The sequence below is a fragment of the Papaver somniferum genome, chromosome 9, assembly GCF_003573695.1.
Source record: "Papaver somniferum cultivar HN1 chromosome 9, ASM357369v1, whole genome shotgun sequence".
NCBI classification, from domain to species: domain Eukaryota; kingdom Viridiplantae; phylum Streptophyta; class Magnoliopsida; order Ranunculales; family Papaveraceae; genus Papaver; species Papaver somniferum.
In genome coordinates this window covers 98,976,329-99,113,822 of record NC_039366.1, presented here as the reverse complement: position 1 = coordinate 99,113,822, position 137,494 = coordinate 98,976,329, and the positions used below count along the sequence as shown (strand labels likewise).

The following is a 137,494-nucleotide window of genomic DNA, read 5'->3' as shown; positions in this document are numbered from 1 at the left end:
ATACGACGATAAATTATACGATGATTCTCCATTATTTTCTCCTTATATTTTTGAATACTTGTTGATAACTCTAATCTAAGCTGCAAAAGATCTGCTATAGATAGGTTTTCAAGTTTTGTTTTCTTCATGATCAAAAACGAAAATAAGAAAACTAGGGTTTTTTTGTGTTTTTTTTTTTTTTAATAAGATAAGGTTTGAGTTTGCGGAAGCTGGGTAAGGATCTGTTTCTATATAAGAATCTAAAAACTCTGTATCTGATACCAACTAGTGTAGCACAGAACAGGGGTAACAGGCATAGGTTTAAGTTTCGTCAGAAACTTAATAGAAAACTGATTCTAGGATCAAGATTCTAAGGTAAAAGATTGATAAATAAACTTGATAATAAAATTGATAATAAGATGTGTTCTCTAAACAAGAAGGCTTAGCCTTTATATAAGCTAGCATGACCGACTAAAAAGAAAAAAAAAGGAATTCTACCTAAACTAGGAAAGTAAAGGACTTGCAAAGCAAGTAAGCTAAAATAGAAGCAAGGGATCAACAATGATTGTTGATACAAACGCAAGGGATCAACAATTATTGTTGATACAGACGAAGGGATCAACTATAACAGTTGATCCAATGAAAATAGGTAGATGTCCTACATCAGATAGTAAGTGTAGTTGATCTCAAGGACTCCATGGCGATTCATCATACAAGACGAAGATCTACTCAAGGAACCGGTTTAACTTCTAGAAAAAAAGGTATGTAGAGACTTGAACTTATCTGTCACTCAAAAGTCTATCTATTCTATCTCCTACTCTTTGAGACAAAAAGTCGTATACTATATATATATACTATGATTATACACATTTGGTATTTCTAGCCGAGTATACCTCGCATATCTATATCTCGAAATATGTGTTGGTAAGCTTTTCGCTTCGACCAAGTTTATCTTTACCTAGTGACGAAATTCATGATACGTTTCAATCACTTTGAAAATTACTTTGACGAAAAATGGTGTAACAACTGTATAACGTCCTCTAAGAATGTTTCAATGATTGGAATGAGAGTTTAGATTACATAACCAATGGTGGACATAAAAATTATTGTGGAAACACAATTATGTATAAGTCCTATTCCTTGAACCAAAGTTTTCGAACTTTGTTGATCAAGAGAACCGGAAGAATGGCAAGTGCCAAGTCCGCGAACTCAGTCCGCGAACTTCCGAACTTCTCATCCCGAGAAATTCTACTGGAGTTGACAAACTAGTTGCGTGAGTACCATTCCGCGAACCTAGTGTGCGAACTTGAGAAGGTTATATATATAAAGATGATTTCTGAACTTAAACTTAAAAAGACTAAGGAATGCTATTTGCAAACTGTGGATATAAAAGTTCATGAACCGATTCGAGTGAATCAAATCATCTTTGCTTCAATTGTGTCTTGTGTAGTTACATAAGATTTCCTTGCAATTGAACAACACTCTAACTAGTTCAATTGAGTCATTTGAACTAGTTATGGTAAAGAAGAACATGGTTGATATGAAATGCTCATATGGCTAACCTTTTGGTTGACTATTGTTGAACCAACAATGTACACGTTTGGGTACAGTTAACAAACCTTGAAGCGTGAATTTCATTTGTGTATAACAAGCTAAGTTTTCGATCTAACGGTTGAGAAATATTATATTGAATCTAAATCAGGTTTTCATCTAAAGGTGGATATTGATTGCTTTGTTACCAAGGCAAAACCCTGATTTAAAAGGCTATATAAGGGGACATCTAGCATCTCTGCAAAACTAATCCCCACACCTTATGTGTGATACTAGTTTGCGTGCTAGAGTCGGTTCTCCTTTAACCTTTGGTTTTCTTCTTCTAAAACCAGGTTAAACGACTTAAAGACTTCATTGGGATTGTGAAGCCAGACCGATACTACTTTTATCGTAGTTGTGCGATCTGATCTTGCATCTTTTATCGTACGAGTACAATCATATTGATTGACTTGATATTGATATCTCCGATAGGCAAGATATAAAAAGTAATCACAAACATCTCCATCTCATTGTTTGTGATTCCGCAACATCTTGTTTCGCTACCATACGATTAAGATTGTTATGAGGTGATTGATTAATCTAGGCTGTTCTTCGGGAATATAAGACCGGATTATCAATTGCTTCCTGTTCACCTTGATTATTATCAAAAGACGGAACAAAAACTTTAGGGTTTTCTGTGGGAGACAGATTGATACTTTGATAGACTTGTCTGTGTGAGACAGATTTGTTTATTGTCAAACCCTGCGATTTTTGGTCGTAGCAACTCTTAGTTGTGGGTGAGATCATCTAAGGGAATCAAGTGCGCAGTATCTTGGTGGAATCAGAGGCGTAGGGAGTACAACTGTACCTTGGATTAGTGGGAGACTGATTGGGGTTCAACTATAGTCGAGCCTGAAGTTAACTTGGAGTAGGCTAGTGTCTGTAGCGGCTTAATACAGTGTGTATTCAATCTGGACTAGGTCCCGGGGTTTTTCTGCATTTGCGGTTTCCTCGTTAGCAAAATTTCTGGTGTCTGTGTTATTTCATTTTCCGCATTATATTGTTTTATCTTTATAATTGAAATAATACAAGTTGTGCATTTAGATCATCAATTAGCATAATCCAACCTTTGGTTGTTGATTGTCATTGATTGATCCTTGGACATTGTTCTTTGGTACCGTCCAAGTTATTCCTTGTATTTGATTAGTACTCGCAGTTTCTGTTTGAGGTAATCAAATCAAGAGAGATATAAACTCGTTGATATACTTTTAATTGATTGAGTCGTGTCGATTCTCTTAAAAGTATATTCGAGTTTGTCCATACAGATTGCTAAGCGAAATATTGGGTGGTGTTGTTAGACCCCCGCTTTTTCAATTGGTATCAGAGCAGGCAAACACGTTTAAGACCTCAAAAGTCTGTGTTTGTAGAGATCTGAACATATGGACGATATTATCTCTAATGACGCAACATCAGTTCAGAATCACTCTGGTGTGTTTCAAAGTCCTGAAACCTCTAAGAAAACCTCTATCTCTTTCCCCTTGGTTGAATCTGCATTCCATTGGGAAAAATCTCTTGACGAAGAATTGGATGATCTTTCAGATGATAGTGATTCAGAAGAAGGGGAAAGTGTTGATGAGGAAGTTGCTCAATATATCAAGCTGTCTGACCGTGCTTTGAAAGAGAAGAAGTCAACAACTTGCTTGAGTAAATACATGGCTCGTCTTTGTCAAGAAAACAGAAAGTTGAGAAAACTCTTTAAAGGATATGATGGTGGGTATAGACTCTTAAAATCTATCGTTAAAGATCGTGATGAAGATTTACACACAAAAAGGTCTGAATGTGATAGTCTTCTCCGAAATCTCTGTTTGTTGAAAGAAAAACTTGTAGATGCTGATGCAAGATATGACTCTCAACAAAAATGTTTTAATGACAAAGAACTCAGTCTCCTTTCCAAAGAAAAATCCTTGGAAACTGACCTTGCGGCTGCTCTTGATAAAGTAAAATCACTGGAAGAGAATCTGAGAAGGTTCAATTCAAGATCTACAAAATTATCCTCTATGATTGTAGCATGTAAAGAACATCGTGATATACGTGGTCTGGGCTATAAAGGAATAGACGCTCCAAAAACTAGTAAGATCAATTTCGTTAAAGCTATCGAAAAATCCTCATGTGAAAAACCGCTCGCATCTTGCAATATATCTAAAGACAAGGATTGTTCTCCCTCTAAATATACTCGCATAAAAACAGGTAAACCCTTGAACTGCTATTATTGCGGAAATAAAGGACATCCTGAGCAGAAATGTCGTTTTCGGATCAGGAATGAAAAACTTCACAACATTCTTGCATGGGTGTCTAAAGAAGTTATTAAACCTGTCCATCATGTTGTTGGTCCAAATAACAGTTTCAACAATCAAACAAGACACCGTAATAAGTTCTTTCTTGATTGTGTTGTTGGATCAAAAAACGACAACAAAGGTAGGAGGAAGAACAACAGTAGAGCCACTGACTTCCTAAATAACTCTTAAAAGAGAAAAAGGCATAGGAAAAGAAGGGTAAATTCCTTGTCTCGCCCTGAAGAAGAATGCGGTTCCAAGACTCTTGATCCAGATTTCTTGCATATTAATAATCGAGTCACGGAACTTAAGGTCGGCATAAAAAAAACTCAAACAGGGCATCAAAAAGACTTGGATAGAAACTGGCTCAGGTATTTCGAGTCCCTCTCTTGATAAACCTTCTTCAACTATGTTGTGTGATTCTTCTCTAAATCCCCCTGAAAAAGAGAAAGAAGAAGTCAATAATGATGAGCCAAATGCTCATCTTAATACACTATGATTGCATAGAGTTGCATCCCTCTTTTAAATAAGAAGGATGCTCTTTGCTCTCAAGATGCTTATCTTGAGAAAGTTGGCAGGAGTGTATTGAGGTTCTTTTTTAAAAGGATTTATATTCTTCTCTAGATTTTTTTTTGTCCCTTCCTTCATCCCTCCGCTAGTGTTTTCCGATTGCTTCTTCTTTTCGCCGGGTCTCACATGTGTTTGACCGCTAGTACACGCACCGGACCCACACGAACGCCATGGTTCCTAGGTTTTTTTGGAATGCTTTATATATATTGTGTTCCATAAGGTCAAAAAATTCTATTGAATTCTTTTTGTGTGTGCACAATGGATGGAAGCAACAAGTTTGATGAAGTCAAGCAAGACAAGACCAGTGAGTTGATTGATGTCCCCATAACATGCTTTCATGGTGTTGATAATGAAAACAAACTACCGGTTCGATTGTCTTCACAACTGGTAGGAAATCTTCTTCATGACTTTGAAGTTGTTCGTGAGCATCTCGGGATTGCAACAAGGAATCTTGGTTTTCTGAAAAACGAACTAAAGAAGGCAACTGATGAACTCGTCCATGTTCAATCTCTCGTTGCTGACAGGATTTAAATCAAGTTTCTTGTGTTATTTTTGTTTCTTAGTATGTATTCTTTTTGGATTAGTTGGAAGAATAGCTAGTGCTTTGAATAGTGATTATTGTGACTATACATAGCTATCTTTTTCATCTTCATGTTTTTAGGTTTTTGGGTTAAATTCTAAAACTGTTTGGAGGATGATGTTTCGCCGTATTTAATCTTTATGATTTGTTATATTGCAACTTGTTATGGGATATTGGTGTTTACGTCCGTGAACTATGTTGTCCCATATTTTGTCAAAAGTAAAGTCGTTCATGATCGGTATTCGTTTATTGATTAAGGAATGAATGGACTTTTGACATATACAACAGTTAAACCTATATTGTCAATTTTTGATGGAAGATAGGTTAAAATATTTTGTATTCAAAGATTATTGCTATTGTATATATTTGTGAAACTGAATGAATCCTTGTGTATTCCACAGTATTGATCTTCACTAATCCATGTTTTATGTAATACTGTGAGGCTCCGTAATGTGTCTTATGTTGAGCACGATACAACCAAGTTGATTAATTTTTGATTATCTTTGTTGATTGTTCCGTAAGGTACTTTATGTTGAGCATTTAGAACTAAATTAATCATCTTGTTTGGTTATTTAGTTATTACTCCATAAGTTCTCTTGTGTTGAGTATATGAACGATTAAGCCAATCACTCTCTTGTATGGTTAACTTAGTCGTTGCTCCGTAAGTTTACTTATGTTGAGCACAATCAATTAAATTGATCACTTTGTGTGTTTAATTTGATTATGTATTCTGATTAAATTAATCATGGGTTTACTTATGATTAATTTGATTGAGTTTTTGGATATAAAAATCATTCATATGGTTTTGGTGTCCAATAAAAATCCTTCTTTTCTCTTGAAATTAAGGTCGCTCGTTGTTGTTCTTTCGGGAATATCAAATGGGGGAGAGTTCTTTTGAACTTGTGCTTAATGGTCATATCTTGAGGGGTGTGCGGCTGTGGAATTTTAGAGGGGTTATCTTGTATCTTTAAACTCCTTGATGAATGTTGTTAGCTTCGGCTATATGATTGCATCTAAATAAGATGATGTGTGTTTCTTTCTCTCAGTCATGAAATATCTCTTACGGAAATTTCATTATGATCCCGTTCTTGTACCTTTGCAAATTTTATTGACAAAAAGGGGGAGAATTAATATGTAGTTCACACTACAAATACATATGGTTTTCGGATCATTGTGTAAGGGGGAGTGGTTTCCATGTGAGATAGAGTATTGAATAAGGGGGAGTGATACATATCACCATAGTATTATTGTTGAAGTTGTGATACAAGTGAACTTTGACACTCTATAATAATACTATGACACTGTATAACAATGATCGAGAATTATGTTTTCTCATTGTTATAGCTACGGATCTTCAACAACGATGGTGTTAAACTTACAACCTTTGGGATCATTGGAGTACTTGGAAGCGACGAAGAGTTCGAGGAATGTTGAAGATTAGACTTGTGTAATAGGAGCTACTTAAGTTTCTTTATTTTTTTTGTATTCCATATGTATTGATAGTTTTGTCACTAAAATTGACAAAGGGGGAGATTTTTAGAGCATTGCTCGGTCTAACTCGCATGCGTTGTTATCTCAAGCATGTTTGTCAATGTTAGTGATCAAAACCACAAGTCTTGATTTCTAGTCTACTATAGCTAAGTCTCGGACTAGGATAGTAAGTGTTGTTGAGCTCAAGGACTCCATGGCGATTCATCATACAAGACGAAGATATACTCAAGGAACCCGTGGAACTTCTCGACAAAAAGGTATGTGGAGACTTGAACTTATCTGTCATTCAAAAGTCTATCTATTATATCTCCTACTCTTTGAGACAAAAAGTCGTATGCTATATATATAGACTGTGATTATACACATTTGGTATTTCAAGCCGAGTATACCTCGCCTATCTATATCTCGAAAAATGAGTTGGTAATCTTTTCACTTCGACCAAGTTTATCTTTACCTAGTGAAGAAAGTCATGATACGTTTCAATCACTTCGAAAATTACTTTGACGAAAAATGGTGTAACAACTGTATAACGTCCTCTAAGAATGTTTCAATGATTGGAATGAGAGTTTAGATTACATAACCAATGGTGGACATAAACATTGTTGTGGAAACACAGTTATGTATAAGTCCTATTCCTTGAACCAAAGTTTTCGAACTTTGTTGATCAAGAGAACCGGAAGAATGACAAGTGCCAAGTCCGCAAACTCAGTCCGCGAACTGCCGAAATTCTCATCCAGAGAAATTCTGCTGGAGTTGACAAACTAGTTGCGTGAGTACCAGTCCGCGAACCCAGTCTGCGAACCGGCGGAAGGTCTTTTGCCGAGATTTTCTGCTGGAGTCTGTAAACTCTGCCCAGTTGCTTAAGCACGCGAACCTAGTGTGCGAACTTGAGAAGGTTATATATCTAAAGATGATTTCTGAATTTAAACTTAAAAAGACTAAGGAATGTTATTCGCAAACCGTGGCTATAAAAGTTCATGAACCGATTCGAGTGAATCAAATCATCTTTGCTTTGATTGTGTCTTGTGTAGTTACACAAGATTTCCTTGCAATTGAAAAACTCTCTAACTAGTTCAATTCAGTCATTTGAACTAGTTATGGTAAAGAAGAACATGGTTGATATGAAATTCTCATATGGCTAACCTTTTGGTTGACTATTGTTGAACCAACAATGTACATGTTTGGGTACGGTTAACAAACTAGAAGCGTGCATTTCATTTGTGTATAACAAGCTAATTTTTCGATCTAACGGTTGAGAAATATTAGCTTGAATCTAAATCAGGTTTTCATCTAACGGTGGTGATATTGATTGCTTTGTTACCAAGGCAAAACCCTGATTTGAAAGACTATATAAGGGGACATCTAGCAACCCTGCAAAACTAATCCCCACACCTTACGTGTGATACTAGTTTGCGTGCCATAGTCGTTTCTCCTTTAACCTTTGGTTTTCTTCTTCTAAAACCAGGTTAAACGACTTAAAGACTTCATTGGGATTGTGAAGCTAGACCGATACTACTTTTATCGTAGTTGTGTAATCTGATCTTGCATCTTCTATTGTACGAGTACAATCATATTGATTGACTTGAGATTGATATCTCTGATAGGCAAGATATAAAAAGTAATCACAAACATCTTCGTCTCATTGTTTGTGATTCCGCAACATCTTGTTTCGTTATCATACGATTAATATTGTTGTTAGGTGATTGATTAATCTCGGCCGTTCTTCGGGAATATAAGACCGGATTATCAATTGCTTCCTGTTCACCTTGATTATTATCAAAAGACGGAACAAAAACTTTAGGGTTTTCTGTGGGAGACAGATTGATCCTTTGGTAGACTTGTCTGTGTGAGACAGATTTGTTTATTGTCAAAGCCTGCGATTTTGGGTCGTAGCAACTCTTAGTTGTGGGTGAGATCAGCTAAGGGAATCAAGTGCGCAGTATCCTGCTGGGATCAGAGGTGTAGGGAATACAACTGTACCTTGGATCAGTAGGAGACTGATTGGGGTTCAACTATAGTCCAGTCCGAAGTTAGCTTGGAGTAGGCTAGTGTCTGTAGCGGCTTAATACAGTGTGTATTCAATCTGAACTAGGTCCCGGGGTTTTTCTGCATTTGTGGTTTCCTCGTTAACAAAATTTTTGGTGTCTGTGTTATTTCAGTTTCCGCATTATATTGTTTTATCTTTGTAATTGAAATAATACAAGTTGTGCGTCTAGATCATCAATTAGCATAATCCAACCTTTGGTTGTTGATTGTCATTGATTGATCCTTGGACATTGTTCTTTGGTACCGTCCAAGTTATTCCTTGTATTTGATTAGTACTCGCAGTTTCTGTTTGAGGAAATCAAATCAAGAGAGAGATATAAACTCGTTGATATACTTTTAATTGATTGAGTCGTGTTGATTCTCTTAAAAGTATACTCGAGTTTGTCCATACAGATTGCTAAGCGAAATATTGGGTGGTGTTGTTAGACCCCCGCTTTTTCAGAGATTACCAACTATGGATATAAGCATATATAGTGTGTTCGCACATTAGTGTATAAATACATGTGCCGGAAACCAAGTGTGTGCATATGTATGCATGCGGTATTAGTAAAGGAGACAGGTTGAGTACGAGTACCTGTACGCGTACCTGCGGAAGTTTTCATACCGAAAATTTCTGTTGAGTTTGTAAGTTTGCAAACTAGTAAACCAGTCACCTTAGGTACACATACCCATACGCGTACCCATGGAAGTTTTCGAACCGAAATTGTAAACTCAAATCCGGTAGCTAAGGTACGCATACTGATGAGTGCTAAAAAGTGCATATTTCTATATATTTTTGTTGGCATTTAACTCATCCTTTGTGCATTAAATTATACATTTTACCCCATATTCTGTATTTTCCTTGTTTTCAAGATTAAATATTTTTATTAATTAATTTTGCATTTTTAGGTAATAAATAAAGTTGGATGAATTGCGGAGCGGAAAAGAGCAGAAAAGTAGTGAAAGGCCGGGAGGAATTACGCAAATATCTCAACCCAAGCCCGCCTCGGTTCTCAGCCGTCAGATCGAAGCATTTCAGCATCCTACGATCGCTCCATTATCGCACATCAAACTCCGAAGTCCTCGCTTCACATCGCAGCGCCCATCTCAATCTTGAGCTGTCCTTTTTGCTGCATTTCCTCATCCTACGATCTCTCCAATATCTTCCCATCTCACCGTTGGATCCACCTACCATCTTCACATCCGACGCGTTTCCTCGCAAATCATCACCCCTTGCCACACCCGCTCAACACCCTAACTTCCAAACCCATCGACCTCAAGCCAAACACTCCCTTCTCCCCAAACTGTCGACCTCTTCTTCTCTTCCCCAAACTTCCTCTCTTCCATCACCTGCAACTCCTTCACCATCATGCCCTGACATTACCAGACCTCGAGCTCCATCACCACCTTCTTCCCCGACCATCACAGAAACACATCAACCCTAGATGCTACAAACAAGAAAGGAAGAGCTAGAGTTCAGTTACAGTGGAGAGAAGACCAACTTGGAGTGTTGTTCGAGTTGACAGGAGCAAGTGGAAGCATGGGTCAGCGCTCAATTGCAGAGGAGACAACGAATTCAGAGGGTACGGTGAGTTTTCCCCAATTCCCCAAGAACCCTTATTTTATCAAATTTGGGGAAAATGCTTGTAAACCCTAATTGAATGTTTTGGGTATAAATAGAGATGAAGGGTGAATGTTAGAATCATCTCTGGGCTAGCCAGTGAACAATATTTGCAATCTATTTTCATTTTCCAAATTCCATTTTAGCTACAGTTGATTGTGTGCAACCTGTGTTCATGTTGTATCTTAATTTAGCTTATTTGATGAATGCTGTTGTTATACACATGTTTAGCATGAGCTAAACTGCATTAGGCTGAGGCTCAGATGAAGCCTAGTGCACTGTCAAATGGTGAATTGCTAGGATAGTTATCCTGATGTTTGTTTTGATTGAGCAATGGGAAGAGATTGATGCTCATAGTGCCTGTGATTGATTGTTCTATCAAAAGACAATCAATGCTAGGGGAAAACTAGTGAGCAAATTAGTTTTCCTCCCATTCTAGATGTATGCATAGGATTTTCAACTCAACCTAGGATCACATTGCTTGGCTAGGACACAAAGGTGGATTCTAAGCCCTTAGCTTAACCACAAATCCTTTACAATCACTTATAGTTTCAGTTCTGTTTTGTTCCCTGCTAAATTTACTTTCCTTCACTGTTTTTCTTGCATTTTGAAGCTGTTGTGCACTGAAATCAGTGCACAAACTCACCCCTGCCCTTGGCTCACAGCCTTGGTTCCATGCTGTTTTGTCATCTTTGCTTTGTTAACTGTTTTGGTTCTTTGCAATTACCATATTACTTTGCCTTGCTCACTGCTGGTCCTGATCTGCTGAAGCTGATCTTGCTGGGCTCGAGCAACACCAAGCCAAGCCTGCTGCTTCATCTGCGAACTGGGCTCCTGGGCTGCTGCATCTCAACAAGTTGCTGGGCTCGTCCAACTGAGGTAGGCTTGTGCCACCATTACTGCTGGGCTTCACCACTTCAACTGAGCTGGGTTTCGTTGCTGTTGCTGCTGCTGGGCTCTGTTCCACCTGTTGTTGCTGGGCTTGAGCGTGAGCTGCTTAGGACGATCCTAAAGCCCAACTGGGCTGTGCAACTAAAAGGGGACCAAAAGCCTATTTTTGGGCTTCCCTCCAAAAATCAAGTAAGCCTAACCCATGAGTTAACCCACTTGGGCCTCATTTAAATTCAAATTTGGGCTTGTAATAATTAATTTAATTATTTATTTGGGATTGTAATAATTTTTATTTTCCTTTATTTTCTTTTTCTTTTTTTTTATTTGGGACTGTAATTATTTTTTGTCTTTATTTTTCTTTTATTTTTCTTTTTCTTTTTCTTTTTCTTTTATGGGCTTGTCTTAATTATTATTATTGTTTTTATTTTCTTTTATGGGTTGTGCTAATTTATGCTAGGTTTAGTTCAAAATTTTTTCCAAAGCCCAATTTTAAACCGAAAACAAAATCCCTTATTAAAACCAAAACCCACTCAAAACCAAATCATCAAAACCCATTTTAAACCAAAATATTGGGCCTTTTTGTGGTCCAAAAATTGTTTCCGATTGCTCTGACTAAAATGTTAGTTGAGGTACCTACAAGGACATGATTGTGACCTATAGAGACCAAACAAACAGACTTGTTAGAATTAATCAAGAAGAACCTATCGAAATTCTAAGTTCTGAGGTAGACAGCCCAGATCAAACCGAAACAATGGGAGAACCCCGTACCCTCAAGGATTATATGTACCCAACTAGATCCAGTCAACCTTCTTGTATTGTGCTACCCGAGGATAATGGCCATTATGAGCTGAAATCGAGCACAATACAGATGCTTCCTATTTTTAGAGGTGTTGAGAATGAAAACCCGTACCACCACGTGAGAGAATTCGAGGAAATTTGTGGAACTCTGCGTTTCACTCAAATGTTCGACGAAACCCTAAAGTTAAGGCTCTTTCCTTTCTCCCTAAAAGATAAGGCAAAGGCCTGGCTTTATGCTTTACAGCCTCAATCCATCATGACATGGGATGACCTCATAAAGGAGTTTTTCAAAAAGTTTTTCCCGAATCACAAGACTGCGACAATTCGTCAAAGTCTGAATAGCTTTGTGCAATTAGAGGGTGAGACCTTAGCTAGATACTTGGAGAGATTCAATGAATTATTGCTCCAATGTCCCCATCATGGTTTTGAAAAATGGAGACTTGTGCAAATTTTGTATGAAGGTCTATATGTGTCCACCCGAACAACGGTTGAGTCGATGTGTAATGGTCTATTCGTAGACAAAACTGCTGATGCGTCTTGGGACTTCTTGATTGAAGTAGCTGAAAAGACGCGACAGTGGGAATCCATCCGTGAACCCAGAAAGACTACATCCGAAGCGAAGGCTTTTAGGATTGAAGCAGATTTCGAGGGAAGAGCAAACATGGCATCAATAGTTAGGAGATTAGAAGAGTTAGAACTACATAAAAATTCAAAACCTTCCACCACTACTCTCCGAGAACATGTCGCTTCGTCTGTATGTGCCGCTTGTAACGATCCCAACCATCAATTCCAAAATTGCCCTGATTTGCTTGCAGTCCAGGAATCTAGGCTTGAACAGGCACATGCCATGTTTCAAAAACAAGAGCATAACCTCTATTCACAGACCTACAATCCAGGATGGAGAAACCACCCAAACTTTTCATGGTCCAAAGGGCCCACTCAGGGAGGACCATCTCAACCCAACCAAAGCTATCAAAACAATCAAGGTTATCAATACCCTAGGAACCCTCAACAACAATCAAACCCTCCACAACAATCATATCCTCAACACAATACCGACAAGAGATTATCCAACATAGAGGAGATTGTCCAGAGTCTGGTGCAAGGTCAGAAAAATCTTGATCAAAAGATGGGTCAACTCTGCGATTCCATGAGCGAGAGAGAAAAGGGTACACTTCCTATCCAACCCCAACAAAATCCAAAGAGGATATTTCAAGCATGCACATCATCTTGCAATGAAACCTCACCCGATCAAGTCCATTCCATCACCACTCTTCGAAGTGGTAAGATTGTTGAGAACAATGTAGGCATACCACAATCAAATGAATCTGAGCCAAACATATCATTGCATACACCACCCCAGAAAACCAATGAGCCTGAGCAAGTTGGAAAATCTGACAATTCTACTGCTGTGAATGTCCCTTTACCAACTCATGCTCCTGTCGCCCCATTTCCTCAGAGGTTAGTTTATCAACAGAAAAGCACCTACTACAATGAGATGTTAGAACTATTCAAAAGAGTCAATATCAACATTCCTTTTCTTGAGGCAATTAGGCAAATCCCGACATATGATAAATTCCTCAAAGACTTGTGTACTCAAAAGCGCAAGCTTAATGTACAAAAACGTGCTTTCTTAGCTGAACAGGTGAGTTCCATCATTTTGAACAAAACTCCACCCAAGTTTAGGGACCCAGGATGTCCAACAATTTCTTGCACTATAGGAGAACACACGGTCGATAAAACATTATTAGACCTAGGTGAAAGTGTTAACCTTCTGCCATATTCTGTTTATGAGCAGTTAGGTCTTGGGGAGTTGAAACCAACATCTATCACTCTACAACTGGCAGACCGATCTGTCAAGATTCCTCGTGGGGTGGTCGAGGACGTTTTGATTAAGGTTGACAAATTTTACTTTCCCGTAGACTTCATTGTCTTAGACACTCAACCTGTACAAAACCCAGACTGTCACATTCCTGTCATCTTAGGACGTCCCTTCTTGGCTACGTCCAATGCGATCATTAATTGTCGTAATGGAGTGTTGAAACTGTCTTTTGGCAACATGACTGTAGAATTGAATGTGTTCGATATTAGTCAACAGCCTGTGAATCTTGATGATGATAATGTGCATGAAGTCAATATGACCGAAGGATTAATTCAAGATTCATTGACTAACATTTTATCCGTCGACCCCCTACAAGCATGTTTGGAGAACTTTAACGTGGAATCCTATGATGATGAATACTGTAGTGACGTCCTATCTCTGCTCGAATCTGTACCTCAAATGGATGTCACTGAAAGAAAATATGAAGTGGAACCACCCTTACTCTCTGATTCCAAGCCTGTTCCATCCCTTGTTGAGCCACCCAAGCTTGAATTGAAAACATTGCCTAGCACTTTGAAGTACGCATTCCTAGGTTCCTCTGATACTTTACCTGTCATTATTTCATCATGTTTAGACACGGAACAGGAAAGTAAGCTCTTAGAAGTACTTAAGGAACACAAAGAGGCCTTAGGATGGACCATCTCAGACCTCAAAGGAATAAGCCCCACCATTTGCATGCACCACATTAATCTCGAAGAGAATGCCAAACCATCTAGGGAAATGCAAAGGAGACTTAATCCTAACATGAGAGATGTAGTCAAAGGAGAAATCCTGAAACTACTTGATGCGGGTATCATATACCCAATACCAGATAGTAAATGGGTTAGTCCCATTCAAGTTGTGCCTAAGAAGTCAGGCATTACTGTAGTTCAGAACGACAAGAATGAGTTAGTCCCTTGACGTACAACCACAGGATGGCGAGTATGTATCGACTACAGAAAGTTGAACACAGTAACTAGGAAGGATCACTTCCCGCTCCCTTTCATAGACCAAATGCTAGAACGTGTGTCTGGACACAATCACTACTGTTTTCTAGATGGCTTTTCCGGTTATAACCAAATTCATATTGCACCAGAAGATCAGGAAAAAACTACGTTCACGTGTCCCTTTGGTACATTTGCTTATAGACGCATGCCCTTTGGGTTGTGTAATGCACCTGCTACTTTTCAGCGATGCATGATGAGCATTTTTTCTGACATGATAGATAGTTTTCTCGAGATCTTCATGGATGATTTCTCCGTGTTCGGTTCTTCGTTTGATAAATGTTTAAGACATATTACCCTTGTGCTGTCCAGATGTAAGAAAAGGAACCTTGTCCTAAATTGGGAAAAGTGCCATTTTATGGTGAATTCAGGAATAGTTCTAGGACACATCATCTCGGAAAAAGGCATTGAAGTAGATAAAGCTAAAGTAGACCTCATCCGACATTTACCAAAACCCCGCTCTTTGAGGGAAATTCGATCATTTTTAGGTCATGCTGGTTTTTACCGGCGATTCATCAAAGACTTTAGCAAAATCTCAAGACCTCTGTGTAGTCTACTTGCCAAAGATGTTACCTTCAATTTCGATGATGCTTGTGTGAAAGCTTGGGAGGAATTAAAAACTCTTCTCACCGCCGCTCCTATAGTCCGACCACCCAACTGGGAACTACCGTTTGAACTCATGTGTGATGCCTCTGATTATGCTGTTGGTGCTGTTTTAGGACAGCGTGTTGATAGACTACCATACGTGATATACTACGCTAGCAAAACCCTTAATGATACTCAACTCAATTACACAACTACCGAGAAGGAATTGCTTGCTGTCGTTTTCGCATTAGAAAAGTTTAGATCTTATCTCATAGGATCTAAGATCATCATATACACTGACCATGCAGCTTTGAAGTATCTTCTTTCCAAGAAGGATGCTAAAGCTCGCCTTATTCGATGGATACTCTTATTACAGGAATTCGATCTCGAAATCCGTGATAAGAAAGGTTGTGAGAATGTGGTTGCTGATCATTTGTCTAGATTAACCATTGAGTCTATTGATGAGTCCATGCTAATTAGAGAATCATTCCCTGATGAACAACTGATGTCTGTGTCTAACCTTCCTTGGTTTGCCGACATCGTTAACTACCTTGCTGCAGGTAGGATGCCCTCACGTTGGTCGAGACAAGACCGCTATAAGTTCTTGGCTGAAGTTAAACATTTCCTTTGGGATGACCCATATTTGTTTAAGTACTGCCCGGACCAAATCATTAGGAGATGTGTCCCCAACACTGAACAGAAAGATGTGATATCTTTCTGTCATGACCAAGCATGTGGAGGCCATTTCAGTGCCAAGAAAACCGCTGCAAAGATCTTGCAGTGTGGATTCTATTGGCCATCATTGTTCAAGGATTGCCATGATTATTGTGTTGCTTGTGAACGCTGTCAAAAGCTAGGAAGCATTTCGAGGAGAAACATGATGCCATTGAACCCCATTTTGATTGTGGAGATTTTTGATGTTTGGGGGATCGACTTCATGGGTCCATTCCCTATTTCTGACGGTAGATTGTACATCCTAGTCGCAGTTGATTACGTTTCTAAGTGGGTAGAAGCCATAGCAACCAGAACAAATGACCACAAGGTGGTACTTTCATTTCTAAAGGAAAACATATTTGCACGTTTTGGTACCCCTAGAGCTATCATCAGTGACGGCGGTTCACATTTTCGTAACAAGTACTTTGAGTCTTTAGTACGCAAGTATGGCATAACTCACAAGGTTGCTACTCCGTACCACCCTCAGACGAGTGGACAAGTAGAAGTTTCTAATAGGGAAATTAAGCACATTCTCGAGAAGACAGTTAACCCGTCTAGGAAAGATTGGTCATTAAGATTGAATGATGCTTTGTGGGCCTATAGAACAGCTTATAAGACACCAATTGGCATGTCCCCCTATCGTCTAGTGTATGGAAAGCCGTGCCATCTACCTGTGGAATTAGAACATCGTGCCTACTGGGCAATCAAAGAGCTGAACTTCTCTCTGGACGAAGCTGGAATTCAAAGGAAACTTCAACTCAACGAGTTGGAAGAATTGAGAAATGAGGCTTATGATAGTGCCAAGTTTATAAGCAGAAGATGAAGATGTTTCATGATAAGCGTATTCTGCGCAAATCCTTCACTCCTGGTCAGAAAGTTTTGCTGTATGACTCCCGGTTACATCTTTTTCCGGGAAAACTGCGTTCCAGATGGAAGGGTCCGTTCCTAGTACGCACAGTTTACCCTCATGGAGCTGTGGAGCTAGAAGATGTCTCCAACAAGAACATTTTCAAAGTCAACGGGCAGAGATTGAAGCCATTCCTTGAACCATTCCACCCGACATTGAAACAACCAACCTGGAGGACCCAGTCTATGTGGACTAAGCTGGTCCACCCTTGTCCAATATAGCGTTTCTTCCCATTGAAAACCAAAAGCCTTTTTCCCAAAAACCAAAAGTTTTCACTCCCGACAAAACCAAATTTTCCCAAAAAGTCCAATCCCATTAAAAACCAAATTTTCTTGTAGAGAATGTGTTAGTTAAATATTTATTTTCTTTTGTACATATTTTTGCTAATCCACTATGATCTCGGCTGACATACGTTGGATTTTTTTTGCCTTGAATAACGGAGTTCTAATATTGCTTTCGCCGAAATCGGGTATTCCTCTCCTTTTACTCTACTCAGCATGTTCCTCTTCATATGTTGTATTTTAATTTTGTTCATATTTTGAAACATTGAGGACAATGTTTAGTTTAGGTTTGGGGGTGAAAAGTAGATACTTTGATAATATGCCATAATTGAAAACAAGAACTCTTCCTTTTTGAAAAAAATGAAAATGAAAAAAAAAATTGAAAAATAAAACAAAAAACTTCCTAAAAAATAAAAAAAAAAATGGAGCTCATTTACCTTGAAATGTTGACTCTTGTGTAAATATGTAATTATTAGGAGTCTTAGTCTAGATATTTAGGCACCCTGATTCTAGCACAATTCACATAGTGATAAGAAATTTGCACGCGCACGATCTACCAATACATGTATAGCCTCGATCTTCAAGGTGTTTGATAGGAAGTCACGATTGCCAATCACTTTAGAATACTGAACGAAACTTGACTAGCTTGTTCTTTGGTTGGTTGGGATAGAAGGTGGAGGTTACATTAAGAAAGACAACCATCGAATTTAACTGGGTGCATCAAAAAGGGCTACCTCTTGCAAAGTGTCATGTAATTTTTGTTTCTTTTTATGTATCAAAAGTGTTTCTGTTCAAAAAAAAAAAAAAAAAAACGATGTATATATCAAAAAAAAAAAAAAAAAAAAAAAAAAAAAATAAAAAAAATCAAGTATTTTAATTCCATCCTCTCTTGTTCCAAAAATAAAAGAGAGTAGTCAATGTAAATAAGAGTCATGTAGAGTCATTTTGTTTCATTGTAATAAGCAAGGAGGGTGTATGCCATTGATGTACAACGCGAGTAATTGTGAAATACCTCCAACTCATTCACAATTCTCGTAAAGTCCGGACAGCTAGCTAGATTTCGACCTGGTTCTTAGCCTGAGAAACTATCTCTTGGTGATTAGTAGTCATAACATCCGATCTTTCTTTACACATGTGTAGATACACTTTACACTCTTATCACATGTCTTTATTTGTTATCAGTGCTAGGATTGTGCCTTCGATAGCTAGATTGACATCTCCATTTTGCTGTGAGCTTAAACTGACTTGCACATGTCACATTTGATGGAATCTGAGCTTATATTTTGACCTAGAACTTTGTAGGTACGTTCTAAGCAAACCTTCACGAGACTTCACTCGTCCACTAGGGACACTTAGTGGTTTAAAAGGCTTAGTGCATACGCTAAATGCATTCGAGAGACCAGCGACAGTGGTATAGGTAGGATTTCCTTAGTTTTGTTTTACTTGAGGACAAGTAAAATTCAGGTTTGGGGGTATTTGATGAGTGCTAAAAAGTGCATATTTCTATATATTTTTGTTGGCATTTAACTCATCTTTTGTGCATTAATTCTACATTTTATCCCATATTTGTATTTTCTTGTTTTCAAGATAAATATTTTTATTAATTAATTTTGCATTTTTAGGTAATAAATAAAGTTGGATGAATTGCGGAGCGGAAATGAGCAGAAAAGTAGTGAAAGGCCGGAGGAATTACGCAAATATCTCAACCCAAGCCCGCCTCGGTTCTCAGCCGTCAGATCGAAGCATTTCAGCATCCTACGATCGCTCCATTATCGCACATCAAACTCCGAAGTCCTCGCTTCACATCGCAGCGCCCATCTCAATCTTGAGCTGTCCTTTTTGCTGCATTTCCTCATCCTACGATCTCTCCAATATCTTCCCATCTCACCGTTGGATCCCTACCATATTCACATCCGACGCGTTTCCTCGCAAATCATCACCCCTTGCCACACCCGCTCAACACCCTAACTTCCAAACCCATCGACCTCAAGCCAAACACTCCCTTCTCCAAACTGTCGACCTCTTCTTCTCTTCCCCAAACTTCCTCTCTTCCATCACCTGCAACTCCTTCACCATCATGCCCTGACATTACCAGACCTCGAGCTCCATCACCACCTTCTTCCCCGACCATCACAGAAACACATCAACCCTAGATGCTACAAACAAGAAAGGAAGAGCTAGAGTTCAGTTACAGTGGAGAGAAGACCAACTTGGAGTGTTGTTCGAGTTGACAGGAGCAAGTGGAAGCATGGGTCAGCGCTCAATTGCAGAGGAGACAACGAATTCAGAGGGTACGGTGAGTTTTCCCCAATTCCCCAAGAACCCTTATTTTATCAAATTTGGGGAAAATGCTTGTAAACCCTAATTGAATGTTTTGGGTATAAATAGAGATGAAGGGTGAATGTTAGAATCATCTCTGGGCTAGCCAGTGAACAATATTTGCAATCTATTTTCATTTTCCAAATTCCATTTTAGCTACAGTTGATTGTGTGCAACCTGTGTTCATGTTGTATCTTAATTTAGCTTATTTGATGAATGCTGTTGTTATACACATGTTTAGCATGAGCTAAACTGCATTAGGCTGAGGCTCAGATGAAGCCTAGTGCACTGTCAAATGGTGAATTGCTAGGATAGTTATCCTGATGTTTGTTTTGATTGAGCAATGGGAAGAGATTGATGCTCATAGTGCCTGTGATTGATTGTTCTATCAAAAGACAATCAATGCTAGGGGAAAACTAGTGAGCAAATTAGTTTTCCTCCCATTCTAGATGTATGCATAGGATTTTCAACTCAACCTAGGATCACATTGCTTGGCTAGGACACAAAGGTGGATTCTAGGCCCTTAGCTTAACCACAAATCCTTTACAATCACTTATAGTTTCAGTTCTGTTTTGTTCCCTGCTAAATTTACTTTCCTTCACTGTTTTTCTTGCATTTTGAAGCTGTTGTGCACTGAAATCAGTGCACAAACTCACCCCTGCCCTTGGCTCACAGCCTTGGTTCCATGCTGTTTTGTCATCTTTGCTTTGTTAACTGTTTTGGTTCTTTGCAATTACCATATTACTTTGCCTTGCTCACTGCCATAGTGCCTTGTCTCCATTGCTAGCTTAGGAAAATTTCTTGTATGCTCCCACTCCCTGTGGACTAATCCCTTGCTTACTCTCTATACTAAAACTTGACCTTGTATACTTGCAAGTTTTGTGTGCAACCCCATTTTCACACCACATACTCATACGCGTACCCAAGCTGGTTAATTCTCAAATCGGTTGTTCATGAAATTAAAGCAATAAATTATATGGAATACAATCTTTGCAAAATGTGGCTACATTGTTCATGAATTGATTCAAGTGAATCAAACCAATTTTGTTTCAATTGTGTCTATGAATAAAGACCTAAGCAATTGAACACCTCTTGAACTAGTTCTTATGAGTCATTTGAACTAATTATGAGAAAGATGAATACGGTTAATATGAAAGTGCTCATATGTTTAACCATTGGTTAACTATTTGTGAACCAACTAAGTTTACACGTTTAGGTACGGTTACTCAAACCTAAATGAATACATTTCATTTGTATGTGACAAGCTAAGTTTCGATCTAACGGTTGCAAGATATTAGCTTGGAGAAATCAGGTTTTTCATCTAACGGTGAATATTGGATGCTTTGTTACCAAGGTAACTTGGATTGCAAACCCTGATTTGAAAACTATATAAAGGAGACATCTAGCAACTGGAAAAACTAATCCCCACACCTCATGTGTGATACTAGTTGGTTTTGATAGAGTCAATTCTCCTTTAACCGTAGGTTTCTTCTCGAGACCCTGTCGGTTAACGACTAAAAGACTTCATTGGGATTGTGAAGCCAGACGAAACTACTTTCTTGTAGTTGAGCGATCTGATCTTGCCATTTTCTATCGTGGGAGTTCAATTGAATAACTGACTTGATATTATATCTCCTATAGGGCAAGATAAAGAGAAATCACAAACATCTTCGTCTCATCGTTTGTGATTCCACAATATCTAGTTTCGTTACCATACGATTTAGATTATTGTGAGGTGGTCAATAATACTAGGTTGTTCTTTGGGAATATAAGTCCGGGTTATAAATTAGTTCATGTTCACCTTGATTTATCAAAAGACGGAACAAAACTTGTAGGTGTATGGGCTGTCGTACGCTCAACAAATTAATAAATATATTTCCCACTAATTAACCGGTAATATAGCGGTAGTAAGAGATCGTTCCCACAGAGAGCTGTGTAATTGATAGGTTATTTGTATTAGCAAAATAAAGTAAATAACAAAGGGGGGTTTTGGTTGTGAGATAATTATAAAAACAATAATAAAGAAAAGAGATGATCAAGGAATCCTTCGCCGTTACCAAGCGATAACTGGATTAATATACTTATCTATTGTTCGTAAGAACCATTCATCACCAACCGTGGAATAACAACTAGCTTAGTGTTATCCCCAAAACTTCTTGTACCACGGATACGGAAGCTCTCCAATATCAGATTCTATTCAACTGAACCACCAAGTAGTAGCTCAATGCTTTAAGCTTTGTGAATTAGGTTAATCCCAGTAGTTAAACTCTTAGCTCAAGGTTTACTTGCTGGTGTTGTTTTCACACACGATTCCTCCACAGAATCCCTCTGTAAGGTCTCGTGATTTCTACTTGTGTAGAGAGTTATTCGACGATTAATTATATCCTAACTTCCACTAGCAATAGAACAATTAATAGATCAATCTAGCGTGCACTCCAAATCAACCCAATAATCACTCATAAACCATAGATATGGTAAAAACAAACGATGATGATAAAAACTCTCAATAGGTTTGTATTATTAATAAAGCTTCACACTTAGAACATTGAATTCATCCTTAATCAACAAAGGATTTAGCTACTCATATTACAAAGAAGATGAAGAATGGTGATTTCCCCCTAAAGGGGTAAACCCTAGGTTTTGATATAGAACTTGTGATATGAGATTCGATTATTGATTGAGTTTTATTTAACATAATACCTTTTTATAGGTTTACATTGCTTGGTCTCCAAGTATTTAGTTTGGTTTAGGAACCCGACCCAAAAATATGACCTAACGACTCCAAACGTGCCCTCAGGCTTTACAAAGTGTAAATACACGTTTCCTACTACCTAAGTTTGCGAACCCAGTCCGCAAACTTAAAAATCCAGCAAATATTTTCGGAATTAAGTCTGCGAACCCGGTATGCGAACCCAGTTTGCGGACTTCACTGTCTTTGGTATTTGATAAAAACTGTTTTGGCCACAACTTCTTCATCCGAACTCGGAATGACCTCATTCTTTTTGAATTATTTTTATCTTTAAATTCTCTTCGAGATGATGATGAGAAATCCTTAATTTGAATGAGTTAAGATCAGTCTTTCGCTCTTCTCTTGATTTTGAGCGTTTTGCTCCTTTTCGTCGCTTTTCTTTCACTTGTCTTGGACTTGGGCGCTTGGATACTTGAGATACTTCTCTTATTAGCTCTTTTAAGAACTTTGTAGCTCCTTTTTGGATGATTCACCTATTAGAGGAAAATAAGAGAAAACAAGAGTAATAATACGAATACATGCAAGAATAATAGTTAAAACAAGTATGGAATTGACACTAAAATCATATGAATTATGCACTTATCAAATTCCCCCACACTTAGCTTTTGCTAGTCCTCGATCAAACTAAATAAAACTAATCCTAAATACAACAACTCCATCTCTTTGAGGATACGGTTACTCTTAGCATGAATAACAGGTCTTTAAACCCCTAGGTGTCCCTAGTGGACGAGTTATAGTCTCGTCAGGGATTAAAAGAGGTATACCCACAAAACCTACTCCAATTTATCTCCTTGGAAGAACCACTAAGGATAGACACAAAGTAATAGCCAAATAATTAGCTTGCATAAGTTCTTTAGCTGCAAACATCCCTCATATATTCCAATCATCACACATAAGCAATTACTTGCGTGTGACATTCAACCTGATTGCAAAATTATGCTAAGATAGTCATCGTACTTGTTGCGACGTTTGCCACATCACTCGCATACTGAAATCACATGGATAGATAAGAAAATGAAAATTGGAAAGTGAAGTGTGCAAATATTGACTTAAGTGAAAGATGTTACCCACAATACTTGTATGAATGTCGTCAAAGGATATATATTTATAGCGCACTAGTTGAGAGAAGCACCCATTTAACTCGACAACATGATTAGATACTCTAAGCGCATGTTTCTTTTTAGCAAGTACATGATAGTTGTTGTTTAGTTTTGAAAGTGGTAGTAAAAGTTCGTTGCTCGGACTTGTAAAGATTTAAAAATAAAAATATATACACAATATTTGTCACAGGATCAAGAGACACTAGGACAAAGGATTCCACCATTAATCATTCACACAATGCATATATTTATTCGAAACAATTATAGCTCAAATCATAAGGACTCTCATTCTTGCCAAGGTAGATTTTTAGAATATTTATTGTATATCACTAGCATGACGCATCAAAAGCACTACGACCAAGCATACATCATCATACGATATCACAACCAATTAAGAAAAATCATAAATCGATTAATAAAAAGTGCAAGTAGTCAAAAAAGAATTAATATAATTATCATATGCGTAAAGAACGACTTCTTCCATCATCCAAGTGTTGGGGTTTAGCTACTCATATTAATCATGTTCTCAAAATACATATTTGATGCTCAAAATTTGATTAAAAAAGTGAAAAAGTATAAAACAGTGAATCTACGACCCACAAAAGGCGTCACAAATCAACGATATAGTTGTACTGCAGTAAAACAACGATACTTAGATGCTACTGTTGATGCTGCGGAAAATAAGACTGCTCTGTGCAGTCTGTTCTTCGTGTTCTTCAAGGTCCTCTAATGGCAGCAGCAGCAGCAGGTGGGAATTGCTGTTAATCCTTCTTCTTCGCTCCTCTGCGTCCCAAACCTTCCCCAAACTCTTGATAAAACCTCTATGACTCCTAAAGATGCTTATTTATACGTAATAACTCACCAAATCTTCACGGAATATTCTCTTTAATCTTCACTGCATGGTTTCGATATTATTCCCTCATAACTGCTGATCCCTTCAAATCTCTTCGTACGCGTCTAATTTTGTTACCAAAAGTTCCCAAGATATACTGGAATCAAATAACAAAAGATATCTTCCCTTAATCCTCAAATATTCTCCATAAATTCTTCCACAGCAGACCCGTGAAAACAGCTCCCCTGTTTGGACTTTGATCTTCTCTCCCGGTCATTCCAGCCCAACTTGATCGCTAAAATCACTTGCATTCGTCCTGTTTAGCCTTAACAGGCTTAGCCCAATAATTTCCAGCGATTAAATCTCGCTCAAAGCTGCCCAGAAATCAAATCAAAATCATGCAGACGTGCATGGAAAATTCCCGCCAAAATTCTATTTTGAACTCGTGAAGAAAAGGGGTGCCCCTAATCCAAAAGATGGGTGCCAAAATCAATTTCTCTTGGGTGCCTTTTGTAATTTTTCTAGGACATTTTTCGCACTTTTTCGAGGTTCCTCCGGGGTATTTCTGGGGTACTTCCGGCATACTTCTGTAGCACTTCCGGTACACTGTACGGAGTTCCAAAAGCCACATTTTTAGCCAATTTCGCCGCAAAACCTTATTCTTCCAAAAACACCTACAAATAATTAAAACACCATGATAAGTACAAAAATGGGCACTAACAGTATATATAAATGAGATATATTAGACACATAAATGCGTCTATCAAATACCCCCAAACTTATTATTTGCTAGTCCCGAGCAAATCTAATCTAAAAAATAAAATGACTACACTTAGCACGTGCAGCAAGCCGTTAAACCACTAGGTGGTCCTAGTGGCGGAGTGTTGTCTCTGGAGGGTTTACCAGAGGTGTACCCACAAAACCTTTATACTCCAGACCCTAGCTATCTACAACGAACCTTGGAAGGCACTAAAGAATCTCCTTGGTTGGCATACTTATTGACTACAGGAAGAAGTACCCTGATGCGAAATTCCAATTGTTGTACACGAGTTTGCACCCAAGTATACTAAAATTCATATAAGTGACAGAGCTCTACTAAAATAGTTTCACGATGGACATCATACTCGGAGTCAGACTAATCATATGGATAGATTAAGAGATGGATATAGAAAAAATATAGATGGTTTTGATGTTAACTAGGTGAACGATGTTTCTCATATCTGTCTGAAGGACACTGCCAAAATAAACCTATCCTAAATGACTGAGATAGTCTGACTAATATCAAATCACTGGCATATACAAGGGAACCAGTGTTCGATAATCCTAACTCTAGGTCAACACAACTGGCATATACAAGGGTTCCAGTGGCCGACTTTATTGAATTTTATTCCGTTTGGTCGAATGGTCTGGTCTAAAACTTTTTTTTTTCATAATTTTTTTTTCTCTCTTTTTTTTTTTCATTTTTTTTTCCAATACTCAGTCACTCTATTTTACCCTAGCAGTGGTGACAACTTGAATCGTGTGCCCCACCTAATCACCTAGAGAAACATAGTTTAAAAATAAAAATAGAAACAAAAATGAAAAGGACTCAACGAGATATGGCGAAACTATCATGTTATTTCTAACACCTGAGATCTGTGCTTTTATGAATAGACTCTTTAGATGTTTCCATCTAGTCAGATTGGTCCCTCAACTCCTAAAACCAAAATGCTTCCATCCACTTAGATTGGTTAGTGCCATCCTAAATAAGCATAAATTTCTAGGCTCTGGAGTTTATTTATTATGCAACTAAAAAGTTTCTCCCATACCCCCAAACTTAAACCTAACATTGTCCTCAATGTTCTAAAGATGAAATTAAAAGCATGAACAAGGAGAAACTGTTACCAATGAAGCAAAAGAGATAAGGAAAGATATTACCGTGTCGCATGAATATTGGGTTACCTCCCAAGAAGTGCTAAGTTTAAAGTCTTCGGCCAAACTTAGGAAAGGATTAGTCAACTCGAACCATAAAGTAACAGTCGAAATAACTGCGGGTCTTTAAAACCAAAAAGAGCTGACCAAAAGAAAGTGCAATGAACCAAGAAAGTGAACAAGACTAGCAAGCCCTTACCTAGTTTCCTGATTAAGAAATTTATATCTAATTGTGGTTCAGGTTCAGGTTCTATGAAAGGGTCTACATAGAAAATTTCCATTGGCTGCGTTTCTTCATAGGTGGGATCCGAATCATTAGGTCCTAGAGTCTGGAAAAACTCAAATATGATCTTAGAATCACAAAATAATAATAACCTAAATAAATGAGGATCCTCTAAGTCAATCAGGTTTGACTTACATAATTGACCACAGTGAGAGTAGTGGTCATTCTTAAGCAAATGTGTCGATTCTAATTTCCTAAGGCATTTAGGTTTAGTCTCACAACTTAATATTCGACACATTTGAAATCTATATGTTCCCACACTTGGAAGAAAACTATTTGGTGGGAAAACAAAATCAATCTTGGTATTATTTCCTGGGTTAACCACATCAACCATAGGATGGGTTTCTAACAGTTGAGACTCTTGTTGGATATCATTAGGTTCTGGAAAACGAGTATGAAGATAGTCTTGTAAGATGGTTGAGGCATTGATGTCAAGTCCCACGTGAGGGATTTTTGTAAGAGTTAAATAACATGGAGAATGATAATCACCCCCAAACTTAGAGTTTTCGGCGTCTCTAGGTAGACTGGTCATAATCTCCCTAATTTCTAGGTCATCAGATTCCTGAAAGTGGGCGATTGATTTTTCTAAGTCAGGTTCATCCCCGCTAATCTATACGAGTTCATCTAAGACTATTGTTTCTAACTCGTTTGACTCGAAAACAGTACTCTCAAGATAAACTGGTTCCTCCAAACCATCATCGGTTTCGTAATCATCGTCTAAAACGGGGGTATTTCTAGTCAAATCCTCGTCCTTTTGAATAGGTAAATAATTATTAAAATTATTTGGATTTGAACTAGAAATATCATTATAATCATCATCACCATCCTCCTCCTCATCATCGTCACAATATATTTTTTGATATTCACGAATTCTCAAGCTTTGATCCCAACTACATGGTCTATGTTTATAATATTTCTCATAGATCGTTAGAGGTGATTCCTCAATAAAATTTGGAGTATCCATATGTCGCTGCCCACGCATATATTCACCAAGAGTCATTTCCGAAGACGTCTCTTGATAACGAGAATTTCTAGACATATATTCTCGTAACGTCATCTCAGGTGGCGTCTCCTGAAAAGGATTCATCACCGAGGAAACACAAACTACAGAGGAATTCTACACAATCGTTGCTCGGACTTGTAAAGATTTAAAAATAAAAATATATACACAATATTTGTCACAGGATCAAGAGACACTAGGACACAGGATTCCACCATTAATCATTCACACAATGCATATATTTATTCGAAACAATTATAGCTCAAATCATAAGGACTCTCATTCTTGCCAAGGTAGATTTTTAGAATATTTATTGTATATCACTAGCATGACGCATCAAAAGCACTACGACCAAGCATACACCATCATACGATATCACAACCAATTAAGAAAAATCATAAATCGATTAATAAAAAGTGCAAGTAGTCAAAAAAGAATTAATATAATTATCATATGCGTAAAGAACGGCTTCCTCCATCATCCCAGTGTTGGGGTTTAGCTACTCATATTAATCATGTTCTCAAAATACATATTTGATGCTCAAAATTTGGTTAAAAGAGTGAAAAGTATAAAACAGTGAATCTACGACCCACAAAAGGCGTCACAAATCAACGATAGAGTTGTACTGCTGTAAAACAACGATACTTAGCTGCTGTTGTTGATGCTGCGGAAAATAAGACTGCTCTGTGCAGTCTGTTCTTCGTGTTCTTCAAGGTCCTCTAATGGCAGCAGAAACAGCAGGTGGGAATTGCTGTTAATCCTTCTTCTTCGCTCCTCTGCGTCCCAAACCTTCCCCAAACTCTTGATAAAACCTCTATGACTCCTAAAGATGCTTATTTATACGTAATAGCTCACCAAATCTTCACGGAATATTCTCTTTAATCTTCACTGCATGGTTTCGATATTATTCCCTCATAACTGCTGATCCCTTCAAATCTCTTCGTACGCGTCTAATTTTGTTACCAAAAGTTCCCAAGATATACTGGAATCAAATAACAAAAGATATCTTCCCTTAATCCTCAAATATTCTCCATAAATTCCTCCACAGCAGACCCGTGAAAACAGCTCCCCTGTTTGGACTTTGATCTTCTCTCCTGGTCATTCCAGCCCAACTTGATCGCTAAAATCACTTGCATTCGTCCTGTTTAGCCTTAACAGGCTTAGCCCAATAATTTCCAGCGATTGAATCTCGCTCAAAGCTGCCCAGAAATCAAATCAAAATCATGCAGACGTGCATGGAAAATTCCCGCCAAAATTATATTTTGAACTCGTGAAGAAAAGGGGTGCCCCTAATCCAAAAGATGGGTGCCAAAATCAATTTCTCTTGGGTGCCTTTTGTAAATTTTCTGGGACATTTTTCGCACTTTTTCGAGGTTCCTCCGGGGTATTTCTGGGGTACTTCCGGCATACTTCCGTGGTACTTCCGGTACACTGTACGGAGCTCCAAAAGCCACATTTTTAGCCAATTTCGCCGCAAAACCTTATTCTTCCAAAAACACCTACAAATAAATAAAACACCATGATAAGTACAAAAATAGGCACTAACAGTATATACAAATGAGATATATTAGACACATAAATGCGTCTATCAGTTGCCTTGGATCCTGCGTTCCACGCTGCTTAGGAAACGGAGACAGGGACAACGTTTCACACATACTGCTATCAAAGTGTCAAGAACCTCATCAATAGTCTCTTTGACTTGCTATATAATGATGATATGGTTTTTGTTTTCATCGACTATGATTATCCGCGATTCCGGACCTATCATTTATTAGTGTCGATAAATGAAGAGGAGCCTTATATATAATTTTCTTTTCTTTTCTATTTCTATTTCTTTTTTTTTTCCCGGCTTACTCTTGACTCTTTACGAGTGTAAGAAAATTGTCTTATGGGGATTTTATATAAACTCAACCAATGATTATCTTGCTACAACATCCACGGAAGTATCAGGATCCCACCAAATCACTTTCGAAAAACATAAAACTGCAAAAATAAAAAGAAAGTGACTCAACAATGATTAATTGAGAGGATGACTCTTTCAAACGACTACCATAACTTAGTTTCGCATTCAATTATGAACGTTTACATTTAAGGATTGTGGAATGATAAAGTGGAACTCAATCTATAGCCGTAGGAACTGTTTCAACCTTGAAAAGGTTTAGAGTGTCATCCTAAATAGCTCATAATTAACTCCAAAAGATGAAGTCTCAAGAATGCAAGAAATCAAAGAGTATCATAATTATGTGTATATGAAAATAGTAGATACTAAATTCTCCCCCACACTTAAACTCAACATTGTCCTCAATGTTCAAACCCGAAAATTCTGATTTCTGACATAACAACCCTAAAAAACTCGAAAACTGTACAAATGGGTAGATAACTAGGAAAAATATCCTAAACATAAGTTTTTCGCCTACGTATTTTCTATAACATGTAAAAAGGGAAGAGTGTTTCGATAAACGGTCTGACTTTTATGGCCTCCGGACTGACTGACATGCAATCTGAAAAAAGTTCTAGAAAAATTCCGAAATTCAAATATCCAGTCCAATCTCTCCAACTTAACAGACTCCAAATTCAGATTTTCTTTTTGGAAAAGAAAGGTATGTCTGTCCTATTTTAAATTTGGGGTCAAACACTCAAATCGTACTCCGTATGAAGTCTCGAGAGATATTTTCGTGACAAGTACGCAGTCAGAATTTTCTGACGGGAATTCGTCAAAACTTTCATTATAGATATAGGACTTTGTAAAATCTAAGATGGGAATGCAAGATATGATATGGAAACTAAGAAAACTAAAAATAAAATGGATAGAGATACAAAACCGATGGGTTTCCTCCCACGCAGCGCTTGGTTTAACGTCGTCAGTCCGACGTTATTGTTATCGCCTGTACACCAACAATCTGAAAATTTGGTAATCCTTCCAAATAACAATCTGCAGTTCAAATAAAAGCTTCACAAAATCATTAGAAAAAAATATAAATAATGAAACTATCACTTTATTGAATTTTTCCCCATACTTAGTTCTTTCTACACTCGAAAGTGGATAGAGAACATAGAATTCGGGGACTTCAAAAGGTTCCTCAGCTTGGTGAACCTGCACAATTCTCGAATCAAACACATCAAGTGGTGGATACTTAGAAGCAAAATAATCCTTCAAAACTTTAGAAGCACACAACTCCAATCCTAAGTGAGGTATTTTCTTAAAAGTTGGGTTAACAACTCTTTGAGAAGCTACTTCGACTAGAGGAAAAGGATCAATAGATATAAAATCATGCAAAGGATTAGAAAAATCTTGTCTCGGATCCTCATTCATAATTAACAGTGAATTATTTACCTCAAGTATATCGTGGTCCTCTATAGAACTATTGTTATCTAGCTCAATTGGGTCTTCCACGACTTCAATCAATTTGGTTTCATTCTCAATCTTCATCTCTTCAATACTCTCATCATCTGAATCAAATTCCGCTCTCATGAACTCTTCCTCGGTATAAATTTTTGGGTATTCTGCATGAGTCTCAGTCGAGGGAATGATTGGGTCTTCTTCTTGCAAATCAACCGGCCTAAAAACATTGTAATATGGATGTTTATTGTAACGTTGATATGCATTTGAGTATGTCACACCGTTCATAACAATGGTTCGGTCATACCAAGGCTCCTTCTTTTGAATAGGCGAATGATCATTATTAAGATCCGGAGTTGGAATAACTTCATCACTGTTACAAAGGTTTTCCAAAGGTTGCTCACCTTTCTCAATTTCTTCCTTAATATGATCCATATCTCTTCTTAAGTTGTTAATTCCCTCTTGAAGTTCTTGGAGTGATTGATCAATGCTTTGTTGATGTTGCTCTAACCCATGGAAATATTTTTCACCCCATGGTAATATTTTTCCATTTGTATGCGAATATCTTCCATCATGGTACACGTTTGCTCTGCAACACTTGAATAAATAGGATTAAAAGTATAACTATCCTCCCATCCTTGTGAATGATCACTTACATGCCCGTCATAAGGTTGTTGACACGTATGAGAATATCCGTAAGGTTCCGTGGGATATTGATCATAGCCAAAAGATTGGTTTTTATTATACCCATAGGATGGTTGGTAGTTGTCATATGAATGAGATTGAAAATAATATTGACTACCACTATTATATGATTGATCTTGTGTTCCGTACATGTTATTTTCGTAAGGAAACATGGCGATTCACAAGAGTAAAAGAGAAAATAAAAAAAAATCTAAAAACGAAATAAAAAACAAGCTAAACAAATAACAAACCAATTAGCAACTTCTCCCCCGTAGCGACGCCAAAATTTGATGGGTTATCGTAGGCTCAACAAATTAATAAATATATTTCCCTCAGAGAGATGTGTAATTGATAGGTTATTTGTATTAGCAAAATAAAGTAAATAACAAAGGTAGGGTTTTGGTTGTGAGATAATTATAAAGACAATAATAAAGAAAAGAGATGATCAAGGAATCCTTCGCCGTTACCAAGCGATAACTGGATTAATATACTTATCTATTGTTCGTAAGAACCATTCATCACCAACCATGGAATCACAGCTAGCTCAGTGTTATCCCCAAAACTCCTTGTACCACGGATACGAAAGATCTCCAATATCAGATTCTATTCAACTGAACCACCAAGTAGTAGCTCACTCAAGGTGTAATCCAATGAATGCTTTAAGCTTTGTGAATTACGTTAATCCCAGTAGTCAAACTCTTAGCTCAAGGTTTACTTGCTGGTGTTGTTTTCACACACGATTCCTCCACAAAATTCCTCTGTAAGGTCTCGTGATTTCTACTTGTGTAGACAGTTATTCGACGATTACTTATCTCCTAACTTCCACTAGCAATAGAACAATTAATAGATCAATCTAGCGTGCACTTTAAATCAACCCAATAATCACTCATAAACCCTATATGGTAAAAACAAACGAGGATGATAAAAACTCTCAATAGGTTTGTATTATTTATAAAGCTTCACGCTTAGAACATTGAATTCATCCTTAATCAACAAAGGATTTAGCTACTCATATTTCAAAGAAGATGAAGAATGGTGGTTTCCCCCTAAAGGGGTAAATCCTAGGTTTTGATATAGAACTTGTGATATGAGATTCGATTATTGATTGAGTTTTACATAACCTAATACCTTTTTATAGGTTTACATTGCTTAGTCTCCAAGTATTTAGTTTGGTTTAGGAACCCGACCCAAAAATATGACCTAACGACTGCAAACGTGCCCTCAGGCTTTCCAAAGTGTAAATACACGTTTCCTACTACCTAAGTTTGCGAACCAAGTCCGAAAACTTAAAAATCCAGCAGATATTTTCGGAATTAAGTCTGCGAACTCAGTTTGCGGACTTCACTATCTTCGGTATTTGATAAAAACTGTTTTGGCCACAACTTCTTCATCCGAACTCGGAATGACCTCATTCTTTTTGCATTATTTTTAAATTTCAATTCTCTCCAAGATGATGATGAGAAATCCTTAATTTTAATGAGTTAAGATCAGTCTTTGTCCCTTCTCTTGATATTGAGCGTTTTGCTCCTTTTCGTCGCTTTTCTTTCACTTCTCTTGGACTTGGGCGCTTGGATACTTGAGATACTTCTCTTCTTAGCTCTTTTCAGCACTTTGTATCTCCTTTTTGGATGATTCACGTATTAGAGTAAAATAAGAGAAAACAAGAGTAATAATACGAATACATGCAAGAATAATAGCTAAAACAAGTATGAAATGAACACTAAAATCATATGAATTATGCACTTATCAGTAGGTATATTCGTGGGAGACGGATTTATATATTACCGTAGACTTTTCTGTGTGATACAAATTTGTTTATTAAAGTCTTCGACTTTGGGTCGTAGCAACTCTTAGTTGTGGGTGAGATCAGCTAAGGGAATCAAGTGCGTAGTATCCTGCTGGGATCAGAGACGTAAGGAGCGCAACTGTACCTTGAATCGGTGTGAGATTGATTAGGGTTCAACTACAGTCCAGAACGATGTTAGTTTGTAGTAGGCTAGTGTCTGTAGCGGCTTAATACAGTGTGGTGTTAAATCTGGACTAGGTCCCGGGGTTTTTCTGCATTTGCGGTTTCCTCGTTAACATAATTTCTGGTGTCTGTGTTATTTCTATTCAGAATTATATTGAAATATCACAGGTTGTGCGTTAAGATCAATCAATTAGAATATCCAACCTTTGGTTGTTGATTTACATTGATTGACACTTGGATATTGGTCTTTGATACCATCCAAGTTTATCTCTCTAGCATTTGATAAAGACTCACAGATTTCTATTTGCTTGAGTAAAGATCAAATAGAGAGATAGATAACTCCTTGATATACTTTTTATTAAGATTGAGTCTGAGTTTCTAGTTGATTCTCTTAAAAGTATATTAGAGTTAGTCCATACAGATTGCTAATCGAAATATTGGGTAAGTGGTGGACCCGGGAAAGCATATAAAATTGAAGCGTAATGAAAACGGGCCTACAGTAATACCGCAAGTGCACGGTCGTCAGTTGTAGCTTGTGCAATTACGGGTCGATCCACAGAGATTGGGAGTGTTTGGAGTTTCTAGCTATTTGGGCTCTAAATTGCTATTGGGCTTCTAATTGTGCTTTGGGCTTAGTGGGTTTGTTTGTAATGGTGAAGTGCTTTAGGCCTTGGGCCTTTGAATGATGTTGGAATGAACTGTGAACTTGGCTTTGGATTCAGTCAAGGATCTGGGCCTTTGGAAATGTAATGAATTTGGGTTCAAGTGAACTGAACTGAGCCTTGAACTCAGTTGGCTTGTAAACCAAACAGTGGCTGGATTTGGGCTTTTGGGCTTTGTTCCTGGGCTTAGCTTTTGACCTGAGAGTAACTAGGCCTTTGGAGTTAACTGTGGACTGAACTGGGCTTGTGCTGTGAGCCAAGCTCAGTTGCAGCAGCAGCAGTGGAAACCAGGTTGCAGCAGCAGTGGTGGCTGGCACAGCAGGAGCAGGTGCACAGCAAGGGAAAGGAAAGAAAGCAGCAATGGTGACAGTGCAAGCCAAGTAATAACAAAACATAGATAGTTGCAAACCAAGGCTACAAGCCAAGGGCAGGAGTGTGGAGATAAGCTGACAATGAAGTAAAAAAAAGGAAAAAAAAAAAGCAAAGCCAAGGCAATGGCTTTAGGCATTCATCTAGAGTGGGAAGAGAACCAGCTTGCTCACAGTCACTAGTGAGCACTAGTTTCTCCCCACTGCTCAATCAACTCAATGCTCTAAGGCTCTAACCTAGCATTGACACACAACAGTAAACTAATCCTAACATTTGAGAAGCTAACAGTTGACAAAACAAGAGATTCAAAACAGTGACAAAACAGGAAACAAAACCAAAGAAACCAAGGCTGTTAGCCAAGGGCAGGGAGGAGAGGAAGTAACAAAACAGTTAAGTTGCAAGTGACTGTGAAAACAAAATGTGGGTTAAACTAAGGCTTTGAATCCACCCTTGTGTCCTAGCCAGATAGTGTAGTTCTAGGTTGAATTGAACATCCTATGCATACATCTAGAATGGGAGGAAAATCAGCTTTCTCACTGAGATGCCCCTAGTATTGACTGTCTTTTGACAGCACAGTCAATCACAGGCATACCAGAGCACTAATTTCTTCCCATTGCACAAGCAAAACAGGCACTAAGGCTTCTAACCTAACATTCCACTACCTAACAGTCCACTAAAGCTTCATCTGAGCCTCAGCTAGTGAACTCAGAACATGAGAAAACAGATAGAACAACACATGATTAACAGGAACAACACAAAAACTGGAGATACTGGCTAATCCAGTTCTCCCAAAACATCACATTAACAACAACATCAACATGATATTAAAACAGGGAAATCAAATTAAACACATGAACATCAACAGGATATTAAAACAGGGAAATCAAATTAAACACATGAACATCAACAGGATATTAAAACAGGGAAATCAATTTAACCCAATTAGGGGGTTTCTCGGCTAACCAAGAACAACCTTTAACATCCTACATCAGTTCCTATTTATAGTTTACAACAAAATATAAAACCCTAATTCGAAACCCTATGGGGAAAATCAAATTCTCTCACCAATTTCCTGAATTGAGCTCGACCCATGCTTTGGGTATGTCCCCTCTGCTCTTCTGAAGCTTTTCCTGCCCTCAATTTTGTACTGCAACCCTAGCTCGAGTTGTTTCATCAACTCCACACCTAGGTCAGAGAGATGTGGGTTTGAAAAAGAAACTAGGCTAGAGGGTTGGAGAAAGTGATGTTGTCGGGTGGTTGTGGTGGTGGTGTGGTTCGAGAAGAAGGTGTAGCTGGTGGAGGTGATGGAGTTGCAGAGCAGCTCTCTGTTGTTTGGGAAGAAGAGAGGAAGAACCCGATGGAGAAGAAGGGTCCGTTTGGTTGGGTAATAGGGTTCGGTGACTAGGGTGTGAAGCAGGGATAGAGAACTTTGATGAACATCGAGTAAAGAGCGTTGGATGATCCCATATAGATTGAATCGAACGGCTACGATGGAGAGGTATGTGGCGACCGTTGGATTATGAGATACAACAAAATTGACGACACCAGATGGAGTTAGGTGTTGTAGTGTTAAGCGGAAATATCGAGGTTTGATGCACAGGCAAAGAAGCGACCGTAGGATCTAAATGTGATCTAATCTGAAGGCTTGGAATTTAGGTACTATGGTGTTTTGCAGGGACTTCAGATTTTGATGAACGATGAAGAAGCGACCATTGGATGATGAGATGGATCCGATCTAACGGCTGAGAATGGAGGCGGGTATGGATATAGAAAATGGGTTTGGGTAAGGGTTTTGGGCCTTGGGTATGCCCACCCATATCTTCTTTAAGAACAATTCTTCCTTCTTGAGCCCATTCCTAGCTTTTTGGACGTGCGCTCCATTCTTTGCGTCTTCCTTGCGTAATTTCTTCCGGCTTTTCACTACTTTTCTGCTCTTTTCCGCTCTGCTATTCATCCAAACTTTATTTATTACCTAAAAATGCAAAATTAAGTAAGAAAAATATTTATTCTTGAAAACAATGAAAATACAGAATATGGGATAAAATGTAGAATTACTGCACAAAAGATGAGTTAAATGCCAACAAAAAGGGATAAATATATACATTATTTGGCACTCATCAAATACCCCCAAACCTGAATTTTACTTGTCCTCAAGTAAAACAAAACTAAGGAAATCCTACCTATACCACTGTCGCTGGTCTCTCGAATGCATTTAGCGTATGCACTAAGCCTTTTAAACCACTAAGTGTCCCTAGTGGACGAGTTGAAGTCTCGTGAAGGTTTGTTAGAACGTACCTACAAAGTTCTAGGTCAAAATATAAGCTCAGATTCCATCAAATGTGACATGTGCAAGTCAGTTAAGCTCACAGCAAAATGGAGATGTCAATCTAGCTATCGAAGGCACAATCCTAGCACTGATAACAAATAAGGACATGTGATAGAGTGTAAAGTGTATCTACACATGTGTAAAGAAAGATCGGATGTTATGACTACTAATCACCAAGAGATAGTTTCTCAGGCTAAGAACCAAGGTCGAAATCTAGCTAGCTGTCCGGACTTTACGAGAATTGTGAATGAGTTGGAGGTGTTTCACAATTACTCGCGTTGTACATCAATGGCATACACCCTCCTTGCTTATTACAAAGAAACAACAAAATGACTATTTACATGACTCTTATTTACATTGACTACTCTCTTTTTATTTTTGGAACAAGAGAGAATGGAATTGATAAATACTTGATTTTTTTGTATTTTTCTGATTTTTTTTTTTTTTTTCTGAATATACATCTTTTTTTTTTTTTTTTTTTTTTTTTTTTTTTTTTTTTTTGCACAAGAACTTGAAATTGATTTTTACATATGGTAGCTCTTTTGATACATAACAAAAAGAAACAAAAAATTACATGACACTTTGCAAGAGGTAGCCCTTTTTGATGCACCCAGTTAAATTCGATGGTTGTCTTTCTTAATGTAACCTCCACCTTCTATCCCAACCAACCAAAGAACAAGCTAGTCAAGTTTCGTTCAGTATTCTAAAGTGATTGGCAATCGTGACTTCCTATCAAACACCTTGAAGATCGAGGCCATACATGTATTGGTAGATCGTGCGCGTGCAAATTTCTTATCACTATGTGAATTGTGCTAGAATCAGGGTGCCTAAATATCTAGACTAAGACTCCTAATAATTACATATTTGCACAAGAGTCAACATTTCAAGGTAAATGAGCTCCATTTTTTATGTTTTTTTTCAATTTTTAATTTTTTATTTTGATTTTTTCATTTTTTTCAAAAAGAAGGAGTTCTTGTTTTCAATTATGGCATATTATCAAAGTATCTACTTTTCACCCCCAAACCTAAACTAAACATTGTCCTCAATGTTTCAAAATATGAACAAAATTATAATACAACATATGAAGAGGATCATGTTGAGTAGAGAAAAAGGAAAGAGAATACCCGATTTCGGCGAAAGCAATATTAGAACTCCGTTATTCAAGGCAAGAATCCAACATATGTCAGCCGAGATCATATTGGATTAGCAAAATATATACAAAAGGAACAAAAGGATTTTTAAAATTTTTATCTACTGGATTATATACAAAAAATTCACCATACACTAACAATCTAAAGAGTTGAGGATCAACCCAAAAGACAAAGTGTAGAGGCTTCAACAGCTTCACACAATAATAATATGGTAGGCATGCAAGTGAAGTGTGTGAAACAAAATGAGCTACCCCCAAACCTGGATTTTACAGAAGATATAATTTTGAAAACAAAATCGCGCAGTTTCGGGGGTTCATCATGCACAAGGTCTAGCTCGAAATGAACTGTGCTAGGGACGGGCAAACATGCTAATTCCAACTGTGGTTCCTCAAATGTATTATACTTAGAAGCAAAATAGTCCAAGAGGACTTGGGAAGCACACAGTTCCAAACCTAGATTAGGGACTCTCAGAAAAGTCGGTTTGACAATATGGGTACAAACCAAATCTAGGTTGGGTGGAAGGCCATCGGATTGTGACTTATGTAGGAAGATAGGCACATCATTATTAATCACATCAACATCTCCTAAGTCTTCTACAAGTGTCACAACATGCTCACCATGCTCACACAAATCAGAATCATCAACATCATCAGAAGAATTATTCTCATGCATCGGCAAATCAGTGGAAACATCACAACGTGACCCAGGTAGAGAGAGAATCAGACACAACAATTATATTTTCATGCATATTAGTGTCAACAGAAGATTCTATATTACCTAAATCATTTTCATAGGACAGATGCACATGCTCAAAATCAGTATCAACATCACATGTATATGGAATACTAGAAGAAACATCATTCATGAAGGTCGAGGCAGAGAAGCCTAATGTATTTGAACCCAAAGGTTCCATAACATTTTCAGCATAGACATGTTCTTCTAACATAACATCATCATCATCATAGTAATATGCATACTTGTCCCTATTAGCAGTTGTGGTGTCATTAGTCAACTCATGTTCCTCTAGATTAGGTTCATATTCAATATCATACACATGAGAAGGACTAGACATGCTATTTCCAAAGTTCAATTCATTACCACCAATATCATGTGACAGTGTCTCAGTTTCCCTAATGGACTCCCAGTGACGGGTTTTCTCTGCAATCTCAGCTAAAAATTTCCATGCATCATCCACAGTTTTATCAAGAAATTCACCATTACACATACACTCAACCATGGCTCGAGATTTAAAGTCTAGTCCCTCATAGAGGATAGCGACAAGTCTCCACTTCTCAAATCCATGGTGTGGACATTCGCTCAACAAATCATTAAAACGTTCAAAATAGTCAAAAACAGTTTCCTCATCCAACTGGACAAAACAATTGATATTTTGACGAATAGCGATGGTCCTATGATGTGGAAAAAATCTTTGGAAAAATTGATTAGTGAGTTGTTCCCAAGTGGTGATTGATTGTGGTCTCAAACCGTAAAACCATGTTTTGGCCCTTTCCTTTAGAGAAAATGTAAACAAACGCAATTTCAGAGAGTCTTCGGACATATGATCAGGTTGCATAGTCCGACAAATTTGTTCAAACTCTCTTACATGAGTATAGGGGTTCTCAGAATCGAACCCTCGAAATATAGGAAGTATTTGTATCATGCTTGCATTTATTTTAAAAGGGGTATTGGTTTGAGGTAATACAATACATGATAATGGAATTTTTATTGTGGGATACATGTATTCATGGAGAGCACTAGGTTGGCCCATATTGAAAAGACACAAAGCCCACTATTTGGTTTTAATGGGTTTGGATTTTTGGGAAAAATATTTGGTTTTAATGGGTTTGGATTTTTGGGAAAATTTTGGTTTTTGAAATAAGGAGCAATTTTTTTTTTTTTTTTTTTTTTTTTGGGAGCAATTTGGAAGTTTGGTTTTAATGGGATAAAGAAGAAAAAATTTGGTTGTTAAAATGGGAGCAAGTAAAATTTGGTTTTTGAATGGGAGAAAAGTTTTGGTTTTGAAATTAGGAGCAAAATTTTGGTTTTTTTTTTTTTTTTTTTTTTTTTTTTTTAACAGAAAATAAAATTTGGTTTTTGAATGGGAGCAAGCCCACTGTTGGTTTTGTGTTTGCTTTGGCTCAGCTGGTTTGAAAACGTTTGGTGAAACTGAGTCCAAAATCTCGGCCTAGAATTTGGGTACTCGGCCCACTAACGAGTTAACCTAGCGTGATCGGTTACAAGCTCAGCTGGGTTTAAAAACCCAGAATACAAAATACAAGTCCAAATTAAACAAGCTCACAAAAATTAAATACAAGCCCACAAATTAAACAAACAAGCCCACAAAAATTAATTACAAACCCAACAGAAAATAAAAAGCCCAAAAATTGGCTTTAATATTACAAGCCCACAATTAAAAATTGGAAGCCCACAATTCGGGTTCTCTTAAATGGGTTACCTTTTAAGCACAGCCCAGCTGCTCTGATATTGTTGCAAAAACCCAGTTGGGCTTTGGTTCTTTTCCTTGGTGGCGTCCCAGCAGAGGAAAAACTGGTTCAGAACAGCAGGACCAACAGCAAATGAAGTGAAGCAGATGCAGATGCAAATGCTATGCAGTGAAATGCAAAAATAGCTAATAAAACTACAAGAAAAACACAGCACCAATCCCCGGCAGCGGCGCCAAAAACTTGATGGACCCGGGAAAGCGTATAAAATTGAAGCGTAATGAAAACGGTCCTACAGTAATACCGCAAGTGCACGGTCGTCAGTTGTAGCTTGTGCAAGTACGGGTCGATCCACAGAGATTGGGAGTGTTTGGAGTTTCTAGCTATTTGGGCTCTAAATTGCTATTGGGCTTCTAATTGTGCTTTGGGCTTAGTGGGTTTGTTTGTAATGGTGAAGTGTTTTAGGCCTTGGGCCTTTGAATGATGTTGGAATGAACTGTGAACTTGGCTTTGGATTCAGTCAAGGATCTGGGCCTTTGGAAATGTAATGAATTTGGGTTCAAGTGAACTGAACTGAGCCTTGAACTCAGTTGGCTTGTAAACCAAACAGTGGCTGGATTTGGGCTTTTGGGCTTTGTTCCTGGGCTTAGCTTTTGACCTGAGAGTAACTAGGCCTTTGGAGTTAACTGTGGACTGAACTGGGCTTGTGCTGTGAGCCAAGCTCAGTTGCAGCAGCAGCAGTGGAAACCAGGTTGCAGCAGCAGTGGTGGCTGGCACAGCAGGAGCAGGTGCACAGCAAGGGAAAGGAAAGAAAGCAGCAATGGTGACAGTGCAAGCCAAGTAATAACAAAACAGAGATAGTTGCAAACCAAGGCTACAAGCCAAGGGCAGGAGTGTGGAGATAAGCTGACAATGAAGTAAAAAAAAGGAAAAAAAAAAAGCAAAGCCAAGGCAATGGCTTTAGGCATTCATCTAGAGTGGAAGAGAACCAGCTTGCTCACAGTCACTAGTGAGCACTAGTTTCTCCCCACTGCTCAATCAACTCAATGCTCTAAGGCTCTAACCTAGCATTGACACACAACAGTAAACTAATCCTAACATTTGAGAAGCTAACAGTTGACAAAACAAGAGATTCAAAACAGTGACAAAACAGGAAACAAAACCAAAGAAACCAAGGCTGTTAGCCAAGGGCAGGGAGGAGAGGAAGTAACAAAACAGTTAAGTTGCAAGTGACTGTGAAAACAAAATGTGGGTTAAACTAAGGCTTTGAATCCACCCTTGTGTCCTAGCCAGATAGTGTAGTTCTAGGTTGAATTGAACATCCTATGCATACATCTAGAATGGAGGAAAATCAGCTTGCTCACTGAGATGCCCCTAGTATTGACTGTCTTTTGACAGCACAGTCAATCACAGGCATACCAGAGCACTAATTCTTCCCATTGCACAAGCAAAACAGGCAGAAGGTTCTAACCTAACATTCCACTACCTAACAGTCCACTAAAGCTTCATCTGAGCCTCAGCTAGTGAACTCAGAACATGAGAAAACAGATAGAACAACACATGATTAACAGGAACAACAAAAAACTGGAGATACTGGCTAATCCAGTTCTCCCAAAACATCACATTAACAACAACATCAACAGGATATTAAAACAGGGAAATCAAATTAAAACATGAACATCAACAGGATATTAAAACAGGGAAATCAAATTAAACACATGAACATCAACAGGATATTAAAACAGGGAAATCAATTTAACCAATTAGGGGTTTCTCGGCTAACCAAGAACAACCTTTAACATCCTACATCAGTTCCTATTTATAGTTTACAACAAAATATAAAACCCTAATTCGAAACCCTAATTTTGGGGAAAATCAAATTCTCTCACCAATTTCCTGAATTGAGCTCGACCCATGCTTTGGGTATGTCCCCTCTGCTCTTCTGAAGCTTTTCCTGCCCTCAATTTTGTACTGCAACCCTAGCTCGAGTTGTTTCATCAACTCCACACCTAGGTCAGAGAGATGTGGGTTTGAAAAAGCAACTAGGCTAGAGGGTTGGAGAAAGTGATGTTGTCGGGTGGTTGTGGTGGTGGTGTGGTTCGAGAAGAAGGTGTAGCTGGTGGAGGTGATGGAGTTCAGAGCAGCTCTCTGTTGTTTGGGAAGAAGAGAGGAAGAACCCGATGGAGAAGAAGGGTCCGTTTGGTTGGGTAATAGGGTTCGGTGACTAGGGTGTGAAGCAGGGATAGAAACTTTGATGAACATCGAGTAAAGAGCGTTGGATGATCCCATATAGATTGAATCGAACGGCTACGATGGAGAGGTATGTGGCGACCGTTGGATTATGAGATACAACAAAATTGACGACACCAGATGGAGTTAGGTGTTGTAGTGTTAAGCGGAAATATCGAGGTTTGATGCACAGGCAAAGAAGCGACCGTAGGATCTAAATGTGATCTAATCTGAAGGCTTGGAATTTAGGTACTATGGTGTTTTGCAGGGACTTCAGATTTTGATGAACGATGAAGAAGCGACCATTGGATGATGAGATGGATCCGATCTAACGGCTGAGAATGGAGGCGGGTATGGATATAGAAAATGGGTTTGGGTAAGGGTTTTGGGCCTTGGGTATGCCCAGCCCATATCTTCTTTAAGAACAATTCTTCCTTCTTGAGCCCATTCCTAGCTTTTTGGACGTGCGCTCCATTCTTTGCGTCTTCCTTGCGTAATTTCTTCCGGCTTTTCACTACTTTTCTGCTCTTTTCCGCTCTGCTATTCATCCAAACTTTATTTATTACCTAAAAATGCAAAATTAAGTAAGAAAAATATTTATTCTTGAAAACAATGAAAATACAGAATATGGGATAAAATGTAGAATTACTGCACAAAAGATGAGTTAAATGCCAACAAAAAGGGATAAATATATACATTATTTGGCACTCATCAAATACCCCCAAACCTGAATTTTACTTGTCCTCAAGTAAAACAAAACTAAGGAAATCCTACCTATACCACTGTCGCTGGTCTCTCGAATGCATTTAGCGTATGCACTAAGCCTTTTAAACCACTAAGTGTCCCTAGTGGACGAGTTGAAGTCTCGTGAAGGTTGGTTAGAACGTACCTACAAAGTTCTAGGTCAAAATATAAGCTCAGATTCCATCAAATGTGACATGTGCAAGTCAGTTAAGCTCACAGCAAAATGGAGATGTCAATCTAGCTATCGAAGGCACAATCCTAGCACTGATAACAAATAAGGACATGTGATATGAGTGTAAAGTGTATCTACACATGTGTAAAGAAAGATCGGATGTTATGACTACTAATCACCAAGAGATAGTTTCTCAGGCTAAGAACCAAGGTCGAAATCTAGCTAGCTGTCCGGACTTTACGAGAATTGTGAATGAGTTGGAGGTGTTTCACAATTACTCGCGTTGTACATCAATGGCATACACCCTCCTTGCTTATTACAAAGAAACAACAAAATGACTATTTACATGACTCTTATTTACATTGACTACTCTCTTTTTATTTTTGGAACAAGAGAGAATGGAATTGATAAATACTTGATTTTTTTGTATTTTTTGATTTTTTTTTTTTTTTTTTCTGAATATACATCGTTTTTTTTTTTTTTTTTTTTTTTTTTTTGCACAAGAACTTGAAATTGATTTTTACATATGGTAGCTCTTTTGATACATAACAAAAAGAAACAAAAAATTACATGACACTTTGCAAGAGGTAGCCCTTTTTGATGCACCCAGTTAAATTCGATGGTTGTCTTTCTTAATGTAACCTCCACCTTCTATCCCAACCAACCAAAGAACAAGCTAGTCAAGTTTCGTTCAGTATTCTAAAGTGATTGGCAATCGTAACTTCCTATCAAACACCTTGAAGATCGAGGCCATACATGTATTGGTAGATCGTGCGCGTGCAAATTTCTTATCACTATGTGAATTGTGCTAGAATCAGGGTGCCTAAATATCTAGACTAAGACTCCTAATAATTACATATTTGCACAAGAGTCAACATTTCAAGGTAAATGAGCTCCATTTTTATGTTTTTTTTCAATTTTTAATTTTTTATTTTGATTTTTTCATTTTTTTCAAAAAGAAGGAGTTCTTGTTTTCAATTATGGCATATTATCAAAGTATCTACTTTTCACCCCCAAACCTAAACTAAACATTGTCCTCAATGTTTCAAATATGAACAAAATTATAATACAACATATGAAGAGGATCATGTTGAGTAGAGAAAAAGGAAAGAGAATACCCGATTTCGGCGAAAGCAATATTAGAACTCCGTTATTCAAGGCAAGAATCCAACATATGTCAGCCGAGATCATATTGGATTAGCAAAAATATACAAAAGGAACAAAAGGATTTTTAAAATTTTTATCTACTGGATTATATACAAAAAATTCACCATACACTAACAATCTAAAGAGTTGAGGATCAACCCAAAAGACAAAGTGTAGAGGCTTCAACAGCTTCACACAATAATAATATGGTAGGCATGCAAGTGAAGCTGTGAAACAAAATGAGCTACCCCCAAACCTGGATTTTACAGAAGATATAATTTTGAAAACAAAATCGCGCAGTTTCGGGGGTTCATCATGCACAAGGTCTAGCTCGAAATGAACTGTGCTAGGGACGGGCAAACATGCTAATTCCAACTGTGGTTCCTCAAATGTATTATACTTAGAAGCAAAATAGTCCAAGAGGACTTGGGAAGCACACAGTTCCAAACCTAGATTAGGGACTCTCAGAAAAGTCGGTTTGACAATATGGGTACAAACCAAATCTAGGTTGGGTGGAAGGCCATCGGATTGTGACTTATGTAGGAAGATAGGCACATCATTATTAATCACATCAACATCTCCTAAGTCTTCTACAAGTGTCACAACATGCTCACCATGCTCACACAAATCAGAATCATCAACATCATCAGAAGAATTATTCTCATGCATCGGCAAATCAGTGGAAACATCACAACGTGACCCAGGTAGAGAATCAGACACAACAATTATATTTTCATGCATATGTGTCAACAGAAGATTCTATATTACCTAAATCATTTTCATAGGACAGATGCACATGCTCAAAATCAGTATCAACATCACATGTATATGGAATACTAGAAGAAACATCATTCATGAAGGTCGAGGCAGAGAAGCCTAATGTATTTGAACCCAAAGGTTCCATAACATTTTCAGCATAGACATGTTCTTCTAACATAACATCATCATCATCATAGTAATATGCATACTTGTCCCTATTAGCAGTTGTGGTGTCATTAGTCAACTCATGTTCCTCTAGATTAGGTTCATATTCAATATCATACACATGAGAAGGACTAGACATGCTATTTCCAAAGTTCAATTCATTACCACCAATATCATGTGACAGTGTCTCAGTTTCCCTAATGGACTCCCAGTGACGGGTTTTCTCTGCAATCTCAGCTAAAAATTTCCATGCATCATCCACAGTTTTATCAAGAAATTCACCATTACACATACACTCAACCATGGCTCGAGATTTAAAGTCTAGTCCCTCATAGAGGATAGCGACAAGTCTCCACTTCTCAAATCCATGGTGTGGACATTCGCTCAACAAATCATTAAAACGTTCAAAATAGTCAAAAACAGTTTCCTCATCCAACTGGACAAAACAATTGATATTTTGACGAATAGCGATGGTCCTATGATGTGGAAAAAATCTTTGGAAAAATTGATTAGTGAGTTGTTCCCAAGTGGTGATTGATTGTGGTCTCAAACCGTAAAACCATGTTTTGGCCCTTTCCTTTAGAGAAAATGTAAACAAACGCAATTTCAGAGAGTCTTCGGACATATGATCAGGTTGCATAGTCCGACAAATTTGTTCAAACTCTCTTACATGAGTATAGGGGTTCTCAGAATCGAACCCTCGAAATATAGGAAGTATTTGTATCATGCTTGCATTTATTTTAAAAGGGGTATTGGTTTGAGGTAATACAATACATGATAATGGAATTTTATTGTGGGATACATGTATTCATGGAGAGAACTAGGTTGGCCCATATTGAAAAGACACAAAGCCCACTATTTGGTTTTAATGGGTTTGGATTTTTGGGAAAAATATTTGTTTTAATGGGTTTGGATTTTTGGGAAAATTTTGGTTTTTGAAATAAGGAGCAATTTTTTTTTTTTTTTTTTTTTTTTTGGTTTTTAAAATTTGGGAGCAAGTTTGGTTTTAATGGGATAAAGAAGAAAAAATTTGGTTGTAAAATGGGAGCAAGTAAAATTTGGTTTTTGAATGGGAGAAAAGTTTTGGTTATTGAAATTAGGAGCAAAATTTTGGTTTTTTTTTTTTTTTTTTTTTTTTTTTTTTTAACAGAAAATAAAATTTGGTTTTTGAATGGGAGCAAGCCCACTGTTGGTTTTGTGTTTGCTTTGGCTCAGCTGGTTTGAAAACGTTTGGTGAAACTGAGTCCAAAATCTCGGCCTAGAATTTGGGTACTCGGCCCACTAACGAGTTAACCTAGCGTGATCGGTTACAAGCTCAGCTGGGTTTAAAAACCCAGAATACAAAATACAAGTCCAAATTAAACAAGCTCACAAAAATTAAATACAAGCCCACAAATTAAACAAACAAGCCCACAAAAATTAATTACAAACCCAACAGAAAATAAAAAGCCCAAAAATTGGCTTTAATATTACAAGCCCACAATTAAAAATTGGAAGCCCACAATTCGGGTTCTCTTAAATGGGTTACCTTTTAAGCACAGCCCAGCTGCTCTGATATTGTTGCAAAAACCCAGTTGGGCTTTGGTTCTTTTCCTTGGTGGCGTCCCAGCAGAGGAAAAACTGGTTCAGAACAGCAGGACCAACAGCAAATGAAGTGAAGCAGATGCAGATGCAAATGCTATGCAGTGAAATGCAAAAATAGCTAATAAAACTACAAGAAAAACACAGCACCAATCCCCGGCAGCGGCGCCAAAAACTTGATGGACCCGGGAAAGCGTATAAAATTGAAGCGTAATGAAAACGGGCCTACAGTAATACCGCAAGTGCACGGTCGTCAGTTGTAGCTTGTGCAAGTACGGGTCGATCCACAGAGATTGGGAGTGTTTGGAGTTTCTAGCTATTTGGGCTCTAAATTGCTATTGGGCTTCTAATTGTGCTTTGGGCTTAGTGGGTTTGTTTGTAATGGTGAAGTGTTTTAGGCCTTGGGCCTTTGAATGATGTTGGAATGAACTGTGAACTTGGCTTTGGATTCAGTCAAGGATCTGGGCCTTTGGAAATGTAATGAATTTGGGTTCAAGTGAACTGAACTGAGCCTTGAACTCAGTTGGCTTGTAAACCAAACAGTGGCTGGATTTGGGCTTTTGGGCTTTGTTCCTGGGCTTAGCTTTTGACCTGAGAGTAACTAGGCCTTTGGAGTTAACTGTGGACTGAACTGGGCTTGTGCTGTGAGCCAAGCTCAGTTGCAGCAGCAGTGGAAACCAGGTTGCAGCAGCAGTGGTGGCTGGCACAGCAGGAGCAGGTGCACAGCAAGGGAAAGGAAAGAAAGCAGCAATGGTGACAGTGCAAGCCAAGTAATAACAAAACAGAGATAGTTGCAAACCAAGGCTACAAGCCAAGGGCAGGAGTGTGGAGATAAGCTGACAATGAAGTAAAAAAAAGGAAAAAAAAAAAAGCAAAGCCAAGGCAATGGCTTTAGGCATTCATCTAGAGTGGTAAGAGAACCAGCTTGCTCACAGTCACTAGTGAGCACTAGTTTCTCCCCACTGCTCAATCAACTCAATGCTCTAAGGCTCTAACCTAGCATTGACACACAACAGTAAACTAATCCTAACATTTGAGAAGCTAACAGTTGACAAAACAAGAGATTCAAAACAGTGACAAAACAGGAAACAAAACCAAAGAAACCAAGGCTGTTAGCCAAGGGCAGGGAGGAGAGGAAGTAACAAAACAGTTAAGTTGCAAGTGACTGTGAAAACAAAATGTGGGTTAAACTAAGGCTTTGAATCCACCCTTGTGTCCTAGCCAGATAGTGTAGTTCTAGGTTGAATTGAACATCCTATGCATACATCTAGAATTGGAGGAAAATCAGCTTGCTCACTGAGATGCCCCTAGTATTGACTGTCTTTTGACAGCACAGTCAATCACAGGCATACCAGAGCACTAATTTCTTCCTATTGCACAAGCAAAACAGGCACTAAGGCTTCTAACCTAACATTCCACTACCTAACAGTCCACTAAAGCTTCATCTGAGCCTCAGCTAGTGAACTCAGAACATGAGAAAACAGATAGAACAACACATGATTAACAGGAACAACACAAAAACTGGAGATACTGGCTAATCCAGTTCTCCCAAAACATCACATTAACAACAACATCAACAGGATATTAAAACAGGGAAATCAAATTAAACACATGAACATCAACAGGATATTAAAACAGGGAAATCAAATTAAACACATGAACATCAACAGGATATTAAAACAGGGAAATCAATTTAACCTAATTAGGGGGTTTCTCGGCTAACCAAGAACAACCTTTAACATCCTACATCAGTTCCTATTTATAGTTTACAACAAAATATAAAACCCTAATTCGAAACCCTAATTTTTTGGGGAAAATCAAATTCTCTCACCAATTTCCTGAATTGAGCTCGACCCATGCTTTGGGTATGTCCCCTCTGCTCTTCTGAAGCTTTTCCTGCCCTCAATTTTGTACTGCAACCCTAGCTCGAGTTGTTTCATCAACTCCACACCTAGGTCAGAGAGATGTGGGTTTGAAAAAGCAACTAGGCTAGAGGGTTGGAGAAAGTGATGTTGTCGGGTGGTGTGGTGGTGTGGTTCGAGAAGAAGGTGTAGCTGGTGGAGGTGATGGAGTTGCAGAGCAGCTCTGTTGTTTGGGAAGAAGAGAGGAAGAACCCGATGGAGAAGAAGGGTCCGTTTGGTTGGGTAATAGGGTTCGGTGACTAGGGTGTGAAGCAGGGATAGAAACTTTGATGAACATCGAGTAAAGAGCGTTGGATGATCCCATATAGATTGAATCGAACGGCTACGATGGAGAGGTATGTGGCGACCGTTGGATTATGAGATACAACAAATTGACGACACCAGATGGAGTTAGGTGTTGTAGTGTTAAGCGGAAATATCGAGGTTTGATGCAGGCAAAGAAGCGACCGTAGGATCTAAATGTGATCTAATCTGAAGGCTTGGAATTTAGGTACTATGGTGTTTTGCAGGGACTTCAGATTTTGATGAACGATGAAGAAGCGACCATTGGATGATGAGATGGATCCGATCTAACGGCTGAGAATGGAGGCGGGTATGGATATAGAAAATGGGTTTGGGTAAGGGTTTTGGGCCTTGGGTATGCCCAGCCCATATCTTCTTTAAGAACAATTCTTCCTTCTTGAGCCCATTCCTAGCTTTTTGGACGTGCGCTCCATTCTTTGCGTCTTCCTTGCGTAATTTCTTCCGGCTTTTCACTACTTTTCTGCTCTTTTCCGCTCTGCTATTCATCCAAACTTTATTTATTACCTAAAAATGCAAAATTAAGTAAGAAAAATATTTATTCTTGAAAACAATGAAAATACAGAATATGGGATAAAATGTAGAATTACTGCACAAAAGATGAGTTAAATGCCAACAAAAAGGGATAAATATATACATTATTTGGCACTCATCAAATACCCCCAAACCTGAATTTTACTGTCCTCAAGTAAAACAAAACTAAGGAAATCCTACCTATACCACTGTCGCTGGTCTCTCGAATGCATTTAGCGTATGCACTAAGCCTTTTAAACCACTAAGTGTCCTAGTGGACGAGTTGAAGTCTCGTGAAGGTTGGTTAGAACGTACCTACAAAGTTTAGGTCAAAATATAAGCTCAGATTCCATCAAATGTGACATGTGCAAGTCAGTTAAGCTCACAAAAATGGAGATGTCAATCTAGCTATCGAAGGCACAATCCTAGCACTGATAACAAATAAGGACATGTGATAAGTGTAAAGTGTATCTACACATGTGTAAAGAAAGATCGGATGTTATGACTACTAATCACCAAGAGATAGTTTCTCAGGCTAAGAACCAAGGTCGAAATCTAGCTAGCTGTCCGGACTTTACGAGAATTGTGAATGAGTTGGAGGTGTTTCACAATTACTCGCGTTGTACATCAATGGCATACACCCTCCTTGCTTATTACAAAGAAACAACAAAATGACTATTTACATGACTCTTATTTACATTGACTACTCTCTTTTTATTTTTGGAACAAGAGAGAATGGAATTGATAAATACTTGATTTTTTTGTATTTTTCTGATTTTTTTTTTTTTTTTTTCTGAATATACATCGTTTTTTTTTTTTTTTTTTTTTTTTTTTTTTTTTTTTTTGCACAAGAACTTGAAATTGATTTTTACATATGGTAGCTCTTTTGATACATAACAAAAAGAAACAAAAAATTACATGACACTTTGCAAGAGGTAGCCCTTTTTGATGCACCCAGTTAAATTCGATGGTTGTCTTTCTTAATGTAACCTCCACCTTCTATCCCAACCAACCAAAGAACAAGCTAGTCAAGTTTCGTTCAGTATTCTAAAGTGATTGGCAATCGTACTTCCTATCAAACACCTTGAAGATCGAGGCCATACATGTATTGGTAGATCGTGCGCGTGCAAATTTCTTATCACTATGTGAATTGTGCTAGAATCAGGGTGCCTAAATATCTAGACTAAGACTCCTAATAATTACATATTTGCACAAGAGTCAACATTTCAAGGTAAATGAGCTCCATTTTTTATGTTTTTTTTCAATTTTTAATTTTTTATTTTGATTTTTTCATTTTTTTCAAAAAGAAGGAGTTCTTGTTTTCAATTATGGCATATTATCAAAGTATCTACTTTTCACCCCCAAACCTAAACTAAACATTGTCCTCAATGTTTCAAAATATGAACAAAATTATAATACAACATATGAAGAGGATCATGTTGAGTAGAGAAAAAGGAAAGAGAATACCCGATTTCGGCGAAAGCAATATTAGAACTCCGTTATTCAAGGCAAGAATCCAACATATGTCAGCCGAGATCATATTGGATTAGCAAATATATACAAAAGGAACAAAAGGATTTTTAAAATTTTTATCTACTGGATTATATACAAAAAATTCACCATACACTAACAATCTAAAGAGTTGAGGATCAACCCAAAAGACAAAGTGTAGAGGCTTCAACAGCTTCACACAATAATAATATGGTAGGCATGCAAGTGAAGCTGTGAAACAAAATGAGCTACCCCCAAACCTGGATTTTACAGAAGATATAATTTTGAAAACAAAATCGCGCAGTTTCGGGGGTTCATCATGCACAAGGTCTAGCTCGAAATGAACTGTGCTAGGGACGGGCAAACATGCTAATTCCAACTGTGGTTCCTCAAATGTATTATACTTAGAAGCAAAATAGTCCAAGAGGACTTGGGAAGCACACAGTTCCAAACCTAGATTAGGGACTCTCAGAAAAGTCGGTTTGACAATATGGGTACAAACCAAATCTAGGTTGGGTGGAAGGCCATCGGATTGTGACTTATGTAGGAAGATAGGCACATCATTATTAATCACATCAACATCTCCTAAGTCTTCTACAAGTGTCACAACATGCTCACCATGCTCACACAAATCAGAATCATCAACATCATCAGAAGAATTATTCTCATGCATCGGCAAATCAGTGGAAACATCACAACGTGACCCAGGTAGAGAATCAGACACAACAATTATATTTTCATGCATATTAGTGTCAACAGAAGATTCTATATTACCTAAATCATTTTCATAGGACAGATGCACATGCTCAAAATCAGTATCAACATCACATGTATATGGAATACTAGAAGAAACATCATTCATGAAGGTCGAGGCAGAGAAGCCTAATGTATTTGAACCCAAAGGTTCCATAACATTTTCAGCATAGACATGTTCTTCTAACATAACATCATCATCATCATAGTAATATGCATACTTGTCCCTATTAGCAGTTGTGGTGTCATTAGTCAACTCATGTTCCTCTAGATTAGGTTCATATTCAATATCATACACATGAGAAGGACTAGACATGCTATTTCCAAAGTTCAATTCATTACCACCAATATCATGTGACAGTGTCTCAGTTTCCCTAATGGACTCCCAGTGACGGGTTTTCTCTGCAATCTCAGCTAAAAATTTCCATGCATCATCCACAGTTTTATCAAGAAATTCACCATTACACATACACTCAACCATGGCTCGAGATTTAAAGTCTAGTCCCTCATAGAGGATAGCGACAAGTCTCCACTTCTCAAATCCATGGTGTGGACATTCGCTCAACAAATCATTAAAACGTTCAAAATAGTCAAAAACAGTTTCCTCATCCAACTGGACAAAACAATTGATATTTTGACGAATAGCGATGGTCCTATGATGTGGAAAAAATCTTTGGAAAAATTGATTAGTGAGTTGTTCCCAAGTGGTGATTGATTGTGGTCTCAAACCGTAAAACCATGTTTTGGCCCTTTCCTTTAGAGAAAATGTAAACAAACGCAATTTCAGAGAGTCTTCGGACATATGATCAGGTTGCATAGTCCGACAAATTTGTTCAAACTCTCTTACATGAGTATAGGGGTTCTCAGAATCGAACCCTCGAAATATAGGAAGTATTTGTATCATGCTTGCATTTATTTTAAAAGGGGTATTGGTTTGAGGTAATACAATACATGATAATGGAATTTTATTGTGGGATACATGTATTCATGGAGAGAACTAGGTTGGCCCATATTGAAAAGACACAAAGCCCACTATTTGGTTTTAATGGGTTTGGATTTTTGGGAAAAATATTTGTTTTTAATGGGTTTGGATTTTTGGGAAAATTTTGGTTTTTGAAATAAGGAGCAATTTTTTTTATTTTTTTTTTTTTTTTTTGGTTTTTAAAATTTGGGAGCAAGTTTGGTTTAATGGGATAAAGAAGAAAAATTTGGTTGTAAAATGGGCAAGTAAAATTTGGTTTTTGAATGGGAGGTTTTGGTTTTGAAATTAGGAGCAAAATTTTGGTTTTTTTTTTTTTTTTTTTTTTTTTTTTAACAAAAATAAATTTGGTTTTTGAATGGGAGCAAGCCCACTGTTGGTTTTGTGTTTGCTTTGGCTCAGCTGGTTTGAAAACGTTTGGTGAAACTGAGTCCAAATCTCGGCCTAGAATTTGGGTACTCGGCCCACTAACGAGTTAACCTAGCGTGATCGGTTACAAGCTCAGCTGGGTTTAAAAACCCAGAATACAAAATACAAGTCCAAATTAAACAAGCTCACAAAAATTAAATACAAGCCCACAAATTAAACAAACAAGCCCACAAAAATTAATTACAAACCCAACAGAAAATAAAAAGCCCAAAAATTGGCTTTAATATTACAAGCCCACAATTAAAAATTGGAAGCCCACAATTCGGGTTCTCTTAAATGGGTTACCTTTTAAGCACAGCCCAGCTGCTCTGATATTGTTGCAAAAACCCAGTTGGGCTTTGGTTCTTTTCCTTGGTGGCGTCCCAGCAGAGGAAAAACTGGTTCAGAACAGCAGGACCAACAGCAAATGAAGTGAAGCAGATGCAGATGCAAATGCTATGCAGTGAAATGCAAAAATAGCTAATAAAACTACAAGAAAAACACAGCACCAATCCCCGGCAGCGGCGCCAAAAACTTGATGGACCCGGGAAAGCGTATAAAATTGAAGCGTAATGAAAACGGTCCTACAGTAATACCGCAAGTGCACGGTCGTCAGTTGTAGCTTGTGCAAGTACGGGTCGATCCACAGAGATTGGGAGTGTTTGGAGTTTCTAGCTATTTGGGCTCTAAATTGCTATTGGGCTTCTAATTGTGCTTTGGGCTTAGTGGGTTTGTTTGTAATGGTGAAGTGTTTAGGCCTTGGGCCTTTGAATGATGTTGGAATGAACTGTGAACTTGGCTTTGGATTCAGTCAAGGATCTGGGCCTTTGGAAATGTAATGAATTTGGGTTCAAGTGAACTGAACTGAGCCTTGAACTCAGTTGGCTTGTAAACCAAACAGTGGCTGGATTTGGGCTTTTGGGCTTTGTTCCTGGGCTTAGCTTTTGACCTGAGAGTAACTAGGCCTTTGGAGTTAACTGTGGACTGAACTGGGCTTGTGCTGTGAGCCAAGCTCAGTTGCAGCAGCAGCAGTGGAAACCAGGTTGCAGCAGCAGTGGTGGCTGGCACAGCAGGAGCAGGTGCACAGCAAGGGAAAGGAAAGAAAGCAGCAATGGTGACAGTGCAAGCCAAGTAATAACAAAACAGAGATAGTTGCAAACCAAGGCTACAAGCCAAGGGCAGGAGTGTGGAGATAAGCTGACAATGAAGTAAAAAAAAGGAAAAAAAAAAAAAGCAAAGCCAAGGCAATGGCTTTAGGCATTCATATAGAGTGGTAAGAGAACCAGCTTGCTCACAGTCACTAGTGAGCACTAGTTTCTCCCCACTGCTCAATCAACTCAATGCTCTAAGGCTCTAACCTAGCATTGACACACAACAGTAAACTAATCCTAACATTTGAGAAGCTAACAGTTGACAAAACAAGAGATTCAAAACAGTGACAAAACAGGAAACAAAACCAAAGAAACCAAGGCTGTTAGCCAAGGGCAGGGAGGAGAGGAAGTAACAAAACAGTTAAGTTGCAAGTGACTGTGAAAACAAAATGTGGGTTAAACTAAGGCTTTGAATCCACCCTTGTGTCCTAGCCAGATAGTGTAGTTCTAGGTTGAATTGAACATCCTATGCATACATCTAGAATTGGAGGAAAATCAGCTTGCTCACTGAGATGCCCCTAGTATTGACTGTCTTTTGACAGCACAGTCAATCACAGGCATACCAGAGCACTAATTTCTTCCTATTGCACAAGCAAAACAGGCACTAAGGCTTCTAACCTAACATTCCACTACCTAACAGTCCACTAAAGCTTCATCTGAGCCTCAGCTAGTGAACTCAGAACATGAGAAACAGATAGAACAACACATGATTAACAGGAACAACACAAAAACTGGAGATACTGGCTAATCCAGTTCTCCCAAAACATCACATTAACAACAACATCAACAGGATATTAAAACAGGGAAATCAAATTAAACACATGAACATCAACAGGATATTAAAACAGGGAAATCAAATTAAACACATGAACATCAACAGGATATTAAAACAGGGAAATCAATTTAACCTAATTAGGGGTTTCTCGGCTAACCAAGAACAACCTTTAACATCCTACATCAGTTCCTATTTATAGTTTACAACAAAATATAAAACCCTAATTCGAAACCCTAATTTTTGGGGAAAATCAAATTCTCTCACCAATTTCCTGAATTGAGCTCGACCCATGCTTTGGGTATGTCCCCTCTGCTCTTCTGAAGCTTTTCCTGCCCTCAATTTTACTGCAACCCTAGCTCGAGTTGTTTCATCAACTCCACACCTAGGTCAGAGAGATGTGGGTTTGAAAAAGCAACTAGGCTAGAGGGTTGGAGAAAGTGATGTTGTCGGGTGGTTGTGGTGGTGGTGTGGTTCGAGAATAAGGTGTAGCTGGTGGAGGTGATGGAGTTGCAGAGCAGCTCTCTGTTGTTTGGGAAGAAGAGAGGAAGAACCCGATGGAGAAGAAGGGTCCGTTTGGTTGGGTAATAGGGTTCGGTGACTAGGGTGTGAAGCAGGGATAGAAAACTTTGATGAACATCGAGTAAAGAGCGTTGGATGATCCCATATAGATTGAATCGAACGGCTACGATGGAGAGGTATGTGGCGACCGTTGGATTATGAGATACAACAAAATTGACGACACCAGATGGAGTTAGGTGTTGTAGTGTTAAGCGGAAATATCGAGGTTTGATGCGCAGGCAAAGAAGCGACCGTAGGATCTAAATGTGATCTAATCTGAAGGCTTGGAATTTAGGTACTATGGTGTTTTGCAGGGACTTCAGATTTTGATGAACGATGAAGAAGCGACCATTGGATGATGAGTTGGATCCGATCTAACGGCTGAGAATGGAGGCGGGTATGGATATAGAAAATGGGTTTGGGTAAGGGTTTTGGGCCTTGGGTATGCCCAGCCCATATCTTCTTTAAGAACAATTCTTCCTTCTTGAGCCCATTCCTAGCTTTTTGGACGTGCGCTCCATTCTTTGCGTCTTCCTTGCGTAATTTCTTCCGGCTTTTCACTACTTTTCTGCTCTTTTCCGCTCTGCTATTCATCCAAACTTTATTTATTACCTAAAAACGCAAAATTAAGTAAGAAAAATATTTATTCTTGAAAACAATGAAAATACAGAATATGGGATAAAATGTAGAATTACTGCACAAAAGATGAGTTAAATGCCAACAAAAAGGGATAAATATATACATTATTTGGCACTCATCAGTAAGGTTGTTGTACCCCCGCTTTTTCAGACTGTACTTATCAACCAACGGGAGCTAACTTTGTGAGTTTCTTTTTTTTTTTGTTTTTGTTTTTTCCGAAAAAGAGGGAAGCCTCGTTTGCATTGATAGTTTTCCCATTCATGATCGGGTTCGATTACAGAACTGACCAAAAGGTTTCCAGCAGTTATAGCTATGTAATGTATATAGCTTAGAGTATCCAATACTATGTAGTAATGATATCTTAGTTAAATTGATGTGGTTAAGTAATAAAATGTACTCAAGATAAAGACAACAATAACGAACAATACTGAGGTAACGTAAATGCTATTAAGTTATCAAGAGACACAAGAGATTATGGGGTTCGACTTTCGTCTACGTCCACGGGGTAATGAGTGATTGTTTGTATCAAGTGTGGTTGTTACAAAGATCTTAAATGCTTCCTAAAGTAATAGAGAGAACTCAACCTATAGACAACAACAAACACATTCAAGCCAATTATCACCATTGTTACAAGATTTAAACCACGGAAAAATTCTACCCAAATTTAAATGACCATGCTTGGATGAAGTAACATACCCAAATTAATTAGCTGACTCCACAATCAGTAGAGATGTTATGGTCGAAAGGTCCAACCATTTCTCAAGTTTTTTTTCTAAAACATAGGGAAACAAATGACATAGATATAATAGGATCCATAAATCCAACCTTTGGTCAACAATTTTATCAAAGTAACAGTAGCAAAGGCAACTGAATCGGCCACCATGGATTGGTATCTGCCTGAATCGGTATAGTTCTTTGTCGGAATCGGTCTTGTGTAACTGTTTGTTGCTAGTTTATTTCTCGGGTCTGGAATCTGGATCTCAGGGATCATGGATTAGATTAAAGACTTGGAAAAGTTCTTCAGACCATCCATTACTTATCATCCAACGGCAGCTAACTTTGCTGAGTTTTTTTTCCCAAAAAAAAGGCAAGCCTCAGCTATTTTGATAGTACTCCGATTCAGGATCGGGTTCGATAACAGGACTGACCAAAATATTTCCAACAGTTACAGAAGTTTTGAGTAGACAACAACAGATACATTCAAGCCACCTAACATCATTGTTACAAGACTTAAACCACAAACAATTTCTACCCATTCCATACAAATTTCTAACTAACATGACAAGTTTAAATGGCCATGCTTGGGTGAAAAGTAACATAAATCAATTAGAAACTCTACAATCAGTAGAGATGTTAGGGTCGAAAGATCCAACCATTTCTCAAGGTTTTTTTCTAAGACATGGGAAAACAAATGACAAAAATATAATATGATCCATAAATCTAACATTTGGTCAAGAGATTTATCAAAATAACAGTATCAAAGGTGTAACACCTGGTATTTTTAGTTACCCTTTCGGGTCGGGTTTTACCCGACTTAGCTAACCATGTGATTTGGGTTGTTGATGACTTGTTTGTTTTGCCTTAGCCTATATGGATTACTTGAGCTTCTCCTGTTACTTAGTAAAAAGTTAGGGTGGAAATAGTCATCTAATTATAGTTTTGATAAATAAATAAAAATAAAATAAATTTAAGAAAAATGAAGAGACATTTAAAGAGTTAAATTTAAGTTAGTTTTATGTGGCGCACAGTTTTTAATAATTATTTGCCTACGAGAGATAATATGAGACTTAGGGGGGTTATTACAGACGGTGGTACCACCTGTGTTATGTGCAACTTGGTAGAGGAGTCAAAAGATCATCTATTTCTTCACTGTCCAACAACTTTTGCTGTCTAAGATCATTTTATCAAGGCTTTTAATGTGTCATGGCCTCTTCTTTCTACTGTTTTACAACTTTTTGAAGCATGGAAAAGGAATGTTATGACTGGAAGATGTAAAGAGTTGTGGACTATCTTACATTACTCTCTAGTATGGATTATTTGGGATGAAAGAAATAGTAGAGTGTTTGGAGGAAGACATAAATCTGTGTACGAGATCATTCTTCATGTTAAAATTTTTTTAATTCTTTGGAGTTGCGAGAAAGAAACATTTAGGTTCATTGATAGCTCGCAAATTTTGCAGAACTGGGAGACTGTTATTCATATGTAATCTCCCTAGCCTGTGTACCTATAGTCATTTTTGGGGATGCGATTTTGGATGTGGATTTCTTGGCTTTTATTTGACGTTTTCAGTCTATGAGAGACAGTCATAGAATTGCAGTTCTAAGAGGTCCACTGAAGTTCATCATTTCAGGCAGATTCATTGATGTGCAGTTTTCTCGTAGCCTTTTCAGAACTGCAGTTACTGCAGCGTACCATATAGTCTTAGTTTTGAAGTTCGACGCATTCCTTTGAAGCGCAGCGAGTGCAGAGCTGTTTTCTCTCCAGATTTTCTTGTAGTGGGATGCAGTGTTTACAATGAAGTAATTCTCAGGGTCTTCGAACTGCACTGAATTGCAGTCATTGAACTTCCGTCTTTGATGTGTGATGCAGGCTTTAAACAAATGTGATTCTACAGATAGTGTTGACATTTTTTTTGCTGTGTTTAGTTGTTTTGGTCTGTAGACCAGTTTGGCACATAATTGAATTCTGTGTGTCTTTGTTTTAGGTTAACAGTCTCAGTTGTTGAGTGTTGTCAACTGCTTTCTTTTCTCTGTTGGTTGGACATATTTTTTTTTCTTTTTAATACAACCTTTTTTATTCGAAAAAAAAGAGTTAAATAAATAATAAATAAAAATATGAAATTTAGTTTTAATAATAATATTAGTATAAGGTTTATTATAATGGAGAAATATATTAGAGTAGAAAGTTTTAGATGTTAGAAAACCAAAGGCTAGAGAGGATGAGAAGGAGATGGAGTTAGAGATTTTAGAGAAGAATGATGAATAAAATAAGAAGGATTTTGTAGAAATTGAGAGGTAAAATGCTAGAACCCCTTTCTCTTTGTGTTTTTGTTACACTTGATTTTGATTTCGTTTAATTTCACATAGTTAAGTTTCTAAAATTTATCCGTGTAACTATAAGCATCTGATTGATGATCAGACTTCTAATATTGATATATAACATATTTAGGAATCTCTGATTAAAATTTGAAGTTAATCCACCATAAATTTACCTTTGAATGTTTGTTTGAATCTGGGTGATAGTTTCTGAATTTCTGGATAGTTACGTTTTGCTATGATTTTGGTGTGTTTAGGCAATCTAAATGATTTTAAAATGATTTGTAATCTTGACAAAAGTCGTAGCCATGTATGATATTTTTTATTGTGCTGTGGAATTTCTCAATTTCAAGTTATTATGAATTCCCCATGAATTGTTTGGTAATAACATGTAATCTGCCCAGTTGTTAGGTTGTCATTATAAATTCAACATATTTTGTTTGAACCATTGGTTTACTGTGAAATTTTTATATTTTGTATATTATTGATTCATGTATGTTTTTGTGAAGTTTTAAAGTAATCAGATGAAGTTATTACCATGGAACATATAATGTAATATGGCTGCAGTTAACTTGTTTGCATAAATGCTTGAAAAAAATTCATGTTGTTAAGCCATGGTTGCTTGTGTTGTTTGTGAAAGTGATTTATAAAAAGAAATGAGTTCATTTTTTACCGTTATGTAGAACATGTTTCATGCTAACGGCGGGTAATGATCTTCGAGAGTTAAATGAGTAATGATCCCCATGGGAACTTATGTTTCCCGACCATCGATGGCGGATGTTCGTGCCGGTAAATGATAGGTGGATGTAAGAACCAAGGTTTTCGTACCGTGAATTAAATGGGTAACGATCCCCGAAAGCATATGGGTATGATCCCCATAAGAATTTTAGTTCCTGACCATCGATGGGGGTTCTCCGTGCCGATAAACGATATGTGGGTGTACGAACTAAGGTTTTCGTACCGTGAACTCATGGTTTCTTTATGAATATATTAATACGTTAATAGATGTGTTGAATCATTGATGAATGACTTGTTGATAATTATTTTGGTATTGCAAACTCATGATTTCTCTGTGACTATATTAATACGTGAATAGATGTATTGAATCATTGATGAATGACTTGTTGACAATTATTTTCGTATTGTAAACTCATGGTTTGTTGTGAAAATATTAATTTTTGAATCATGTGTTAAAATCTAGATTAAATTATTTGTTGAAAACATAATTATTGTTATGAACTCATGCGTTGAAACTTAAATGGATGAGTTGTGAATTGATGAGTTAAATTGGAATGGATGAATTATTGAAAACATAATTGTGTTGTGAATCAATGATGTATTGAATCTTAAATTGGATTATTTACCTGAAATATTATTGATATTGTGAGCTTGTTATTGAACATATAATTGAATCCTCAAAGTTGTGCAAAGTCTCTTGTTGTATGTTCTCTTTGATTGATTTATATTTATGTTCATGTGTTTAGAGAATAGTGGTGAATTCTATTGAACTGTCATCTCACCCAAATTGACATCTTTTGCAGATTTCATGAATGGAGGAATTGGAATTTAGAAGTTAATTAACTTGTGGATGCTTTTGTTTCCTGTCATTGTTTGAAATGTAATCACATCTAAATGTTATGTTGAATATGTTGTTAGTGGATTCATTTTCTTTTCAATTAAATTAATGTTGTTATGTATGTTGGAATAAATATATATAATAAAATATATGTATAAGTCTCTTCCCGACTTGTAAAGCTTCGAGTTCAGATCTCCATATGGGTTCGACCCTGGTCCGGAACTCGGGGTGTTACAAAAGGAAACCTGAATCGGCCACCATGGAACAATATCTAACTGAATCAGTGTAGTTCTTCGTCGGAATCGTTCTTGTGTAACTGTTTGTTGTTGTTGTCTTTGGGTTCATTTTTGCTGCTGCTGGTGTCTTCAATAAACTAGTTATTGCCGATGTTGTAGTTTTCATGGAGATGTTGTTATTGATGTTCCAATTCAAGTTCATCAAAACTAACAAAACCAGATAAAAACCTCATGAAAACTATAAAGTTAAAACCCAAATACAAATCTAAAAGTGGAATAAGAAACCTAAACTATTACTGCAATCAAAAAAAAATGAGAGATAAAGTTAACCCTAAATTTGAAATCATTAGAGAAGGGGGGAAATGAAAAAAGTAGATCTATAAACGAAATAAAAAGGAAGCTGGAAACAAATCGGCTTATAGGGATGAAATTGTAAAGATTTAGTGGTGAAAAAAGTAGATCTAAAAACACTAGAGGCAAAGCTAGGGATTTTCTGGTTCCGTTATTGAGAAAGTTTGGAGAGAGAGAGAGAAAAGGGAAGAAAACCAATCTGTTTATAAGGAAATTGGAATGTTAGTTTTCCACAGTGTTTTTATACCTAAATCATATTCCGCTTCGCTAGCTACGTCCTACCGTAATCCTGAATTTATCAAGGTAAAGAACAAAATATATTTTTTCTTCCTTGGTGATTTTAGAGAGAAAACAAATCTCTTATATAAAAAGGTTTTCCCTATTTCCCATCTCCACTTTTCCCATTTTCCATCCAAAATAATTCTCATCCTCAATTATCCTATGTACCACCCTAATGAATTTTTAAAAATCCTAAATATTATCACTTTACTATTTATCTACACCCATGCAATAAAACCACCCCAACAATTAAGTTTCAAATCACTTGTTCTTCTCCATCTCCACCCACCTTCCACCGACCACCATGTTTTCTTTTCTCCACAACCCAACCGCCACCTTGAATTATCTTCTCTTTTATTTATTTATTTTTGTAATTTTTAATCTTGTACCAAAAAAAGTCTCCAAAAAGAATTATGAATTGTTTGAGGAAAATCCAAACTGAAGTATATGTAAACACTAAACCTAAGTTTTAATTTCTTTACTGTATCCTTGTATTTTGAAATTGATGTTTACATGGATTGAGTTGGTTTTGAACGACTATATATATTTTTTCTCTTAAAGTTTTCACATGAACTAATAATTTCTAGTTGTTCAATTGTTGACGACTGGTGGTGGTCTAGAAAGACTCCACGAAGTGGTTCAAGTATTAACAAGTAAAAGTGCAACTTAGTTGATGGTTGAATCTTATGTGAAGCAAGCTTTAAATTTCCACCACCTCCTAGCCCACCACGGAAACCATCTCCTCTATCATCAAGATTTACATATGCACCGGCCGATCATTATATTTCACTAGCTACGAGTGGTTGCAAATTTGCAATGTCAAACTAAATGAATCGGTGTAAAACAAATCAATCAGAATTTATGTCATTGATTACTTCTGTATTGGTTAGGTTCAAGCACATGTGAAGGTTGTTATAGAACACTTGCTAGCTAGTCCAGCCCCACCTACCTCTTCCTGCTCATGTCAGGAAAAAAAATGATTGATGAAGACCCAACTGAACTAGGCAGAGAAACGTGATGTTACGTACTCTCTTCGTTCCACTTTAGATGATGTTTTTGGAGTTTTTCACCCAGATTAAGAAATGGAGAGAGATATGAAGATTTTCCATCTATACCCTTGAAAAGTCTTCAAACATTAATTGTTATTAGTGCATTTGAAAATAAACTTATAGTTTCAAGACAAAATATAAGGGTGTTATTGGTAGTTTTATGGAAAAATATGAAAACTTTCAAGTATTGTGGAACAAAATAACCCTAAAACATCATCTAAAATGGAACAGAGGGAGTATGTTTCTCTATGTAACATGGACTGTGGTGGCGATCTTATATGTGTTGCGCAATGGAATCCATTAACTTAATTAGAATATGCGTTGTTAGACTTTTGTTTTAACTTGTTTATGTTTCATTTGAGTTTTCTAGCTAATATATCAGTCGATTAGATAATGCCATGATTTCTTGAATGTTTGACTTATTTAGGGTTTTGATATTTTTTTCCTAGATTTTCAATAATGAAATCTTCCTTACTAATGGTTTACTGATTAGTTATTTTATGTCAACGAATTGAATGATAAAAGATAAATAAATAAGTAAGTGGACGATAATAATTAAATAGAAATATAATCTAAAGTTTCCAATTGGATGGTTTTTTTAGAAGAGGGGCGATTAATGAAGAAGAAGACAACAAATAAACATGGCAATAGTCATGGTCAAATATATTTTGACTTTTGTAGGTGGTAAATAGGGAAAAACATAATTGAAAAGTAGGTTGATTTTAAGTGGAGTTAGGAAATAGGGAAAACCTACGTACATAAATGTTTCCTAAATACAATTTTCTATATGTACATGATTTATATAACAAAGGAGTCTGAATAACGAGCTATTGCAGGTGCATACGATTATTACTGTAGTAGATAGCATAACCCCCTGCCGAATTCCGATCATCAAAAGAACCTCCTCAATCAGCATCCGTGAAAATTGATAGCATATGTGGAGAACATTGATGAAATTGTAACCAATAATTCAGAGTATGCTTAAGATGGTGAATTATTCGTTTGACTAGAGCCCAATGTTCCGTCACCGGGATGTGCATAAACTGGCATGCATTATTTTACAACAAAAGTTATATCTGGGCGCGTTAGAGTCAAGTATTGAATCCCCACCGTGATATGATACATAAAAGTTTCCTGAAAAGGTTCGCCTAAGTATTTAGTAAGACAAGTGTTCGCAGCAACTGGAGAAGAAATGGGCTTGGAATCTTTCATGTTTGTTATTGTAAGGAGATCGAGGATGTATTTCTGTTGAGATAAAACTAAGCACTTGAAATTTTTTGTAGCTTCAAGTCCCGGAAAATAGCTGAAAACACCCAAGTTTTTATGGAAAATCTTATTCAATCAACGAAGTCAAATGAGAGATGATTATTGAATTATTATCCGTAACCACATATCATCCACATATATCAGTAGATAAACAACGACCTTGCCTTCTTTATATATAAAAAAAGAAGGATCAGTTTTAGACCCTTGAAAACAAATAGTGAGCAAAAATTGATTTAACCGAGTGTACCATGCTCGTGGAGATTTTTTTTAAACCATAGATGGACTTCCTTAGTTTACACACATATGTAGGATGAGATGAATCAAAAAATACCGGTGGTTGGCTCATGTAAACTTCATCATCAAAAACTCCATTAAGAAACGCATTGTTGATATCAAGTTGTTGAATAACCCATTTTTTAGATACATCCAGTGCTATAATTGTTCTTAAAGTTGCAAATTTACCACTGGGCTAAATATGGTTGTGTAATCAACACCATGTTGCTAGTTAAACCCCTTCGCTACTAGCCTATTTTTGTGACGAGCTATTGTGCCATAAGAATTACGCTTTAATGTGAAAATCCACTTATTTCCAAGCACATTCATCTATGGAAGGCGAGGAACCAAAATCCAATTTCCCTATTGAAGTAAAGAATTAAGTTCGTTAATCAGTGCATATTCTCCTATCTACGTATTTAAAATCCCGAAAAGAACATGTTGGAATAACTTCACTGTGTCGATCTTCAGTAGCAAGAACTAACGGATAAAGACTCGCAGCAAAAGCCTTCTTCTTGTAGATCCCTGACTTGGAACGAGTGTGCATCCCTTGTGTAGTGACAGTAACAGTGTCTATAGAAGCTGCAATGGGGTAAGGAATTTCTGTAACAACATCTTTAAGTTGGGGAGCATCAGGAATAGTTGGTTTCGATACTGGTAATGTATGAGCAATCCATAAAGTTGAAGTTTCAGCAGGATGTGAAATTGAGGACGGTGGTGTATTTACAACTAAAGTTTCTATAACAGTGGCTTGTGCATGCATCAGGGACAACCAACAATGAGAGCTTTATAGGAGTCACCGGTAGTGGTGCGGGTGAAGAAAACATTATACCTGCAAATGGGAAGAGAGATTCATCAAACACAACATGCCTAGATACGTCTTTGAGTTGATTCATAACACTCGTAACCATAATGCCATGAGTTTAACCAAAGAAGATACACCTAATTGATCGATGTTGATCTCTATAATGAAAATATCACAAGTAGTACGTCAAAACAATCTAGACATTTATTAAGATCAAACTGTAAAGAACCTACAAGACTTTTTCTTTGTTTCTCGAAATATAGATTACAAGATTTTTTATTGTTAGAATTCAGTTCGTGTACAATTCGAGTACATAATAGGTTGTTCATGGATATTTATTTTTGCAATCGTCGAAGGAACTTGTTTTACAATTAGGTACAAGGATGTTTTTTATTGATCTTACAAGCAATTGTCCATACAGGTTAACGAAAGAAAAACTTGGCGGTGTACTTGGTACCCTCTCCTTTTTAATTGGTATCAGAATAGGCAAACACTGTAAAGACCTCATAAGTATGTGTTTATATCGATCTGGAATCTATGGACAAGATTTGTACCTATGTTAACGTACCACCAGTCTTCAATGATATAAATTACTTATGTTGGAAATAACTATGCATTCTTTCTTACAAGCACGTGATTTCAATACATGGGTAAAGGTTGTCAAAGACTATACTCGTCCATAGGTTACTGTAGACGGTGTAACCTATGTCAAGGATATTGGTGAATATGATGCAACTAAAATATGTGCTTTAACGTGAAAGACACATTTTTGTGTCTGATTTTTCTTAATTTTCTATTTTGTTAGTGCTTGATTATGTATTTATTGGGTCATTTTATTTGTTTGTAAGTATTTTTGGGAAATAACTTTAGTGGAAAAAATTTCTCAAAAAAATTACTAAAGGCACCCCGAAGACGACTGCTAAAGGCACCCTACTCTGGATAGGGACGCTCCAGCTTCTTTCACAAAATTTTTGGCGAGTAAACTCAAATTTCAAATTTTACTCACCTGCGTAAGTTTCTGAGTTGATTTGTGATAAGTTTTCTCGGATTTTTTATTGGGTTTGGACATGTATTGGCCTGTTAAGACGAAAAAGGGCTAGTAATTCATTTAGTTTCAAGAAAAAAGGAAGGTCACGTGGGTTTGAAGTAAAATAAAATGGAGAAGGTTTCTCGGGATTTTTTTTAGTTATATTTGGAAGGATTGCGTGTCACTGGAGAGTTTAACTCTGTCTAGAACGTGTTATTAACGTGCTTGGAGTGGTTGAGCTGCAGAATAACGTGTGCAGAGAAAGAAAAGGGAAATTATTATCGTAAATGGAAGAAAGTTAAGAGCATTATTCTCGGATTAAAATTGAAGACATTATTGGGGTCTGTGACATATAAATTGGTTGTTGGGGAGTCTGAGAAGGGGACAAAGAGAGTTTGGGTAAGTTTAGCGAGCAACAGAAAGATAAATCTAAGTTGCAGATAAAATATTTCTGCTGCCGAAGAACAGACTGTTTAAGAAAGTCGTTCTTTTGTAAAAGTCCATTTGTAACGTTTTTCTTCACTTTGACACATTTGAGTTGTAACATTGGGTTTGCAATGCCTGTAAACATTGAAATTTTCCTATTTTAATTATTTCCTCTCATTTTCATCCTTGTAAAGAATTTTTGAGCCATTAATCAATATTTTGAGATGTTATTTACCATGATGAGCTAATTCTCATGTAACCAAGAGAATAGAGGAAGCTATTTATGCATGACTGATGGGTATTTTATTTAATTATTTTTCATCATTTACTCACTTATCACTGCTTCTGCAGAGTGTTGATTCGATTACATGAATTTCCTTATTATTTTTCATTCAATTTGATAGGTTATACTATGTTAAATCAATTAATAATCTATGTTTAATGGGTACAAATAATGTTTAAAAATTTGGGTTATTTTGTTTTTGGTACTCATGTTTTGTCCAACTTTTGAGTATGGTCTAACATTTGTCCAGCTTGGCGTTTGGTACTTGGAAAAAACGTTGACCCACGTTGACTAGGGTAGTGTTTGACTTCCGTTTGATAATTATTATAAAAATTAAATAAAGTCTAATTAGTATTGTAGTTTACTGTTTTAGCCTCTTACATTACCAAAAACGTCTCCCCAACTACCAAAATTATTTTCTACTTCACTTCTTCCGCCTCCAGGCCTCCCACAAACAAGACACGAATTATTCTCCTCTGCTACTGCCATCTCGATTCTTCAGAATCTACACTATTTTTTCAGAGACTAATCGGATTTAGTTATGGTACAGTTTGTATTTAGTTAGGGTTTTGATGTTTTGAAAAATTGAGGTTTTAAATGAGAAGTTATATTACGGTTTCGATCCATCTTCGGGTTTCAATTTTGATTCATGACAGAATCAATCAAATGGGAGTTTCAGTAAGCGATTCAATTAGCGATTTTGTTTAAATAATATAAAATTCGAAATGTTGTTGCAGTCTTGAAGATGGGTGAGATGAATCTAAATTTGGTGAAATTGATTCAACAAATCTATTGGGAGAAGGTTAGGGTTTGAAGAATCTGAAGAAGATATCAGGGAAGAAATTGAGATGTTGTGATATGTTATTGAGAGATAGGGATATTGTTCTTGAGAAGAGTTTTTGTGCAATGGATTTGCTGCTAGTAATTGGTCTGTTCGGACATATGAAAGCGGTTTGTCGCAGTGTGAAAAAAAATCAGAAAGCATAAAATTGAAGAGATGTGATAGTGGATGGAAGATTCAGATGGTGTTGGTGGTTACAGCTCAGATCTGAGGTCATAAAGTAGATGGCAGTGTAATGGTTTCAGCTGGAATTGTAAAAGAAGTTGCAGGGAACAAGAGTTGGTGTTGCTGCAATGGATAAGGAATGAAGTTGGTGATGTTGTTTATGAGTTGAGCAAATGAAGTTACAAGTTTCTGATTGATCGAACTGCAGGAGTGTTGCGAGTGCTGAATATATGAATGATAAGAGTTGTATATGAATAATAATTGATAAGAGTTTTTTTTGAATGAATGATTGTGCAGGAAGGGATTCAAACCAAATGGCTTGGAATTATGGCCGGAATTGATCAGATTTCAGATATAACTCTGTCTGATTTATGTATCGGCGAGTAGACTCAGTCGATTCAGCAAATGAAGCTAAGGGTACAAGAGTAAATTTGTTTCGTTATTAGATTTTATTTAATTCTTTTTGTAATTACTTAACAAAAGTCAATATTTAACATAGTCAACTCGAGTCAACGTTTTTTCCAGGTACCAAACACCAACCTAGACAAATGTTAGACCAAACTCAAAAGTTGGACAAAACCTAAGTACCAAAAACAAAATAACCCTACAAATTTGTCTAATTATTAGTGAATAAAGATATAAGAGGACTTAAAGGTGACTAGAGTTTACAAATCCTTGCAATATTATATAATCATGAGTAGCAGTGGAATCCAGAGTCTTGGTTATTCTTAAAGTCTTATTATCACTTTCAATTTGATTTCAATTTTAGTTTAGAATTTAAGTCTAAAATCAATCTTCACAAGTTTTAGTAACGAATCTCTTTTTACCACTCCAACAATCACATCACAGCGTATAATTATGATGGATTGAATGTTATTATACATGCTGTAAGCTAAGATATTTAACATCACGTGTCTACATGTGAAACGTTTAAGGATGGTTGGGATATTTTAAAAACTGTATTAAAAGGAAATACCTCATAAAAAGAAGCACGTCGTTAAAAATATAACTTTTGACTAAGAAAACCTTTGTATAGCTTATGGAGATTTTTTTGAGGAATTTAATCACAAACTATCTAAATTAATGAATGCCTCTCATGTGTTAGAAAAACAATTTCATAAAAGGATATTGTGCTAAAAATTCTGAGATCTTTACCAGCTCGATACGAGTCTTAAAAACATGATATCACTTAAGGAAACAATCTTTCATATAGTCGTCTCTCTCCTTCTACAACTCCCACATGCATAAGTGTTATTAGGCAAGATAGTAGACTTTTGTAATTGATCCTTGCCTAAATACATTAGGTCATTAGGCATATCCAACTAAACTTGCATAGAGGAGGTGAAATAATCCTGAAAACACCAAGTTATATGGTTTCAATATAAATATTTATTATGATTTCTATAAGTTAATAAATATTGAATTTTGCGTATAACCTTGTAAATTTACCGAGACTTAGCTAAAAGAAGACAAAGAAAACAAAATACGCGTTCATAGTCACCGGTTACATTAAAGCGGGCAGAATTACCAAGAAACTTAATATATTGCAGCACCCAATAGTTATGGCATAAACCTCTATTAATGTCGCGATAACCCATGTAGCAAGAAGTTTATTGATGCGCCCAATCTTTATTGCTGCATCAAGAGATTATGATTTTTTTCCACACTCTTTTCATATTGTTGTTACAGTTGTGTGGCAAAAGTTTCATTTTGCAGTAGTAAATTATATCTTTTAGCTGCGGCTGAAAAGTACCGTGGCTAGAAATTTGCTTTTGCAACACCTATATTGAAGGTGTGGCAATATATGGTGTAGCAATAGCTAGATTTCAGTAAATTTTGTACCTCAAAGGAAAGTGCCAATAAATTTGAAGAAAAGATTGTGGCCATATATGGGCACCAAAACAACAACAATAATAAAAGAACTTTGTATGATACTCATAGAGAAGAGATCCAATAACATGGTTAGAATTATATTATCTTGTATGTCCCTCTAATAAAACTTTACATCCCTACCAAAAGTCAGTGCATTTCGAGACGTATAAGACCACCATTCACCACTTTTCAAAAAAATTAAAATTTGTGAATTGTGAGGTTTAGTATCTCGAAATATGCTCATTTGAAATAGGAATGTTGAACTTTATAAGAGGAACATGTCTCTAAAAGTTATCTTCAACTTCATTGTCGTTTGGATTTTATATACTCCCTCCGTCCCACTATTAATTGACCTGGTAGTACAATTTATAAATGATTTATCTCTTAAACTATACCACGGATATTCGTAAATTTTATATCATTGAAAAGCATTTTAAAACACCCATGTAACGAATAAACATGAGTATCAAATGATACTATTAATGGGACAAAATCTAAAAGTAAATTGGTTAATTAATAATGGGACGGAGTGAGTACAGAAAAAATGACGCCACAATATCAAGATAATGTCAGTTTAACCATACCATTGAATCTTTCCCCCAACTTATATATGTTACTAATATAAAGAAAAAAGGTATTTTTGGTGAAGCCTTCTTTTTGGTTGGTCACAAAAAGATAAAATAGTTTAGTGTCACCCTTATATCACTAATGTGACGTTAAATGTTAACCACTACTATACATATGTATTCAAGGGTGAAAATGTACATTGAATCAATGTTTGTATATTCACATGAATGTCATTGTTTTAAAAATAGATCAAAAATTTTAAAACTTAGATATCTTTAAAAATACACATCGGATTTTTGCAAAATTAGTATATTTGGAAAGCTCTTTGAATTATCTACATAATGAGTATAAATAAGAATATTATTATTTTTTTAAGATTATTTTCATTGTTATCAAATTCAGTCTTGGTAAAAGAATCAAATTCAAACATGTGCATCACACATGTGGTCTTACTAGTAAGCATAAATAAAAGAGTAGAGTTTATAAGTGCTACATATAGATTGGTTGTATTTAGTCGTGATTTATCTACAAAAATACATATGCTTCCTACTAATTGACTACTAAGACAAACTACATAGAGAATAAATTTTAGGGTGGTATATAGTAAAAAAAAAATCCGACCATTAATTTTCTACTATTTGGTAATGGTGATTTTTCTTTTTTGATCTAACAATGTTAGAGTTTTTTTTCCATATATTTGAGGGTCAAAGAATATTTTTTTGATTGAGGCCACCTTAATGCGAGGACCATGTCTGCTGGTCATAGTGAAATCATAAAGGACGCTTGAAGTTTGATTATTGTTATAGGAAAAGCTAAATATTTTGGGGAAAAACTGACTTTCAGTCATATGATGATGACTCGTGGATAATTGGGTGGACATAAATTCTCAAACTAATACCAATTTTTTAAAGAAATTCGTTATCTTTTTGCACCAAAATCTTTGGTTGAACTTCTGGATCAATCAAGCTCTAAACTTTTAACTACGAAAAAAGGATCGAAGCATTGCAAATGTATATAATAACAAAAGAGATTATTTAATATATTGTGATCAAACAAAAAAAAATCCAAACTTCCTAAAAATTATATGATTAAGGAGATTACATCGATACAAAAAAGCATATTATCCAAATAGACGAACTCATCTAATTCAAAATCTTAGGGTTGGTGGATCACGACGACAATCTAAATTATGAATCGATGAGGGTTTCGAGCTTTGTCGATATCAAAAGAATTCAGGAAATTTAATGGGAATAAAGAAATTTGTTTGATACATCAACAGTTGAAGAATATAATTTTCCTATATTAATTCGTTTGATTAAGACATTGCACTCATTCAAGAAATAAGGTATTCATATTTATAATCAATGAGTTTTGAAGTATCGAATGAAATCAAGTTAATTCCCATAAACTTTAAAGATATTAGAGAATCAAGTTTTGACCTGCTGTTGTTCTTGCTAAGACTTTAATAATCCCACCCATTTAACTTAAAAATAACATGCCTTGACTAGAATTCTATGAGTTTTTCCTATCAGTTTTTACCAAGTACATATCGGCTTTCTTTATATCACTAAAACTGGATGTATGAAGTTTTATGAGTACTAAGAATTGCGCCTACCCGCAGTTGACGTAGATGATTTCCATTGGTTCGTAGTAATATCGTATAGTAAAAAAGATCAAAGTACATGGGAACTAGATAAGTAGAACATGATCTATGGCGTCCCTTTAGGAGTAAGCTTTTTATCAAAATCTCTAGATTAATGGAAAAAAAATGTTGCAAAAATAAATAGTTTGAAAAGAGCAAATCAAATAGAATTACTTGGCGGGAGAATTTAAAGAGTATCGACATTACATAAGAGCTGCCCATTTGACATTACATAAGAGCCGTCCATTTGTCAACAAAAAGAATGTGCCCATAGACATTTTATGATACTCCGCGTAACATAGTATCATACTGCGCTCAGTTTTAAAGAAACGATGAAAAGGCTACAGAGTCTAAATTCATTTGAAGTATCCCTCCACATTTTCCAGTGCTGATCACATTCTTCAAGCGAAAGAAATCCCCTTTCTGAAACCCTAGTTCGTTATATTGTGTGTATTTCTCTGCACATTACCAAATCAAACTAAAAATTCGTTCTATTGTGTGAATTTCGCTGAAGATTACCGAATCAAACTCAAAATCAAAAGTATGGATGAAGGAAATCAAGAAAATAAGAGGATTCCAAAGCTGAATTTAGGTAAATATTTCTTCGAGTTTTCTGTATAATTAACTTCTTATGTAGTTGATTAGGTTGTTCAGAGCAAGAGTTTCCTTCATGTTTTTTGTTTCTTGATTCTACGGTTGTTGTTGGTGGTGGTGGTGTAGATTCAATAGATTTGCTGTGTAGGGATGAAAGATTTGTAAATGGAAGATTGGTTAGTACTAATATCGAAGGTATAATGGTAGTTAATTTGTTTATAGAAAGAACTGCTTATGGTTTTTTTAGTATTTTTCTTGATAATATTTCGTTGTTGGTGGTGGTGTGGTGGTGGCGGCGGTGGTGATATAGATTCTATTGATCACCTCCTATGCAAGGACAAAAGATTTGTGGATGGAAGATTGGTTAATATTAATATCCAAGGTAATAGTTATTAGTAATTTTAAGTTTCTTGATAATGTTGTTATTGATAGTGGTGATGATGGTGGTGAATTCTGTGGTTCATTTCTGGGTATCTTTAAAAGGATTGCTTCCAAAGAAACAGTTGGAAGTATTAGATCCTCATTCTATAAGAGATAAAAGCGATTTTGCTTGCTTACTCCGGTTTGGATAATAGTTGGAGAATCTCTTGACTCCACCAATGTTGACACATCGTGGAGACTCAAAAGCAAATCTTGTACTGCAGGTGAACCAGAGCCTAAGGCTAAGGGAGAGGCTGGAGAAGATGAACCAGTGTTCAAGGGAGAGACTGGAGGAGGTGCACTTACTATCAAAGGTAATAGTTGTCAGTATGTTTTTTTTTTTTTTAAAGTTATAAAGTTATTATTGGGTAATGGTGGTAGTGAAATGTGTGGTTTATTTTTAAAAGAGATTGCTTATATAAGAGAACTAGAAATGATTGTGCTTGTGTTTGCTTACTGCGGTTTGAAAATGGAATAATAGTTGGAGATTTTCTGCACCAATGTTGACAAATCTATGTCATGTATTGTAGGTGATCGAGAGCCAAAGGAAGAGATTGGAGGAGGTGAACTGGATGATTATGGTATTGGTCTGAGTGAAGTTTACAAGAAGAAGAACTAGATAAAGAGATAGAGTTTTGTGAATGACTGATGCCACCCATTGATGTTTACTATTTTGTTTGCTTAGTTTGTGAAAATATGAGATTCAAGGTACATATGATTAGTGAGCTAGACGATTATGGTCATGGTCTAGACGAAGATCAGAAGAAAAAATAGATGAAGGATTGGGTTTGATGTATAAATGATGCCACCCTTTGGTTTTTACTTTTTTGTTTGTTTAGTTTGTGAATCTGTATTCTGAGATTCAAGGTATAAATGATACATATAGTTCTGCATCATTAGTAATTAATGAGATGCAGGGTACATATTGTTCTACAACATTTGTTGATAATGAGATTATTGCAAATCTTCTTTTCTTTTCTTTTGTTGTTCTGATACAACAACTGCAACTGTAACATCTTTCCTCTTCCTTAATGTTCCTGCAACTATGGAACAGCGATTGCTCAAGATTTTCGATGAAAAACTCGGTAAGGAATATCTTAAATTTCTTTAGTAACAACTAGGCTTGAAGGTATATCTTCTTTCTGCTTGGTTGCTGTGCTGTTTTCTTAATGAGGAACAATTAAAAGCTTAATCATTACTGATACAGTATATCCTAGCTGGTCTAAAATAATATGACCCTAAAAAATGGATGCTCTATGGAACTCGGTGTTATTAGCGTGGAATGATGCGGCTTCAGGTTCTCGTACGATATTTCAGTGAGTAACTAACAAAAATATTGGTGGTGGAACCAGGCCATGGTTCTTTTCCGGTCAGTTAGCAAGCAATATCATTAACCAAAAGTAAGAGGGACTTGAGCCCTTACAAAGTAGTAGATCCTGCTGTTTCATGCTACATTTCATATCTTCTTAGAATTAAACCTGAACCATCTGTTTCACGTTAATGGGATGACAGTCCGAAGGAGGGCCTAAATAAGCCCTGAGAGCAAGTATTGAATTCACAGCTTCTGTTGGATGGAAGGCGTCCCAAAAGACGTATTCTTTCCTATTTGCGCATGGAGTTGCATTGGGAAGGCAAGTGATCTGTCCTTGATTCAATCCAAGTCCACAACATCCATGATCGTTAACTTGAAATCCATATTTTGAAGGGTTCTTTATCATGTCATTAAATGCTCCAAATGTGTCTCCATACACAAATATCGCCCCTGGGTTTTTGTTATTCATACTATCAATGAGTGATCTGAGACGTACGTTGAACATTTGCACCATTTGGTTCACATACGAAACGCACTGTCCATGTGGAACAAAATTGTTGGCGAGTTGATTCGGGATACAGCCAAGTGGTCCAACACCTGCCAGAAAGAACTTCCTGAGTCCTGCACTATGAAGTTCCATAAGCTTTTCGGAGAAGTGGTTGATGAGAAGGTCAGCATAGTCATCCGGCCTATAGTAGTAACTAGTGGCATAGAGAGTAGGCAGGAGATAGTTGTTGATGTAGTCATTGCTTCCAATGATCACCACTGCTATGGACTTTGACAGGTATTCACTCATATTCATCTTAGCACCCATTTCTTTCCTTAACTGGTTCATATTTTCTGTGAAGTGACCAACCTGCTGCCCCAAGCTAAAACGATCTCCAAGGTCTCGGCCGGTTACGTCAAGAATGCCTCCAGCAGCTGAAGCATAGTTTACTCCACGCTGCATCATTTCAACTTTGTCAACGCTTGCATGAGCTGGGATATAAGGAAGTCCCAATAAATCCCCAAGAAGATCAATAATGGTTTTCCCGTTGCAGAATCTACCGGTAGGACCTTGATTGAAATCAATACCATAAGGTTCATAATTTGATTTTGCCCATGAAGCCAAATAGTTATTGTTTCCATTGTCAACTAATGAATCTCCAAACACAAACATTGCTGAGACTTCTTGTGGTTGTGCTCCTGCCATAGACCCAACAGCACCACCATAATCATGAACAGCTCTGGCACTGTTTGATACTGTTGATGTCGATCCATGCGTAAACGACGCTAACATGATTATCTGCAATAGAAGACGGAAGTGTCGATAATCTTTCATCATTGAACTTCGTGTTAACTTTGATCTTTTTGTTTCTAGATTGGCTAGGAATAGTGTGAGAAAATGAATGTGTGAAGTATTGGTATATAACAAAAACAAAGGAAATAACAGAAGATGGATCCAATATTCAGATTTGAAACGGCTAACAGTTTCATGTGAGCAACCCCATTGCAAGGTCGCTTTTCCTGTTTTTTTTTTATTGCTGAACATACTTTCTTCCTGGTCTTGAGAATTCTGGTATAAGCTTTACTTTTTCTTAATCGGCTGTCACTTGTCATATTGCCTTCACTCGTCATATTGCCTTGGTCTATTTGAAAAACAATTGGATCAGTTTCATAAGATTCTGTTCCCAAAAAATTATATATCCAGGTTATATGCACCTCATAAGGTTTGTGGAAAACCTTTCTGACAATAGCTAAGAAACTGGCAATTGCATCAAATGCCTGTAATAACTTGTCAATCCAAAAAAATAAACCAATATAAAGCAGACCTAAAAATTCAGCGAATTTATGAATCTCTAGATTAATTCATTTCTTGTAGTTATTGAATAACGGAATAAATGACATTGTTTAAAAACTCTACTGATTTTCTTCAAAATGAACTTTAAAAGTAAAACCCTGCACTGCTAGTTAATATTTGAAAGCGACTCTAAAGCACTCCTTCAAACAGGTATCCAGGTAAACTGTCATGAGATATATCTATAGGTTCATCCTTCGGCTCCGCCTTTGGTGTTGTCGATCCATTTTCTTTTTTCACCCGCTTCTTTGCAGGCTGTGAATTTGGCTGCTGCTCTGTTTTTACTGCCGATTTAAATTTCTCAACCCCACAGAAATCCTTTCTAACAACTTCATAGCGATCTCTGAGCCATCTAACATTGAACTCAAGTTTCTCCGCCATTTTAATTTTCTGATCCCACAAACCAATCAGTTCAACAGATACATCAGCAAACCGGCAGCGAAACATATCCAAGATAGTATTCATTATATCAGTGACAACAGTGACTAAGCTATTAAACGACGAGGCTGGCATAACTTTGGTTGTTGCAATATGCCCGAATTTCAACCAGATCCTTCTGTACAACGGTGCTTGTGTTTTCAAAATGCTGAAGCCACCAACGTCTTCATATTTCTCATCATAAAAAACGACACCTTGGTCTTCTTCAAAGGGTTTTCCAGCATTGGGATACACCACCGTTTGATTAGTTACGGGCACCTTCAGAGATTGACAAACTCAATATCACATATATAAATATGAGGGATAAACCACATCGATGCTGGTTAATAATGTGTCATTGAAATTGAACCAAAGAGGAAAGCTTAGGTCCTGTTTGGTATAGTTTTCAAAAACAGTTTTCTGTTTTTAAAAACAGAAAACAGGAGAAAACGCGTTTGGTAAGGACATTTTCAGAAAATGTTTTCTATCTGTTTTCTGTTTTTAAAAACAAAAAAATGAAAACAATAAATTATTGTTTTCTGTGTTTTTTCTTTTTTTCTTTTCTTTATTCTTTTCTTCTTTTCAGAACAAAGTAAGAGATGGGGAATGACTGCAAGTGAGTCATGGCTAATATCACTATCTCTTAGACGAATCTTTACATTTGATCCGATTTAGTTGGTTTTACTTGTTTTCAAAAACAGTTTAGCAAACAATTTTTAGAAAATGAAAACAAGGAAAAAATGGTATGTTTTTAAAACAGTGGAAAACTATTTTTGAAAACTGTTTTTCAAAACTGTACCAAACAGGCCCTTACCTTTTTATTCGTAACATTAATCCTACAGGCAGAAATATCAGCTTGAATGATGCAAGTATCATCCTTGATAAATCCTTTAGCTGGGTCGTTAAGTTCAGAAAGAAGTAAGAAAGATGCCCAACCCCACGTAGTATTGTCACGGAAAAGGTGTTGAGTATCTGCAAAAGGTTTGAAGTAAATAACTACAATTCAAGCAACCAGAATATGGAAGTGCATATATTCTTTCTGCTTGCATAACATAACAACACTGAATGATCTTAAACAGTATCCCATTTTTCACAAAGGACTGCCAAATCGACAACAATAAGTATAATCAAACCTAGCTAATCTTGCTGATTGCATATATGAAGCTTGCTAAAATAAAGCATAATCAAGAATGGTTCTTCATCATTCTTTGATAAGGCAAAGGGAAAATATAATAATCTCTTGTTAGCAAGCTAGAACGTCAAACGAAACGAGAGCAAATATACATACCACGTCTCACTGTTTTTTTGTCATTAATTTGGTTAACAAGAGCCAAACTATTCTCTGCATAAGACCATTTCTTTTCAGCAGTGTCAGGTAGCAAGGTCACTGATAAGTGTTTTCCATTGTTACTCTTAAGATAAACTTGCACCCACCTAACAGAAACAAGTGCATATCCAGAAAATTAACGAAGCACATAGACCAAAACCAAAGGAATTGAAGAGAAAATAAAACAAACCACATACCATTTACATCCAACCACTGTGAAACAATCAGAATTATGGTATTCTTCGGTGTTCAATCTAGAAAAGTTATGAATCTTCCAGATGAATTTAGTAGGTGCAGATAACTTCACTACTGAATTTAGTTATCTCCTTCATCAAGGAAAATTAAAAACTATTACTTCACATGAATTCAATAAATTATGGAATATATGCATACTCAATCTACATTGATGGAACACAAAAATATGAACACTGGATGTTCAAGTATCAAGCTTTCTGAACAGACACATGTCGTGAAATCTATGAAAATGTAGATTTTAAGAACATATGGAACTCGCATTAATAAACTCCAATGACCATATAATGAGCAGAACCCAGACTTATGTAAGCATTATGAGCAAAATCCAGACCTATTTTAGTTCACGCACAGATAAATCTCAAGAACACAATAATCCACATTTCAAAATTCCAGTAACCATACTTTACAATATCAAGAACCCTAAAATTACAAAAGCATGTTTCGTTAAGTTTCATGTCAATTACTATTAAGTTAGGCCTACTTCAAAGTTCGTTGGAACTGACAGGGGTTCAGTCCTACAGTGGAGTTATGCGACCATAAAATTTCAACAAATTACTATGATCGTTACCCAGGGCCGTCTTCCAGTTTCGGAGTGCTCTAGGTGAACTTAAATTTTGAGGCATTTTTACATGTTATTAAGTCAAGAACATAGGATTTTTTTAATTTTGGAGATAAGTTTACTACTAAAAACGACAATTTGGATTTAGCTTGGCGGCCGAAGGCCGTTGATTTTTTCTTTTGTCCAGTCTTTTAGGTTAGATTTTGGGTTGTATAATTCTAATTTGACATAAAGCATCCCAGAATATAACTGACGGATACTTAGAGTTGTTTTTAACTGTTACAAAGTGTAACAGTTATAATTGTACCAACTTCCTATTATATTTGTAAGTGTACCAAAATCTTTTAGTGACACTTATCAACTGTTAGTAATTTACTTGTAAACAAATTTTTTTTGGGCCCCAACAATTTGGGGCCCTAGGCGACCGCCTAGCTCGTTACCAACAAATTACTATGATCGTTACCAACAAATTCGTACTTATATACAAAACCCAGATCAGAAAAGATCAACTTTTCATCAACGACGTGGGGCGGAACCAGGAATCAAGATTAGGGGAGGCTTGGAAAAAAATTATGCATACTTGTAAAAAAAAATCTTTTGGGGTACAGAAAATAAAAGAGGATTACATATTCGATGACAATTGCGGAGTTTGTGAACTTCCAGCAACTACTAGCTTCCGACACAATCATCGGATGTTGCATTATTGGAATGCGTAGTCCCGGATCACAAACCCAACAGCCAACACACTAAGAGTGTTTGGTAAATGACCGGTTTAATTGATTTTGTTTTATACATGTGTTTATACAATTACAAATTTATGGTTTATACTATGATGGCGGTGGTGAATGGTAATGCAGTGATAGTGTCAAAAAAGCAACAGGAATAGCCATAATCTGATCTCTAGTATGCTAAGAAATCAAGCCCTCAGTGGAAGACAGACTCCCGCTGAGAATGTAGTTCTAGATCTCCAATTCCCAAATCTTCCATAGAAAGTGGTTTGCAAATAGTATCCTGACTTAATACATGCATTTGATATATGGGATGTACTAGATAACTTCTTCTATCAAAGACCTGTGAGTACAAATTCTCTTTCTCTACCGAGAAGCGAATGCTCCTAATGAAGCTTTTTGTTTCCAATTAGACAACGCTGACCTATACAAAGTAGCAACAAGCTAGCACACAATCTTTTCCATCTATGCGTGTAATCAGATCCCGAACATGAAGCGCAACAACTGAACCTTTATGCAAAATGGAGCAGGCGATTCACATCAAAATTCACAAGAATCCAAGCGCTGTTGTGCATAATTAAAAATAAAAAAAAAAATCAAAAATTCCAAAAAATCAATCACAGTCAATCAGGACTAACACCATAAACATTCAATTCCCTTGAATCCTGTCAACTAAGTTGCCTAATTTGATAATCACATATTCACATTCACTTATAACATCAAAAGATTTTTTTTTAGTCCTGTCAGGTATGTTGATAAATGTTTCATCTGTAATCCATTAGATCACATCAAATCAATTGAGTAATCTTACCTGTTAGCTAGTCTGTTACCTAGGGTTTTCTTCCTCTCTTTCTCCCGCTCGGCTGCTGGCTTGGCTCTTGATTTTTACCCTGGCTTCGCTGTAGAAGTACGTGGGCTTGAACCAAAACAGGCTATGTTTTACTAACTATGTAAAGAAAAAAAAAATCAGGGGTGGCTTAAGCTAGGGGTAGTCTGTAGGTAGTTCCGCTCAACGATACTAGTCTCAGTAGGTAACCAAATTCAATTTACTTATTATCCAAAAACCAGAGTATCAGTCAAACCCTAGAATTGTAATAAGGATCAAAATCAATCAAACTATCTGTTTGGATCAAATCAACACTCCGTGTGAGACAGGACATAGAGATTAACATAGGATAGAGGTTGAAAAGGATCATACCCTGTTGCAGAGAAAGTAGCCCTAGCTTGGAGTTTCACTCCCAAAAGAAAAATAGCCAAACGTAATAGTAGTAAACAAAAGTAGAAAAAATTTACCTTCTGAAAGAGAGCCAAACGAAACCCTGATTTCAGAGTATATCAGAAACCATTACAGTTATCCAGACTAGGGTTACGGTCTTATGGAGAGAAAAATGAAATGGCCTTGGGGTTTGTTTGGGATGTTTTGAAGAAAAAAAATAACCTACTATATAAAAAAAGAAAGATATTGGAGGAAAAAATCCCCGCGAAAGAAATATTTTAGATTTAAACGCCCCAAAGTTTAGTGGAACCGTTTCATTGCAGAGACATGTGGTCCGTAAGTGGCTAAGTGACAGGCTAACTGGCTAAGCTCCTAGTCCTTACCAACAAAAACGTTTATAACTAACTAAAGTCTAAAACGTTTGACATCCTTAAGGATCTCGGGCCAGTTACAGAAAAATCTTGGAAATTATTTGCTTTCATGAGCACCGTTTAAATGAGTGTCGAGTGATCTCTAGGCGTTTTAAGTACGCATGTTTTTCTTTCTCCATCTAAACCCATATCGACTGCAGACTATCAACACATCCTCCGCACCCAACTTGCTAAGACGGGAGTCTGGGTTGTGACAAGGCTTTTTGGCACGGACATTCCTTCCAAGGGGTAACTCTGGTTAAGCCCGTCCATGATTGTGGCCCAGCTAATTTTTACTATAGAAATTTGGTTTTTACCCATGTATTGATATGATACCGTTTCTAGTTTGTAAACATTTCATTCCATGTGATAAACTAATTTTTTTTCTATATATATATATATATGTTTTTTCATTTTTCTTAAACATAATCTGTTTTGTTACTGACTAGAAATAATTCGTGTCGTAACGATATGATATTAGACTAATGTAGTAAATATCTAATAAAAATATATAAGAAAGAATGATTTGACATGTATCTAATTAATGATTAATAGATCTCGAAATCTTGTTAGGATGGATTCTACATATAAAAACTTATGGACTTAGAAGTTTCATATAAATAAGTTTTTAAGTTGGTTTAAAAAGTGTAGTTGATATAAAAGTAATTATTGAAATTAAATCTTTCTAGCCAAATTGTTTTGTAGTGTTGTATTATTTCATTTTTGATGAACAAAACAACATAAGGTCGATCAAACTTGGGTTCATTTAATAACCCTTTGCATTTTAACACCAATTCATTTTACTAAATAAAAAAATATAAATATTTTTTATCTGGTTTATTTGATAAAGAATTCTTACGTGTTGTAGTTGCAGGAAATCCTACAACACACCCCTTGTACTATCATGACTATAATTTCTAGATCTAAACATATTTGATATGAAAATAAAGATAATGAAAATAGAAAATAAGACACAAGATTTACGTGGTTCGATCAATTTGATCTACATCCACGGGGTTAGATTTCACTATGATCATTGAATTACATATGAATTACATTGAGACTCCATTAATGAGTATTTGGAGCTCTCTCTCTCTCTCTCTCTCTCTCTGGTTTTTGGGGAAGAATAAGAAGATAATAATAATACAAGTTACTTTTCTCTCTCCTACCTTTCTCTTTATATAGGATGCTACCTAGTGGATGACAGCTCATATTTCCTTTTATTTCATATTTCCTTTTATTTCCTATTTCCTTTTATTTCCTATCCTACGGGCGACATTATCGTACATCCTTTTATGAATCTCGCACACTTACAAATACTTGTGCGATATTTGGATCCTACATCTTGCCTCTTTTTTCTTGAATATTGCTTGAAGAGCGATCTTCAGGAAAAAATCTGTTGTTATAGTTGTTGGAGCGAGATACGTGTTGTTGGAGTAGTCTTTGATTTTTGTTGATGAAGGAACGAGCAGAAGAATATTGGACTTGAAAAGTACGTACTTGCCTCTATTCTTTTGTGAAGTTCCGGAGCGTTGCGAAGTAAATAAGAAGTATCAACCCTTGAAGTATGCGAAGTATGAAGTATCCTCGAAATATAAGAAGTGTTTGTCCTTGAATGAGAATAATAAGTATTGCCTCTATTCGTGCGAAATTATTATTCCATTTTTGGTGAGGATTCTTGTTTTTCATTAGTGAACGTCCACTTTGGAAATGATTCTTTCCGAGGAGATAAAGAACATATAATGTTTTCTTGGTAATCCATAGTTGCCTATGTTCTTTATCTATGAGGGTAGAATCTTTGAGAAAATTGTTGAATGTGCGAATTGTTTCTTCATTCTCATCTTGCCTATGTCTCATGTTTTGTGCTCATGCGATAGTATAATCTCTTCAAGTTGCTTATAATTGTGCGAAATAATTGAGCGAAGTAATCATATCGTTCGGAATAATCACATTCTGCGAAATAATCACATTGTGCAAAATTCGGACACACTCTGCGACATTCTGAATAATCCTGCGAAATTCTGAATACACCTGCGAAATTCTGAATACTCCTGCGAAATTCTGAATACTCCTGCGAAACTCTGAATAGTTCTGCGAAACTCTGAATAGTTCTGCGAAATTCTGAATACTCCTGCGAAATTCTGAATAATTCTGCGATATTATTCCGTAAAGTTTTGTAAAATACTTATGCGAATCTAATGCTTATGTAATGATTATATTATGAAATGTGTATGCGATGCTTATGTCATGAAATGCTTATGCGATGCTTTGATGATGCGAGTGTGATGCTTGTATGATGAGAATGCTTATCTATTGCAATGTATAGTCAATGTTTATGTTACTTAGCTTATTTTGCCATCTAAAATTGATGTAGCTTTAAATTCATTCCATTCTTCATTTATCTGGCTTTTTCTTTAGTGTATGCATTCATCTTCGTGTAGTTATTGTTCTTCACAAGTTCTTACTTGTGTTTCATCTTTCCTCTTTCCTGCACTATTAGCATCTCATAACAGTATGATCATAATATCAAGTTTGCGGCATTTTCACTGCCTCAGTTTCATTTCCATATACATATTCGCAAGCTTATTTGCTTACTCATTTTCTTATGTGTTCTTATTTTTCCTTCCTAGTTAAAGGTCTTATTTTGCCACCTCTTGTCATTGCGACAAAATCGCAGGACGTTTTTGCACTTTCATGCATAAACCCATTGATCTTGCCTTAACTTTTTCTTTTGTATTATTGCCTCTTCAGGATTGTTGCGGCAATATGACAGGCCTAAATATTCTTGCGAAAATAAAGCCCCATGACATTGCCGTCTTGCGACGAAATTGCGGAACGTCTTTACACTTTCATGTAATGACCCATTGATCTCGTCTTATCTTTTCTCTAGTATTATTGCCTCTTCAGGATTGTTGCACAAATATGACAAGCCTTAATACCCTTGTGAGTAAAAATCCTCATGAAATTTGCGTCTTAAGACACTTATCAGCTCCCTAATGGAGGGTGCCGCCCTTATCTCCCTCCTGGTTGCCCCTTCAAGGAGGCGAACTTATACCATACAAGGTTAGCTCCTCCCATCCAGTCTTAACAACAACCAGTTTTTTTCGCAGCCTCTTATCCATTTTTCCTATAGGGCTTATGGTTACGAGACTGCACCCTATGTGGGGTTTTATTCGGGCCGAGTACAGTATAAGCCAAGACTTGTCAGGAATGGCAAGGTACGCTCCAGACGCCCCTGGCACTCTTGACTCAACCGTGTACCTCGGCACCTTGATCATATTCTGCACTCCTTGGGAGAGTCCTTATTACCTTAGTCGCCCAACCTAAGTCATAAGCTTAATCTGAGAATCCAAGGTGCCTCTCCTGGATGGGCTTTATTGACCCCAAATCTACATGACTCAGGTTTCGGGGGCGGTGTAACCTTTCCCTGAGCCATGCAACAGGTACCTCCTTATATGACGTACTTTAGGTCTTACATTTGCCTCTTGCGAAATTGTATTCGCGAACTAGGGTGTACGCCATAAAGGTTCTCCCCTTTCTCTTTTTATTTCTGCGAAATTTTCGCGTCTCTATAACTCTTGCGAAATTATCGCATATTTTCATTCTATCTGGATATATAATATCTCTTGCGACATTATCGCATTGCTTGATTCTTTCATTTCTGTCATTGCGAAATTAATATTTGCGAAGCAAAAATTATTTGATCGCAGGGAGAATCGAACCTATGTCCTCTAGTTTGCGTACTCCTTCTCTGACCATCTGCGCTACTTGTTGCTTGCGAAAGAAACACGCAATGTTGTAGTTCTATTCCATTTCTTCACCTTTAGGATTTTTAAAAATGTGCGAAAAACTAAGCTTGACAAGGGATTCGAACCCGTGGTACTGAACTCCTTCTCTTCGCTACTGACCATCTGTACTAGCTGTTGTTTGTGATTGAGAGGTATAACTCGCGCAGTTTACTTTTTCTTTCTTTTTGCATAATTTTTGTCTTCGTCCTTTCCTCTTCTTCTCCTATTTCTTAGCATGTTGCGAAATTCACATAGGCTTTGAAAAGCTATTCTCTTTACTGACTTCTCTTGATCTCTCTTCCTTTCCTTTGAGTCTCCGTACCTTACTTCGGAGATGATATGAAATAATATTCGCATGACTTCTTCTTCCTTGAAATTGCACTTCGCAGAAGTAACCTTACCTCTGCTATTCTATCTGCATTCTCATGTCGGTGGATTGGCGTGTTTTTAGTCTCGGTTCTCTGTGTCTTATCCTTCCTTTGCCACTTTATTCCACGAAGGGATCATTTGGTTGTGGTTCGACCAGCAGTTCCAGTACCACTCGATACTCGATGAAGTTTCTAAGTCAGGCTGATATGCCTGTGTCAGACTGGATTGCAGTAAGCTATAGATAACGATAACTTCGAAGTAATGGTGAGAAGACTTCCCTTTTGGTTTCGTTTTCCGTTGCTCTTGAAGTTAACTGAACTTCATTTTATACTGGTTGTTCGCAGGAGGTGATACTTCGCGAAATTGGTAGTTGTTCTGAGTCGAATAAGTGACAAAGTAATACATTCTGGTTGGTTAGGCGAAGTTTCCCACTTAACTTCTTAGTCCAATTGGCGAGTTGAGAAGGATATGACACTGTCTTTGCGAGTTATTTGATGACGATGTAACTTCTGCCAAGTACTTCATGGTATCTTCTTCTTCGTTTCTCGTTCTTGGCGAAATGAGACGTTGACGAGATTTACCTGGTCACTGCATCTTTATCTCTGCTGAGAGTTACGAGTTGGTCTGCTTCATTGATAGGTCTTTCGTATGTTCTCCTTCTTTCCTTCTTGTTGGTTTTCTTGAAAACTTAATCAGGTGGCATCGTTTATTATGACAAATATTGAAATCATAAATTGATAGGGTAACTATACTCCTTTTTAGACGTGTTTTACTCATTCATCCCATCCCGAGTTAGAGTGAGTTGTCCCATCGGTCTTAGCTTGTCAGCTCGCTGGATTTAAACTAGTTTAACATCATTGGAATGACTGTTGACGAAGTAAGTTTCACGAATTGATCTATGCCTCTACTGATGACAAAGTAAGCCCAACTACTGTGTCTTTTCCTCTTCGTAAAGTTGATGATGAATTAAGTTTTGTTGATGAATATTTTTTCCTCATCTTATGATGTCTTTGGGTATTCCACATAATGGATTTCACCTTGTATGTCTAGTCTGAACCGAAGTAGCTTTCATCTTCGCCTATTGAGACGCAACCCAAGTAGACTCCATCTTCGTCAAACCTTCTCCTTGATGATCATATAAGCTAGACTCAGGATGGATTCTCTTATCGTATTTTTTGCTTCATCGTTTTTCTAATCTAGTATGCTTCGATGAGTTTAACTGAGCTTCGCTTCTTAATAAATTTTGACGAAGTATGCTTCGCAGAACTTCTTCTTCCTTTGCTTTGAGTCTTTCCTTTGTTCGTGGTTCTTCGCTGGTTTGTTGCTCTCCTTCCCTTGCCCTAATAACTCATACGATGAGAACCAAACTATCCCTCTTACTTTTTCGTAGAACTTCTCTGTGGAATTTATTCTTTCTTTTCACGAGGTGCTCATGCTTGACGAAGTACTCCCCTTCTCTTCGCTCGTGGCTAATCTTCGCTGGTAGTTGGTGAAGTATTCTAAATCTTTTTGGTCGAAATCCTACTTCGTAGAAAAAGCAAAACCTTTTTCTTACTTCGTATGGCTTATTGCTGGGGTTGTCGTAACTTCGCTGTTGCTACTGCGAAATAATCTTGTTGTACGCTAATAATATTTTGTGTAAAATCCACGAGATGTCCTCTCCATTCAGCTACTTCGCCTCTACTGTAAAGCTTTCTCGCGAAATTATTCATCTCTTCGTTCATCGTCAACAATTTTGTTGGGAATTGTAAAGATGTTCAATCATACATCGCTGCACACATCAGGTCATCAATTCAATAAGCAATCTGTAAAAGTTTGTGCCAAACCTGGTCTTGTAGGGAATGAAAATTATCATCTAAAACCCGTTTGGCTTTGTTCATTGGAAAATCCCCAAATCAACTGAAAATTTTTGATACCCTAAATTTTCTGAAATTCATTTAGATGGGTTTGTAAAACAAGATTCGTTTGTTCCAAATCTGTAAAGAAAACCAATTGTGAGTTAAAAGAAAATCAAGCTTTTATGAAGAACAAAAGGCTTAAAACTCCCGGATCTGGATAGTTAAATAAGGAAGAGATTTATCCTTTTGAGACTAGATTGTTGGTGAAGACTTTGTTTGAGATTTGAAACTTCTAATCCTTCTCTGCTACGGGGAGGTTAATGATGCTGGTTGAAACTTTGCTGAGATTTCCATTTCCATTTTTTGGTCTTCAAAACTCGTTAGCTCATTGGAACTAATGAACACTGGTATTTCGCTGGAACTCTTGGCCAAACTTCATGAAAATTTCTGGATTTTTTTATTTGAATCAACAAGTTGTAGGCGGATAAATCCTTTACTCGTCCCTGTTTCTACCGCCAAAATGTAGTTGCAGGAAATCCTACAACACACCCCTTGTACTATCATGACTATAATTTCTAGATCTAAACTTATTTGATATGAAAATAAAGATAAAGATAATGAAAATAGAAAATAAGACACAAGATTTACGTGGTTCGATCAATTTGATTTACATCCACGGGGTTAGGTTTCACTATGATCATTGAATTACATATGAATTACATTGGGACTCCATTAATGAGTATTTGGAGCTCTCTTTCTCTGGTTTTTGGGGAAGAATAAGAAGATAATAATAATACAAGTTATTTTTCTCTCTCCTACTCTTTATATAGGATGCTACCTAGTGGATGACAGCTCATATTTCCTTTTATTTCCTATTTCCTTTTATTTCCTATCCTCCCTGCGACATTATCTCACAGCCTTTTATGAATCTCGCACACTTACAAATACTTGTGTGATATTTGGATCCTACACGTGTTATAAATTTTATCTTGAAAAATAACTTTCTGGCCTCCAGTTTATTCCTACAAACATACAAAATGAGGGAGGCGGTATAACATCATCACTAGAAACATTCCTACCAACATACAAGCTTGACTGATTTTTGTAAAATAAATAAATTGTATTGTGTTTGTGACCGTAAAAGACACGAGAATATGACCCGTGCCGTAACAGCCCGGGATTCGATCTTTGCTACCTGCTAAGTGTCTTATTATGAACTAATTGCTTGTGCTAATTACAAAAGTTTATTTTTTAATCTTCAAAAAAAAAATGAGAAAAAATATTACAACTATACAAATGACCGCCCGTCTTCATTTGTTCCCAGATGTTTGTGGCGCAGGATGTAATTGTGATCCTACTCACCCTTCCTTTGCTTAATTTACTATGCATGCTCTGAGATCTATACAAATTTGAAATTATTAAATTAATTATTTCAAGGCTTTTCCATGAATTTATGACCGAAGCTTAGCCGGTGGAAGGATCCAAAAACTTTCCCAAAAGTTGTATTATTTGTTTCTCATTGGAACTCAAAAATATATAGTCCAGTCTGGTATGAGTTGCAGTGGTCTCCAAATGTAGCATGTGAGACATATGATGATGAGGATCACCATGTCACAATTCCTTCGATGTGTACCATGTGTTTATTCATGTTAATGCCATGTTATTTGTTCAGGCTGATCATTACATAGGTTTGAGCAGGCTAACATACGATGACGCGCAACAATAATAGGGTTCTCTCAGTTCATATGCCCCAAATTTATACTTTGGATTCAGTATATTTATTTGTCGATATTACAGAAATCATTATAGACATCCATCCCTATTGGGTGGCATTGGCTGTTACAAATGCGTTATCCTTAGTTCTGTTTAATTCATAATTATCATATGAACTCATCTATTTTATTCTAGAAAGTAGAAACTATGAATTCATGACTCACATTATGTTTGTCCACAAAAGATATAATAATGATTCTCGTTTTCGAAGTCATTCACCAACAATGTGAATCCCAGTTTTACAACTCAATCACCCAATGATATACTGAAAAGTAATGGTGGAAATGTAGATGGTTAGTTGCCAGGCACGCACCCTTGCTTTCCATCTATGGCTATTTTGGGCTGACATCTTATCTATGTTCCAGTTCAACTCCATTTTTTTCGTGAGGTTAGTCAATCCCACTCATGGATGAGTGATACTTCCGTATGTGGAACTGCAAAGAACGTAAATAAGTGAAGGTAAGTGCGTATTTCTTCGTACATACTTGCTAGAAATTGTTTTTCTCCCTACCTGCAATACAAAATCCCTCATGATGATATTGAAATCCATATGTGCACGTTTTGAATATAGCATATTAGATTAAATTATGCGTCTTTAGGTTGTCCTACCTCTGGCCAGTTTCTCTGTTGTAGTAGAATGAAACATGGATATCATTGTCCGCTAGGTCCATCTGCCATCTCACTCAGTATTCCGTAGGCCTGCCTGTATTAATAGCCAAAGGCATTACTAATCGACAATTATTTTTCTATGATCTTAAGAACCGCAACATCCAGCTTTACATATTTAATTTTCAGGGGCTGATTGGCAACTTGTGATTATATGTGATATTACCTTAGGCAAGCACAACCACTGGATACTCTTCAGGGCCAAAAATAGTTCCAGTTGTCTACTGCTACGAATCAATAAGTGGAAGAAAAAATGATTCATAATGAGAGCCATATTGCATACGACCTTGATCAGTGCAAAAAAATTATTAGGAGAAATGCTTACTTCATTATTTGTTGCATGATAAAGACATATATTTAAATTTCTAATGCCTTAAAGCTGTTGTACAGGGGCAACAAAGCCTTTGTAATACATTTAACGGACCAAAAAGCCAGTGCAGGCAGTCCAACGCCCTGACCTCCAAAATGCCACCACCGTGCTTTCATTCCCACTGCTACCACCCCCACAAAAGCAAGCATGCATCCACATCTATAGTGAGGATGACAAATTATACTCAAAATTATTCTCAAAATCAATGATTTGCAGGGATCAATTAGCAACACAGGCAACACAGTAGTGTGATTATATCGTTGCTCTCAGTTGGACACTTGGGAGGACTAAATAATAAGAAGAAATAGGATTAAAATGGCAAGATGACCTTAATGGCTCATAAAAACGAACCTCCCCATTTAGGCTGTTACTTTACAGCACATTCCGAAACAGCTCAGTACATACATAGAAGCAAAGAAGACATAGTCGAAGATTTACCAGCTGTTGGTTTCAAATAACGTCACTGGTGTTATGCTATTTCAGGTTATATAACTCAATTTGTGATAATATTCATATTTCCTACTATTTCTAATCACAGATGCCTCTAAGAGTAGATCAAATTAGGTGTACAAACACCAAAACAATTCAGTTAATACTGATCGTTCCCCCCTTCCTATTTCGGAGGTCATCAGGCCTCGGGCCTCTCAATCGATTTCCATCTTCGTAAGTTTACCATGAACGTAAAATCATTTTACGTGTAATAGTATATATTTGGAATAAATTGGGCGTTGAACAACCTTAATCATTCCTATCAGAATACAAAACATGAGCTTAGTAATTTACATGGAAATCCATTATAACACTGTGCACACACACATGGAATGGGATGTGTCATAAGAGATGTAAGTTCATGAAAACAGATGAGATGGGGATACATTTTTAAATCGAAACAATGCAAAATGCAACTACAAAGATGGGAAAATGTATTGTACGCAGTAGCAGTTTTACTTAACCCAATGACCATTTGTACCTTTATCGCCATCGCAATAAACCTAAATCAACGAAAATGTTTTCGACTCCTAGGAAATGTGATGTTACTCTCGAACATTGATAATTAAAGTAAGTTACGTTAGGTATCGTCGTCATTTGAATGATTCTCTTCTTATGTGGTTTCTCTGTCAATCACAAAAATCAAATCCTAATTTATTCACCACCATTATAATCAAATCCAAATGTTAAATGTAAGGTCGGTTATGTAATACAAATTAAGAAAATGGTAAAACAACGATATTCCTACATCCCCGTGTGTTGTGCCACCACGATTCACTGTCTTTCTGGCTCGTGCTTGATTTATTATTGCTCCACGTCCATGTGTACCTAACAAATTTGTTTTCTGATACGATTTAGTTAGTAGCCCTTTTAATTGAACATAACTTCCAATTGAAGATATTGAAGAAACCGAAATCCAAATATACCAATCGAAGACAGTACTGAATTAATTCATACTACCATAGAAAACCAAGTGATTCACTGAATTAATTCACATCACTAAAAACCCAAGTGATTTTCACAAACCCCATTAAAATCCAAATATTATATCAAATTTATAAACAATGAGTGCAGCAAAGTAAACACACAGAAGATTAAGAGATAAAAAACATTTGATACTAAAACAAAGAAGATGATTCAAAAGAGATGTTTATTGTTAGCTACCAAATTTTATGTCAATTCTATCAACAGTCCCGGCTCCCATAATTAGAGAAGAGACGTTCAAGATCTCTTCAAAACTCGCACAAAAAACTGGCCTCATTATCCAATTTTCTAATTCCTTCACCTTTAGAGAAATTCTGCAACAAAAAAAAAAAAAAAAAAAAAAAAATTGGAAGGGAAGTCAAATATAAACCCTTATTCAATTTGAGGGTTGGATGAAGAAGGAGACTTAAATAGTTTTCTCTCTTATCTGAAGCTCTGAACTATCAAACAGAAAGAATTATAACACTGAAAACATGCTTGGTTAAGGTCTCGACACAATATTTACTTATAGTCATAGAAACTGGATACATATAAGTACACTTTATGGACAAAAACAGATAAACACTTCCAGAGCGTGCCGTCGATCGTTTAAGAAGACCGAGTCGTCAGATTGGGGAAAACACTTTTGTTTTCAGTGTTTTCAATATCATTATGGCAGATTGGGCAAACCATTAAGAGTGTACAGGAAACAAAATAAAATTCAACAACCAACAAGGACCAAAACAGTATGAAGATTATAGATAAGTATTTGAATAGTCTGTATAATCTTACTAAAAATAAATACAAAGATGGATCATGATCCGGAAATGTTTAGTCAGAACTTGATATTTGGTAAAAGAGAATCTTAGTATGCGAGGATGAGAGACAGAGAGAAATTAGGGGAGGGTACCTGAGAAGCCCTGTGTTCATTTAAAGAAGAATCAAATTAAATCTTTTGGATAAACATTAAATCAAAAGATAATCAATCGATCGAAAGTAGTAAAAACCCTAATTATAAAATAACCCAAATAGGCCATACCTTGGATGAATGGATCAACTGGAGGGATATGTCTCGAGAGAGCATGCTGAAGAAAGAAATGGAGAAACCTGGGAAGATAATAACCTCTCTTGAGGTTTATGTAGGAACGTTTCCAAAAGATGTTGTTCTAGCCTAGGTAACGTATGAAATTTATTACTCCCTCCGTCCCACTCCTAAGTGACCTATTTGAAATTTGCACAATTTTTAAGGCAAGCAAGGAAAATATTACTTTTAAGCATTTTTTACAATTATACCCTTATGAATAATAACTATCGAAATTTAGAAATGGTTTACCTCTCAAAATACTCCACGGATGTTCGCAAACTTCATACCATTGAAAAGCATTTTAAAACACCTACGTAACGAATATAAACATGCCTATCAAATTATGCATATTTCGTATATTCTTTATAATTAACTAAAATGATAATTCCGGAATATCTCATTGTTTAATGATATAGGTCACTTATCATTGGGACAAAATCTAAAATCAAATAGGTCACTTAGGAGTGGGACGGAGGGAGTATGAATTAAAGGTATAAATGTTGCCAATAATGACACTGTTAACGGGTGAACAATTGAGGGAGAATAATGGTGATAATTGTTTGGGATAATTGGAGTTTGGTACTCACGTTTAGACCAACACTAGGCTTTGGTCTAACATTTGTCCAACGTTAAGCTTTGGTATCTGGACTTGACGTCGACTGTAATGGACCAGTTAAATCTTGACTTCTGTTTGGTAAATAAAAAGAAAAATTATATTAAATTAAATTAAATTAAATTAAATAAATAAACGAGATTACAATTATACCCCTAATTCTACTAATATTTACAAAATACCCATTCAATATAACCCTCATCCTTTCACCTTCTCCTTCTCCGAACTGTACTATCAATTTTAATCAAAAAGAATTGTTTTTGCTACCATTTTTCCGATTGTTGTTGTTAATGGTGATTCCGAGCTCTTAAAGACTAGGGTTTGCAAGAAATTTCGAAATAGAAGATTGGGTATTGTACTGTTTTAGACAGCGAACAAAATGGGTTCAATGTGAAACATGAAAAGGGAGTTGCTGCCATTGTTACAGGTGATGATCGCAAGAAGAGGGAAGTATGTGTTCTTCTGTGGATGGGTCTGTTTGAGTTGTTACACAAGGATCAATGGTGGCTGTGAATGGTAGTGATTAGATAAAAGAAATGTTGCTTCCATTTGAAGTGTAGGAAACAAATGGACGCGGTTTGTCACTGTAATCTGATGTTGAATGGTGTAAGCGATATGTGATTGTCTTGATATGCGGTTAATTGCAGGGAAGGAGATAAACAAGGGTTAGAAGAAGAAATAGAAGCTCATCTCCACCAACACCGGTTCACGCTCAATAACTGTTTGAAGAAATTCTCCGAAGAAATTCTTCTTCAATCTCTCTGTACATCACATTTTCTAGTCTCTGTTACTTTCTCACTACCACTGCAACCACGAAAATACTATTCTCAGAGTAATTGAATAACGAAAATAAATCTTTTTCTTATCTTCCTTGACCACTACCAAACAAATTTATCAAATCCTTCCTTTATTTCTCTCGTATTAGAAACAGCAACTCTGTCCATGAACCATCATAAATTCATCTGATCTATTATTATTCCATCAAAATCTCCAATTGAAACCATAATTGAAACCCTATTGAATCGATTCTACCGTGAATCCGAATTGAAACCTAAAAATTAATCGAAACCCTAATTTAGATTTTCATATCTAAATCAATTCTCAAAAAATAAAAACACTCTGACTAAACACAAATTGTACCATATCCAAATCATATTATTCTCTGCAACAACGATAAGAAATCATTTTACCTCCATTTGTCTCTTCTTTCATCAAAATCAAACCTTGATTATATATCTCTGCAACAATAGATAAAGCAAAACATGATATGCTCAAGTGATGGATTTCATTAAAAAGAAGTAAAAAAGAAATATACTGGAGATTCTAAAGAATAGAGATGCAGTAGCAGAAAGCCAGATAAGAAATTAAGAAGGAGAAGAGTTTCATCTGTGAATGAGCCTAAAGCCGGAGATAAAAGAGAAGAGAATGGAGAAATCATAATCGTAATCTTTTTCTTTTCTTTTTGACCCTTGGATAATGGACCCACTTTAAGGGTATACTTGTAAACTCATTAATTTAAAATATTCTTATTTCTTAAAATTAATTAAAGTATGGTCATTAACGGGCAGTGCCGGTCAACATCCAGTCCAGGTACCAAGCCTTAACGTTGGACAAATGTTAGACCAAAGCCTAGTGTTGGTCAAAACCTGAGTATCAAACTCCAATTATCCCTAATTATTTTGTAACGGAAGAGAGAGGAGAATATGGGCAAGTATTGATCTGGGACGTTGGATGAGGGCTTAAAACATGGTTTCATTTTCATCCACGCTTTGTCTTTTGCATTTCAGAGGAATGGGGATCGTCAATCGCTGAAAAAGACTCGTTCAAAACCGTCAGATGGTTCAAAAACTATTTGTTTTTGTAAGATTGATAAAGAACACTATTAAAAGAAATTTGTATCACATTTATTTTATTTAAATGAAGAAATCCAATTAATGTACATTCATAATGTATATTATGAATTTTTATGACCCTAATTCTGATGGAATCATCAATTTAAAATCATTACAATTTTTATATTCATCGGATGTCTTTTGCTGGGATGAGACTGGGATGGTCGGATGCAACGTTTGTCTCCCAAGATGTATTTCATCCATCCAAGCTCAAAAATCCCTTCTATTTTGTATTATATTTTAATATTTATTTAGCTAAATTACAATATTCCACTATCAATGTGTCTAGTTTCAAAAATATAGATGACGCCTTCGGCAACTTCGCATCAATATTGTTTCATCCATACTCAAGGACAAATTTTGTGTCTGTCCTTGACTTTTGGTGAGTGAAAAACAGATTTTGACGCATAGACATGCTGACTCTTAGGCAACGCAACCAAAGCATCTTATTTGGGGGCAGTCTGGCCCAATGTACTTGTGCTTTTATTTATAACTTGTAGAATATTTTTACCAAGGTAGGATTGAATTGTTAATAAAAACTAATAAAATTTAAAACTGTATCTGAACTTTGTAAAAATCTTTATAGGGATCACTTACCTTATTTTCATTTATGAATGAAAACATTAATCAGCACATGGGAAGGCTGATTTATGTAAATTATTGTGTGCTTTCTTACCTTTTTTTCTGATTTAATTTGCTTATCTGAATGGTTGAATCAACTTATTACAACATACTAGTTAGGTATAAAGATATCTGATTCAGATACACATACGAGTCAAAGGTATGAGCTGATTTATACCTTGAGTTATTAAAAAAAATGATCTAACACATATCGAGTCAGATTCAAATCTGAACCAACAATAAACAGGTAACATGTTCAGATTGATTGCTTTTTTAAAATTAATCTGGTTCCAAAATATTAAATGATAATATTATAGAATACTTTTGAATCCACCCAAGAAATTTGTAGCTAACTCAAATACATCCGAGTCAGATGTACGAGTCTAGTGAAACACCAAGTCAGATTTAGACCGCGAGTCAAGATGTAAGTCTCCTTACTACCATGAATTTAGCAATAAAAAACATGATATTGATTGGGTCAATATATATATATATATATATAGTTACAGCATTGCTCGGTCGAACTCAGAAGTGTTGCTATCTCAAGCTTGTTATCAAATTTAGTTGATCAAAACTATATCTTGATTTTTAATGTACATTTAGTCAAATCTCGTATTAGGATAGAAGTGTGTAGTTGAGTACCAGACATCATTTCCTTCTACCGCTTGAAGGCGAAGATCAACCGAAGCTTTTGGAGAACTTCATCAACAAAAGGTAAGTGAAGAAGGAACCACGTATTACTCAAGTTTTCACATTTCTATCTATGATACTATGTCGCATGACTAAATTAGACATTACATGCATACTAGAAATTTCGAGTCAAGTTTATCTTGTTATTCATTCTCGAAATATGTTGACTAAGCTTGAGAACATTTGTTCATACTTGATGAATTTGGTTAAGAACAATTTATTGTTTATGACCTAAATCGTAATTCAAGATTATCATTTGAAAATAGCCTGGAACAGTGATATGTATCATTGCACTACACCATTTCTAAGGATTAGCAACGGACTCTGATTGTTGCTGACTAGGGTCGCAACGGCGGAGCACTGTTGCAAAACACAGTGTTGTAATTTTTCGCAACGAAGCTTCAGTCAACAACGGGGATTCACAACGACCTTTGCCGTTGTTAAATTGTTCATTTTGTAACCGTGTTCAGACGTTGCTAAAAAAAATTAGGAACAGAAAAAAAAAGGCTCAGAATGAAGCCAACAAAGAACCAGATGCATCCCACATCCCATTTTACAGAATTTACCTCTCCCTGAAAAAGAACAAATTTAGTTCAACACTAATAGCAAACAAAAGAACGCAACCAGAAATATCTATGGATGCTTCACCTCCAAAAATAAATGAAACAAACAAAAAATGTAACTGCGAGTGACGAAGTAGCAAATAACTAATCAATTGGGAATATCTAGTAAAGAATAAATGAAGTCTTTTGTAAGCATACCTATTGAAAGCCAGACCGGGTTAAAAAGGTGCAATTACTGGAGATAAAACACCTTTGCTATCCTAAAGTGCAGTTTGGGCAGCAAAAAAACATCCAACTGCGAAAAATGAAGAATTCTTGTTAGATAATATATCCGTAATCATCTCAAGTTATTGAAACCAACAACTATTTTGGATGCCTGGATAAAAGCTTTACCTCGGGGAAGTTGGCTAGTTATGTTGGGCTTGGCTTTCCCATAAGTAGAGTATAAACCTTTTCCCTGGATCTCATGATGATTGCTTTCATTTGATATGTCATGCATTCACAGTTGCCAAATAGAAATTAAACGTGTCATGACACTATATACACAACAACGAATTAATTTCAAATCTGATAAAACTGAGATTGAAGTAAATTAACAACTAGAATTTCCAGTACAAATGAAGTGATAATCTAGTAATCCGCACTAATATCTACAAGTATATTCTGTGATAATAAATCGAATATGAAACATACCTGCACCAAGGATCCCGGTCAAAATCCCGACAATGTTACCATTCTTTGGATTCTCGAAAATATACTCCAGTATCTACAGAAACACATATCCCGTATCATAATAACTTCATATTGAGACACGTCACACATCCTTCATTATACAGTTTTCCACAAGGTCATATCTGAATGAAACCATCTTTGAAAATTCAAAGGTAAATTAAGAAGACATACATTAGAGTTACAACTTTAGTCAGACAATTACCTAATATAAGAAAAGGATCTATGTCAAAAGGCAAAAAAAACAAAAACAAAAACATAGAAGTAAAAGATCCTTCCTAGATAGAATCATCAAATCATTCTTTGTAAGTTTGAAAAAAAGAATCCTTCCCACCAATTAAATGGAGGATTCAAATCTATTTAAGAATGAGAAGATAAAAAATTAAAACCCAACAACATGAATCTTTCTAAGTGATACAGACGTCATAGTAACTTGTCACACACAACATACATGTATCACTGCTATTGTAGGTGCGCACAAAATTTGGAAAGGCAGGATTCTTTGTAACAGGATTCTCTGCAATATTGATTTTGTGTTGACCTAATGCACAGCTAGAAATCATAAACAGTAAACTAAGGTAATTGAACAAAGATTAACGATTAGAACTCTAGGTTGAAGAAATAAGAACGAAGATAAGGAGTTTATAGGGTAAACCTAACTCACTTGTATAATCAATAGATTATAAACGTATGAAATATAATAAAGTCTGTCCTCTTTGGACGACCTAGCAACTTATTTATACTAGAAAGAAACCTAAATAAGGAAATCTAGAAACTAGGACAGAGATTCCCTTTCTTAAGAGACAAACCAGCAATGTATCTTAAAATAAAGAAACTCTATAGAGACATATTATGCCCCTGCATCAACCACCCCAGTTTGAAAATAAGCTCGGCTCTGACGAGAATGCTGCGGCGACTTTTGCATATATTTGAGGGTGACACCGTTTCAGTTCTTCTTTTGTTATCTATGTACTACTCTTAGTTGTCTTTCCAAGCCATTTTACTAAGAATTGTCGATACATATTTCCACGTCGGGATCTAGTTTCCTTCATGTCAAGTACCTCTTGAATCACATCAGATGGATTGTTGGTCATTATCTGTTGTATCGGTTGCTGATCACCTAGTGTATCACCGTCATCCTCTCCATCAAACCCATAGAAGTCATACAAATCAGCAACATAAAAAATGGGACTTATTTGTAAGTCATCAGGTAACTCAAGAACATAAGCATTGGAACTGATCTTCTTCATTATCTTGTATGGACCCATCTTCCTTGAAGCCAACTTATGATATCTTCCCTTATGGAATCTTTCTTTTCGGATGAACACCATCACCATATCACCCTTATGAAATTTTGTATGCTTGCGGTTAGCATTAAATGCATTCATGTAGTGTTCATTACTCTTGTTAATATTTGCTCGCACATATTGGTGTATACTCTTTATATGGTCAGCATAAGCTTCACCTTCACCAGATTTGGGTATCCAATGGAAGAGGTACCAGGTATACAACATGTTGCGGATGAAAACCATATGCTACCTCAAAAGGTGTTCTCTTAGTCGTACGACTAACTGAGTTGTTATATGCAAACTCAGCTTGAGATAAAACCTGATCCCAACTCTTAATATGATCTCCCACTAAGCTTCTTAGTAAATTTCCCAAACTCCGGTTCACTAATTCCGTCTATCCATCATTTTAAGGATGAGAAGTTGTAGAATAACATAAATCAGTTCCTAACTTCTTCCATAGAGTCCTCCAAAAATGTCCCAGAAACTTGACATCACGATCAGACACAATAAAAGTAGGGACTCCATGTAAGCGTACCACCTCGTTAAAGAAAAGAGACGCAATATTGGAAGCATCATCAGTCTTAGAGCAAGGAATAAAGTGAGCCATCTTAGATAATCTATCCACCACAACAAAGATTGAATCGTGTTGTCTTGCAGTTTTTGGCAATCCTATCACAAAATCCATACTGAGGTGTGTACCCAAGGAGAGTGTGGATCCGACAATGGAGTATACAGTCCAGTATTTTTGGATTTTCCCTTTACGAATTGGCATACTCGACACCTCTTGATCAATCTATCAACATCCGTGTCCATTGAAGGCCAATAATAACGGCTCTTTACAGCTTTTAGGGTCTTGTCTCGTCCCCAATGTCCTGCTAACCCTCCACCATGAAGCTCTCGGACAATACTCTGTCTTAAGGAGCCAACAGGAATGCATAAACGGTTTCCATGAAAGAGATAACCATCATGAAGTACAAAAGGTATACCTGATGTTGTTGGAGGCGTACTTAGTTGTTGTACTACTAGACCAAAATAAGGGTCGGAAACATACTGATACTTAATCACCTCAAAACCGACTACACGAGCTTGCATTGTTGTCACCAGTACATGACGACGACTAAGAGAATCAGCTACCTTGTCAGTTGCTCCAGATTTATGTTTTAGGGAGAAAGTAAACTCTTCAAGATAATCGATCCACTTTGCATGTCGAGGCTTCAGTTTCTTTTGAGATTGTAAGTAGCGCAAATCTTCGTGATACGAGTAAACTACAAAGTATTTGTGAACAAGATAATGTCTCCACTGTTGTAAAGCATGAACTAAAGCTTAAAACTCTAGGTCATAAGTGGAGTACTTACGTTTAGCCTCGATGAGCTTCTCGCTAAAGAATGTCACAGGTCTTCCTTCTTGGCTCAAGACAGATCCAATTCCCAGATGCGAAGCGTCACATTCCACCACAAACAACTTCTCAAAATCAGGCAAAACCAAAACTGGGGCCTCAGTCATTAACTTCTTAATATTCTCGAATGCAAATGATGCGTCTTTTGTCCACCGAAAAGTTGTCCCTTTAAGACATTCAATTATAGGGCTCATAATAGTACTAAACCCCTTTATAAATCTTCGGTAGAAGGTAGCTAACCCATGAAAACTACGCACATCAGTTACACATTGAGGAACAGGCCAGTCCACAATCGCTTTCACCTTCATAGGATCAACCTTTAAGCCACTAGCTGAAACAATATATCCCAAAAATTCGACTTCTTCGCGCAAAAATGAGCATTTATTAAGATTGAGATATAATTTTTCCTTCAAAAGAACCTCCATTAACTGCTTTAGATGAACTAGGTGTTCTTCCTTAGTACTACTATACACCAGAATATCATCGAAGTAAACTACTACAAATGAACCAATGAAAGGACGTAATACCTCTGTCATCATGCGCATGAATGTACTGGGAGCATTGGAAAGGCCGAAAGGCATTACAATCCATTCATAGAGGTCATCCAGTGTTTTGAACGTTGTTTTCCATTCATCCCCAACGCGAATACTTATTTGATGATATCCACTTCGCAAGTCGAACTTCGAGAACAACTTAGCACCAGCCAACATGTCCAACATATCCTCCAACCTAGGTATAGGAAACCTATACTTGATGGTGATATTGTTGATTGCTCGGCTGTCGATACACATTCGCCAAGAACCATCTTTCTTGGGAGTCAATAAGGCTGGTACATCACATGGGCTCTTTCTTTCAGTGACCGAACCCTTCTGTAACAGCTCTTCGACTTGTCTTCGCATCTCCAATCGGTGTGCAGGAGGCATCCTATATGCTGCCAAGTTATGTAATGCAGATCCTGGCACCAAGTCAATGGCGTGTTGTATATCCCTCATAGGTGGCAGCACATTAGGTAGCTTTGTAGGTGAAAGTCTTTGAAATAACTGCAACAATTCAGTGATTTCAGAAGGTTGTTTCTAACTGTCCAGGACAACATTGGACGTTTATTTACACATTAACGCGTAGATCACACCAGTCTCCTTGCATTCCTTCTGAAACTGTTTACAAGTTAATAAACTTGTTGACTCTCCATTTTCTTCTCTTCCTCTTTGCACGTCTTCTTCCTTCATAGGATGCAACGTCAACTTTTTCCCGTTACACGCAAAACTATAAGTATTAGCTTCAGTCAAGTGGATCATCTTTATATCAAACAAACAAGGTGTGCCCAATAGTATGTGACAAGCATCCATAGGTGCAACATCACACCACACTTCATCTTCAAAATTGCCGATAGAAAATTTTACTAAGCACCTTTTTGTGATTGGTACAACGTTTCCTTTCTTAAACCAAGCAATCTTATATGGGTGAGGATGTTTCTTGGTTAACAAGCTTAACTTATCTACAGCTTCTTGAGATACTATATTCTCACAACTTCCACCATCTAAAATCAGTTTGCAAACCTTACCTCCTCAGAAAATTTGCGTGCGAAAAATACTCTTCCGACGCCAATCTTCCTCCTCGTCATCAACCCTAGGACATGTAAGAATTATGCGGACAAACAGATTCTCCCTTCTCACTGGCATCAAGTCTTCCTCTTCACCTTCTGATTCATCATACTTCGGGTCTCCAAACCTTCCTTCGTCACTACCATCTTCAGTGAGATTAACTCTCTTTTGTGGACAAGTGTAAGTTAGATGATCGTCTCCTCCACATGTATAAAACTTGGCCGCTAAATGAGTACCGACTTTGGGCATTCCGCTTGCAGTTGGAGTTGTTGCTGAGGTGATGTCCCCTTCTTTACTCTTGTTACTCCAAGATGATGTCTTTGGTGCAGTTCTACTCCAGTTGGATGTGGATTTCATTCGGCTCGCAGAGTTACGGTTCTTTGAACGTTGATTCACCCTCTCCTCCGCCTTCAAAGCACATTGATAAGCATCTTCCAGGTTGGTAACCCTTAGAAGACCAAACTCTTCTCGAATGCCTATGTTTAAACCCAGGATATATCTTGCTGCAAGTTGTTCGGATGTCCCATTCAATCTAACTCTTAAAGAAATATTATAGAACTCTGATGTGTACTCCTCAACACTAAGATTGCGTTGACCGAAGTTATAAAACTTCTCATATAACGTCACCAAATAGTCAGGCGCAAGAAACTGCTTTCGCAACTTCTGTTTTGTATGATCCCATGTCTGGATCTTCTCTTTTCCTTGCCTTGCACGTTGTTCCTCCAGTTTTTTCCACCACTGTAAAGCCATTCCCTTCAACTTCAATTTCACGAACAACACTTTACGAGCTTCAGCTGTTGGATTTCACTCAAAATAATTCTCGATGCTAGCCTCCCAATCTAGAAAATCGTCGGCATGCATCCTCCCATTCATATCACTTACTTCGACTTTCACCCCTCCGGAATTCAAGTCAAGAGCTTTCATCAACCTATCTTCCAATCTGCCATGTTGTGGACCATGAAAAACACGATCATGAAATGAATTTTCATCTTTGTCGTGTTCATCTTCTTCAGATAAACCTTTCGGTGAATCCAAAGGGTTGCGTCGGCCCTCTGGTCTCTCCACACGGGCTTCAACACGTTCTCGTCGTTGTAGGGTTTGCTATATGGTTTGCAACCGCTGCAATATGCCTTCCATCAGGGTTCTTAACTCGTTAAAATCATTGTTTCCACCTCCACCTCCACCTCTACCTCTACCTCTAACTCTAAGTCTTCCTGCCATAGTAGTTAGCTAGGGTTTGGGTTTGTTTTGTTCTAGCGCCAATTAATGTACAAATCAGAAACAGTAAACTAAGGTAATTGAACAAAGATTAACGATTAGAACTCTAGGTTGAAGCAATAAGAACGAAGATAAGGAGTTTATAGGGTAAACCTAACTCACTTGTATAATCAATATATTATAAACGTATGAAATATAATAAAGTTGTCCTCTTTGGACGACCTAGCAACTTATTTATACTAGAAATAAACCTAAATAAGGAAAACTAGAAACTAGGACAGAGATGCCCTTTCTTAAGAGACAAACCAGCAATGTATCCTAAAATAAAGAAACTCTACAGAGACATATTATTCCCTGCATCATGACCCCTATCAAATATTCTTTCAAGTATGTAAGTAATGAATTGAGCCATTTTATGTCGACCTCATCGGATACCCAATTTTGACAATGATTCCAAATAAGTGCCTTAACACCGAGAACGACTTAGCTGAAAAAAGAGAAACCTTTTAAATTACTAAAATTAATAAATTAGGTCTAGAAACCAAAAATGAAGTTAATTACTCACCTAGCCCATGCTCAATGGTTAATCAACACAAAAAACTCCATCATCATCACCTGCAATGCCATAACCTGTCGTCATCCTAACCTCACATACCACCAGCAGTTCTCATCTAGCACAATCAGCTCCTACACACAACAGCATCTCATCCAACATCTTCTCAGCACCCCAAACACCACCAACAGAAACCCATCCTCTATCACAAGCCTGTACCACAATCCATACATTCCCTGCATCAAACCTTAACTTCAATGTCTCAGAACTCCTTCTAGGTATTCTGCTACCACAATTTCTCCACCAGATTTCACCTACAATGCATCAAGCATTCATAACAAATTCAATTGAAGAATTGGGGAATAAGAAACCCTAATTTTTAATTTAACTAAATTTATTCTTCAAAATAACAGAATCACCACCATCAATTCTTGAGTTCAACTCAAACCCTAATTGTAGTTCTTCCATTATCAGTACCACCCTAATTCCTCTCAATCTCCTTTACAGATTCATTAAACAGAAACCCTTCTGCTTGAACCAAACTCGAGCTTCAATCTTCATCAACTGCAACTTATCATCACCATCACCTTCTCTTCAATGGTTACTCTAACTCTTCTTACACAGCACCGACTCAACTCATCACCTTCTCCTCAACGGGTTCACCCTTGTATTTGCGAGTTTAAGAAATTAAAAAACTGAAATTGAAAATAACAAATTCACAAGTGAAACACTAAAATTGATAAATTAAAATCGAAATCCTTAAAATCGAAGATAGCAGATTCACAAATAAAAACCAAAATCGACAAACTAAAAAGAAAAAAAATAGATTAACAGCTGAAACCCTAGAAATCAAAATATCTAAAATCGCAAAATCTATAAACCCTATAAACTGAAACGAAAGGATTATTAAAGAGACTTAAAACCTGGTAGATTTCAGTGGTTTTAGATTGAAAGAGAGATGAGTTCTTCAGAGCTGCAGTTCTGTGGAGAGGAGATGAAAAGAGATGATGTTCTGTGGAGGAGAAAAAATGAGAAGGAAAAAACGATGAGGAAGGGATATAGGATAACTTTAGCTGACGGTGGAAACAAAAAGAAGCTTACTTGACCGAAGTTTGACTTGGGCGTAATTATCAGTCCTGGTGGTCCCGACCACACACGTGCTTCACACGCTTGAACCCTGAGCAGTTGCGATACGCAACCTCGCGTGCGTTGTTGCAATATTCGCAACGGCTTGTATCTGTTGCGAAAAATAAGCAACGGGAATCAGCAACAGATATTTCGCAACGGCACTATTGTCGTTGCAAATCTGGGTTGCAAAGATGGGAGTATGGGTTGTGGAAAGGATTTTTGGCACGGATATACCTTCCAAGGGGGTAACCTAGGTTAAGCCCGTCCATGATTGTGGCCCAACTAAATTTTACTATAGAAAATTGGTTTTAGCCCATGTATTAATATGATACCGTTTCTAGTCTGTAAACATTTCATTACATGTGATAAACTGAATTTTCTCTCTATATATATATATATATATATATATGTTTTTTAATATTTCTTAAACATAATCCGTTTTGTTACTAACTAGAAATAATCCGTGTCGTAATTGCATGATATTAGATTAATGTAATAAATATCTAATAAAAATATATAAGAAAGAATGATTCGACATGTATCTAATTAATGATTAATAGATCTCAAACTCTTGTTAGGATACATATAAGAACTCATGGACCTATAAGTTTCATATAAATAAGTTTTTAAGTTGGTTTTAACGAGTGTAGTTGATATAAAAGTAATTATTGAAATTAAATCTTTCTAGCCAAATTGTTTTATAGCGTTATATTATTTCATTTTTGATGAACAAAACAACATAAGGTCGATCAAACTTGGGTTCATTTAATAACTCTTTGCATTTTAATACCAATTCATTTTACTAAATAAAAAAATGTAAATAGTTTTTATCTGGTTTATTTGATAAAGAATTCTTACATGTTATAAATTTTATGTAGAAAAATAACTTTCTGGCCCCGTTTTCTTCCTACAAACATACAAAGTAAGGGAGGTGGTATAACATGATCACTAGAAACATTCCTACCAACATACAAGCTTGACTGATTTTTTGTAAAATAAATAAATAAATTGTATTGTGTTTGTGACCATAAAAGACATAAAGAACACTATTAAAAGAAATTTGTATCACATTTATTTTATTTAAATGAAGAAATCCAATTAGTGTACATTCATAATGTATATTATGACTTTTATGACCCTAATTATGATGGAACCATCAATTTAAAATCATTACAAAATATACTACAACTTTTATATTCGTCGGATGTCTTTTGATGGGATGAGATTGGGATGGTCGGATGCAACGTTTGTCTCCCAAGATGTATTTCATCCATCCAAGCTCAAAAATCCCTTATGTTTTGTATTATATTTTATATTTTAATCTTTATTTATCTAATTTACAATATTCCACTATCAATGTGTCTAGTTTAAAAAATATTGCGGACGCCTTCGGCAACTTCGCATCAATATTGTTTCGGCCATACTCAAGGACAAATTTTGTGTCTGTCCTTGACTTTTGGTGAGTGAAAAACAGATTTTGACGCATAGATATGCTGACTCTTAGGCAACGCAACCAAAGCATCTTATTTGGGGGCAGTCTGGCCCAATGTACTTGTGCTTTTATTTATAACTTGTAGAATATTTTTACCAAGGTAGGATTGAATTGTTAATAAAAACTAATAAAGTTTAAAACTGTATCTGAATTTTGTAAAAATCTTTATACGGGTCACTTACCTTATTTTCATTTATGAATGAAATATTGGTCAGCACATGGGAAGGCTGATTTATGTAAATTAGGGTGTGCTTTCTTACCTTTTTTTCTGATTTAATTTGCTTATCTGAATAGTTGAATCAACTTATTACAATAGACTAATTAGGTATAAAGATATCTGATTTAGATACATATACGATTCAAAGGTATGAGCTGCTTTATACCTTGAGTTATTAAAAAATATGATCTAACACATATCAAGTCAGATTCAAATCTGAAATCAACAATAAACAGGTAACATGTTCAGATTGTTTGTCTTTTTAAAAGTAATCTGATTCCAAAATATTAAATGATATCGTTATAGAATACTTTTGAATCCACCCAAGAAATTTGTAGTTAACTAAATACATCCGAGTCAGATGTACGAGTCTAGTGAAACACCAAGTCAGATTTAGACCGCGAGTCAAGATGTAAGTCTCCTTAATACCATGAATTTATTAGTAAAAAAATGATGGTGATTGGGTCAATATATATAGTTAGAGCATTGCTCGGTCGAACTAAATATATATAGTTAGAGCATTGCTCGGTCGAACTCACAAGTGTTGCTACCTCAATCTTGTTATCAAATTTAGTTGATCAAAACTATATCTTGATTTCTAGTGTACATTTAGTCAAATCTCATATTAGGATAGAAGTGTGTAGTTGAGTACCAGATTTATTTCCTTTTACCGTTTGAAGGCGAAGATCAACCGAAGCTTTTGGAGAACTTCATCAACAAAAGGTAAGTGAAGACGAAACCACTTATTACTCAAGTTTTCACATTTCTATCTATGATACTATGTCGCATGACTAAATTAGACATTACATGCATACTAGAAATACCGAATCAAGTTTATATTGTTATTCATTCTCGAAATATGTTGACTAAGCTTGAGAACATTTGTTCATACTTGATGAATTTGGTTAAGAACAATTTATTATTTATGACCTAAATCGTGATTCAAGATTATCATTTGAAAATAGCCTGGAACAGTGATATGTATCATTGATGTTGTTCGGGAATGTTTCGAATTGATTATTAGTTAGATTACAACTACTGTAAATATGGATACAAGACAGTACGTGTACCAGCTTACATACAGGCGCAACTGTTATAGGTCCAGAGCCGTAGTACATGCACCCAGTACAGTACTGGCGTATGACTATAGTCCGACAACGACTTTTGGTACACATGCCAAATATGCAAACCCAAAAAATTATGTTGACTCGTGAACTCAGGTTGGTATACATACCTAGTATGCATACCGGAAAAGTTATGTGGACTCCTGAACTCTTTTTGTCTTAAGGATATACAAATCTGGTACATACCATGACAAAATAACTCATGAACTGGAAGTAAGTACACACACGTACCCTGCGAATGTTTTCAGATGCATCGAAATTATTTATATGAGATAATCGGAATCTCTCTATGGAACATATCTAGACATGTTTGATCACATTATTGTGACTCAATATTAAAGTATTAAAGTGTTATATGAAAATGATTAAGTTTATAGTTCGTCTGGCTAGTTTTGGCTAACCTTTCATGAACAAGTCATTGTACACGGTTTAGTTACGGTTCATCCTAACCAGAGTGTATATTCTGTTATGTTAATCTCAAGTCAAGTTTGCATCTGATGGTGAATATTGATTGCTTGATTCCAAAGCTACCTTAGCTCAAATCTAAAGAAACCTTGATCTTGAAAGTATATAAAAGGAGAACCACAAGCAACTGAGATTTTTGAATCCCTGACACTGTTAGAGCATAGCTCGGTTGAACTCACCAAGGGTTGGTATGTCAAGTTTGGTTGTCATATTTTAGTATAAAAACTCATCTAGAATCGCTTGATTAAATACTAGAGTCAACTTCGTTTAGGTTAGACTAGAAAGTCTAGGAATGTTGAGACATACAAGTAATACTCCGGAGACCTGCAGAATGTGAAGAAGTAACAAACTAGAACGATGACATCATCCTTATAATTGAGGTTGGTAATATTGACTTGAACTGTTTCATTCCTAACGTATCTTTCAATTCGTGCTATATTGAAACCATAACTACGAAACTGTATATACTGTACATATATGTTGTATAATATATATTGTATAATACTCTAGTGATGTGACATGGTCATAATAGTATGATCATAGTATTAGTGAATTAGACTACGAAGTATAACGCTTATCTTTTGAACTTCATAGGTATGACATCGACATAATCTTGTATATATTGTTATGATTATGTGAATGGGTTATGGTGAAGATTTCATCATAGGAAACAATGGTTTACATTTGTTTAAAGGAAGTACATTCAGGAACTTGTTTCGTGAACCGAAAGGGAAATCATTAGGCTCATTGGTTCGGCTATATAACTAATATGTGTGAGATGGTAGAACCAATCTTAACTTAGGTTATGTATCTTGGTATAACTAATCACAATGCCTAACTTATGATTTGGTATGATTGGTATTTGTTAATTGGGGTAACCGATCCTAAGTAATCACCATGTGATGGTCTGACTAATCATGAGTGTGTGTGTGACCTTGTAATTGGTGTGACCGATCATGAGTGTGTATGTGATCGATCCTTGTAAATTGTGTAACTGGTCCTGGTAACTGGTATGGCCGATCACAAGTAATACCATGTGAAGATGGAATCGATTTCCTTGTAACTGGTGTAACCAATCCTACTGACTTGTGTGACCGATCATAAGTGTTTCCATAATTTGGTAAAACCGATCCTAGTGATTGGTAGAACCGATTGAACCCATGTATGTGATTTGGTATTTGATCAATCATATAGTAGTCTTGGAAAGTAGGTGAACCAGTTTCCAAGAATGTAAATCCATGTAAATATGAAATAAGGATTTGCAGTGAAAAGATGTCAACATACTTTGAACACGAACAAAAACTCTTATCGTTTATTATTCAAAGATATTCCTTAGTACTCAAGGTGATCTTGTGCCGAAATAAATTAAGAATTTTTTAATTAAGGTTTTTGGTTTTATATTCTTTAATTACCAGTAATTAATGCATATCTCTAGAGAATAAAAATTAGTAATGCGCATTTACTAATTGGAGATTTTCTATTGAGAGATTTCGGAAAATATTGGACAAGCATTTATCGGAATTAGGAAAACCGAATTTTTCCATTCATTGCAAATCTTGAGAATACTTTCGTTTTTGGAAATTCCTTGGTGTCCAAACATCCTTAGTCTATAAATACCTAAGTTTGCATTTCTAACAAACTATCCTAAGAGCCAGACAAACTTCATTTCTTGTTGTTTCTGATGGAGCCATCTATTCGGAGAGGAAAGTATCCTAATTAGTTGAAATCTCTTACGACCGCTCTTTTAAAGACTTCTGTGGGATCAAGAAGCTCTACGATTACCGTTGGTGGGAAACTAGATAATTGCAATGTTATTTGTTTTCGATTGATTTGATTGACTAACAGTTGTTGAAACTTTGATTGCACCTAGTTTGTTTACGCTTGAGAATCTTCTCATCTGATATAAGATTCACTTAAACTAGATTGAAGTATCGACGAGATCTTTAAAAATGTTGTTAGATCTAAAGACATCTTGTGATAATAAATTGTTAATAGACTCTGTTCTGTGCGTGATTGATCACAAGAGATTCAAGTGGTGTTGTGCAGATTATTTAAAGACGAAGGAGATTTCTTATTGGTTTTCCTATCTTGTGAATTGTGTGCACAAACCGAGGCTGGGATCCAACTAGAATCGGATTTATTCGATTGATTAGTTGCGTGAGATCGACATTCTCAATATTTCTCTTTGAGATTTATTTTTTTGAGTGTGAATCTATACTTGACTATTTCGGTAGTCAAAGTTAGATTGATCTAACCAGAAAAATGAGTTTATTAGATTAAACGTAAGAGCATTTGTCAACGACTCATCTATATCTTTTAGCAAGATTTATTAGAGTGGTTACGAAACAGATTCTTCCTTTGCTGTTTAGAATACGATCCAAAGGACTTGTTATTCACATGGGTGACTCTAGAAGTCGAAGGCGCGGGGATACTGAGGGAACTAAGTAGCTAGGGGTAGTCTGTTTGGTCTCAACTATACGAAGTTGGTATTAGATTTTTTATAACGGCTTAATTCTGATAGTATTCAAAACTAGACTAGCTAGGTCCCGGGTTTTTTTTGCATTTGCGGTTTCCTCATTAACAAAATCTTGATGTGTCTTTTACTTTGATTTCGCTTTATAATTGTTAATTATAATAAAGTAAAATACACGTATATGTTAAATCTTGATGTGTCTTTTACTCCACATTATTACTGAACTTATTATCAAGTAACACGCTTTGTTATAGTATTGTCTCGATCTTGTATCCATAGTCAATCACAAAAGTTATTTTGTGAACCGAATTATCATATTATCTCGACTTTGTCTATAGAAGATCACATTCGGTAGAGGACTTATAGATTGAAACAAAAAGATTGTGGTGTATTTGTGTACCTTCGTCTTTTCAATTGGTATCAAAGCAGGCAAACACGAAAAGATCTAACAGTCTGTGTTTGGTGCCATCCAACCTATATGAATTAAATCTAATGGATGATTCAGTTAACATAGTAGCAGGATTTGATATGTTCAAAGTACCATGGTGGAAGACACGAATGAAGACCGTGGAACTCTCATTTAAGTGGACCGTTTAAAAGTTAGTCAGAAACTTACGGTTTTCCAAGATATTCTCTCTTAAATCTAAGAGACAACCCTCTGATTTCCTCTTGTACCCGGATTTTTCAAAGGAGGAAATCAATTCAATTCAACAAAATATCATTTTGTTGTTGATTTAGAAGGGTTACATATAATCTCATCAATTGCTTCTATTTCTCACCGTGAAAATTACGTCACTAAGAGAAATTATATTCTGAAAATCCTAAGATTTGTTAATCATACTTTCGGTCTTGTATCATCAATATTTACAAATAATCTTGTCGGATTATATTTTAGAAGCAACCAGATGAGAAACTACTTTCAACCAGAGAATCAAAATCGTTATTCTCTAATGACTTGAATGACTAATAAAGTAAGAATTCTTACTATATTAAAATATAATATTGTAATAAAATCTTATTATAATATATTCGAGCTAAAAAAATACTTCGACCTTATGAGATTAAGAAAAGGAAGTATTCTTTCATCTTCTCTATTAAAAAAGCGGGGGTCTAACAACCACACTCAATATTTCGTTAGGCAATCTGTATGGACAAACTCCAATATAATTCCAAGAGAATCAACTAGAAAGTCAGACTCAATCAATGGAAATACATCCAAGAGTTGTATCTCTGTTTCTCAATGTAATCAGCAAATCAAAAAGATAGAATCCGCGATCCTGATTATTACGAGAAACAACTTGAACGGTACCAAAGACCAATGTTCAACTGTCAATCAATTTATATCAACAACCAAAGGTTGGATTATCTAATTGATTGAACTACGCACAACCTTTGATCTTTCAATTATATAGAAAATATAATGTGGAAAAGAAATAACACAGACCCCAGAAGTTTTGTTAACGAGGAAACCGCAAATGCAGAAAAAACCAGGGACCTAGTCCATATTTGAACACCACACTGTATTAAACCCCTACAAACTCTAGCCTACTACAAGTTAACTTCAGACTGGAATGTAGTTGAGCCCTAACCAATCTCACTCTGATTAAGGTACAGTCGCGTTCCTTATGCCTCTGAATCCCAGCAGGACTCTACGCACTTGATTCCCTTAGCTGATCTCACCCACAACTAAGAGTTGCTACGACCCAAAGTCGAAGACTTGATAAACAAATTTGTCTCACACAGAAAAGTATATTGAATAGATAAATCTGTCTCCCACATAAATACCTACGAGTTTTTGTTTAGTCTTTTAATAAATCAAGGTGAACATGAACCAATTGATACACTTGACTTATATTCTCGAAGAACAACCTAGTAATATCAATCACCTCACAATGATCTTAACTGTATGGTAAAGGAACAAGATATTGTGGAATCACAAACGACGAGATGAAGATGCTTGTGACTACATTTTATCTTACATATCAAAGATTAAATCTCGAGCAAATCTTAGAGAAGATAGTACTCAATACGATATAATAAAGTAAGATCTGAACACGCAACTACAGAGAAAATAGGTGGGTCTTGCTTAAAAATCCCAATGAAGTCTTTAAGTCGTTAACCTATAATAGTTTTAGAAAAACCTAGTCAAAAGAGAATCGACTCTAGTCGCAACTAGTATCACATAGGAGGTGTGGGGATTAGGTTTCCCAGTTGCTAGAGTTCTCCCTTATACAGTCTTCAAATCAGGGTTTGCAATCAATGTTATCTTGGTAACACAGCATTCAATATTCACCGTTAGATGAAAACCTGATTAGATTCAAGATAATATCTTTCAACTGTTAGATTGACTTAGCTTGTTACACACAAATGAAATGTGCCTTCATTTAGATATGGGTAACCATGCCTAAACGTGTGCACTTAGTTGTCTCAACAATAGTTAACCGAAGTTAGCCATATGAACACTTTCATATCCACCTTGTTCATCTTAATCACAACTAGTTCAAATGACTCAAATGAAACTAGTTATAAAGTTATTCAATTGTTTATATTCTCATAGAAGTATACAAGATACAATTGAAGCAAAATCGGATTTGATTCACTCGAATCAATTCATGAACATTATAGCCACGGTTTGCAAAAGATTGCATTCCTTTTTTTTATAAATGTATTTGTTCATGAACAAACGATTTTAGAACTTAACCCACTCAAGTATGCAAACGGATACTTATACCTAAGTAGAAGGACTTGGTTTGTGTTCGTCGGTATGCAAACGGGTACGCATACTATTGTTCACGAGCGAATTCAGTTGAAATCAGTATGCGTAGGGGCATTCTCGGACTTCAATTGTTTAACCAGTACACATACGAGTATGCGTACTAAGTACCCGGACTTGGAATATATTTGCAACAATTACCATACAAGTACGCATACTGTGCAATATCCAATCATGGTTAAGTGTTCTAAACTCCCGGGATCATAATGAAATTTTTATATAGATACATCATGACTAAAAGAGAACATATCGACTTTGTTTCGATGATTTCACATAGTCGAAACTTAGTGTATTCATCAAGGAGTTTATAAAGATACAAGATAACTCTTACAATATTCCACAGCCGCACTCCCCATAAAGATCTGGCAATTAAGCACAAGTTCAATTAAGAACTCTCCCCCATAAAATGTCATTCCCGAAAGAACAACAAGAGCGACATTACTTTTACAAAAAAAAATAAGGATTTCTTTGGACATTAACAAATCACATGAGACATGAATTTGTATCCAAAAAACTCAATTAAATTAACCACAAATGAACCTCAATGATTAATTTAATCATAAATGCTAAATATAAGAAAACTTACAGGGTCGTACAGTACTTTCACATAGAAGTGGATCAGGGAAAGATCAATACTATGGAATACTCAAAGATTCATTCTATTTTTCATCAATATTTTCATAATGATACCATAGACTTAATCTTTGTCATCAAAAGTTCATTTTATTTTCCATCAATAGTTGCATAATGACATAATAGACTTAACTTTTGACATATATGGGACAATTATAGTTCACGGACGTAAACACACATATCCGATAACATTATTTGCAATATATAAAACCAATAAAGATTAATACTGTAAAATCATATTCTAAATAAACTTTAGAATCTAAATAAATCTAAAAACATTGCAAGATGAAAATCGTTGGCAATAGCTATGTGTAATCACAATATATGTTATTCCAAACCCTAGTTATCCTTCTGTTGATGGTGGTTTTTAGTTTAGGGTTTAAATTGTAAAACCTTGCATCTGATGTGACGTCACTCTGTAAAGAAATGGAGCCATGAGTGTTAACCTCTCCACTGGCATATTTATTGATGCATTCAATATATTTACATGAAATTTATCCAGATTAGTGCATGTAGCAACCATCCCAGATGTTCTGTAAATTTCGGCGCCTTGCCTATATTCGCTTAATATAAGTTTCTTCGTATGCTTTCTATGCTATGTTCCCCGGCTGAACCCTTAATGTTGATATGGCATGACAATTTGTGTTCACTCGCAGCAGAGTAGCACGAATTTCCAAATATCAAGGATAAGGTCTTTGCATAAGGTATTCAATCCGAAAGCATGCTTCTCTCAGGCAATGAACTTAAAGAACTCTGTGTGAAAACATATAATTCAATCAATTACATTTGCGCCTTGCGCAGTATACCAGACCTTGCTTGTCAAAAGTAAGCCTAGGCAAACTAGGAAATTAATCTTCCATGGATTAGTAGGTGCAAAACCTCGCCCAGAATCAGAAAACATGGAGCCGCAGCAGCAAAGGGAGGCGTGGCCATGCCTTAGGCCAGCTGGAGCCACTTGTCATTGGCCACGCCCCATCCTAAACCGGCCCTATTTCCCTCGACCAATCAGGTCGCTTTAAACTCGCCACACGCACATAAGTTGTGGCTGGGCCCATACTTGCCGACCCCATTTCCTATCGACCAATCAGGTCACTCTAAAGCTTCCACACTCACACCAGAAGTGTATCCACGCCTATGCTTGGCCGGCCCCTCTCCTTCCTAACGACCAATCAGGTTACTTTAAAATGCGCCACAAGCACTAGAGATGTGGTCGTGCATTATGTTTGGCCGACCCCTTTTCTTGACCGATCAAGTCGCTCTAAACTCGCCATCATACATTAAAGGCCAAACGCGCCCTGCCGCACCACCATACTAACTAGCAAGCCAAATGCGCCCTTCCACAACAACATATTAACCAGGCATGCCAACATGCCACTCTGCCGCAGTAACATGCCACGATCTACTTTAGCCTTGGCCATGCCGCCAAGCCCTAACTTTGGACACGACGCCAAATCCTAGCCTTGGACACGCCGCCAATCCCTAATTTTGGCCACGACGCCAAATCCTAGCATTGTCCACGCCTCCAAACCCTAACTTTGGCCACGTCGCCAAATCCTAGCCTTGGCCATGCCGCCAGGCCCTAACTTTGGCCACAACGCCAAATCCTAGCCTTGGCCACGCCGCCAAGCCCTAGCTTTGGCCACGACGCCAAATCCATCCTTGTCCACTCCGCCAATCCCTAACTTTGGCCGCGGCGCCAAATCCTAGACCTTGGCCACCCCGCCAATCCCTAACTTTGGCCACGACGCCAAATCCTAGCCTTGGCCACGCCGCTAAGCCCTAATTTTGGCCACGACGCAAAATCCTAGCCTTGGCCACGGCGCCAAATCCTATCCTTGGCCATGCCCTAATTTTGGCCACGGAGCCAAATCCTAGCTTTGGCCATGCCACAACTCCACAGGCGTGGCCATGTCACAACGTCACAGGCGCGGCTATGCCATTATGCCATTAACAGCTGCCAACATAATGTGGCTATAATCAACGGCCACCCTCTCTCCTGAATTACAATCTCAACCATCCAAGTTCGCCACCAAACTGACAGACTTGTGGCAAGTTTCAGGCGACCAGCTGCCTAAATCTAGTGGCCATGGCTACGCCAGGCGCCACTTGCACCACAAACATGAACAAGCCATGCCAGCCATGCCACATTGCCACTAGCATACACCAAAACGGCACCGCGCCATTATCAGGCACCAACACAAGGTAGCCATAATCAACGGCTACCCTCCTTCATGAGATACGATCTCAGCTATCGAAGTTCGCCACCGAACAGAAAAACCTGCGGCAAGTTTTAGGCGACTAGCCAAAACGATCCTAATAGCATTACATGTTATTTTCCTGCGATAAGTCCCTTGACTTTGACTTGCCACACGTAGCAAAGTGCTACATGTTTTCCATGAAAACACTCGAGACATCAAATATGTCACAAACTGGGGGATGCTCATCAGGGTATTGGTCTTGCGGTTTACAGCATGCGGCGTGCAATGCGCTCGTTACAAGAAAGTGTCATGAAGCAGGACAATTAGTGGTGGTAAAAAGTAACAGTGTAAACGAATTCACTTCCTTCATCATGGAAGCATAATGAATGACGGTTACACGTTACTCTATTATTCTACCACTAAATCGTTTCCCCTTCCTACGAGACCAGGGTACATTTCAATATGACTTGTATAAATAGGCTTCACCTATTTTCACCAAAAAACAAGTTTTGGTCGGAAACAAGACAGTATCTAGAAATCACCTGGTAGCTTTCCATTCTGCTAGCCAGTTCTACTTTCAGATACAAGTCATAAACAACCACAACTTCAGAATCAACTATTCTGGTCTCAATACTCTCTTCGCTTCCCTCCCTAAGACCAACCCTTCTCTTTCACTTTGTGACCGAAGCAATCCTGGAATGGCCATTTCTTGGTTTAGGACAGGATTGTACAGATTGATCTCTCGAATCAAAAGTACTCCCGTGCAGTGTATTGTTTAGGGTTTGGATTCGTTTCTCATCCACACACCCAAAATTACCAAAATCAGCAGAAACGGTTTTCACCCACAAACAATTGGCTACCACATATGGAGATTAATCTCTCGGTTGCAATACCAATTTCCAATTTCAGTTTTTCAATCCCGATCTCAAGATGGTAGAACTCAGGTCCGGATCAGCAACAAACCCTGAAAACACTACTGCTGAGATTACTCTTGGTATTAACGTTACTTCCAGTGGCATTAATACACCACCTGTCAATACCAGTGGCACGGAAAACGTTCCTTCAGGTGTTACACCTCCAGTCACCAGAGCCAGAGCCACTGCCGCCACCCCCGACGTTTCTTCAAGTGTGACACCTCCAACAGTCACCAGAGCCGCTGCTACTCCACCATCAGGACTAGAGACTGGGGAGCCAGAGGTAGCCGATCCCTTATTACCATTGCTGATTTGATGGAAATACAAGAAGTTTTGCTAAAGCTCAGACAGACATGGCCACAACTCAAAAGGAGCGAAACAATGAACATCCGAATGATTAGTCAAGGGATTCAGAATTCGGGCGTTAGATTGTCATAAAACAAATGTGACCGAACATCAATTGGTGGAGTTATGCATTAATGCTTTCTGGGGACTCTGTTCACAAAACCATGTAATCTATGACGGAGCATGTGTGTGAGACTTTTTATTTCTCCAAGGTGCAGCGCCGAGATATATTTTCAAGCTCTCAGTCGTGTTGCGTTGGCGCTTCGAACTTTGCTCCAGGAGCCGCTTCTACTTTTCGTTCCAGAAGCCGCTCCGCTTCGACGTTCTCTCAAGAAGCCGCTCCCCTTGAACGTCTCACTCCAGGAGCCGCTTCTACTTTTCGCTCCAGAAGCCGCTCCGCTTCAACGTCTCACCTCCAGAAGCCTCCCCTCTTCAACGTCTCACCTCCAGAAGCCGCTTCTCTTCAACATTTCGCTCCAGAAGCCGCTTCAACGTTTCTCTGCAAGAGCCGCTCCGCTTCAACGTTTTTTCCAGAAATCGACACTCCTCCCTGTCAAGGATCGTGATCACAGCCCGCCAAGGTTCGTAGTTGTGGCCACTTTTTGATCCATCCCGCCAAACCTCGTAGTTGTGGGCAGTTTACTCGTTTACTGATAGGCTTTAGGGATGCCTATATATATATAACCGCAATCGCACGGTGTCTACAATGTAGACAACGAAAAGTACGGGTCGTTCCCTCAAGACAACGACAAATACTGTAATCAATATCTCTAATAAACTAACCGACAAAGATGTTTTTGGATTTTTGAAAGAATAATAACAGAAAAATAAACTAAATTTATAAAATGAAATCCAAGGGAGAATCGGTAACCAGGGTTTTATCATATCCACCACTATATCTATTCAATTACTGAAATGAAACATAACTCATGAATATTTATTTATCGTTCGTTCTATTGAAATCACCTTTTATATGTATTAAAATCGCAAATATCACTGGGACACCCTAAGCATGACGCATCAAAAGTTCACACCAAAGCATGCACCATCAAATTGCTTTAGCGAGAAAATTATACGAAACTAAAATATCGATTCACAAATATTATTTGGCTCTTCTAAGCATAACCCATCAATGAAAAGCATGGAATATCAAATAATGAGACAAAAATATTTATGAACCTAACAATTAGGCGCAAAGGTTATATGAAACCGGTGAAGCAACAACTCATATTTCGATTAAATCAATAAATAATATCAAGAGTTAATTTATTCATAATAGCCTCAAAACCATATGTGCTTCAAATTAAATTGGTCTAATGCTCCAAAGTGGTTTTAACATAAACCCTAGTTACTAAGTTTAGCTAGACATGGCTTTCTCAAAAGCCATAAATAAATCAAAAAGAATCGCTAGCCAATCAAAAACGGAAAACAAAACTGCAAAACCAATAGTTTGGTTTCTGTTTGTAGCTGCGGCAGCTTCCTGGCCGTCGACCTCCCTCTTCTCTTCTCTGGTTTCGGCCTCTCGCCAAAAGAGCTCCAAACCGGCCTCCGTCCCAGCTGCGATCATCCATCTACAGATCGTACATCACCACCAATTTTCGACACGAGATAACCAGCGTCAATAATCCTTTCTAACTGCTCCCATGATGCACAATTCAGTTCATATCCTGAATGATACAAACCCCGTACAAACTCAGCATATTCGCGCGAGGCTAATTTTTGTTTGCTTCCAATTCTTTCTTCATCGACTCAATACCTGCAACGGACCCATTTCAAGTCCGGCTGCAGACTCAACATTAGTTCACAGCTTCTTGTCCGTCTGGTCACTGTAGAGACCTTTCCCGAACTCCCAATTCGATCACAGCAAGAAACCCCAGCTCGTGTTCAATTCCAAGAAACATTTCATATCCATTCGAACCTAGATCCTCATCAAGTAATGTAGTAGAGAATGGGACACGTCACCCACTTATCTTCTCTCGACGTCTTGTGCACATCAGCTGCTAGGCAACCAAAGGGAATCTTTAGTCCACTAACTAGTACGTGAGCTATGTAAGTACACGGAGAAGTCAAGTAACACGGTAGCCACATTTAATCGAGCCTTGTCCACTTTTGATGCAAGGAATTGTTTTGGTCATTTTTCGTCTCAAATGCCACTTTAGCTTTCCATTTTTGACGTTTCGGATGATCGAATTCGTCTGTACTTTCTACAAAAGCATTAAAATAGTGTCATTAGTAAAAATATCGAGTCCTAGCTAATACAAATATGGGTATAAACTGTAGCATTTACGTGCTTATCAACACCCCCACACTTATATTTTGCTAGTCCTCGAGCAAAACAGAAAACTGACCCGCTACACAGCTGGTCATATTATAAGAGAGAGTTAGACCCGCTACACAGCTGGTCATAAAATGAAATTTTGAAAAGGAATGAAAAAGACCCGCTACACAGCTGGTCATGATAAATACCATACAAAAGACCCGCTACACAGTTGGTCATGATAATTACCATACACAAGACCCGCCACACAGCTGGTCATAATCCTGAAAATCATATAAAATATATATATATATATATATATATATTTTAAAGACCCGCTACATCTGATCATCTTTTTTTTTCTTTTTCTTTTGTAGACCCGCTAAACAGCTGGTCATTCATTCAAATTTTTTTCTTTAATCTAAATTTCTTACGAAAGTGCCACTCCCCCACACTTAAACATTACAATCAAAATTCCTAACGAAAGTGTCACTCCCCCACACTTAAACATTACATTGTTCTCAATGTAATTGAGTCATCCAACGTAGAAATTAAGAAGGGAAATTCAAGCAAACAAATAAAAGATAGAGGAAAGAAAACAAACCTGATGGGTGGACTCCCATGAAGCAAAATCGTATGGGTTGACTCCCATAAAGCATAATCTTTGTATCCCTGCAAAGCATATATATAAAGTCTGAAAAGTTGGGGATCATTCCAACAAATCAGTTCAACTGCGAATCTGAACCTGCAAGCACTATAAACCTCCAAAAAGAAGTGTAAATTCATTCCCAATATAAAATAGTCCTTAGTCGAGATAAATAAATCACTCACATGGACAACAAACATAGAATGTATATTATTTTTTATTTGGGAAGCACACTCTAAATCAGGTTCCAAATCAGCTGAAATACATTTGGTCGACACATTATCTACACTAGAAATCCGAGGAGGTAATGAATCGACATTTTCAAAAGGCAAAGAATCATCAAACTCAACACAATGACCTAAATATGCATATTGTGGTTCAAGATTATCAAAATCAGTAACTCTTAAATCTGGTTCTAAGTCTGCGGAAATAACTTCCAATATTGAGTTACCTTGATTAACTATTGGAGGTCGCAATGCATTGATTATATCAATAATCATAGGGTCATCGGAATCAGAAAAGTGGGCTAAACAAACAGATAAAGGCTCAAAATCATCGACACAAGTTATCTGACCAATATCAATATGTTAAATATTCACATCAGCATTCAGAAAATCCCTAGATGGATCAGAATAACAAGAGCACAATGGAGCAACAATATCATGAATAATCACCTCATCGCTATCTGCAACTAAGTGACTTATAGGAAAATCATTATTTGAATGATTAGAAAATATCTCATTATGCGCGTCTACTGTCTCTAAGTTATCAGACTCAATAATAGTATCTTATTTATAAATATGCTCTTTTAAATCATCATTATCTGAATAAATGGCATCTCTAACACAACTCTCGTCCTTTTGAATAGACAAATAATCAGTTAAATGATCATGAGTTGGTAAGATACAATAGATTCGGATATTATATCGGTATCATAATTCCTAAAATTACTTCTAGTATCAATTTCCTCTTCACCCTCATGGTATTGGGGTGGATACTCATCTGAATACCACCCATAGCGAAATTACGTAGATTCCAAGTTCCATACCTGAGACAATTATAAGCAAGAACTTCCTTATACCGTGACCCATACATGTATTTCCCAAGCGTCATTGGAGATGAAGTCTCCCGAGGATGTGAACTTCGACGCATATATTCTCCAAGTGTCATCTTAGATGACGTCTCTTGAGAAGCACTCAACATCCTCAAAACGGTACCTGAAATAAAATTCTAACACACAAAAAGAGTCAAAAGGAAAAAAAAATGCTAAAACAAAATAAAAATATTGTACAAAAATAAAATAAAAACCTAACTATTTACAAAATCAAAATTACTAATTACAATATTCCACAACCGCTCGCCGGCAGCGGCGCCAAAAATTGATAGACTTTAGGGATGCCTATATATATATAACCGCAATCGCACGGCATCTACAATGTAGACAACGACAAGTACGGGTCGTTCTCTCAAGGAGCGGTGGAAATACTGTAATCAATATCTCTAATAAACTAACCGACAAAGATGTTTTTGGATTTTTGAAAGAATAATAACAGAAAAATAAACTAAATTGATAAAATGAAATCTAAGGGAGAATCGGTAACCAGGGTTTTATCATATCCACCACTATATCTATTCAATTACTGAAATGAAACATAACTCATGAATATTTATTTATCGTTCGTTCTATTGAAATCACCTTTTATATGTATTAAAATCGCAAATATCACTGGGACACCCTAAGCATGACACATCAAAAGTTTACACCAAAGCATGCACCATCAAATTGCGTTAGCGAGAAAATTATACGAAACTAAAATATCGATTCACAAATATTATCTGGCTCTTCTAAGCATAACCCATCAATGAAAAGCATGGAATATCAAATAATGAGACAAAATATTTATGAACCTAACAATTAGGCGCAAAGGTTATATGAAACCGGTGAAGCAACAACTCATATTTCGATTAAATCAATAAACAATATCAAGAGTTAATTTATTCAAATCATAATAGCCTCAAAACCATATGTGCTTCAAATCAAATTGGTCTAATGCTCCAAAGTGGTTTCAACATAAATCCTAGTTACAAAGTTTAGCTAGACATGGCTTTCTCAAAAGTCATAAACAAATCAAAAAGAATCGCTAGCCAATCAAAAACGGAAAACAAAACTGCAAAACCAATAGTTTGGTTTCTGTCTGTAGCTGCGGCAGCTTCCTGGTCGTCGACCTCCCTCTTCTCTTCTCTAGTTTCAGCCTCTCGCCAAAAGAGCTCCAAACCGGCCTCCGTCCCAGCTGCGATCATCCATCTACGGATCGTACATCACCACCAATTTTCGACACGAGCTAACCAGCGTCAATAATCCTTTCTAACTGCTCCCATGATGCACAATTCAGTTCATATCCTGAATGATACAAACCCCGTACAAACTCAGCATATTCGCGCGAGGCTAATTTTTGTTTGCTGCCAATTCTTTCTTCATCGAATCAATACCTGCAACAGACCCATTTCAAGTCCGGCTGCAGACTCAACATTAGTTCACAGCTTCTTGTCCGTCTGGTCACTGTAGAGACCTTCCCCGAACTCCCAATTCGATCACAGCAAGAAACCCCAGCTCGTGTTCAATTCCAAGAAAAATTTCATATCCATTCGAACCTAGATCCTCAGCAAGTAATGTAGTAGAGAATGGGACACGTCACCCACTTATCTTCTCTCGACGTCTTGTGCACATCAGCTGCTAGGCAACCAAAGGGAATCTTTAGTCCACTAACTAGTACGTGAGCTATGTAAGTGGTCACACAGAGAATTCAAGTAACACGGTAGCCACATTTAATCGAGCCTTGTCCACTTTTGATGCAAGGAATTGTTTTGGTCATTTTTGGTCCCAAATGCCACTTTAGCTTTCCATTTTTGACGTTTATTTTCGGATGATCGAATTCGTTTGTATTTTCTACAAAAGCACTAAAATAGTATTATTAGCAAAAATATCGAGTCCTATCTAATATAAATATGGGTATAAAATATAGCACTTACGTGCTTATCACTTACGCATCCAGCCAATCCCTTTGTTTCCATGGACGTCCATGCAATTTCAGCCAGCCTATTTTGGTTCCCACTACGATGTAGTCTCTTCCGATCACATCTGCTGCCAAGAACTGTTGTTGATCGTTTGTCAGAGCTTTACCATAGCAACAACCACTACAAAGGTAATCCATACTTCTTCATGTTTTAGTTTCACGTGGAAGAAGTAATAGAGTCACCAGTGCGGATGTAAGATGATGTATTTATCATGGTCAACTCACCGACCATACAAGATAGAAACATGTAAACCACACTTGGGGACTGAGGCTCTACACGGGATCTCTTCACTGTCAAAGCTCAGAAGACACGACCAACCAAAAATCATAGCCACGACAAGGTCATCCACCCTTCAAAGGTGTAGCGTAAGAATATCATCACCTCTATATCTAGAAGGCGCCTGCAACACTTTACGAGGCCGCAGCGGATCCCAAACCTACTCAGAGAAAACAACTTCAGTAACCAAAGAGAAGTGCGACTGGGGACTGCTCATCACGATCCATCCCCGACAACAATCAAGCATTCATGAGATAACCCCATAGACGCGGATGAAACATTTTTCTTAAAGAGACGGAGGAAGCCACGATTAACGACATAACTCCCTCACTTCCACCTCTTCGTTATCCAGAATTTTTTGCCCATGTGATATTCCAAGCATCCAAGCATCACATCCAGGAGAGTATGATAAAATTATATCAAATCCCATAGGCGTGGATTCAAGGCGATGCAATTAAAGTAGGCTACACTTTGGGACTGGAGCCTCCTTCATGTTTAGAAGCTTAAACGCAATCACCACCTTACCAGTGAATGCATAGGAAGCACATCTTTCACGAGAAAATTGGTTCAGGATAATTACACATGGGGACTGCCAGAATGGGATGCCTTCACTGCCTTCAACCAGGTTATTTCCGATTTCAACATCACCACTGTCGAAGTTTTACGAGCCGCAAGAATTTCTCAACATGAAGTCGTACACGCGCATCAAAAACCCCAAAAGTACGCCACAGATATACATTCACATATCCGGCCATGCCATCGGATCTAACAAAAGTATAATTGGGGACTTCTCACCGCATCCCGTTCCATGCAATAATCCAAGATTCAGAAGATGGTTCAAAGGATGTCGCTTGGAACGAAGTCCTTAAAGACTTGATAGCAACACATCGGCAACGGAACGCTCTCAGATCGTCTACTTCACCCAATGGCTCCAGAAGATTTCGACCATGCAAGCATCCACATCATATCGTCATTGCAATCAGAAAGTCCAAGCACCAAATAACCTAAAATCAAGGATGGGCCAACAACGCAACCACAATCTCCAAGATTGTCCCTGACATGATCATTGTTGAGCAGATATTTCATCCACCTATCCCAAGATCCGCATTGGAGTTTGGTAAATTTTGAAATCCACTGGAGAGGTTAGATACTCATTCTTCTGGACTCAGAGCCTTATTACACATTCTGGAGAAGATCGATGGTACTATTGGGTGGATACATGCGAGAGCACCTACCTTGAGTTCTCCTGGCTTGCCTTGCCGTTGATTATAACTATTGGAGATTGCTTTATTGCCATTAATGTTCGCTCTACCACCGGCTAATAAATGATGAAGAGGAGCCAGATGCTGCGAATGAAAGCACGGAGCCGGACGAACAACAAAAACTGAAGAGTGTCGATACCCCTTTTTTCTAGAGTTTGAACAGAATAAGGATTCCTTATTTCTCCAAGAACGGGAATAGATGACTAGGCGCACCACACTCATGCTTCATAGCCGAACAAGTAGTGTGCCAATATCTCCGATCCATGACCAAACCAGCAGCGCGCCAGCACGAGGAACACCAGTCGCTCAACCTACGAACGCTCTATGGCTCCAGCACTCCGTGGTCAAGCCAACTCTCCATGGCTCCAGCACTCCGTGGTCAAGCCAACTCTCCATGACTCTAGCACTCTATGTTTAAGTTAGCGCCAACGCTCCAGCATTCCGTGATCCAGCCAGCAAGTCTTCCAAGTGTCATTTCCACCGTTCCACGGACTTAAGCCATCAGCGCCACCATCACCATTTGAAGCCAAAGTTCCAGCGCTATCATCACCGCTTGGTAGCCAAAGTTCCAATGCCATCATCATTGTTTGGTAGCCAAAGTTCCAACACCATATTTTCATCATTCCACGGACTGAAGCCAGTTTCACCATTCCACGGATTGAAGCCAGTTTCACCATTCCACGGACTAAAGTCATTTTCCACCATTCCATGGATTGAAGCAATTTTCCACCATTCCATGGACTGAAGCCAGTTTCCACCATTCCATGACCTAGCTAGCTCCATCTTAGCCGTTCAAAGCAGCGCCATATCCACCATCCAAGAAAGCGCCATCTTGGACGTTCAAAGCAGCGCCCATCCACTGTTCCACAAATCAGGAGCCAGTCGTTCCATCCCTGCTTCTCCGTGATCTAGCCAGCCAAGTGCCATCCACCGCTTCACGGACCTAGCCAACAGCACCGCTCCACGGACCTATCCAACAACACCGCTCCACGGACCTAACCAACAGCGCTGCTCCGCGGATCTAACCAGCAGCACCATTCCATGGATGTAGCCAAGCAAGCAGCGTTGTCCATCATTCATCCATCATTCAAAGCCAACAGCGCCATCTACCTTTCCTAGCCAACCAGCTCCCGTTCCGCGGACCAAGTTGCAATGTCACCTCTGCCGACCAATAGCCAAAGCTGCAGCGCTGATGCCAATACCCCATAGCCAAGCCGAATTTATGCAAAACCGCCAATATAAGGATCACTGATTCTTCATTCCCTCCGCAAAAGGTTAGTCGAATTTCCCTGGCGATCTCTTCACGTCTTTCCCTTTCGATTTTACTCTTATCTGTCACCATCTCATGCTTACCCCGCAACAACGCCAATGTTACGTGCTAAGCAGGGGACTTAACGTTGATGGTGGTTTTTAGCTTAGGGTAAAAAATATAAAACCTTGCATATGATGTGACGTCACTCTGTAAGGAAATGGAGCCATGAGTGTTAACCTCTCCACTGGCATATTTATTGAGCCATTCAATATATTTACATGAAATTTATCCAGACTGGCGCATGTAGCAACCATCCCATATGTTCTGTAAATTTCGGCGCCTTGCCTATATTCGCTTAATATAAGTTTCTTCGAATGCTTTCTATGCTATGTTCCCCGGCTGAAACCTTAATGTTGATATGGCATGACAATCTGTGTTCACTCGCAGTAGAGTAACACGAACTACCAAATATCAAGGATAAGGTCTTTGCATAAGGTATTCAATCAGAAAGCATACTGCTCTCTGGTAATGAACTTAAAGAAATCTGTGTCAACACATAGAATTCTATCAATTACTTTTGCGCCTTACGCAGTATACCAGACCTTGCTTGTCGAACGTAAGCCTAGGAAAACTAGGAAATTAATCCTCCATGGATTAGTAGGTGCAAAACTTCGCCCATAATCAGAAAACAGGGAGCCGCAGCATCAAAGGGAGGCGTGGCATCCTAAACCATCCCTATTTCCCTCGACCGATCAGGTCGCTTTAAACTCGCCACACGCACATAAGTTGTGGTTGGGCCCATACTTTCCGACCCCATTTCCCATAGACCAATCAGGTCGATCTAAAGCCGCTGCACTCACACTAAAAGTGTAGCCACGCCCATGCTTGGCCGGCCCCTCTCCTTCCTACCGACCAATCAGGTCACTTTAAAATGCGCCACAAGCAATAGAGATGTAGCCGCGCCTTATGTTTGGCCGGCCCCTTTTCTTGACCAATCAAGTCGCTCTAAACTCGCCATCATACATTAAAGGCCAAACGCGCCCTGCCGCGCCACCATACTAACTGGAAAGCCAAACGCGCCCTGCCACAACAAAATATCAATCGGCATGCCAACATGCCATTCGCCGCAGTAACATGCCACGAGCCACTTTAGCCTTGTCCATGCCACCAAGCCCTAATAACTTTGGCCACGGTGCCAAATCCTAGCCTTGGCCACGCCGCCAAGCCCTAATTTTGGCCAGTGGCGCCAAATCCTAGCCTTGGACACACCGCCAAGCCTTAACTTTGGCCACGTCGCCAAAATCCTAGCCTTGGCCACGCCGCCAAGCCCTAACTTTGCCCACGACGCCAAATCCTAGCCTTGGCCACGCCGCCGAGCCCTAACTTTGGCCACGGCGCCAAATCCTAGACTTGGCCACGCCGCCAAGCCCTAACTTTGGCCACGACGCCAAATCCTAGCCTTGGCCACGTCGCCAAGCCCTAACTTTGGCCACGACGCCAAATACTAGCCTTGGCCACGTCGCCAAGCCCTAAATTTGGCCACGACGCCAAATCCTAGCCTTGGCTACGCCGCCAAGCCCTAATTTTGGCCACGGTGCCAAATCCTAGCCTTGGCCACGCCGCCAAGCCCTAACTTTGGACACGACGCCAATTACTAGCCTTGGCCACGCCGCCAAGCCCTAATTTTGGCCACGGAGCCAAATCCTAGCTTTGGCCATGCCACAACTCCACAGGCGTGGCCATGCCACAACGTCACAGGCGCGGCTATGCCATTATGCCATTAACAGCTGCCAACATAATGTGGCTATAATCAACGGCCACCCTATCTCCTGAATTACAATCTCAACCATCCAAGTTCGCCACCAAACTGACAGACTTGTGGCAAGTTTCAGGCGACCAGCTTCCTAAATCTAGTGGCCATGGCTACGCCAGGCGCCACTTGCACCACAAACATGAACAAGCCATGCCATCCATGCCACATTGCCACTAGCATACACCAAAACGGCACCGCGCCATTATCAGGCACCAACACAAGGTAGCCATAATCAACGGCTACCCTCCTTCATGAGATACGATCTCAGCTATCGAAGTTCGCCACCGAACAGAAAAACCTGTGGAAAGTTTTAGGCGACTAGCCAAAACGATCCTAATAGCATTACATGTTATTTTCCTGCGATAAATCCCTTGACTTTGACTTGCCACACGTAGCAAAGTGCTACATGTTTTCCACGAAAACACTCGTGACATCAAATATGTCACAAACTGGGGGATGCTCATCAGGGTATTGGTCTGGCGGTTTACAGCGTGCGGCGTGCAATGCGCCCGTTACAAGAAAGTGTCATGAAGCAGGACAATTGGTGGTGGTAAAAAGTAACGGTGTAAACGAATTCACTTCCTTCATCATGGAAGCATAATGACCGACGGTTACACGTTACTCTATTCTTCCACCACTCAATCGTTTCAACTTTCTACGAGACCAGGGTACGTTTCAATATGACTTGTATAAATAGGCTTCACTTATTTTCACCAAAAAACAAGTTTTGGTCGGCAACAACGCAGTATCTAGAAATCACATGGTAGCTTTCCATTCTGCTAGCCAGTTCTACTTTCAGATACAATTCATAAACAACCACACCTTCAGAATCAACTATTCTGATCTCACCACTCTCTTCGCTTCCCTCCCTAAGACCAACCCTTCTCCTTCACTTTGTGACCGAAGCAATCCTGGAACGACCATTTCTTGGTTTAGGACAGGATTATACGGATTGATCTCTTGAATCAAAAGTACTCCCGTGCAGTGCATTGTTTAGGGTTTAGATTCGTTTCTCATCCACACACCCAAAATCACCAAAATCAGCATAAACGGTTTTCACCCACAAACACCTTCTTAGAACACAAGAATAAATTCTTATAGGAAGTTTTCTAAACATAATAAAAATCAACAAGCTAAAAAACAAAAGGACTCTTAAACCAGCAAAACCGATCATAAACTGAAATCAAGGAGCTCTTCCGGAACCCTAACGAGTCTTGAGACCTTTGAGCTTGTGATTGACAGCATCCACTGCTTCTTCAGAGAAATATCCTCATTGAGAAGATCTTTAACATGTGTCTTCATTAGAACAAGGTTTGAGTTAACCTTTTTCAACTCAGTTCTCAACACATCGAAACCCTTCATAGTATTAATGAGTTTCATTTTGCTTCCTCAAAGTACTTAAGATCATGAACCACTTCGGCCGAAACCATCTGATCATTCTCAACATCTTTATGAGTATAGGCATAGTAGCATGAGGCGTCAGGATTTTGACCATCAACATCTACTAGAGTTCTTTTCTTCCTCCCTTTGGACTCGAAACCAATACCTTTATCAAGAAAACCTCTTGCAAAATCACAAGTGTGAGAAGGTGAAGCCATTCTTGACAAAAAGAAAAATAACCTAGAGTACACGTACGTGACTTAAAAGGTTCGGTATTGAAATGGTTTCTTAGGGACGGTAAATTTTAGGGTCTGAAGGACTGGTCCATGGCAAGAAATATTTGAGTACCCGTACGAACACAATCCAAACCCAAAAGAGAAACCAAAACTCAAACCGTAAGGAAACCTTTTTCAAGGTAAAACGAAGACAACAACAAAAAATTCCACGTGAAGATTTTCTTTCACAAATTTTGGCTCAATAAATTTTATAATTCCACAGAGAGAAAAATTTAGAGCACAAAAGTAGCTAGAAGACAACTTAATTGCAACAAATACTTATCCAAGAATAAAAAAAAATCGAAGAGATTCTCGAGACACAAGCAATACATAGGAAAAATTATTTGAACACAATAGTTTAGCTATGGACGATTAGAAAATAGCTCAACTAATCAGAAAGGATTTTACCAATAAGTATACCTTATTATAAGTAAATCTTACTCAACAGGATTTTTATGAATAAGAATTCAACCCTTGTGATTAATTAACACAAGTATGAGCTTTATGCTCATTAAATGAATATTGTTCATGGTTAATCCTCTTTCTCCTTCTAGTTTTCTGAGGTAACCCTTTTTGATGTGAAAAAGTGTTAGAGCATAGCTCGGTTGAACCCACTAAGCGTTGATATGTCAAGTTTGGTTGTCATATTTTAGTCAATCAGAAATCATCTAAGAGTCGCTTGATTATGTACTAGTGACAACTTCATATAGGTTAGACTAGAAAGTCTAGGGATATGAGACATACAAGTATTACTCGAAGACCTGAAGAACGTGAAGAAGTAACGAGCTACAATGACGACGACGTCCTTCCTCTTGAGGTTAGTAATACTGATTAAGTGGGAAACATAATTACGAAGCTGTTTTTTCCCATAACCGCAGTGGGTAAGTGGGAACAATATCGGCGGTAAACATAACTATGCCAAGTTCACAAACAATATCATCCTTTCAAGTAATGAAACAATTCACTGTGTTATCCGAACTACTGATTAAGTGGGAAACATAACTATTTTTTCAATTCCATTCGGCCAACCACTATCGAATATCGAGGTATAACAAAATGACACAATAAGATTTGTCCTTTCCTAACACCAAGGCCTGATGGGTACACTTGACTAAGTTGTGGGAAAAAACTTCTCAGTTAAGCGTGCTTGGCTGGGAGTAGTCACATGATGGGTGACCTCTCGGAAATCTGTTGTTGGATGACCACAGTAGTGACTTTTAAAATCCCACACTGCTAAGTGGGAACAATATCGGTGTTAGCAAAACTATCAGTTTGGCCGTCTCCAAAATACCTCAGATTTAATTATGAAAGGTGTGACTGATATTCGAATGCCTAAACCTCTTGAGATGAAAACACATTCAAGAAAATTTGCTTTTAGGAATGTCAGTTCAACTTGGTCCACGAATATTCGAACAAGTCAAAAAGGTAATATACAAAATCGGTTAAAGAAGAACTCAGAAAATCCGTCATAGATATGGCTTCGTAAGGATACTCATACACCTCCTGAGAAAATTGATGTATTCATCAATGAAACGATCCAACAAGCTAACATGAATTTGATCATTACGGGATATAAGGATCTCATTGATAAACTGTCATCGTCTTCCAGACTATCAACCCCAGGTAAGGATTAAAATCTTGTCTTTTTCATAATAGTAAATTCTATGATCACTTTTCGTGTCCAAAAAGAATTTTCTTAGCGAAAGGTGGAGATAAAACCAAGGGTAAACATCAACAAAATCCCTTTGGTGAGAGTTCATCTCACCCTTGTGTAAGTTAGTCCCAAGTCTTGGAACCTTATCCATAAAAATCTTGATGTATAAGAAGAACTGACGTGTACAAGGTGTATTATGTGTCTCAAATAGTTCTTTGAGTGATGAGCTATAATCTTTTCACATTGTAACCTTTATGTATTTTTATGTTTATTCCAATCTAACAGGATTGCTAAAATTTCTTGTTGAGTCAGGCTCCAAAAAAAACAAGCATTCAATGATTTTCCTTTCATGAATATTCATACTCTTGTGCTCTAAACTTATTTGTCTATTGAGCTAAGAATATTTTTATGTTCAAGAAGGAACATATATATCATAAAAAATGGTAGACAATTGCAGTAGTGAAAATATTTTGTGCTCTCTAAAGATTTTTTTTTTACCTCAAAAAGAGTCCCTGTTTTAAAATATTTTACGGACACCAGGTTGCGTACCTTAAGAAAGTACCCATCTTTTCTAATTCCCGTGCAAAAACCATATTTTCTAATAAAGGTCATGAACCGACCCTCTACCCAAAGAATACCTTTTACAAACTTGTTTATATACCCTAACTTGTGTTGAGAAAATCTCATCTAAGGAGTTACGCAACCAAGCATGTTTTCTATATCACGAACCATTGACTACATGAAAGAAGATATTAACTTTTGCGGTGGTGTTGAAACAATAGGAAGGAAGAGAACTATAATAGATGACGAAGTTGTTGAATCATCTAAAGATATTCCTGGTGATAATTGTTATTTCTCCTATGATCATCAAGATGTTAAGAGTGAAGAGATAATCTCTGCTAATGTTGTTTATTATTTTTTTAAACAATTTGAGGAAGCCAAGCTAGATATGGTTGAAACACTAAAAAGTCTAGGCATGTTACAAACTGAGTTGAAAAAGGTTTCTGCTTACCTTGTTCTCATGAAATATCATGTTTGTGATCTTCTCAATGAGGATATTTATTCTGAAGAGCTCGTGAACATAGTTGATGACAAATTCAAGGGTCTTAATACCAATGAAGAATCTGGAAAAATCTAGCTTATTTTGCTTTCTTTCCACATGATTAACTGGTATATAATGGCAAGGAGTTCGTTCCCACGAAGAGCAGAGAGTTTCTAGTTGTTAAAAGTAACCGAAATGGGAGTTTTTAGATTTTAAATTAAAGTAACTAATACAAAATAGTAAAGATTGATTTAAAATGATATGGAAAAAGATGACCACGGAATCATTCGCCGTCACTGAACCGAAACTTAATTAAATATAAATTTGTTTCTTGTTGAACTTATATCGTTACCAACCGTAGAATAGCAATAAGCTCTGCTATCCCCCGGATTCCTACTGTCACTGGATACGGAAGCGCTCGACTACCAGTTTCTATCCAACCAACCCACCCAGAATAATCTCTCAAGGTGTAAATTAGTTGAATTCTTTACACCCTGTGAACCAGGTTGATCCTAGCATCAGATGCATAGGCTCGGCCTACTTACTAGTGTTATCTTTACACACACAATTACTTAACAAAATCCCTCTGTCAGCTCTTGCAATTTACTACTTGTGTATAGAGTTGATGTGACAATTACACGTATCACACAACCCTAAACTGGTAGAAGAAATATTGATTGGTTAAGTTAATTGATCATTTTAAATAATCCCTCAATATTCTTAGACATTAAACATAATAAGATAATCAACAATAAAATAAAACTTGAAATAAACGTGATTAAAGAAATTAATGCTTCATTTTTCAGGACTTTGAAATCATTCCTAATCAATTAAAAACTTAGCTACTGATAATTAAAGAGTACTAGTAAATAAATAGAGAAGAAGGAATTAAAATGAAACTAAAAACAGAAGCTCGGAGTAAAATTGAGGAACTCTCTCTTTGTTTCTCCCCACAAACGAAATGGTAAAATAAGAAGTGTTGAAGAATGAATTTCCCTTCTCTATTTATAGCAACCAGAACCCCTTTGGAGAAGAGTAAACCGCCTCCTTCATTTCGTGTGCAATCAGTACAAGTAAAGAAAACCAATCGGTCCAATGACGAAGCGACATGTGGCTCTAATTTTTATCTGATCCAATGACGAAGCGACATGTGACTTTAATGTTTATCTGATAACAAAAAGGCACTGATTTTATCTCTTCTTCTAATCCTAGTTAGCAATTCGGGATTCGGCAAACGTACGGAACGACAAACGTACGAGTATTATACGGTTTTGTAAAATCCAGATTCGGTCCAAAATTCGGTCAACGGGACGTAATTCGTCATTAATTCGGAACGGCATACGTACGTGTATAATTCGATTTATAAATGTGAGTTCAGCTCTGAAAATTCGGTATCTATATATAACAAATAATTTGTATTTATAAGGTCATAGACCAATTTTTATGCATATGTGTGAGTTATTTAAGGAAAAAATAAACTCAATATGATGATATTAATAATATATACAACATTAATTATCCAAAAGGACGTCGTATAGTGGTTTAGATGCTTGGTTAGTGAGTTTGAGATCTCTCTCACCTTCACCTTCAAATCTCTTCAGTCGTTTTTGTTTCATAAAAATTACAACACGTCTAATATTCGGTCGTGTATGTTCGGGAGGTAGTAAAGCCCAAAAAGTGGAGTCTTTGAAAAGTAAAAGCTAAAGAATTTATGACGAATTAAGCGGACGTACCATTCGGGATACGTAAAATTCGTGAACGATTCGTGAATAATCCGGGAATGCCACATAATACGCGACTTGGGTTCGGAGTTGCAAACGTACACGAATAAGACGGTAAAATTCGTGATACGGAAAAATTCGCATCATTCGCGAACTTACTAACTAGGCTTCTAATCACGTTCATCCCGACAAATCTGTGCTTGATTACGACATTCCGTCAGCAAACAGTGTCTTTAGGCATTAATAAAATAGGTGCTTCTGATTGAATGTGACATCACGTATCCTAAAATCGTGCACCATATTTATGATTGGCCAATAGCATAGTAGTACCCACTGACACCATATGTCTTCATATGCACAATCGATACATCCAATTCGATAATCCTCACTACACCAAATCATCCCTTTCAAAAGCTCCCAACTGCGACACGTCATAATTTGTCTCTTCCATTCGGCCCCTTAACGTCTGCAATGGTACCAATATTATCCGACCATAAAAATCCATTTGAATCAAGTCTGATTCTATTTACACTTTCATTCTACGAGCGTGCGGAAGAGATGTGGTGAACTGGTTGTCCCTTAGCATTTTCTGACCTGTCAATAGCACTTGACCATGAAATGGCCATTTTACCCTTTTGTCCAAAACTTCCAAATTCTTGTTTTTGCTCATACGAACTCAGAATGACTCCGTTCTTTCGCCGTTAACTTCGTATTTTTGTCTTCTTCAATGTGGTAGCAAGAACTCTTGGGTTTGAACGAGTTTCTCTTGGTCTTTGGCCCCTTCTCCACTTGTAACTAGCTTCTTTTATTGCACAATTCAGTGCAAATTCACTTCTTTTTGGTCGATTCTCCTAATGAAACACAAATAACAGAAAACAAACGTAATGTACAATAATTCGCAAGAAAATCAACAAATACTAGCATGGAATTGATACTAAATATATGTGAAATATGCATTTATCAAATTCCCCCACACTTGGATTTTGCTATTCCTCAAGCAAACTATCTAACTTAAAATACGACAACTTCCTTTCATTGGGGACCCGGTTGCACTTAGCATGTGAAACAAGCCTTTAAACCCATATGTGTCCCTAGTGGACGAGTTATAGTCTCGTCAGGATTTACCAGAGACATACCCATAAAACCTGCTCCAACTTCAAAGTGTTCCAGCGTCCCAAGCATCCAAATAGCTATGAGGACATAGAGTTTCTGCATGCTAGTAATAAGAAGTTAGAAATACTAAAGAACATATTCTCATTCTTAAATGTTGAGTGAGAAATAACCACACCATAATGAGAGAACGCGTGTTTGAGAGCGATCAGTAAGCATTTCGCCTCGACTTCTGCCTCACTTAAAAGGATTTTATGATGATTGCACTCAATAAGACGACTTTTTTTATGGGTCTCACATGTGTGCAGGTAAGAATGAAGAGAGAAATCCTACACACGTTGAATGGTGGGAAGGAAACCTTCCGAATTATTTCTGGAGACCCCACAAAATCGTGGGAAGTAAAAATATTTCTGATGATCTCTAAGAAAGGAAATCAACCATTATGCAAGTATGGGAGTACTCACTCACCTTCACATTCGATCGGCAGTAATGATAGCACCACTCTCACAACATCCAATAGAAACGTCTTCGGCTCGTCGTCTTCATCTTCTTGGTCTCCGTCTTCGGCTTCAACTGTTGATGATAAACTCTTGAATTTCGTAGAACTCTGACAATTTGTAACTCTTTCTTCTTCAATTTCCTTGTTTCTTGAAACTTCTTTATAGATTTTTCTTCCTCATGACTTTATTGATAAAATAAATCCTAAATGCGAATCTTTTTGTATTTTTTTTGAAGATATATGTATATATATTTTTTCTTTTTCTTTTTCTTTTTCTTTTTCTTTTTATGTTTCATTCTTTTTTTAATGCAATAATTACAGATTTTTTGAAAAATCGATTCAAAAAGGCTAAAAAAATCTATATGAAAAATACTCCCCCACAGTTAAACTTTACATTGTCCTCAATGTAATTGAGTCATCCAAAGTAAGATAAGGTGGGAAATCAAAATATGATAAGAAAAACTGAAAACAAAAGATAAAGATATAAATACAAAACCAGTGGGTTGTCTCCCACGTAGCGCGTAGTTTTATGTCCTTAGCCTGACTTAGCACTCATTCAGATTACTCCTCCAGAGGGAGTAAATCACAAAGCTCAATCTTATCAACATCACTGTAGTGAAGTTCTCGTAGTATGGCTTCAGTCTATGGTCGTTGATCTTGAAAATTTTCCCAGTTTTGGGACTAGACACTTCAACTGCGCCATGAGGAAAAACATTAGTAAACAACAAATGGTCCCACCCATCGGGACCTTACCTTTCTAGGAAATAACTTAAGACGAGAATTAAATAAAAGAACTTTTTGCCCCACAACAAAACTTTTCCGAGAAATCATTTTGTCGTAGAATAACTTCGTATTTTCCTTGTATATACGAGAGATTTCGTAAGCATCATTTTGTATCTCCTCTAGCTCATTGATTTGTAGCTTCCTTTGTTTCCCAGCTTCATCATACTCCATGTTGTATGTCTGTATCGCCCAAAAATCTTTATGCTCAAGTTCAACCGGGAGATGACAAGATTTTCCATAAACCAACTGATATGGGGACATACCAATCGGTGTCTTATATGTTGTTCTATACGCCCAAAGTTCATCGTTAATCCTGAAGCTCCAATCTTTCCGTGTAGTGTTAACGGTTTTCTCCAGAATAGACTTAATTTCACGATTTGAAACTTCAGCTTGCCCACTAGTGTGTGGGTGATACGGCATACCAACCTTGTGTGTAATGTTGTACTTCTTGAGGAGAGCATGGAAGGATTTCTTGAAGTGCAAAGCTCCATTACTGATAACCACTCGTGGTGTACCATGTCGAGAGAAAATATATTCCTTCACGAACTCACAAACAACTTGAGAATCATTAGTATGTGTGGATGTAGCTTCCACCCATTTTGAAACATAATCCACAACAAGAAGTATATAAAATTTTCCATTCGAAACAAAAGGGCCCATAAAATCAATACCCCCACACATCGAATTTTTCTACAGCAAGAATCGGTGTGAGTGGCATTTGATTTCGAGCACCTGGATTTCCTGTTCGTTGACATTTATCACAAGATTTGAAAAATGCATATGCATCCTCAAACAATGTGGGCCAATAGAATCCACTCTCAAG

At 37.2% G+C, this 137,494-nt stretch overlaps 4 protein-coding genes, 3 long non-coding RNA genes and 3 other non-coding genes across 11 annotated transcripts; 4 read left to right on the top strand and 6 right to left on the bottom strand.

Moving 5' to 3' along the window:
- Positions 1 to 39,160: 39,160 nt before the first annotated feature.
- LOC113314588 lies at positions 39,161 to 39,264 on the top strand. The gene has a single exon (XR_003342476.1). It is a non-coding gene; the product is annotated as a small nucleolar RNA R71 (small nucleolar RNA).
- A 6,619-nt stretch (positions 39,265 to 45,883) lies between these two features.
- LOC113314587 lies at positions 45,884 to 45,987 on the top strand. Its single transcript, XR_003342475.1, has one exon. It is a non-coding gene; the product is annotated as a small nucleolar RNA R71 (small nucleolar RNA).
- A 6,633-nt stretch (positions 45,988 to 52,620) lies between these two features.
- On the top strand, positions 52,621 to 52,724 carry LOC113314586. Its single transcript, XR_003342474.1, has one exon. It is a non-coding gene; the product is annotated as a small nucleolar RNA R71 (small nucleolar RNA).
- Positions 52,725 to 72,678: 19,954 nt separating this feature from the next.
- LOC113310100 lies at positions 72,679 to 74,016 on the top strand. Its single transcript, XM_026558666.1, has 5 exons — positions 72,679 to 72,876; positions 73,005 to 73,073; positions 73,189 to 73,260; positions 73,523 to 73,612; positions 73,829 to 74,016. Exons 1-5 carry the CDS (start codon positions 72,828 to 72,830, stop codon positions 73,915 to 73,917), a joined length of 369 nt encoding a protein of 122 aa, XP_026414451.1. The 5' UTR covers positions 72,679 to 72,827; the 3' UTR covers positions 73,918 to 74,016.
- A 754-nt stretch (positions 74,017 to 74,770) lies between these two features.
- On the bottom strand, positions 74,771 to 75,889 carry LOC113312339 (GDSL esterase/lipase At1g71250-like). The gene has a single exon (XM_026561099.1). It carries the CDS (start codon positions 75,887 to 75,889, stop codon positions 74,771 to 74,773), a length of 1,119 nt encoding a protein of 372 aa, XP_026416884.1.
- A 690-nt stretch (positions 75,890 to 76,579) lies between these two features.
- Positions 76,580 to 79,069, bottom strand: LOC113312338. The gene is made up of 5 exons (XM_026561098.1): positions 78,966 to 79,069; positions 78,389 to 78,445; positions 78,153 to 78,298; positions 77,679 to 77,836; positions 76,580 to 77,143 (listed from the first exon to the last, which is right to left on the bottom strand). Exons 1-5 carry the CDS (start codon positions 79,067 to 79,069, stop codon positions 76,580 to 76,582), a joined length of 1,029 nt encoding a protein of 342 aa, XP_026416883.1.
- Positions 79,070 to 91,286: 12,217 nt separating this feature from the next.
- Positions 91,287 to 92,740, bottom strand: LOC113309370. 2 transcript variants are annotated; one of them, XR_003340551.1, is made up of 3 exons: positions 92,655 to 92,740; positions 91,817 to 91,950; positions 91,287 to 91,496 (listed from the first exon to the last, which is right to left on the bottom strand). It is a non-coding gene; the product is annotated as an uncharacterized LOC113309370 (long non-coding RNA). The 2 variants fall into 2 exon arrangements; XR_003340552.1 differs by having other exon boundaries at positions 91,287 to 91,480.
- Positions 92,741 to 96,987: 4,247 nt separating this feature from the next.
- LOC113308512 lies at positions 96,988 to 97,841 on the bottom strand. The gene is made up of 4 exons (XR_003339840.1): positions 97,772 to 97,841; positions 97,472 to 97,554; positions 97,277 to 97,373; positions 96,988 to 97,087 (listed from the first exon to the last, which is right to left on the bottom strand). It is a non-coding gene; the product is annotated as an uncharacterized LOC113308512 (long non-coding RNA).
- A 931-nt stretch (positions 97,842 to 98,772) lies between these two features.
- LOC113312337 lies at positions 98,773 to 99,339 on the bottom strand. The gene has a single exon (XM_026561097.1). The coding sequence runs from the start codon at positions 99,337 to 99,339 to the stop codon at positions 98,773 to 98,775; it is 567 nt and encodes a 188-aa protein (XP_026416882.1).
- Positions 99,340 to 103,600: 4,261 nt separating this feature from the next.
- On the bottom strand, positions 103,601 to 104,866 carry LOC113308511. The gene is made up of 3 exons (XR_003339839.1): positions 104,788 to 104,866; positions 103,877 to 104,559; positions 103,601 to 103,798 (listed from the first exon to the last, which is right to left on the bottom strand). It is a non-coding gene; the product is annotated as an uncharacterized LOC113308511 (long non-coding RNA).
- Between the last annotated feature and the right edge of the window lie 32,628 nt (positions 104,867 to 137,494).

Excerpts from the sequence above, each read along its gene's own strand:
- LOC113310100 (XM_026558666.1), top strand. The coding sequence starts at position 72,828 with ATGGATGAAGGAAATCAAGAAAATAAGAGGATTCCAAAGCTGAATTTA. Across the intron at positions 72,877-73,004 it reads GATTCCAAAGCTGAATTTAG|ATTCAATAGATTTGCTGTGT; the intron begins GTAAATATTTCT and ends GTGGTGGTGTAG. Across the intron at positions 73,074-73,188 it reads GGTTAGTACTAATATCGAAG|ATTCTATTGATCACCTCCTA; the intron begins GTATAATGGTAG and ends GTGGTGATATAG.
- LOC113312339 (XM_026561099.1), bottom strand. The coding sequence starts at position 75,889 with ATGTTAGCGTCGTTTACGCATGGATCGACATCAACAGTATCAAACAGT.
- LOC113312338 (XM_026561098.1), bottom strand. The coding sequence starts at position 79,069 with ATGCCTCAAAATTTAAGTTCACCTAGAGCACTCCGAAACTGGAAGACG. Across the intron at positions 78,299-78,388 it reads ACAGTGGTTGGATGTAAATG|GTGGGTGCAAGTTTATCTTA; the intron begins GTATGTGGTTTG and ends TGTTTCTGTTAG. Across the intron at positions 77,837-78,152 it reads CAAAAAAACAGTGAGACGTG|ATACTCAACACCTTTTCCGT; the intron begins GTATGTATATTT and ends AACCTTTTGCAG.
- LOC113312337 (XM_026561097.1), bottom strand. The coding sequence starts at position 99,339 with ATGGTTTTCATCCGCAACATGTTGTATACCTGGTACCTCTTCCATTGG.